Raw genomic sequence first — 144,179 nt, forward strand, 5'->3', positions numbered from 1 at the left:
CGCTCCAATACCCATAAAACAAAAATCACCAAGAGCACTCAAGAGCATGTTCGAAAGCGATTATGTAATGTACAAAAGGTTTTATTTATCTGTTTTGTCCAAAACGTTTGAACTTTTTACGAAAATTTTTTATTGAATGAGTGTAAAATAGTCCACTTAGATTAACAAATAATGTATTCGTTACATTGGTTTCAAAATGAATGTGGTAAAATTGGATATTACAGAGGAAATTCACCTTACATTTTGTGGTTCAAACAGTCTTGATTAAATGACACTGTTTTTCATTTATACATGCACCTGAAGAGCCTATCCTATCCTTTTTCCTGTGAAAAGATGTACAATGAATGTTTTAGATCCGTGTAATAATACTTAGTCCATTGTCTCTCCCATGTATAACTTAGATATGTACAAGTTATCCGCTACGCATTGATCCTGTGAACTGAAAATATTTTTATTGGCCACTAGCTGAGAAACCTGGCATTCCTTGATTATTTATTTATAGCTGTGGCTGAGACGTCGTAAGTGTGGAATTTGTATTTTACATAAAAAGTTTCTTTCTGTATAACGTTTGAAGCAATAAGACTGGGAACATGAATGAAGAACTTGTTTGTTTCACTAACACGTAAGAAACTCACGTAGAGCTGATCATGAGAAAACCAGCTGAATCTAATATCCACGCTCTCGACATGCAGTGTCTGGCCCTGTGCTTTCTTTATGGTCACAGCATTAGCACATCGTGAATGGTATTTTTTATGAATAAGTGGGATTTGGAGTACTCAAATTTTCATCTTCTGTGAGAAGTAACTTCAAACCTCTGTCATAGTAGTATTCTGAGGGGCGAGAGAAGAAATGATGCTCTCGATAAAAGTTACGGAGTGCCTCACTTTTGGAACTAGTTTCCAAAGAGTAAGTTAAAGTCCGATGTTCTTGAACTGCAACGGGTGTCACCTCAGGATGCTCATTGGATTCTTGATACCTGATGGCCCTCGGTCTTTAAGTAATTCTGGTGCCTTTGGAGAGGCAAGACAGCTTTCTAGGTATTTTTATTGCTAAATTAAACGAAATCAAATTGTAGTGACTAGAGACCCAAATCACAAAGCGAACTTAACAAATTAGTTTTTCCTGACATAGAATAAAATAAAACCTATCGAAAGTAGCAATCTTTCTTATAAACTGAACATGATCAGTGAATCTGTACACCCTAACCAAGCAAATTCAATGTTTGCAAATATTCGTAAAGATAAGATTGTCTCCCTTAACTCTGTGACGGACATGAGCTTCCGATAATATTTCTATCACTGAGGGAAAAATAACTTCCCTAGGAAAGAAGTCAAATATAAATAAAACTTACCCAAAGGGCAAAGCAATATCGTTAAGGTAATATATTAATACACTAAGAGAAATCTTGCTAAGGATATTCGCTGTCAACTTGTATTCGTAAAGATATGATTCCCGTTCTTAATTCTGTGACTGACATATCACTATATTATGGGCTAAACAATAACAGCACCATCTGTTGAGTCTTCGGTGTGGTACGAAATTTTGGTGACTACGCACTGATGAATGAACATCCGAACTATTAAGCCGAGCAGACGAGTCAAGATTAAATTTAAATTATGGATGCTTTTTTTCGTATTACGGTTTTAATGACTTAAAGCCTATACATTGCCACAAGCTACGCTCAAGTTACCTGTGAAAATCCCATGATAATATGTCTATATTATATGTGTGTGTGTTTAAATTCTTTGTAAAGAATGGAAAATAAATATCCAAATATTCCTCATAGAGATAGATACGTTTTACTAAACATAAACCTTATATAATGTATAGTGCGTAAGGGACCGTTACGTAGGTATAAAACTATTCAATATTCTAAGGCAGACTTCTTACGACACACAACCAGTGACATTTCTGCACTTCTATGACATGTTTCCCCATAAGAATAAATTGAGTGAGAGAGAGCTGCAGTCTAGGACAGTGTTTTTGTAAACTCATATTTTCTGTTTAAGATGAAGCGTTCATTGCACTTTTTCTCCCAGTGTCGACTTTTCAATTCCGTTATTCCCAGTTAGATTTTTGGAGTATTGAAAATTACCTGTGTGTTCTTTTTCTTATTCCACAATTAAAAGCTGTTTCTATATTAATAAATGGCATGAAAACATCCTCCATCTTGTAAATAGTCTTCACGGGTTAGCTGACGGATAACGTGCAAATTCCACAATATATCCTCGGGGCAACTATCCGATATCTTGAGGAGGTTGAACTTGCTGGTGGCTAGGTACGACTGACGATATCCGGAAGCGCGCGAAGAATGTGCAGGCGAGGAAATCACGCATGCGGAATGATTTGCTGATAGATGGTGCCACACTTAAACACCCTATGCCGAATATCGCACAGCGGCCTGCTGCGCATGCACTGTACGCTATGTTTACTAACAGTGAGGCCAGACGTTACTCACTAAAAAACCCTTACCAGACCAGTGTTATGACGGGTGAGTAATGGAACAATCTAGCTTCTCTCGTCGTGACTTAGTAGAAGCCAATGCAGGATTCCAGACTGTGCTCACTTGAAATCCCGCATCTTTGTTGATGAGGTTATCAACTGTATTGCTTCCTTCATGAAGCAATCCCAGAAAAATTGAGCCGGGAATAAAACTTCCGTCTTTTCATAAATCATGCGATGTCCTGTATTCAGACAGTGTTCTGCAACTGTCGACTTTTCCGGTTGGCGTAGGCTTGTATGACGCTGATGTTCATCGCAGCCTTCTTGTGGGTGTCTTTGTATCTTCATTCTGCTCCATGGATTGAACTCGTTTGAGCCTGAATGCATTACGTATCTGTCTCTCAGAAGTACCGTTTTGTCGGAACACTGTCTTCATATGTTGTATCTCTTCTGACAGGTGTTCAGGATCAGATACCACAAGCGCTCTACGAACTAACGTACGTAATGTGCTACCGCACCGTGCAGGACGATGACAGCTTGTAGCCTGCAAATATAGATCTGTATGTGTTGGCTTGCGGTAGCTACTGTGTCCTAAGGTTCCATCTACTTTCCTTCGTACCAAAACATCAAGAAAATGTAAAGTACCATATTTTACCAGTTCCATTATGAAGTCCATATTCCGATGGCGGGAATTTAAATGCTGAAGAAACGTAGGCAGGGTATCAAGTCCATGTGGCCACACCACAAATGTAACATCATCATAACGTAAAAAACAAGAGGACTTGAGAGTGGCTTACTGCAATGCTTTTTATTTCACGTCCTCCATAAAATAATTGGCCGCCACAGGACAAATAGAGCTTCCCATGGTGACACACACCAATTGTCCAGAATATTGCTCACGAAATAATAAGTATGTTGAAGGAAGTTCGTGTTCAAATAATGCCACTATTTCCTCCTCAAACCTTTTTCTAATGAGCTCTAAATAGTTCTCCAAGGGCGGTTTTGTATATAAAGACACATCATCAAAATTTACAAAGGAATCCGACGATTGCAATCTAAGAGTTTTTAGCCAACCCATGAAATCCGCGAAGTTTCGGATATGATTGTCGCACTTGCCTACGAGAGGTCCCAATAGTGATGTCAGATATTTAACAACAAAATAAGTATCTTACTTACAATGGGACGGAGACGCACGCCTTTCTTATGGATCTTGGGTAGGCCATAGAGTCTGGGTGAAACTGCAAGCTGTTGACGCAAACCCTTAGTGACTTGCGCTGGAATCGAGCTCTTTCTGATGAGTCCCAAAGTCTTCCTTTCGATCCTACCAGTCAGATTACTATTTAATTTACTGTATGCAGGGTAATCGAACAATTTGTATGTCTTGCTATTATATTCTGTGCGTGAGAGAAACACAGTAGCACTGGTTTTGTCAGCAGGTAAGATGACGATGTCTTGGTCTCCTTTCAGTTCTAGTAGATCATTTCTTTCAGCCCAGATGATGTTAACGTTGGACCTCTTAGGCGGAACTCGAGTCAATATGCGTCATGTGTCCCGCCTAATCTCTTCAGCGGCGTACCTATGAAGTTCGTCTCGGATTTGCAGCTTATGACGTGCACCATTGGAAGTTTTGCTTAATCTATGCACATGCAAAGCAGTTTCGCCGCCTCTGTATTTAAACAACAAAGAGAAACACGTCTCCAGTCTGTGGGCGAAGTTACGGCACATGTGATCACGAGCGTAAGGCGAGTCAGACAAACAGCTCACTGCCTTGAAGAGGTGCGGTAGTAGAAGATAATGGCAAGAAAATTACCAGCTACTTAACAAGAGTGTCCATATGATAGTTTGTAAAGAGGAGGGAGGGAGCCCAAAGACGTGGGATACGGAGGATTTTTAATAATTTCGAAGATGAATTGCGACATTAAGTATCCATAAAAAAAATTCCAGTTCTGACCCTGTTATAAACCTGCGTAATACCGACTTTTAAATCATTTTCTTGAAAGAAAAACACGTGATTACACTATAAATTTTCCTTTCCCTTACAAGTTTGGAGGGCCACTGTTCCTCCCTTACCGCCACGAATAGGCGCCCTTGGTAGGCGAGAGATTTGCCGATTTGAATAGCAGTAGAAGGCGCCATAACTTGGTAAACAAACTAGTCATTTGCTGTCGGTTCACTCGCAAAGCTCTACAATAGTTGTTTAGTAATTTCGTGCAAATTTTTCCATGCGTATTTCCCGACTTTATTCGCAAAAAGCCTGGCTTTAGGGAAAGAAATGTAGATAGTGAATTTCGCCAGTTCCAGGGCAAATGGACGGAGGCTTATTTCTTCATCATGTGTAAAGATAAATCTCTTTGCTTGTTGTGATGTGAATTACTAGTTTTTGTTAAGGAATTATAATATGAAAAGACACTTTTCTTTGAAGCACATTGCTGAACAACGGCTTACAGTAAAATTGCAGAAAGACAAAATTAAACTATTAATTCTCAATTCGGACAAGTAACAGCTTACAGTCGTCAAACGGAAGACTCAATGCGACAATTCAGTTAAAACTAGATCTAAAGTGAATGGAAAAAGTGCCATATTGTTGAAACCTTTCAGTGATGGCGAATTCGTAAAGGCGTGACTCTTATAAACTGCAGATGTACTATGTCCCATAGTAAAAAGGTGTTCAAACAAGTAAATTTACCTAGGTGAACAGAATTTTGCCGAATTGGTAAGATGCTTGATGGCATTAAAAACAATTTGTAATAGTGCTGTCACAATCGAAGCATTATTTTTTTACGATCGGTTTGGACAAAGGCAGTGATTTCTGACACACAGGTCAGTTATCAATTTTTGTTGGTGCTGTAGATGCGAATGACTTAAGAATTATAAGCATTACGGCTACACCATGTGATCAAAAGTATCCGGACACCTGGCTGAAAATGACTTACAAGTTCGTGGAGCCCTCCATCGGTAATGCTGGAATCCAATATGATGTTGACCCACCCTTAGCCTCGATGACAGCTTCCACTCTCGCAGTCATACGTTCAATCAGGTGCTACAGGGTTTCTCGGGGAATGGTAGCCCATTCTACACAGAGTGATGCACCGAGCTGAGGTATGATGTCGGTCGGTGTGGACTGGCACGATGTCGGCGTTCCAAAACATCCCAAAGTTATTCTATAGGATCCAGGTCAGGACTCTGTGCATTCCAGTCCGTTACTGGGATGTCGTTGGCTTGAAACCACTGCGCCACAGGCCGTGCATTATGAACTGGTGCTCGATCGTGTTGAAAGATGCAATTGCCATGCCCGTATTGCTCTTCAACAGTGGGAAGCAAGAAGGTGCTTAAAACATCAATGCAGGCCTGTGCTGTGATAGTGCCACTCAAGACAACAAGGGGTGCAAGCCCCCTCCATGAGAAACATAACCACGCCATAACACCACTGCCTCCGAATTTTACTGTTGGCACTCCACCATGAGATCAAAGTTCTCTCGCCTTCCACCTCACGGTCATAGTACTTGCGATGGATCCTGATGCAGTTTGGAATTCCTGTGTGATGATCTGGATAGATGTATGCCTATTAATCATTACGACCCTCTTCAACTGTCGGTGGTGTCTGTCAGTCAACAGACGAGATCAGCCTGTACGCTTTTGTGCTGTACGTGTCCCTCCGCGTTAACACTTCATATCACATCGGAAACAGTGGACCTAGGGATGTTTAAGAGTGTCTAAATGTCGCGTACAGACGTATGTCACTAGTGACACTCACTCACCTGACCACTTTCGAAGCCCGTGAGCTCCGTTGAGCACCCCCTTCTTCTCTCTCACAATGTCTAATGACTAGTGAGGTTGCTGATATGGAGTACCTGACTGTAAGTGGCAACACAATGCACTTAATATGTAAAACGTATGATTTTTGGGGTGTCCGTATACTTTTGATCACATAGTGTATCTAACGGAACGTTGTTTCCTTACTAATGACGTTGCAGGATTTTGGAACAGAAGTATTTAATATATACATTGTAAAACGTATTACGTAAAGAAATAATACTTACCACATACAAACAAATGTAAACATTTCTATAGAAGGTAAACGTATAATGAAGGTATTCTGAATAACGCTTGTGTGAGGCTTAATTTATTGGTATAGCATGTCGGAAAAGGAGTGCCGTTCGTATGGGTGTGTTCCACTGTACACTTTAACGTCACGGGCGCAATAGTTTTGACTTGATGCGTTAAGTGCGTAGCTGTCACGTAACGTGATCCGTGTGCTTCTTTATGTGGATACGCCCACGGGTCGGCAAATGTTGGCCATGCCTGATCCATGTGGTACATTCCAGCTTCCTGCTCGATGCTGTGACAGCCAGGGCAACGTCCTCTCTGACGTCACTGTCTAGACGGCGGAAAGCCAGTACCGTCAACAGCGTCATTGTCCAAGTGGTACTCGTTTCGTGTCCGAGTAGTGCTGTACTATGAATGATATTACTGCTTTTCTACTCAGTATAAGGCTACTGGTGACATAAATAACACCCGGCATAAATGTACAGCTATTCATTCTAACTACGTCGCATATAAAGTCAGAAATGTAATGTATCGTCATATCCCGAAAAACTTTGGGATATATCGATGCACATGATTGTATAAAATAAATGTTCGTAATGTGAAGATACTTTGAAAACGTTGTATTCATGAAGATTACACCTGGGATTAGAAATAGTGCAGCCATTCTCTCTACTTGCAGCAAGTACAGACCAGTAATAGTAGGTAAGCTTACGAAAAGTGAAACTCAATTGAACGATCGTCCATTTAATGATACCTCAATTCTTGTTTTAACTTCTTTATCACACTCATGACATATCGCGAAGCGAATACTTCGTTTCTTAATAATTTGAACAATGGTGATATAACTGAACACCCTTACTATCCTGTCTCCATCCTTTCTACCAGTCAATCAGATCCTAGACTGCAGAAATCGTCTCCTTACTCATGGGCCATTCGAGATCTATTATGTGAAAGCCCTCAACATTGAAAAATATCCTTCGTGCAGATGTTTTTCCTCGAGTTCCTGTACACTGCTGTCTTTGGTCGATATTTATGGCTTTCTCCATCCAGCATCATTCACGTCCATGGAGCCTTCATCAAATTGTTGGCTGCATTCCACTCAGGCTGCACGCGACATAGCATGTGGTGCAGATACCACCAGAAAATCACGGTGAATCTGTTTTCAGTATAGACGATTTGTACGATTTGTACAGAAGAGTCGTGTACTTCAACTTGAGTGTACGGTACGTTTTCAGTTGCTGTGCGCTTTGACTCGCATACTGTGATGCACCTCTTATATGCAACGCAGCCAATTGTGTCTGTAGGCACCCTTTCTTATTGTGCAATTTTCTTACTTTCTGAAGCGCTACGAACTAGACTAACACGTGTAACTTACTCGATAACCAACGTTCTAAAGGAAGAACAGATACCTCATCGAAGGTTTTAAAAAGATCTCCTCTGGTTCTGATTAAGATTATTACTTCTTCTGAAATGTCCGCACACTACCCAAGTTGCTTCGTCCTTGTTTGGAGTGTTGATCGACAGTGCAAAGCATACTTCTGTCTTCTTAAACAATTGCATGTTTTGAATGAAACTGTTTTCAGTGTAAGTACCTTCGCAGAAAATTCAACGTTGGTTACAAAAATTTTCTTTCCAGTCAGATACGCGTCAAACTAAAAACCAATTCAGTCAGTAATAATGGAAAAATTGAAGCGAAGACAACGTGGTTCTAAACATTAACTTCAATAGCTCAGCAACGTAGATGGCGCACAGTACCTGCCAAAAAAGTAAATTGACAGCCTCTTCTAAATCACGGATCGATTGGCAGTGCTGTGATTTCTAAAGGTAGTACTGTAATCACATCTCCATCATCTGAATGGCTATAATTGATAGAGTTCGCGCATATTTTCGCAGCTTTCCATTGGGAAATGATTTCGAAGAGCCAAAGGGCATTGGGTATACTCATGTAATCTCAATTCTACAGAATTAGCAAATATGTCATTTTTGTACGTAAGGACAAGGACTTTCATCCTTCTTAAATGTTTAAACACTATAGCATATTGGGACGCATTTATCGCAAGAAGAAATTAACTCTGGACTGCGTTTCTTTAGGCTTTACAGATTAAACATCTCTCGTTAATACCAACGTCTTCTTGTGTAACACATCTTAGGTGAAACATTGGTATGATAAACATGGTATTCCTTTTGAAATGTTAATTATTTTAAACGGTAAACAGATACAATTGCGAGTGATGGTAGAGCTGACTGTACAACGTCCTGCTAATTTAAGCAGCCACATTCTGCTCTAAACCTGCTTATTACGTAGCACCTGCAGCCTGAAAACTTAGAAAATAATTATTATTTCAGAATTTAATGATCCAGAAGATACAAGTGCTTATAATCCATAAAAGAAATATAGCGAACAACATCTACCACTCTTGTCGTCCCAGGGACGTCAGGGAAGTATACTATACTACCTCCAAATTTATACCCACCTTTGGAACAGCTCATTTAAGTTAATATGGAGAAATTTAATTTATTTAGAAAAAAGGATGTGACGTGGCTCTAAATCCATTTTGGATAGTGTTCAGAAACAATCGCAATTTATTAATCTCAATTTAATACAGTTACATTTGAACCTTTATTTAATTATCTGTGTTTCAAATCTGCACTCACATTCCAAAATGATTAATTCAAAAAAATATTAGGATGAACAGAAGACGTTTTTCTTTATGGTCCTTCGCCAAATAATCACAAAAAGTAGTTTAGTCATGCGGTAATTCTTTTATCAAAGACATTACATAGTTTATTGATTTCCCTTATAGTTTTAAACCGACTCTTAATACATACAGAGATGCATCCTAAACAAGCAAAGTAACTACAGCCATACAGTACAGATGTGCGTCAGCACTTGTTTTACGATGCATAACAACTAGGGCTGGAATCATAAACCTGCAATTCATTTAAGGGATAGTCCTCTATACCAAAGTCCCATAAAATTTATACCGATACCTACAAATGACTCTAAATACACAAATAACAGAAGAGCACGCATGTAGATGACTGTGTATACACAAACGACTACAAATACATGTACAGTAGAGAAATAAAAACCACCTACAACTCAGGACGAGGCGAATACAGCAATGGTAAGCCTAAAAATAAGAATATGCCACCGCTTTACTAAATATGTAATTCTGCAGATTTTATTCTAAACAAATAATCAGTTCAGGCGATTCCCTAACATCCCTATAGTTGCAGACGACATGGCGTAGTGATTTAGACATATGGCTGCTTTCGGATGCAGCCACAGGACATGCACAATATAAAGTAACGGAAAAGAACAAAATGCCACGTAACATATTCATTAATCTAAATCAAATGTGTATGTATGTACTTCAGGAAAAATAAAAGAACACAGCCCCCTGAGGATGCCACAACTGTAATGAAACTTGGTTTCGCATACCAAATATATATCACTATCTTTTTTAGTGCATCGACGTTTCGTCATGTTTCATTCCTTTCGACGTATCATCCCATCTCGTGTCATATCTCCATTTCTGTTGCGCTCATAACAATTTTATTTTTCATACATGTTGCTCTGTTTACTTTATCTTCCTTAATTATTCCTGGATATTGTGGCATACTTACCTTCTTCTTCATATCACTTCAACAGAATATGATATTTTTCTATTTCACGACTTTTTGTGGCCAGACAATTTGTCAAATACGTTTTACAATTAGAAAATCATTTAATTTTCTCCCCTTAACCTAATACAAGTTCTCAGAATACTCTAAGAATGCATGTCGGTGCTCTGAGTCCTCAGACAATAGCGCAGACTTTCACCATAGCTTATAGACACAATCAGAATTAACTTCTCATATCATAGTATGCAGTATATTGCTGTGTACATTGATCACACTCAATACTGATTGTTCCATTGCTCAACCAAAATAGTATTAACAAACATTAAAATACGTTCTAAGGCTAAGCAAATATTATGTAAATACACTTGTTTTCATTTTCTCCTACCTCTTTGTGTTTAACATGTCTACATTTCATATTCTATAGATAATTAATTGTCAAAAAATTATAAATCTGTTATTTTAAGGAGAACTTTTATTTTCAAAATAATAGTTCTAGTATAAACGAAATGAAATATTACTAAATATTTATTGACTCATTGCATTGTTTCCAGTTCTGAATGCTTCTGAGTCGAAATTTTTTAAGTACATTAGATGTACGTTTTTAATAGGAACATTAGAAAGTGTTCAAAGGTCAGAGAATAACACAGTTACATAAAAAATATCATTTTCTGCATCATTATTGAATAGAAAAACACATTTTGTGAATTATGCAGTTCATATGACTAATAAAAACTTAATTCAATATCATTTCCTTTCTTTACATTATTTAGAATATCTGATAAGAAACACTCATAACACAATTTGTGAAATAAGATAAACAAGAACAAATCTGAAATTAACAAATGCAAAGAATGAAGTAGATACAAGGGGCCATTTTTGTAGAAAAGAAACTAACTTCACTTCACTGATAAAAATGTAAACATCTATAAAATTCTCTTTGTTTTCGAGATAAACTACGATTCATGAAATTCTCACACTTTTGATGACAAGCACCATGACATGATAAAAGTGAACCTATTCTGTTATGGTAATTAGTTTTCTGCTGATGATGTAAATGATGTCAATATCTGAGCTACAGTATTGTTATTTAAATGTTATATGTCATAGAGAGGGATTCATATAAGAAAACTGTCATGAAAAATTTCGTGAAGTTAACAGAAAAGGAAGTTTTTCCTGAAGTTATTCCTTCCTTCCATACCATACTTACAACTAAATCTTTCCTCAATATTCGAATTCGAATAGCAATGGTTATTCAAAATATATAGAATCTGTCATATGATGTTATTTCCCCTTCTGCATCATAGCAATATAGAATTGTCATGAATAAATCACGGGCTTAGGTTGAAATACCATGGTACACATTTTATCATTCAGAGTAACGAACACTGTGTAGAGTAAAACTTCCATCCCGTATTCAAATTAATCTTCTTAAACCATTCACTTAAACTGCTTGGTGTGTCGTTCAAATGAAATATTTCATTGCTGTCCAAGTTGGCATCAATGGTTGTGCCGGTTTCACAGTTAGGCTTGCGTTGGACGCCTGTTCATGTGACCCAACAATGTGTAATACGAATAAGATGCATTCACCAACTGTAATTAAAATAAGAATATCAGGGAAAATTACATACAAAATATTTACATATTTTTTCTTAGTAGGTATTTCTTTATGTGAATGTATGCTTTCCCGGCGTATACAGCTGGCGAAGAGTTATCGGGCTTCCAGCCGGGTGGCGGTGTCTTCAAACTGCGACGTTTCGACGAGTGACATACTCGTCATCTTCTGGCGAAGACACCGCCACCCGGCTGGAACCCCGAGAACTCTTCGCCAGGTATTTCTTTCATTTAAAGTTACTACTCAGTCTGGTGATCTCTACAGAACCCTATATGTATTCCATTGCTCATACAATATCATGTAACACCATAAAAGTCTCATATGGCGCATATAGTTTCGATATTTTACGGAACAAAAATACTTTGAGACATCAGTTTGAAATTAAAGCGTTCATGATGAGCACCTTAAACAAGCGAAATGCCATAATTTTACAGCATCTAAAGAATCACACAGATATAGTAACTTCTGTCATGTAAGGGTGCGTGACTATTACTTTCTAAAAGTACTCCGGAAGTATGAGAGCAGCTGAAAATTTTGTGGGAGAGATGCTGCATGGGACAACAGGGCCATAATATGACTTTAGTTTTTTGTTGCAAGGTGGGGTCGCGTCAGAGATATGAAGGTCAACTTCATTTTTTTTAATGAGATGCTATGGTATGTTAATTATTATCCTATAGCAGCTATCAAGACGAATCCAGTGATGTCCAACAGTAATGTCTTTGAAGGTCAACGAAGGTCAAAATGTTGGCATTAACGTCCATTTACAGAACGTGTTAGAAGTGATTACCATTGATATCAAGCAGTGCTGCAATCTTCTTATCACTGAATTGAGTGGTGTACCTTATCATTTCGGCACTTATCAAAGCACATGCTCTGACTTTCCTCTCTCGTATATCGTACAAATAGTAAATACTCGTTTTCAGCGAATACGGCGTATCCATCTAACGTGCCATTGACATGTAAACACCATTCGACAGTTTCTCAATACAACACAAATAGGAACGGTAAGACTAGTATCGTCAAATCAAGCGAATGTGAATTATGTATTCCTTTGAAGAACAAGTCGATATGTTTCTCATTTACGAAGAATGCCAACGAAATTATTTGGGGGCTAGAGACTTATAGGCTGAAAGATATCCTCAACGTACTCACCCTACACGCCGCACATTATAATGTGTGTGTGATAAATTGAGAACAACTGTATCTTTAACGCATCGGAAACATATCCGGCAAAGGAAAGTTATTAAGGTGGATTGGAAATTGGTACTCTTGCCACTGTGGTTCGAGATCCTTGTGTTAGTTCGCGTCAGATCGCAAGGGAATCTGGCATGAGCCAGAGCAGTGATGTTCGCGGCCTGCATCGCAATAAATATCACCCTTACCATATCAGTCTCCACGAAGAATTAACTGGTACGGATTGTAGGTGTCGCATTGAATTCTGTCGATAGGCTCAACTTCAGATTCAGAGGGATGACACATTTATTAATTTGATTTTATTTGCTGATGAGGCTAAATTCACGATCCATGGAAATGTTAATTTGCTTAACATGCATTATTGGGCAACTGAAAATCCATGTTGGTTGCGGCAAGTTGCACACCAAAAACAATGGTCGGTGAATGTCTGCTTTGGGATTCTGGAAGACAGAATTATAGGCTCCTATTTCATCGAAGGAAATCTTAATGGTGGGAAGTGAACCACATTCCTGCAAGAAACATTTGGTCTGTTATTGGAGCAAAATACCTTTAGGAACAGGGAATAGAATGTGGCATCAACACGATGGGTTTCTGGCACATTTTTCATTGATGGCTAGAAATGAGTAGCTGAGACAATTCCCAAATCGTTGGATTCGACGCCGAAGAGATGTGTCGTGGCCAGCTCGTTCGTCTGACTTGACGCCTCTGGATTTTTTCTTGTGGGGATTCGTAATAGACATGTTTATAAAAATGTTCCAACCACACCTGAAGATATGCGAGACAGAATTGTCAAAGCATGTGCTTCGATAAATGCAGATGTGATAAGGAATCCCACTCCATCCATGATAAGGAGATTGCAGCACTGCATTTATACCAATGGTCACCACTTCGAACACCTTCTGTAAATGGACGTCCATGCCGCCTTTTTGACCTCCGTTAACCACCAACGATCTTGCTGTTACACATCATTAGTTTGGTCTCGACGGCCACTATCAGAAAGTAAGTACCAAGCTATAGCATCCCATCCAAAATAAATAAAGGTAACCTTCATATCTCTGAAGCGACCCCACCTAGCAACAAAAAACCTACGTCATATTATGGCCCACGTTATCCCATGCAACTTTTCTCCTACAAACGTTTTAGCTTCTGAGTGATTCTTGGTGGCAGTAGTTAGTGACTCATGCTGCATAAAACAGGAATAAATATTTAGTAGGCAGAGCTGTGTTGTTATATTCTTTTCATTACTAAACAATATGTAGGTTAGCACTATGCTGCATCATTGCATGAAGATCGATATGAAACTGTAAACAGTGGTCGTAAAATATGCAACCAGTAACATAAAATGGTTTCTCGCGCTACTCCTCAGCCGCAAAAAAAGTTGTAAGTGAACCAGGAAAGGTTACATATATGTATTCCAGTTACATAGTTTACTCATGTACCCAATGATGGCTACATTGAATTCTGAACTAAGTGCAACTCTATTTAGATTCACCGGAATAAATTAAGAGTATAAGAAACTGGTAAATGTTGTGCTCTCATATTTACCTGATTATAGGGAGAACAGTGTTCCAACGTTACAAAGTGAAAGAGATAAATGTCTAAAACATAAATAATAAAACGCTCAAGCAAATCTGCAAAACAAAGAAATAGAATCAAGGAAAAATATTCAGAGGCAACCCTAATGTTGTAGCTTAGCATGTGTGAACAAGCATAAAATTGCGATACTGTGGGAGTATACTACTAAAAAACATAGTTAGAAAAAAAATATGGACTAAACCAACAGGCAGCAACGATGTAATAAAACAGCATTGTCTCGCCCAGGCTCTTGTTTCCATTTCGAGATTCCTTCGTTCACTAGGGAATTACTACTTCCTTACACGGTCAGAAGATAACCAAACTTATAAATCTCATCAGCCCGAAAACATCAAGCGCCGTAATAAAACGAAACTGATCACATCATCGCACTGTACATTCGAACAATTCTCAGACGAGAAACGAGACGCGACGCTGGAAGGTATGACTTTAAGAACGGGACAACAGAATACCATTGAGTTGGCAATACAATACGGTAGGATTTCTAGTACACTCTGGTGTGTCTGCTGTGAACCCGCCATTGTAACTAAGGAGGCAGACCCTGCTAGTGACTAAAGACGGAACTCTGACGACCAATGAGGTGCGAGATGGGTAAAATTTGAGTTCGCCTGGCTTATGCCGTCGGAGAAGCATACGTTTCTCAGCTGCACGTCATTGCTCCAGCTAACGCTGTACTCAGCTTCTTCGTGAAAGTGGTAACTAACTTCCTCTAGGCGTTTTAGTCAACGGTTTTCAGTATTACTGAGATATTGCTTGCAAGCGTTACAGGGGGGTAATTCTGTATCAACAATTTTGGTTTTTCATTAGGCCATCCGTGAATTTAGTTGTGTCTCAAGTAACTTTTCTAGCTATTTAATTCGGTGATTTATGAATACAAGTACACAGGATTCCTTTCTGACATTTCTGAGAATATGTGGAGGTGTGGTTCTACGTAGTCTGGCGAATGACATATGCATCTTTTATTGTGAACTCTCCTGCTTATTTCTTGAATTAAAATGTATATTAGTATCAAGTCTACGCTTCGTTAACTTTCTTTTCGCAAAAGTTTCTGAAACTTAGGACATTCATGCTCAGCTCATACGTGCTTATTGTGCTTTCCGCAGGAATAACGCACACATAAAAAAAAGTTTTGCATCACCACAGTTTCGAGTGTTCCGGAGCCAGTGCAGAAAACTGGTATAGAGATCAACGTAAACATCATTTCCGCCCTTTTTATTATTCATGAAAACCACACATTGCGTGTTGTACCATCGTACAGCGAGACCTTCAGAGGTGGTGGTCCAGGCTGAAATACACACTGGTACCTCTAATATCCAGCAGCACGTCCTCTTGCATTGATGCATGCTTGTATTCGTCTGGCATACTATCTACAAGTTCATCAACGCTCTGTTGGTCCAGATTGTCCCACCCATCAACGGCGATTCGGCGTAGATTCGTCAGAGAGGGTGGTGTGTCACGTCGTCCATAAACAGCTCTTTTCAATCTATCACAGGCATGTTCGATAGGGTTTATGTCTAGAGCATAGGCTGGCCACTCTAGTCGAGCGATGTCATTATGTGGTGTCACCGCCAGACACCACACTTGCTAGGTGGTAGCTTAAATCGGCCGCGGTCCATGTAGTACATGTCGGACCCGCGTCTCGCCACTGTGATCGCAGACCTAGCGCCACCACCAAGGCAGGTCTCGTGATACGAGAGTGGACTCGACCCCAGTTGTACGAGAACCAAGCTACCGCCCAGTTGTACGCGAACCTAGCTATCGCCCAGTTGTACGAAGCCTTTCTCTCTCATTAGCCGAGAGACAGAATAGCCATCAGAAGTTAATGGCTACGAACTAGCAAGGAGCCATTTGTATCAGTGCCTATAGCGTACGAGTATTCAAGAGAGATGTATTCCAAGGAATCAATAAAAGTTAAGTAAAAAGCATCTACATACTTTTCTTCTTATTCATTCATAAGTTCTCATGTTCCAGACTTCACGCCCGTCTGCGTTATGCCGAGCGTGCACTATCGGCCACAGCGTTAGTTTAGCATTACTTTTCAGCAATCCACATCACGGTGTCGGTCCAGCTACCGACACTACAATTATTGGCGACGAGGGAAAAGGGACCTTTTTCTGCTTGCTTACATTTATTTCTGATTGCTTACATTTAATTGTGTCATGGCTTCGCCACATTCTCCAGATGTACTGTCCGAATTTTATCGCTTGCAGACTCAGCAGACGCAGGCGTTACTGGATGCCCTTGGACAGCTCGTCCAGGGTCAACGTACCATTCAAACCGATGCGGCCGCCGCCGCTTCTTCGCTACCGCTGCCACTGAACGCTGTTGCACCTCCCTTTCGACCATACGTGGCAGCCGATGAGACCTGGCACGAGTGGTCTCGCCAGTTCAACTTCCACCTTGCTGCCTACAGAATTCAAGGTAATGAGCGGCAGCCGTTTTTGCTTTCTTGTGTCGGTGTGTCCACATACCGTGTGATAGTGAAATTGTTTCCACGACGCGACGTAGCAACTTTGTCCTACGAGGAAATTTTGTCTGCATTAGATGCCTATTTCAAAGAAACAGTTAATGTGGTTGCACAACGGTATACGTTTTTTCGTACAAAACGTACGGCCGGTCAAACTAATAGGGAGTGGGTAGCAACATTGCAAGGACTTACTAGGGACTGTGCCTTTGAATGTGACTGTGGTCTTTCTTATTCAGATACAATGGTGCGTGATGCAATTGCACAGAACGTTTCTGATGTTCGCATACGGGAGCAAATTTTGAAACTAGTTAATCCCTCCCTTCAACAAGTGATAGACATATTGGATAGACAAGACACACTTGACTGTGCTCAGGAATCTTTTGAAACTTCGCCAGCTGTGTGTAACATTAACCGGCCCGCCGGGCGCGCTCGCGCAACGCGGCCCGGTCAACTGCCCTCGCGGCCGTCCGCACAGCGACCGCCGCGTGCTAAGCCAGGTGTGCCGCGCCAGCCCACAAATGCAGTGAAATCATGCCCGCGGTGTGCTACTAGACATTCGCGTGAACATTGCCCGTCACGCCAAGCTATTTGCTTTTTCTGCAATAAGAAAGGACATGTTCAAAGTGTTTGCCAGAAAAAGCTCAGATCAGACAATCACAATCATTCCAGGCCCTTTGCTTCGCGCCGGAATCGAACCAAGGACACTCAGGCTCGTGGACCTTCGCCTATGGACATTCATGTCGTTAATTCCACTTCGTCCAGTGACACTTTCTCTAACAGTGACTGTGATCGTCCCACAAAAACTGTGCGTCGACGTCGCCGGAAATCACGTCAATTAGCCAGTGATTCTGTACCAGTGTCTGTTCCAATTGCACAAAACAGTCGCTCTTGTCGTCAGCAGGACAATAAACTTTTTGTGGACTTAGACTTTGACGGCCAAGTGATACCATTCCAGCTCGAAACCGGAGCTGCAGTTTCATTGCTCAATCACGACACGTACAAACAACTGGGCAAACCTCCGTTGCGTGCCGCAAATGTTAAGCTAACTACATATTCCGGACAGAAAATTCCTGTGTTAGGACAGTGCAGCCTTCTTGCCACATACAAGGGACAAACAAAACTTGTGTCATTTTACGTTCTTCGTTCTTCTTCTGCTGTGAATTTGTTTGGTCTAGATTTATTTAAGTTGTTTAACATGTCTATTGTAAATCAGGTCCTATCTGTGAATCAGACTGTGCCTCCAGACAGTGTTTCTCGGCTGTGTGACGAATTTGCAGACATTTTTGCACCGGGCTTAGGTTGCGCTAAAAACTATGAAGCACATTTAGAACTGAAGGTAAACGCGCAACCGAAATTTTTCAGGGCGCGCAATGTTCCCCACGCATTGCGTGCTGAGGTCGCAAGAACGTTACACGATCTCGAATCACAGGGTGTAATTGAACGTGTGCAAGCTTCTCTCTGGGCCTCACCCTTAGTCATTTTGCCAAAACCTTCCGGAAAATTGAGACTTTGCGTGGACTTCAAGGCCACAGTGAATCCACAGCTAGTGACTGCTACTTTTCCTTTGCCCCGCCCGGAAGATCTTTTTGCTAAACTGTGCCCGGGAAAATATTTTTCAAAGTTGGACCTAGCCGATGCGTACTTGCAAATACCGGTGGACGACGAATCCCAGCGCGTATTGGTGGTTAACACGCATCTTGGATTGTACCGCTTCAAAAGACTGCCATTCGGGTGTGCATCCGCCCCTGCCTTGTTTCAGCAATATTTACAAACTATTTGTGCGTCGGTCCCTACTGCAGCAAACTATCTGGACGATATAGTGATCTCCGGACAGACAGAAGAAGATCATCTTGCGAATTTACGAACATTATTTCAGGTCTTGCGGCAAAATGGTCTTCGCTTGAGGAAGTACAAATGTGTGTTTTTTGCTCGTGACTTACCATACCTGGGACATGTCATTCATGCCCAAGGCATACATCCAAGTCCAGAGCACCTCCGTGCCATACACGATTTGCCTTCCCCTAAAAATCGGAAACAGCTACAGAGTGTGTTGGGTAAAATTAACTATTATCATAAATATGTGCGCAATGCCTCTTCCATTTCAGCTCCGCTTCATCGCTTACGCCGTAAAGGTGTTCCGTTCGTCTGGACGCCGGAATGTGAACGCGCCTTTCGCCAGTTGAAATCGGCGTTGCTTTCTAATACTTGCCTTACGCCATTCGATCCCCAGAAACCCCTTTTGTTGATGGTCGATGCATCGGATTTCGGGATCGGTGCTGTACTTGCGCACAAAGTTGGCTCCCATGATCGCCCTATTGCCTTTGCGTCCAAATTGCTCTCGTCTGCGCAAAGAAATTATTCAGAGATAGAGAAAGAAGCTTTGGCTCTCGTGTTTGGTGTTACTAAGTTCCATGATTTCTTGTATGGTCGTCACTTTACCATCATTACAGACCACAAACCTTTGACGTCGCTTTTTCATCCGAACAAGCCTGTACCTCCACGTACAGCGCAGAAATTCATTCGCTGGTCTATTTTCCTCTCGCAGTACCGCTACGATATCTTGTATCGGTCCACTGCTAAGCACGGAAACGCCGATGCGTTGTCCCGTTTGCCTGTTGCTGAGGATAAAGCATTCGATTCTTCCGAACTTGCTTGCATGTTCATTGATTCGGAAACCGATGAAGTGGTCGAATCGTTTCCGATTGATTTTCGTCGTGTCGCTACAGCCACAGCTGCTGACCCTGTCCTTGCTACTGTTTTACGTTTTGTTGCTACGCAATGGCCTTTGTCAAAGTCTCGGATCGAGGATCCGTTGGTTCGCCGATTTTTTGCTCACAAGGAGAGACTTTTTGTTCGACGTGGTGTTTTGTTGTTGCGTTCTGATAATGATCAGTCCAGAGTCGTGGTCCCACGTTCGTTACAGTCCTCTGTTTTACGGCTTCTTCATCAAGGACATTGGGGTATAGTGCGAACGAAACAACTTGCTCGTCAGCACTGTACTTGGTTCGGAATCGATGCTGCGATTACGAATATGTGTTCTTCGTGCCCGGCGTGTGTCGAACAACAGTCCGCACCGCCGCGGAAAGTCTTTGCGTGGCCAAAAGCCACTTCCCCTTGGCATCGCTTGCACATTGATTTTGCTGGTCCATTCTGGAATGCTCGATGGTTGGTTCTGGTCGACGCCTTCAGTAATTTTCCTTTTGTTGTCCGGATGTCTTCCACGACGTCCTCCGCCACCATCCAAGCGTTGTCTGCTATCTTTTGCATTGAAGGTCTTCCGCAGACTATTGTTTCCGACAATGGCCCACAATTCATGTCCGCAGAATTTCAGTCATTCTGCCAGGCCAATGGTATTCAACATCTGACATCCGCGCCGTTTTCGCCTCAGTCCAACGGTGCCGCTGAACGATTGGTCCGGACTTTCAAGTCACAGATGTTGAAATTGAAAGAGTCGCATTCTCGGGAGGACGCGTTGTTGCTCTTTTTGTCTTCGTATCGCTCTCAGCCCCGAGATGGTCGCTCGCCGGCTGAGTTGCTCCACGGTCGTCCTCATCGCACCTTGATGTCTTTGCTGCATCCGCCGCATCAGGTTCCTGCGCAGCGGCAGACTCCTGTTTTTGCTCCAGGCGACGTTGTATTTTATCGCAACTATCGAGGTTCACGGCGTTGGCTCGCAGGGCGCATTCTTCGCTGCCTCGGCCGCGCGATGTATTTGGTTTTGGGGGCCTCTGGTGAGGTGCGTCGGCATCTCAATCAGCTGCGCCTCTGTCGTCGCTCGGGTTCTGCCGCTCCCCGTCTGCTTTCAGCGACGGTGCCGTCCGGTCAGCGCCCTGGGGACCCATCTACTGGCTCGCCTCATCCCCAGGTGTTACCGACGATGCCTTCCATTTTGCCCCATGGCGACGCGCCGCCGCCGCCGCAGCAGCAGCAGCAGCAGCCGCCGCCGCCGCCGACCGCATTCGACGCTTCGTTGCCGCCGCCAGGCGCCTCCCAGGGTCACGCGCCGCCGATCGCTTCCCGTGACCAGCTGTCCGCCGCCATGGAACTCCCGCCCGCTCCGGACCACGTGACGTCATCGCGCGTCGGCTACCCCGACGCAATGGAGGTCGACACTTCGGCCCCTCATGTTTCTTTACGGGCGCATACACCGCATGTTGACGTGCACCCTGGACTAGTTTTGCAGGCGTTTCCTAGCTCCCCTCGGACCGGATGGCCGGGTGCGGGTGGCACAGCCTCGCCTGTTGTTAGGCTCCCCACCTCATCGCATACGTCAACATGTGGTCCTCCCCACGGCGGGCGGAAGCCTTATCTCACGACCGTTCGCCGATTTGCGGGGGAGGAATGTGGTGTCACCGCCAGACACCACACTTGCTAGGTGGTAGCTTAAATCGGCCGCGGTCCATGTAGTACATGTCGGACCCGCGTGTCGCCACTGTGATCGCAGACCTAGCGCCACCACCAAGGCAGGTCTCGTGATACGAGAGTGGACTCGACCCCAGTTGTACGAGAACCAAGCTACCGCCCAGTTGTACGCGAACCTAGCTATCGCCCAGTTGTACGAAGCCTTTCTCTCTCATTAGCCGAGAGACAGAATAGCCATCAGAAGTTAATGGCTACGAACTAGCAAGGAGCCATTTGTATCAGTGCCTATAGCGTACGAGTATTCAAGAGAGATGTATTCCAAGGAATCAATAAAAGTTAAGTAAAAAGCATCTACATACTTTTCTTCTTATTCATTCATAAGTTCTCATGTTCCAGACTTCACGCCCGTCTGCGTTATGCCGAGCGTGCACTATCGGCCACAGCGTTAGTTTAGCATTACTTTTCAGCAATCCACATCACGGTGTCGGTCCAGCTACCGACACTACACATTATCCTGAAGGAAGTCATTCTCAAGATGTGCACGATGGAGGCGCGAATTATCGCCAATGAAGACGAAAGCGTCGCCAATATGCTGCCAATATGGTTAACTATCGATAGGAAGATGACATTCACGTATGGTACAGCCGTTATGGTGCCTTCCATGACACCAGCAGCGTAAGCCGGCCCCACATAATGGCACCCCAAAAGAACCTCCACCTATCAGAACTCATTGGACAGCGTGGCTAAGGTGCTCAGCCTCTAAACATGTCTCCGACGATTGTCTGGTTGAAGGCATATGCGACACTCATCGGTGAAGAGGACGTGATGCCAATCTTGAGCGGTCCATTCGGCATGTTGTTGGGCCCATCTGTACTGCATTGCATGGTATCGTGGTTGCAATGATGGACCTCGCCATGGACGTCAGGAGTAAGTTGCGCGTCTGCAGTCTATTGCGCACAGTTTGAGTCGTAACACGACCTTCTGTGGTTGCACGAAAAGCGTTATTCAAGATGGTGGCGTTGCTGTCAGGGTTCCTCCGAGCCATAATTCGTAGGTAGCGGTCATCCACCGCAGTAGTAGCACTCCGGTGGCCTAGGCGAGGCATTTCATCGACAGTTCCTGTCTGTCTGCATCTCCTTCATGTCCGAAGAACATCGGTTCTTTTTGCTCTATCCATCTTTTTTGTTTCTTTTTTAATTTTTTATTTTAATTTCAATTTTTTAGCTTTCGTTCGTTGCATCTGCTCGGGGCGGACGTCGTAAAACGTCCGTCTAAGTTCGTTGTTGATCGATTAACTCAGTTTTTTTTATTACAGAGGGCAGCTAACCCTCTGAGCGAACACGCTGAGCTACCGTGCCGGCAACGGTTTGGTTGACTCCGAGATGCCTGAACCCTTCCACTGTTGAGAGCCATTCCTCGCACAAAGTAACAATCCGGACGCGATTGAACCGCGGTATTGTCCGTCTAGGCATGGTTGAACTGCAGACAACACGAGCCATGTACCTCCTTCCTGGTGGAATGACTGGAATTGGTCAGCTGTCGGATCCCTTCCATCTAATAGGCGGTGCTCATGCATGGTTCTTTACATCTTTGGGCGGGTTTAGTGACATCCTTGAACAATCGAAGGGACTGTGTCTGTGATGCAACACCCACAGTAAACGTCTATCTTCTGGAGTATTTTCTGTGTAAGATACGACGCATCCAAGCTGTACTAGAATACTTGAAAATGTAATAATACTTTAAGACATGATAGAAGCCCCTTCATACAAAGTGTCTCGCTATGAATGTCTTCTAGCTATCTACATTTTTCCCAATAAAAGTAAGTTCACGTGGTCGTTTATTCTGGCCAAAATTTTATGAACAAATGTCAATCAATAGTTGACAGAGAAAGCCCATGGCGATTGTCTCTGATCGAGTACCATACTTAGAGAGTCAAATAACGACATTTTGGCAACTTCACATTTGGGAAAAATCAATTTAGACACATAATCTAAGTGGCCGGCCACTGTGGCCGAGCGGTTCTAGGCGCTTCAGCTCGGAACAGCGCTGCTGCTACGGTCGCAGATTCGAATCATGCCTCGGTCTGCTTAGAGCCATTTGAACTATTTGAACATAATCTAAGTGAATGTTAACGCAATGAGCCGTGCGCGATTCGTGTTCATGCCATTTATTACTTGACATCTTGTCTTTGCGGTACTGCCGTCCGTTCCGTACTAGATTTGCTGGCGTCACTAGGTTGCTGGCCTGCCTTCCCGTGAGTGGCAGCACCAGCGGTATCGATAAGAGCACTGTCGTACTATCTTTGGAGCGACTGTTTTATTTGCCGGTCGTAGTGTGCGGTGGATTCAGTCGGGATGGAGCTCGAGTGAGGTCTGCACAACCAGTACTCGCCCGACCGCTGGAGACACACATCTACTGTCCGACGGAAGGAGACTTGAGCGGGGACGACCGATGGTTGGTCGTTCGGCCGGTCGTCTCATCGGACGAGGGGTATTTGGTCTTCCGACCGCTCCTGGGCCCCTTCAGTTGGTCATCTTGCAGTACGTGGCTTGGCTCGGTTCCTTCCTTGCGCAGAGATGTCGGGTGGCCAATGAGCAAGTATTCCCTCTCCATGGTTGTGTCTGAGTCAGTGTCTCCGGGTCGTCATGTGTCCGAGTTGCGAACGGTCATCAAGAGAGTCGGGACGGAGCACCAGCGAGGTCCGCACAGCCATGACTCGCCCGACCGTGCCGACACACATGACTTGAGTGGGGACGACCTTCGTTGGTCGTTCGGTCGGTCGTCTCATCGGACGACGGAAGTATTTCGTGGAACCGTGTGTAGCTTGTTTGATTTTCACTGAGCAGTAATTTTAATGCTGTCTGCATGCTGGGTTGACTGAGTCAGTTGGGACGGAGCAGCAGGAAAGTCTCCATGGCGCGAGGGCAGGCCTGGACCGCTGACAGTGTGCACGCACTCTCGGATCGTGATGCGCTAGCTGCGAGAGTGACAAAGTTCGTTGCCCACCTAACCGGGACGCTGAAGTTGAGTGATTAGTTTAACTGTTATGAAACCTCATCTATTGTGAAATCTCTGCGTTCATTTGCGGTTTGTAGCTCCCTGGGCCGTTCGGGCTAGCAGTGCTATTCGTATTCTCGTCCTCGGCCAGTATTTTCCATCGTTGTGACGTTGGTCGGACTTAAGGGAATTGGTTAAATTGTTGGTCGGTCCTTGGGCCGTCCCTAGTTTGGGTTGCCATCCGAGTATCGAACAACTCTAGGCCGCCTGTCTCAACTCACCTTAGTTTGTGCTACCTTCCCAGGCCGACCCTTGGAACACTTTTGAGCACCACCTGTTCTGTTTGTTTTAAATTGTGATTTTCATTTTAGTTGAAGTATTGTGCGAGGCCTTCTGCAGTGTATTAATTTAGTTTTCTTAAATTTTACATAAAGGCCTTCAGTCGTCTTAATTTAAAATTTTGAGCACTGATTAACAAAAAAAAATTATTTTCATAAAAATTCTTCTATCTGAAATTGTTTGTAATCCCAGCCCTAAGTCGTAACTTGTTCCATGTGTTATGCGTGGCCTTCATCTAAGGATTTGTGTGAACCCCTTAGTAAGGCCTTCAGCTGTGTGTATTCTTTAAAGGAAAGTTTTTTATAATTCAAAATTATTTATCTGATCTCTTGCCCAGGTTTTCAGCCATTGTTTCAAATTTGTTTGGGGCCTTCAGCGGTGCAAGAAGGTAACATTTCATTAATCTGGCTCCAATCGTTCTGTTGTAAGTTCAAAAGGAAATTTCTTCGTTAGGAAAAAATATTTATTAATATGCTTTAATTACAGTTGTCCTTCAGACGTATAGTGTAGGCCTTCAGCCGCAAATTTTTTTCATTGCGTGTCTGTTTTTTTAAAAAAATTACCTTCTACTTTTAATTGCTTTTGATTTCTAAGCCAGACCTTCAGCCGTTCTTGTGTTTGCTGTGGTTTTGGGGCCTTCAGACTGGAAAGCATCTCAAATTTTCTTTAACTAGGCCTTGTGTCGCATTGTTTAGTTGTGGCCTTTTAAACCAATGTATAAATAAGTGGAATATTTTAGAAAATAAAGTTGTGTATTTGTGCAACCCACAGTAACTGTTTACGGCCCCATCCACAACCCTAACCTTATCCTGTGCGCTCTCTGATTACCTACCAACCAGGTTTCACATAAAATACCAACTTATACGCCATTTCTTCTATCCAGTTACTATCCTTTGACTAGTTGTAAGTTTTCTAATGGCTCTATTGTGAAACACTATAATCGGCACAAGTAAGTTTCATATGTCATACATGTATGAGGTGAGAGTCGATTATGATGTTCTGTGAAGATCAAGCTGCAGTGGAACCACCAAGTGCCAAACTGAACCATAAGGTCGGTAGACTCTAGCCTACTACAGTAGTATGGTTTTCGTAATAAATTTCAAAGCACACTCTCGTTGCCTGTAATCAGGAAGACAACGTAGTATAGACGTAAACAGCAGAAATTTGATCGAATGAAGGAAACTGCAATGCTGCTTGCCTCCTTTCTAATGTGCCACGTTTTTCATACTTCATATTACGGCTGAAAGGCCGTGCTTTTAGTACGAAGAGTCAAAGATGAGATACATTACGACTGTATCTGCGTTACTGCCTGGAAAATGTCTTTGTAGCATTCTATTTCTCTATTGGTCTTCGCGGTCCAGGGAAACATATCACCCATAGACGACAATTGTTTTCTCTGAGAGTGAGTAACTGTTTAATCAGTGAAATGCACCTTGCAACATAGTCGTCAGCGTCCTGTAAAAACTGGGTGAGCACGATCTATACGTGAATGCGCTAACTCACACCTAAACTCATAAGGTCTTGAATGAGATTTTCACTCTGCAGCTGAGTGAGCGCTCATAAGAAACTTCCTGGCTGATTGAAACTGTGTCCCGGATCGAGACTCAAACTCTGGACCTTTGCATTTCGCGGGTAAGAATTCTACCAACCAAGCTACCCAAGCGTGCAGTCCTCTCAGCTTCAATTTTGCCTATACTTCGTCTCCTACTTTCCAGCTTGACAGAAGCTCTTCTGCCAACCTTGCAGAACTAGCAATTCTGAAAGAAAGGATATTGCGTAAACATGGCTTAGCCACAGCCTGGGGGATGTTTCGAGAATGATATTTTCGCCCTGCAACGGAGTGTGCGCTGTTATGAGTGGAAGGTGAGTTCATGTAACAGTTGTACAACCATACTTCAGGTAGTTGGTAGGACAGCTTAATTTACGTACATTTCTAGTATGACAGTTCATTTTACCTACTCTACACGTGTCGTATGCTGATTCATGGTTGTTAAAAAATATAATTTTATCTGTATTTTAATGTCGTTTTGTGAAGCAGAAGATAGGTGATTTTTAAATGTAATGTTTGTTATTTGGTTTTTATGTGTTCCTCTGTAGTTTCCTAAGATCCAGTCAGACGTAAATATTTATTGGTTGCGTCAGAGAGTTAACCGCTTGGATTGCGATGCGTTTAAGGCGCCGCTTCCAGGACGGGGAGGTGTACCAGCTCGGATCTAATCCGCCCGGCAGTTTTACGACGTGGGCCGGTGTGGCGACCAGCATGGATGTGGTTTTTAGGTGTTTTTCCACTCCCCATTAGGTGTACACCAGGCTGAGTTCCAAGATCCACCTACGTCCACACCTACATGGTTACCCTGGAAGAGGGTTCGCCGAAACACCTTCACAATAATTCTACATTATTCCACTCTCGAACAGTGCGCGGAAAAAACGAATACCTATATCTTTCCATACGAACTCCGATTTTCCTTATTTTATTATGATTATCGTTTCTCTCTATGCATATCGGCGTCAAAAAATAGTTTAGTATTCGAAGGAGAGAGTTCATAATTGAGATTTCGTGAGAACATCCCGCCGAAAAGAGAAACGCCTTTATTTTAATTATGTCCGCCCTAAATCCTGTATCAAGTCCTGAACACTCTCTGCCCTATTTCTCGAAAGTATAAAATGTAATGCCATTCTTTAAACTTTGTCTATGTCCCTCGTTAATCCTATCTCTTAAGGATCCCACACTGTGCAGCAGCACTTCAAGAGAGGACAGACTAGCGTAGTTTAGGCTGTCTCTTTAGTAGATCTTTCCCTTCTTCTAAGTGTTCAACCAATAAAACTGAGTCTTTGGCTAGCCTTCCCCACAACATGTGTTCCTTCCAATATACATTGATCGCAATTGTAATTCCTACATAGTTAGTCGAATTTACTGCCGTTAGATTTGAGTGATTTATCGGGTAACCGAAGTTTAGTGGATTCCTTTTAGCACTCATGTGGATGACCTCACCCTTTTCATTATTTAGCGTGAATCGTCGATTTTCGCACCATACAGAGACCTCATATAAATCTTTTTGAAATTAGTTTTGATCTTTTATAACTTTACTAGACGATAAACGACATCTTCATCAGCAAACAACCTACGACGGTTAGTCAGATTGTCTCCTAAATCGTATATGTTGATGAGGAACAACAGAGGCCTCGTAACACAACCTTGGGGAACGCAAGTGATCCCTTATATTTTAATCAATGACTTTCCGTCAGTTACTACGAACTTTGACTTCTCTGACAGGAAATCACGAGCCCAGTCGCATAAATGAGACGATATTACATAAGCACTCAATTTGCTTGCAAGCCGATTGTGAGATACGGTGTCAAAAGCCGTTTTTGGAACTCTAGAAATACGAAATCAGTTTGTAAATCCCTTGTCGATCTCATCCAACACTTCCTGTTATTAAACAGCGAGTTGTGTTTCACAATCAAGTTGACTGTGTGTCAATAGAAAATTCTCTTCGAGGTAATTCAGAATGTTTGAACACAATGTATGTTCCAATATCCTGTTGCATATCCATGTTAATGATATGGGTCTTTAATATAATGGATTATTCCTACTTTATTTCTTGAAGACAGGTCTGACCTGTGCAACTTTGTAATTTTTTAGTGAGGATCTTTCATCGAGCGAGCGGTTAATATTGATTGTTAAGTGTGGAGCTATTACATCTGCACACTTTGAAAGGAAACTAATTGGTATACGGTCTGAACCTTAAGACTCTCTTTTATTAAGTGATTTAAGCTGCTTCACTACTGCGAGGATATCTGCTTCTAAGTTACTCATGTTAGCAGCTGTTCTTTATTCTGGTTCTGGAATATTTAGTTCGTCTTCTTTGGTGAAGGAATTTAAGAAGGCTGCGTTTAAAACTTCTGCTTCAACAGAACTATCGTCAATAGTATTTCTGTTGCAAAGCGCGCAAAAAGGGCATTGATTGTGTCTTACAGTTAGCACATTTTCCATACGATCAGAATCCCTTTGGATTTCCTGCCGGTTTCCGAGACAGACTTTGACTGTGGAAACTATTACAAGCATCTCACACTGAAGTCCGTGCTAAATTTCGAGTTTCTGTAAAAGATCGCCAATATTGAGGACTTTGCTCTCATTTTAATTTGGCATGCTTTTTTCGTTGTTTCTGCAACAGTATTGAACCTGTTTCATTTATCAAGGACGATCAGCTCCGTCTTTTGTTAATTTATTTGGTACAAATATCTCAAGTCCTGTCGATATAATATTCTTGAATAGAAGCCATATCTGGCCTACACTTGCATTGTAATTCTGGAAGGAGCGGACATTGTCTCTCAGGAGGGCGTCAAGAGAATTTTTATCTGCTTTTTTGTAAAGAAATGTTTTTACTTTATTTTTGAAGCATTTGTGACGTACCGTACCGTATTCAGTCTCGCCACGACAACCCTGTGTTCGCTAATCTTGGTTTTTGTTTTAATGCTTGTTATTAACTTGTTATTAGCTCAGGATTATTTGTTGCTAAGAGGTCAAGTTCGTTTTCGCAGCCGTTTAGTATTCGAGTGAATTCATGAGCTATATGCTCGAAATAATTTTCAGAGAATGAGTTTAACACATTTTAGAATGATATTTAATCCGGATTTGAACATGTATTTTCATCAACATATCCAGGGTAAATTGAAGTCACCACAAACTATAATTTTATGTGAAGATGGTACCTGTTCTTTCTGTCATGTCCAAATAACAATAACATTGGTCGGGGCACACATATTCAACTGTCCCTCTTGATATTTATCAAAGTCTATAAACAGCTAAAGGTCTTGATTTCATTGTTGTTTCATTCTTCGAGAGCTGCAAGGTCACCAAAGGTATCTGTTCTTGGGAACATGTCGGAAAGAACAGATACCATCTTCATATAGATAAGGCTTACCGGTCAATGATCTTGTTCAGTGCGGTTGCACTCACATTGCCCGAACCCTTACGAGAATCGGTAGATTAACTGACGCGAGTAGCGAGTGTAGTGGGCAGGGGCACTACAAATGTATTGTGTGGACAGTACGTTGGAAATGTGAGTCTCACGGGGAGTGTGCCAGAGATAAGTCCCTGCACGCGCACTATCCTCTGTGCCCTCGGTGACTCACTCGGATAGCCGGCACGGGAGCTCAACGTGTTCGGCCAGATTTTCCTCTGTACTAGAAAAACTGAGTGACCTTTAGCTGCTTACGTACTTTGATAAATATCAACAGAGATAGTCGCCAATGTCTGCCCCGACAAATGGTATTGTTATTTGGACATGACCGAAAGAACAGGTACCAACTTCAGATAAAATTATAGTTGGTGGTAACTTCAATTTACCATCCATATGTTGGTGAAAATACATGTTTAAAACCGGGTAAGACATCATCCTAAATTGTGTTAAACCCATTCTCTGAAAATTATTTCGAGCAGTTAGTTCATGAGCTCACTCGAATAATAAACGGCTGTGAAAACACACTTGACGTCTTATCCACAAATAATCCTGAGCTAATAACAAGCAAATAACAAGCATTAAAACAGAAACAGAGATTAGTGAACACAGGGTTGTCGTAGCGAGACTGAATACGGTACGTCACAAACCCTTCATAAATACAGTAAAAGCCGGCCGCGGTGGTCTAGCGGTTCAGGCGCTCAGTCCGGAACCGCGCGACTGCTACGGTCGCAGGTTCGAATCCCGCCTCGGGCATGGATGTGTGTGATGTCCTTAGGTTAGTTAGGATTAAGTAGTTCTAAGTTCTAGGGGACTGATGACCACAGATGTTAAATCCCATAGTGCTCAGGGCCATTTGAACCATTTGAAATACAGTAAAAACATTTCTTTACAAAAAAGCAGATAAAAATTCGCTTGAACAGATGTCATGTCACGTCTGCCCAGACTAAATGAAACGAACATTGCCGAACAAAATTGTATAAAATAAAAAAGATAGTGCATCTACCAAGTAAGCAGGAGATCCCGATTTCGAGTCCCGGTCGGGGCACATATTTTCAACTGTCCCTGTTGATATTTATCAACGCCTGTAAGCAGCTGAAGGTCGGGATTTCATCATAATTCTATAATTTAGTGAGTTGGGTACGTGTCTGAAATTAGACAACTTTCGAGAAATTGTATCATCTGAGTTGGGAGGTCGGTAAAAGGATCCATTTATTATTTTATTCCGGTTGTAAGAATGATCTCTATTCACACTATTTTCGCTACAAGATAAACTACTTCTAACAGCAACAAACACACCACCACCGACCATATTTACCCTATCCTTTCTGCATACCATTAGCTCCTTCACAAAAATTTCTGGTGAATTAACTCTGACTTTAGCCAGATTTCAATGCCAATAACGCTTTGATTATGAGTGCTTTCTATTAGCGCCTGGAGCTCTGGTACTTTCCTGAGACAAATACGACCGCATCTTTTTAGAGCGAACTCCTCATTGTGCTTCCTCGAGACACTCTAACCTAGAAAACCTCCCAGTCCACGCCACACAGCTTCTTCTAGCCGTGTAGTCCCCTCCTGCTTGTAATTGGGTCCTGTAGCCTACACGATCTCCTCATCCAGACCCTCCACTCGCCTCTGTACCAGAGGTCGGCAATCGGTCCTGTGACCTATGCTGCAAATTTTGAGCTCTGCTTTCATCTCGCAAGAAAGACTGGCAGCCTTTACCTCTTCTCATAGCCGCTTGAAACCAGAGAGTATCTCTTCCGATCCAAAGCGATACACATTGGTACCGATGTGATCCACCACCTGCAACTGGGTGCACACTGTGCTGTTCAGCCACAAACAGCAACTGGAACCTATTTGTAGACTAACAGAGTAGACTTAGTCCAGACCCTCAGAAAGTCTTTCGCAACCTGTCAAGTCCTGAGGCGAGGTTGAGGGGCCTGTAATTTGGCTGGCCACCAGTGCGGGCAGATCGGCAGACTCGTGGATCATGCTGGACGTTCGTTGGATGCCCACAACACTGAAGCTCATCCACTGGAACCTCAAGCTGTGTAACCGAAGACAACACGGCCTGCAATTCGGAGCAAAGTGTCACCTATACGGCTCACATTCACACACGGGAATCACAGTCCGGAGCCATGCTGAAGACCGTGGAAAACTACACTACACAGATAAATAAAGGATTATCGACACGTCCTGAAGAATTCTGCTGTAGGCACTAATAAAAACGCAAGGATTGTGTATAATAAATTAGATTAAGAAGCAGAGATTCAAAAACTCCACACAGGTGAGATTAAATACACTCCTGGAAATTGAAATAAGAACACCGTGAATTCATTGTTCCAGGAAGCAATGCAGGCTGCTATTCTCCCATGGAGACGATCGTAGAGATGCTGGATGTAGTCCTGTGGAACGGCTTGCCATGCCATTTCCACCTGGTGCCTCAGTTGGACCAGCGTTCGTGCTGGACGTGCAGACCGCGTGAGACGACGCTTCATCCAGTCCCAAACATGCTCAATGGGGGACAGATCCGGAGATCTTGCTGGCCAGGGTAGTTGACTTACACCTTCTAGAGCACGTTGGGTGGCACGGGATACATGCGGACGTGCATTGTCCTGTAGGAACAGCAAGTTCCCTTGCCGGTCTAGGAATGGTAGAACGATGGGTTCGATGACGGTTTGGATGTACCGTGCACTATTCAGTGTCCCCTCGACGATCACCAGTGGTGTACGGCCAGTGTAGGAGATCGCTCCCCACACCATGATGCCGGGTGTTGGCCCTGTGTGCCTCGGTCGTATGCAGTCCTGATTGTGGCGCTCACCTGCACGGCGCCAAACACGCATACGGCCATCATTGGCACCAAGGCAGAAGCGACTCTCATCGCTGAAGACGACACGTCTACATTCGTCCCTCCATTCACGCCTGTCGCGACACCACTGGAGGCGGGCTGCACGATGTTGGGGCGTGAGCGGAAGACGGCCTAACTGTGTGCGGGACCGCAGCCCAGCTTCATGGAGACGGTTGCGAATGGTCCTCGCCGATACCCCAGGAGCAACAGTGTCCCTAATTTGCTCGGAAGTGGCGGTGCGGTCCCCTACGGCACTGTGTAGGATCCTACGGTCTTGGCGTGCATCCGTGCGTCGCTGCGGTCCGGTCCCAGGTCGACGGGCACGTGCACCTTCCGCCGACCACTGGCGACAACATCGATGTACTGTGGAGACCTCACGCCCCACGTGTTGAGCAATTCGGCAGTACGTCCACCCGGCCTCCCGCATGCCCACTATACGCCCTCGCTCAAAGTCCGTCAACTGCACATACGGTTCACGTCCACGCTGTCGCGGCATGCTACCAGTGTTAAAGACTGCGATGGAGCTCCGTATGCCACGGCAAACTGGCTGACACTGACGTCGGCGGTGCACAAATGCTGCGCAGCTAGCGCCATTCGACGGCCAACACCGCGGTTCCTGGTGTGTCCGCTGTGCCGTGCGTGTGATCATTGCTTGTACAGCCCTCTCGCAGTGTCCGGAGCAAGTATGGTGGGTCTGACACACCGGTGTCAATGTGTTCTTTTTTCCATTTCCAGGAGTGTAATTCTATCCTGCTTAGGAACTTTTAATATGTCACAAAATCAGTTTACTTTCCGACACAAAAGAAAATGTGAAAACTTTGCTATTAAATATCAAATTAACATTCAGAAATTCGAAAACTAAACAACCAAAACTTACAGATGGAACTATGTATTCCACTCTTGGTTAGGAACTTGTAAAAGGTTACAGGAACGGTTACTTCCCTGTATTGGACAGTGGCTGCTTGTTGCCTGTCTGACAGATGCCAACGAGCGATCACTAGCTTTTAAAACAAACGAACAATCGACTATTCATCCGCGTTACGAGATTCTCCTGTAGACACTGGCGAAAACGACGCTCTTGGGGCCACAGACTCATTGCTCCAACGGACACTTACCGTGAGAAAGGCGGCCCGATTTATGGCGTACAGGTGTCCAGCAGTGAGAACCAGCGGCTTCTGGGCTCGACACATGACGATCCTCAGGACACGTTTGAATCGCGGACTTGCCTCCACCCAAGAGCAGCTGTACGCCGCGGACGATACCGCCTCCGCCTGTGCACAGGTAAACACACCTCCCTAGTGACAACTTACCACAGCACGAACACAGCGTGGAGAATCTCTATCTGAGCTCCTTTGCTGTTAATAAAATAGTGTTGTGGTTTTTAACCACTTTCCATTCTCGAAACCAATACGCAGCTTAAAATCTTACACGAGAAACAATGTTCCAGTCTTGTTTCTCCAATAACTCTCTTTTTTGGAGATGACTCTCTGATCAATGGCAAAATACTTCCCATTCAATATACATCCATGCAATTTCTTACACATTTTAGATGACATCATGAACTGCAGGATAATTTGATATGTTAGTACTAGAGTAGTGTATACCGGTTTACAATTATTTTAATTAAACATTATCGGGTTTATAGTAGCGTCAAGTAGTTAACTTCCCACGAGTTTTCGGCAGAGTTCTGCTCTACCGTTATCAAGTGGTTGATTGTCGTGTGAGTACCGCCGCTCTTCTTACATAGCTACGCCCCCACCAGTGACGACACTGGTATCCAGTCCCGCACCATATACGGCAATATTTTTGTGGCGCGACTACTGCGCCCGCTTCAGCTCCCTAATCATTGGATAAAAGTGTGTACCCGGTTGCAATCCACCGTCTTTATTGACGGTGTCTCCCGATATTTTGATCTATATTGCTTCATTTATTACCCTGTTCCAGAAGCTGTTGGTCCGTGTAATAATAGACCTATCGTTAAAGCAATTAGGAGTCCGTTTTCCAATGAGTGCTCTGCTGCAGCTGATTTTTCTGGGCGAAAACACCTTTCATGTTCCATGCAGCGCTGCTCAATAGTGCAGTCACTCTGACCGACAGACAACTGCCCATCCCTACACGTTTTTCTTTTCTGTTCGAAGTGATCTCAGGCCTATTGTGTCTTCATTAGTTGCCTCATCTTCACTGGGGTCCTGAAGACTGTAGTCCTATCAGTTTTATCTCTCTTCAGGAGCCGGCTAATCTTCCTTGTTATTGAACAACAGAACGGGAAAGACGCAACCTTCTTCGTGTTTTCTTCGAATGTCTTCTGTTTTCACAGCTTAGACGAAACTCGCTTTCCAAGCATTAATCCCAACTGGCGGAGCCTGCTGTTACAGTGAAACGGACGTGGCATGTTAATTTTAAGTGGTGGCCTGATGCCCTTCCTGTAGCCATCCTGTAACCCCAGTACAGAATCAATGTACCCCAGCTGTCTGCGTCTAGTGTAAGTCATGGAATAGCGCGAGCGTGTTTCAAATGTCTGCGAATCCTGTAACTTAGGTGGAATGTGGGGACCAGCTCAGTATTCATCTATCAGGATGTGGAAAACCGCCTAAAAACGATATCCAGGCTGGCCGGCACACCAGCCCTCGTTGCTAGTCCGCCGGGCGCATTCGATTGGGGGCTGGCGCGCCTACCCGAATCCAGGAAGCAGCTCGTTAGCGCTCTCGGCCAACGTGGTCGGTCCGGCTTAGACAAAACTGATTGCGAAATTTGTCTGTTGTAGTAACCGTTTTCCTGGTAAACTTTACGTAAGTGGCTCATTTCCTTCGGCAGTTTTCGGCGTCTGAGACGGTTTCAGCTCGCTATACCTAGGTCCCCAGAACAGATCGTTTGTGTGGTGTATGGTGGTTGCTGGCGGCGTGCAGATACCGATCCGTGTGGGTGGGCTTGCGGTAAACGCCGTAACCAAGACACCCATTTGCATTACGGCTGACAAAGACGCCCAGGAACGCTAAGGAATCGTCCTTCTCTGCCTCCATCGTGAACTTTAAGTGGTCGTGGATGTTGTTGACGTGTTTCCGGAACTCTTTCAGCATTTCACGTCCATGACGCTATTTGACGCAGATATCGTTGACGTAGCGATAAATACAACGTATTGCCGAGGTAGCGATAAGAACAACTTTACAGGAGCTGTGCCCAAGGCTGTGTAATCGAACTGCTTCACAAGTGAAACAGTTACTCCCCATCGCCACGCCGTCCGCCTGGTTGCAATATTCTCCACTATGTAAAAAAAACGCGATGGCTTCAGAGTATGTTTAAATAAATACACGATGGTGTCATAAAGAGTCGGGACAGCAGGTGAATAGTGTCTGTGATGGACACACAGGTGAAGAGGGAACCTTCATGAAAACTGATCATTATATCCCCTTCACCGAGGAGTAGACATCTAATACGATCAATGAAGTCCTCCGTATTTCTTATAAGGTGCGCACAATATCCAGTGTGAGTCAAGAGGAGACCGGCCAAGTGTTTGGAAGTCCATAGGTCGGCGATGCGATGGTGCTCACAGTACGCCTTAAAGATGTTTCCTTCTTGTGTGTCTTTGGCAGACAATAGAACGTGGGTGATCTGGGTGCCAGAGGGAGAAGGTTTTTAATAACACTCTCTTCAACGATAACGTTTGAGAAGCTCCGAGGTGTTTCTCACTACTCCGGTTGTTGGGTCCCGAGGCAGTTTTTATTACGTATCTTGTTCCAGCATCCGTCGTATTTACGCATCATAGTCAGCCGGTTCCATTAGGACGGCAGCAATTCCCTCTTCAGCTGGCAGGACGACGGTGTGAGCGTCGTTCGGAGAGCATGAAGGGCATCACATTCTAGTCATGTTTGGTGCTGGAGGCTTGGATTTTAACAGAATGCTTCTCTACCAATTTCATCTTTAAATTCACTGGTTAACTTGCGAACTGCTTGTTCAGTATCAATATCTCATCGAAAGGTGTTTTCGTGGTGTAAAAGCGAAATTTAATCCTTTCTTAAGTGCTGAGATGGCACCCGCGTCGACATTTCTTGCTGTCATGTTAATCACAGTACGTTATGCAATTTTTCATTCTGCTCCATGTTGTAGTAGTCAAAACCACTGAACTTCCATTTCTGATTCTCCGTGGCTCTCTGCCTTGATGATGTTAGCTGTGTCACTGTTGCTGTGTAGACAATATTGGTGGATATCGCCGCGACGGCATTCATATTACAAACCTTGTGAGAGTTCTTTCATTTCGGCGTGGCAGGTATGTTAGGCCACTTAAAGACACATGGTGCGGTATAAAAGAAATCATATTTACGCCAGTGACTGTAACACTTTCTTTATTTCACGATTGCAATTTCGGCCTTAGGCCATTCTCAATTGAAGATTCTATATCTACTAGGCCGTGTCAACCTAAAATGAGCTGACACATTTATATGTCGTTATCATTACTGTTAAATAAAATGGTGACACTGTTACATAATGCGAGCACACATATCCGTTTGTCAAAAAACAGATTTGTGGGCTTTAATTATGAAGTAAATGATATCCGGTAGCGCCTGGTATCCTCGTTATCTGCTCTTTCTGGACGAAGTTGTGGAGAGCAACGAGTGCAGCGTATGGCGTACCTCATTTTGACTTTAGCAAGGTCTTGGGAAGGGGCAGGTATCAGTGGAATGTTGACCCTGCTTTAAGAAGTAGAACTTTTAGTTTCCTCTCATTGGACAGGAACTACAATACATAAGCCTCCTATGCCCAGGCGAAACCAAATTCAGTCGGTGATATGATTGTCACCATTTGCGCTTCGATTCTGAGTACTTTCCAACCCTCCTATGTGTGAAGTCCGCCTCCACAAACCAACGGTCAAAGCGACAGACCCTCATGCGAGGGGCCCGGAATCTATTTCCGGTACCGATAGTGATATTTCTTTAGAGGGAGAACTGGAACGGTGCACTTAGCCTCGAGATGCCAGCTACGTGATTGAGATGTAGGGGCTGTTAGATCGGAACACCAACGGCCAGAGTACGGTGTGCTGACAGCATATAACTCAGCGGTCAGTCTACTATCACGTAGTACTCAGGGCCAGACTGCAGAGCTTCTTTTTCCTCTTTTGTCATGCACATTTTTAGCTCCAAGGAAGCTACAGAGAGCATTTATTAAAATTTGTGCCAAATGACATTGTTATGCCGGAGCCAAGGTAGCCCCTGTGGGCCGGCAACCTCTAATACACCACAGAGGACTGAGTTGTCTATATCTAAGGCGTACCAATGCACCATTGTAAACACTAGCTATTTACATACAAGAGAATGGAAACAGACATTCTGAACACTACGTAATGCAGGAGGGGGGGGGGGGGGGGGGTGGGGGCTCCAGCCACGGCCTGCAGAAAGTATCACTACGCCAAAACCTGATTGGCTGGAGACAGCTATTTAGGGGCTAGAACCAGCCCCCAAGCTCAGTTCACTCTGGATGCCGACTACGTCTTCGTCCCTGAATTAGACTTTTACTAGTGTGTGTGTGTGTGTGTTACCACAAATATTTGTGGAAAATTAGGAGACTTTTATGCTAACATCGTTATTGTTACTTTTCTTTTGTTGTTCAGTCATCAACCTTGTAAACTTACATAAATAAAAGTTGTGTTTGTGAACATTTGCGAATTTTCAGTCACAACAGAAATCATCCAATTGAAAAAATTTCTACGTATTTCTTAAGGGTTTATTCTTACATTAGATGGGTGCAACTGCTTGAGTACGAACAACAATCGCCTACTCCTACCGCACTTAGCCACTCACCATGTGGTTTTCCCTGCAAATGTCCACCAGTCATGACGTGTACAGCCCATGACATCAGAAAAAACGATGACGATTTGGTTACGTCATCGCTATGTAAAAGCTGTCCGTTGTGGAAATGGAATGGTTAACAGAAACAGCTGATCCGTGAAAGTACAGGGGGTGGATCTCTGGCCACACATGGTGAAATACCTGTTGTCACGTGTAGGAGAAGTAGGTATTTTTAGGATGAATCCAGACTACAGGTTCTCCATGCCAAAAGAGTGTCTCTAGCAGTTTAAAAAATTTCGATGCCATCACTGAAAAGATAGATTACAACACACCAATAGACACGTAATGCATTTCAAACAGAGAAAGAAACCATTGGCAAAAGTGACGTGGGACATTTCACATACATAGCACTACATCACCAAGACATGCAATCAGTAAAACATTACACTGAAGCTGAGCTCCAATCTTGTACTGCACGGCAGTCTGTGTCACTGAGAACTAGTGTAGTGGCACACAAATCCAGTTCATAGTATTAACTTAGTACCATACTGTGCTCACCTGTTCTGTTACGTTGTGAGCCGCCCAGCAGTAGAGTAAAACCTGGCCGCAAGGAATGGGCATGAAAGCGACACATCTGAATACGGCAGTGAAGTCCTTGCTCTGAAAAAAACGATAACAAACTGCCTAATTTAAATTTCCTATTACTCATACAACTGCGTGGAAACAACCGACTGGTACAGTACTGGATCCAATAACACGCGTAGTGACATATAGGGGTATATTACCAACGCAAAACGTAATTATTTAAGAAGAAGTAGTATTAAATTCAAATACATTTTGTTTTTTCTTTTACACGAGTGAATGTTTAGCATTCCTATTGTGTTTTATCTGAAAAACACTCGTATTGTCTTAAACCCCGACATTCCTGTAGTAGGCCGAAATACTGTGGGACATTGAAAATTCTGTTCAATTTTTCTTAATAGTATGAAGGTCGTTAAAACAAGGCCGCTATAAGTTTCAGTAGTGTACATTCTCACTATAACAAGGTAATTTAACGTTACTAAGCCGTGTTTCTCAAAACATTTCGTATTGTCTACAACTTAAATACATACGATCTAGGCCTAAACATTCCGGGTTATATTTATTTTATAAGGAAAAAAGGCCTTCTCACTGTATTTTATTTTTCCCAGACGACTTTCGCCTTTTTTCACTTTAAAGCATCATTAGTGGAATCTAGGACGATACAGCTTTGTTTCGATATGTGTTATTTGCAGATTATAAAACAGTTAATGTCTCGTTTTTTATACAAATAAGTGATTACTTACAGTTCTCCGCGTTTTTAGTTGGCATCTGCGTTTCCTCTCATCTTGTCACATACTGAAAGTCGCACTACAGCTCTATTTACGAAACATAAAGATGTTTTATGTTCCGAAACTTTTCTTCCCACATTTCATCTTGTTTGCCCTTATTGTTATGATGAATTATGTCACTAAGTATAGATATTTGAACGAACAAAATCTGTGATTTCAAGGCGTAACTACGTTCAGTTCTCATCCTCATACTGTTTGGTTTGTTTACGTGCCTAACGAAGTATATGCTGAAAACTAATGTCTGCTCATTTCTGTTATGTTTGTGTGTGTGTGTGTGTGTGTGTGTGTGTGTGTGTGTGTGTGTGTGTGTGTGGAATGTTTGGAGGTATTGGTGTTCAGCTGATTTAAGGTTTGGTTTAAATGTTTTTTTTGGAGAGGTTCATGAACAAGTGAGTGGGTAGCGGTTGGGAGGTGAAAGTCGTCTCGGAGAAATAAAATACAGTGTAGCAAGAGAAGACGTTTTTTACTTGCCACACAAATATTTCTGTGCTTACTGCAGAGAATGGTCACCCAAACGAACTCGTTTCGGGGTTATAAATCTTTACAAACTTAACCAAACTATCTCGGTAACATGAAATCTCTAAAACATAAGTAACTTCTATTCTTCTATCATATCTCTAAATCAGTACCAAAGTCATCGGCAACAGCGCAAAACACATAGTGTCGTATTTGTTTACGTACAGCCAACCTCGAACCTCGACGAAGTTGAGATACTCTTTACAGTTCAATTTAACTCTTTATTCGAAACTGACCGTGAATGGCCAAACAGGGAGCTGATATAGGTTAGTAAGAAGGGCGGGTTGCTGCCAATATTGTAGGAAATACTTTTACAAGGGGGGTGGGGCGATGGAGGGGGGGGGGGGGAGATGCAGTGGGCAGTGAGGAGAACGTCTGGAAAACTCTGTCTTGAAACTACAGAGCATTCAGTAGGGACACTGCGATTGAAGATTAGAAAAAAAAAATTCCCAGTTGGAGGACGCAAGTACGAAAGTGATTTGGGGAGAGAGAGGGATGGAGGTTGCTTTGGAATTGGTAGCTGGATGCAAGATAACGAGATAGAGAAAGCACGGTGCTACGTTTAGTATCAACACGAAAAGTACGTGTCTATCACAGCCAGAGTTAAGTGGAGAAGCGTCTCTGCTACGACTAGAAGCAGGGAATGTGCAGCACAGTTCAACCGAGTTCACGTTGCCTAGGAACGAGCAGTGTTACGCAGCAGCCGTGGGCGAGGTGTAGGCCATCAGCTACAGGAATTCTTAGGGTCAGCGTACAAGGCCACTAGCATTTCCATTCCAAACGCAGGGCTAAGGAAAATGATAGAGGATTTAGGGCTTTTGCGTCAGGATTTTTGAAGAAGGAGCAGGTAGTGATAGTGGATTGGGCAGTAAACAGTTATTATAGGCATGGGGCATCCGGAACAACTGCCAACATTAGTTACTTACAGGTGGTTGCGTGACTTAATACAGTCAAGGCCTCAAGTATAGACTGTATAACAAGACACGTTCCTTTCAGAGTATGCTGATACACTACGTCCATCCTAAGTAATCTTATACAACCACCCGCTCGTCGACATATACGTACCCAAGGACTGAGAAATGGCACAACTCTAACCAATACGCAAGAAATGAAACAGGATAATCTGAAAGACGATTTTCAGACATATACTGTGATCTAACATTATGAGTTACCTCAAAGAAAGCAACTTATTGACAAACAACCAACATAGATTCAGGAAACATCTGTCTTCCGAAACACAGCTAACTACATATTTACTTTGACGAAGAAATGTGTACTGTCGACAAGGGACATCAAAATGATTCCAAAATTCTAGATTTCCAGAAGACTTTGAAGGAGTTCCTCATGAGAGACTTCTAATTAAACGGTGTGCCTATAGATTATTGTGTCAGTTGCATAATTGGATTCGTGATTTTCACTCAAAATGAATTATCAACGAAAGGATAACGTTCTACGAGTCGGGGTGTGGGATGACAGAAGCTTAAACGTGGCAAGCAAACTATAAAATCTGAAAAGGTAAATTCAAAGGCTCAGTCAAGATATAGTAGGGGTCAGTGAAGTGAAATGGAAAGAAGCATAGGATTGCTGGTCTGATGGGTATAGGGTAATATCAACAGCAGCAGAAAATGGCATAACGGGAGTAGGATTCGTTGTGAATTGGAAGGTAAGGCAGAGAGTGTTTCTGTGAAGAGTTCAGTGATAGGGTTGTTCTTGTCAGAATCGACAGCCAACCAACACCGACAACGATAGTTCAGGTACACAAGCCGACGTCGAAAGCTAAGTACATAAAGTATATAAGGATATTGAAAGGGTAGCGTCTATGATTCATAATCAAAACGTCTTCGGTCCCGGGTTCGATCCCCGCCACTGCCTAAACTTTAGTAAATAATCAGCATTGGCGGCCGAAGACTTCCGGCATAAGAAGTCAGCCTCATTCTGCCAACGGTCTTGTCAAAGAGGGCGGAGGAGCGGATAGAGGTTCAGGGCACTCTCTTGTCCTAGGGGTGGGAAATTGCCCCTAAAGGCGGAAGAATCAGCACTGATCAATGACACGAGGATGCAGAAGGCAATGGAAACTACTGCATTAAAGACACGCAACGTGTATCCACAGGACATGTGGCCTGTAATTGAAGAAGTGTCATGATGATCTCTCCATTGGCAAAAGATTCCGGAACAGTCCCCCATTCGGATCTCCGGGAGGGGACTGCCAAGGGGGAGGTTACCATGAGAAAAAGATTGAATTATCTACGAAAGGATAACGTTCTACGAGTCGTGGCGTGGAATGTCAGAAGCTTGAACGCCGTAGGGAAACTAGAAAATCTGAAAAGGGAAATGCAAAGACTCAATCTAGATATAGTAGGGGTTAGTGAAGTGAAGTGGAAGGAAGACAAGGATTTCTGGTCAGATGAGTATCGGGTAATATCAACAGCAGCAGAAAATGGTATAACAGGTGTAGGATTCGTTATGAATAGGAGAGTAGGGCAGAGGGTGTGTTACTGTGAACAGTTCAGTGACCGGGTTGTTCTAATCAGAATCGACAGCAGACCAACACCGACAACGATAGTTCATGTATACATGCCGACGTCGCAAGCTGAAGATGAATAGATAGAGAAAGTGTATGAGGATATTGAAAGGGTAATGCAGTGTGAAAGGAGGACGAAAATCTAATAGTCATGGGCGACTGGAATGCAGTTGTAGGGGAAGGAGTACAAGAAAAGGTTACAGGAGAATATGGGCTTGGGACAAGGAATGAAAGAGGAGTAAGACTAATTGAGTTCTGTAACAAGTTTCAGCTAGTAATAGCGAATACCCTGTTCAAGAATCACAAGAGGAGGACGTACACTTGGAAAAGGCCGGGAGACACGGGAAGATTTCAATTAGATTACATCATGGTCAGAAAGAGATTCCGAAATCAGATACTGGATTGTAAGGCGTACTCAGGAGCAGATATAGACTCAGATCACAATATAGTAGTGATGAAGAGTAGGCTGAGGTTCAAGACATTAGTCAGGAAGAATCAATACGCAAAGAAGTGGGATACGGAAGTACTAAGGATTGACGAGATACGTTTGAAGTTCTCTAACGCTATAGATACAGCAATAAGGAATAGCGCAGTAGGCAGTACAGTTGAAGAGGAATGGACATCTCTAAAAAGGGCCATCACAGAAGTTGGAAAGGAAAACATAGGTACAAAGAAGGTAGCTGCGAAGAAACCATGGGCAACAGAAGAAATACTTCAGTTGATTGATGAAAGAGGAAGTACAAACATGTTCCGGGAAAATCAGGAATACAGAAATACAAGTCGCTGAGGAATGAAATAAATAGGAAGGGCAGGGAACCTAAGACGAAATGGCTGCAGGAAAAATGTGAAGACATCGAAAAAGATATGATTGTCGGAAGGACAGACTCAGCATACAGGAAGGTCAAAACAACCTTTGGTGGCATTAAAATCAACGGCGGTAACATTAAGAGTGCAACGGGAATTCCACTGTTAAATGCAGAGGAGAGAGCAGATAGGTGGAAAGAATACATTGAAAGCCTCTATGAGGGTGAAGATTTGTCTGATGTGATAGAAGCAGAAACAGGAGTCGATTTAGAAGAGATAGGGGATCCAGTATTAGAATCGGAATTTAAAAGAACTGTCGAGGACTTACGGTCAAATGAGACAGAATGGATAGATAACATTCCATCAGAATTTCTAAATTCATTGGGGGAAGTGGCAACAAAACGACTATTCGCGTTGGTGTGTAGAATATATGAGTCTGGCGATATACCATCTGACTTTCGGAAAAGCATCATCCACACAATTCCGAAGACGGCAAGAGCTGACAAGTGCGAGAATTACCGCACAATCAGCTTAACAGCTCATGCATCGAAGCTGCTTACAAGAATAATATACAGAAGAATGGAAAAGAAAATTGAGAATGCGCTAGGTGACGATCAGTTTGGCTTTAGGAAAAGTAAAGGGACGAGAGAGGCAATTCTGACGTTACGGCTAATTATGGAAGCAAGGCTAAAGAAAAATCAAGACACTTTCATAGGATTTGTCGACCTGGAAAAAGTGTTTGACAATATAAAATGGTGCAAGCTGTTCGAGATTCTGAAAAAAGTGGGGGTAACCTATAGGGAGAGACGGGTCATATACAATATGTACAACAACCAAGAGGGAATAATAAGAGTGGACGATCAAGAACGAAGTGCTCGTATTAAGAAGGGTGTAAGACAAGGCTGTAGCCTTTCGCCCCTACTCTTCAATCTGTACATCGAGGAAGCAATGGTGGAAGTAAAAGAAAGTTTCAGAAGTTGAATTACAATACAAGGTGAAAGGATATCAATGATACGATTCGCTAATGACATTGCTATCCTGAGTGAAAATGAAGAAGAATTAAATGATCTGCTAAATGGAATGAACAGTCTGATGAGTACACACTATGGTTTGAGAGTAAATCGGAGAAAGACGAAGGTATTGAGAAGTAGTAGAAATGAGAACAGCGAGAAACTTAACATCAGGATTGATGGTCACGAAGTCAATGAAGTTAAGGAATTCTGCTACCTAGGCAGTAAAATAACCAATGACGGACGGAGCAAGGAGGACATCAAAAGCAGACTCGCTATGGCAAAAAAGGCATTTCTGGCCAAGAGAAGTCTACTAATATCAAATAGCGGCCTCAATTTGAGGAATAAATTTCTGAGGATGTACGTCTGGAGTACAGCATTGTATGGTAGTGAAACATGGACTGTGGGAAAACCGGAACAGAAGAGAATCGAAGCATTTGAGATGTGGTGCTACAGACGAGTGTTGAAAATTAGGTGGACTTATAAGGTAAGGAATGTGGAGGTTCTACGCAGAATCGGAGAGGAAAGGAATATGTGGAAAACACTGATAAGGAGACGGGACAGGATGATAGGACATCTGCTACGACATGAGGGAATGACTTCCATGGTACTAGAGGGAGCGGTAGAGGGCAAAAACTGTAGAGGAAGACAGAGATTGGAATACGTCAAACAAATAATTGAGGACGTAGGTTGCAAGTGCTACTCTGAGATGAAGAGGTTACCACAGGAAAGGAATTCGTGGCGGGCCGCATCAAACCAGTCAGTAGACTGATGAGAAAAAAAAAAAAAAAAAAAATACTGTACGTAAAGGGCGATGAAAATCAAATAGTCATGGGGGACTGCAATGTAATTGTAGGGGAAGGAGTACAAGAAAAGGTTAGAGGAGGGTAAGGGCTTTGGACAAGGACTGAGAGAGGAGAAAGGCTAATTGAGTTCTGTAACAAATTTCAGCTAATAATAGCCTATATTCTGTTCAAGAATTGCAAGAGGAGGACGTATACTCCGAAAAGGTAGCGTGATACGAGAAGATTTCAGTTATATTACATCATGGTCAGACAGAAACTCCGAAAACGGATACTGTATTGTAAGGCGTAACCAGGAACAGATATAGACTCAGATCACAACATAGTAGTGATAGAGAGTAGGGTGAAGTTTAAACTATTAGTCAGGAAGAATCTAACCGTAAAGAAGTGCGATACGGCAGTACTATGGAATGGCGAGATACGCTTGAAGATATCTTAGGCTGTAGATGCAGCAATAAGAAATAGTAGGCAGTATAGTTGAAGAGGAATGAACTTCTCTAAAAAGGGTCATCGCAGACGTTCGAAAGAAAAACATAGGTACAAAGAAGGTAACTGCGAAGAAAGCATGGGTAAAAGAAGAAATACTTCAATTGATCGATGAAAGGAGGAAGTACAAAAATGTTCATGGAAACAGGAATACAGAAATAAAAGTCGTTGAGGAATGAAATAAACACGAAGTGCCGGGATGCTAAGACGAAACTGGTACACGAAAAATTTGAAAAAATCAAAAAAGAAATGACAGTCAGAAGGACAGGCTCAGTATACAGGAAAAACAAAACAACCTTCGGTGACATTAAAAGTAAGGGTGGTAACATTAAGAGTGCAATGAGAATTCCACTTCCAAATGTAGAGGAGAGAGTGGACGGGTGGAAATAATACACTGAAAGCCGCTATGAAGGGGAAGATTTGTCTGATGTGATAGAAGAGGAAACAGGAGTCGATTTAGAACACATGGTAATCCGGTATTAGTATCAAAATTTCAGAGAGCTTTGGAGGACTTAAATAAGGCAGAAGGGATAGCTACATTTCCATCATAATTTCTCAGATCATTGGTGGAAGTGTAAACAATACGGATATTCACGTTGGTGTGTAGAATGTATGAGTCTGGCGACATTCCATCTGACTTTCGGAAAAATATTGTCCACACAATTCCGAAAATTGCAAGAGCTGACAAGTACGAGAATTATCGCACAATCAGCTTAACGGTTCACTCATCCAAGTTGCTAACAAGAATAATATAAGAAAGAATGGTAAAAAATTTGAGGATGTACTAGATGACTATCAGTTTGGCTTTAGGAAAGTAAATGCACAAGAGAGGCAATTCTGACGTTGCAGTTGATAATGGAACCAAGACTAAAGGAAAATCAAGACACGTTTATAGGATTTGTGTACCTGGAAGAGCGTTCGACAACGTAAACTGGTACAAGATGTTCGAAATTATGAGAAAAATATGGGTAAGTTGTAGGGAGAGATAGGTAATATACAACATCCACAAGAGCCAAGAGGTAATAATAAGAGTGGACGACTAAGAATGAAGTGCTCAGGTTAAGAAGAGGCAAGACAGAGATGCAGTTTTTCGCCCTTACTGTTGAACCTGTACATCGAAGAAGGAATAACGGAAATGAAAGAAGATTCAAAAGTGGGATTAAAATTAAGGATGAAAGAATTTCAATGAAAAGATTCACTGATGACATTGCTGCCCTCAGTGAAAGTGGGAAAGAATTACCGGATCTTCTAAATCAAATGAAAAGTCTAATGAATACAGAATATAGACGAAAGTAATGAGAAATAGCAGATATGAGAACAGCGAGAAGCTCAATATCAGAATAGGTGATCATGAAGTAGACGAAGTTAAGGGATACTTCTACCTAGGCAGCTAAGTCACCGAAGACGGACGACGCACAGAGGACATCAAAAGCAGACTTGCACTGGAAAAAAGGGCATTCCTGGTCAAGAGAAGTATACTAGTATCAAACGTAGACCTTAATTTGAGGAACAAATGTCTGAGAATGTGAGTCTGGAGCACAGCATTGTATGGTAGTGAAACATCGACTGCATTTGAGATGCGGTACAAAGTGAAATGATCGTGTGGCATTGTTTGCCTGGAGGCCACGTTCGGGGAAATTCGGTCGCCGGGTGCAAGTCTTATTTCGGGTGACGCCACACTGGGCGACTTGTACATCGGTGATGATGGTAACACAACTCCCAGTCCACAGGTGTAGAAAATCTCCAACCCTGCCAGGAATAGAACCCGGACCCACTGCATGGTAGGCATGCACAAAAAATGGTTCAAATGGCTCTGAGCACTATGGGACTTAACTACAGTGGTCATCAGTCCCCTAGAACGTAGAACTACTTAAACCTAACTAACCTAAGGACATCACACACATCCATGCCCGAGGCAGGATTCGAACCTGCGACCGTAGCGGTCGCGCGGCTCCAGACTGTAGCGCCTAGGACCGCTCGGCCACTTCGGCCGGCAGGCATGCACATTACCACTCAGCTAAGCAAGCGGATTGAGATATGATGTTACAGAGGAATGTTGAATACTGGGTGGAATGGTACGCTAATAAATTAGGAGGCTCTGCGCAGAATCGGAGAGTAAAGTAATGTATGGAAAACTCTGACAAGGAGAAGAGACAGGACGATGGGACGTCTGTTAAGACATCAGGGAGTGACTTCCTTGGTACTAGAGGGAGCTGTAGAGGGCAAAAACTGTAGAGGAAGGAAGAGACTGGAATACATCCAGTAAATGATTGATGTCGTAGTTTGCAACTGCTACTCTGAGGTTGGCACAGGAGAGGAATTCGTAGCGGACCATATCAAAAAAGTCAGAAGAATGATGGGTAAAAAAAAAAAAACCGAAGATGATCAAACCCAATTGCAGATTGCTGTAGGCAGCATGTGAGCATGATGGTAATTGTGGCAATTGACGGTATCTAATGAACACTCTGAAATCATCCACGTCAATACAAAAAGGAATACGTTAAATTTTGGTTACACGAAAAATTCAAAAGGGTCTAAGGGTTTTTAATTCAGCTGAATGAATAGGGATTACAACTAAGAATAACCTAAATTAATGCTGTGGGGAAAGCAAACAAAAGACTGCGATTTATTGGCAGAAAATTTTGAAAATGCAGTAGGTCTACCAAAGAGACTGCTTACATAACGGTCGTCCGTCATATTCTGGACTATTTCTGTGCACCTGTGCGGTGTAGGATCCACATCAGAATTAGCGAAGGACGTCTAAAAAGTTCAAACAAGGGCTGCTCGTTTTGTACTAACACGAGAGAGAATATCACGGATATGATACACGAATTCCGGTGGCAGTCATTAAAAGAAAGGCGTTTTCCGCTGTGGCATAATCATCTCACGAAATTTCAGTCACCATGTTCGTCCTTATAGTGTGAAAGTTGGTCCACATCTACAGAGGGAGACAAGATCATCATAATAATGTAAGAGAAATCAGAGCTTGCACCGAAAAATTTAACTGTTTGACTGCCCTGCAGGCGGTTCGAGAGCGGAACAGTAGAGAAGTAGACAGAAGGTGGTTCGAAGAACCTTCTGCAGGGCAGTTAACAGTGAACTGCAGAGCAGTCATGTGGATGTTGGTATGAGGTAGATGGTGACCTGGACAACATAGCTTTCCGACTTTGCACATGTTGCTCTGGTGCCCGTCTGGACTGTCAATAGATGTGGTTTCACTAGGCTTCGCTTACACCTAACCAGAACTGGGAAGGGAATATTGGTAAATCTGAATCATGAAAGTATTGGGGGTGGATCTCGGGCCACACATGATCAAATATCTCTTGTCACAGTAGGATAAATCCAGACCAAACATTCCCTGTGCATAAAGAGTACTTCTAGCAGTTTAAAAAATTCTGAAACAGTCATTCACAAGACGGAATCTAACACACCAAATGAGAGACACAATATTTCATAACAACAAGAAGAAAGTAGCACGGACATCTCATATACTTAACAATACTTCACCAACACTGGCCGTCAATAAAAACTTCAACAGCTTGAAAACGAGCTCCAAACTTTGAACTGTTTGTGTCACTAAGCCTTGATGTAGAGACGCAGAAATCAAACACATAGTTATCTTTCAATGAAAGAGTAGCCTCATACTGTAGGACTAATTCAAAGACCAGAGGGAGAGGTATTTATTGAAGAAACAGTTCAAATCAAGAGACGATATTAGTGTATTAATTGAATACAAACACTTTGAAGTATCACCTGTTGAACAAACAGGGCTTGATAACACTAAGAAATCAATAATTTGTTGTGTGTATCGATCTTCCAGTGATTGTTTGGACACTTGTTTCAATAATTAACAGAATTTCTAGATAAAGTCTGAAGTAAGAAAGTCAAAATAATTTTCTGAGGAGACATAAACACAAATATCCTAAATGAAACTAATAGAACCATCCTAAATATTCTTCAGAGATTTGGCATGTTCGTGATGGTCAGTAGTGCAATAAGGTTTGCTACAGTAACTGTATTAGTAAATATCAACATAACCACAAACATGGACAGGGGAAAGTGTGATGTAGCTGTAGAAACTCTAGAACTGTCAGAACAGTTCTTTTGAATAATAACACTGAAATCTAGCAAGGACAACTTTCCTAAACTGCAAACTTACAAAAGACCTTTATCAGAAATCAAAATACAAGATTTTTCCAAAGGACTAGCAAAATAAAAGTGGGATGAGGTGTACAGAGAAACCAATGTAAATGTGAAATTGACTACATTTTCAACTTTATTTAAACTGAACTTCGAAAAAGCATTTCCCCTAGTATCCACATAAACATCAATGTCTCACAAAACATGTGGATAACAACAGGTTTTAATAAGTCCACCCTGATCTTTAGGTGGCTCAGTTTCATGTAAATGTCATAATGAGCTGAAATTCTTAAAATTCTGTCATAGGGACCAAACTTTTTGTAGGAAGGGTGCTGATTTCTACAATAGAATCATTTAATTACAAAATAATTTGCAAAGCAGAACATAGAAGCCCAGCAGTCCAGGACATCATAAGAAAGGAAATTGGGACCCACAAACAAAGACATAATAATGTATGTATGACGGAGGGGGAAGAAGTAATAAACGACCCACACCATCTAGCAAAATATGTAATGAGCATTTTTCAATTGCTGTAGAGATATTAGAGCAAAAATTCCCAAAGTCAAACATAACACCCCCACATAATTAAGCACTAAGTTTAATGATGTTATTACCTACCTAAGAGTAGGAATTCAGTGAAACTGTACAAAAACTAAAAAATAGAACTTCTGTAGCACAAAATAAAGTATCCTTGTGTGTAAAGTAAGAATGCATAGAGAGTATACAAGCTCCCTTAGCAAACATAACTAATGAATCCTTCACACCAGGGAAATTTCCAGAGCATTTAAAATGGGCAAGAGCTGTATCTCTGCTAAAGAGAGGTAATTTAGAAAATAGTTTGGTGAGCGTAAGCGACACTGTTAAATTAGATGTAGATAGCACCTATAAAGAGTATGTAGCAAATGCAAAATGTCTGTGAATGAGTATTGATTCTTACTTGGTGTGAACACATAAAAATTCTTGTAAACAGAATGTCATCAGACCTTATGCCCTGTTACATTAAACTGTTTCATTGTTAAGCTAGTATTGTACACTAGGTACAACCAAATCAGGTAGCACTGTTTTAAACAGGGTGGTTTTGCTTTCAGGACAGTGGAGGCTCCAATATTCAGCCAGCCACGCTGATCTAGGTCTTCCGTGGTTTCCCTAAATTACTTCAAGCAAATAATGGGGTGGTTCCTAATGTAAGGCCATGGCCGACTATCTGCCACACCCTTATCCACTAGGCGTTTATGTCTCTAGATATCTGTATGTGTGAATTACTTTAGTTTCTGTTACCTAACATTTTTGTTGTTCTTAAATTGTAATACCAAGAAACTACCATTGTAAAAGAGATGTAAAGACGAATAAAACTACTACAACTACCACTATTACTATTACTATTAAAACAGCAACTCCATGATGACGGCATGGAACATATCTCAAACTGGTGTAAGATGTAGTATATGCTTGGCTGCGCAAATGATTAGCATTCAGCGCAGTCGCACAAAGCCGGTAAGAGTAAAGTCATCTGCATTCTGTATACTAAGAAAGACGATGCAGAGGATTTCTCAATCATAAACCATTAGACAGTATTGGCTGGTGTAAGAAGGAATACGTCTCCCAGCCTGATGATGGCAGGATCGTGACCTATCGAGACAATGGATTATCGTACCACGATATTGTTGCTGGCATTGCTCAGGATACCACGAATGCTACGCGAATCTAGAATTGATGGGTTCAGTAGGGCCATACTCAATGTCATGCAGGAGTTCAACGGCTCCATGCGACTAGCGCTCCATAGGATAGTGTACTGTTCGCTCACCTCTGTGGAATCGCTCAGCCACATGTAATTATCTTGAGTTAACGAATGTGATTACATGTAGAAAGCATCCATACCGGTGGGCTGATCCCGTGGTATAGGTGTAGCGCCTCTGAGTATGTTTCGAACCCAGCTACTGCTTAAATATAAAATACAAATAATTAACAATGGTGGAGGAAGACTTTGGATGAGAGGTGTTACTTTTGTTTATATGCCCTACATTATTAAGCCCTCATGTTTGACCATTATGTTTCCGACAATATACTTTTTCTTCTCCTATAATTTTGCTCTTTAATAATTTTAGCTGAGCTGTTCCACCCTCATGATTAGCCACACCTTGCTGAAGCTCTGAGGCCAATCAATGTGTGGTTAGGGATGGCTCTGGGGGCAGCCAACTTTGCTCACGTTTTTCTGGTGCCCGTCGGGACTATCAACAGATGGGGTTTCACTAGGCAAGGCCTACACCTAAACAGGACTGGGAAGGGAAGATTGGTACAGCTGGTTCATGAAAGTATAGGGGGTGGATTTCCGGCCACAAAAGGTCAAATACCTGTTTTCATGGGTAGGAAAAGTAAGTCTTTTTTAGGATAAATCCAGACAAAAGGTTCCCCTGCCTCAAAAATATCTCCATCACTTTAAATAATACTGAACCTATCACTCACAAGACAGATTTTAACACCCCAAGTGTCACACATACAACATGTCAGAAACAAAAACGAAAAATTGGAAAGACAAACATGAAGCATTTCACTGACTTAACAATACTCCATCAAAACACGTAATAAATAAAAAATAAACTACGACCATTAGAAGTTGAGATCCAATATTTGAACTGCACAGTAGTTTGTGTTACTGAGCACTGGTGTAGAGAGACAGAAATCGAACATTTAGTGTTGTCATCGTATGAAATGGCAAACTCTTACTGCAAAACTGCTTCAAGCAGTGGAGGATAATGCATTTATCTCAGAAAAGGAACACAGTTCAAATCAAGATACGACCTCAATACAGCAAGTGAAGACAAACACTTCGAAATATCAGCTTTTGAATTAACAGGGCTTGATATCACCAAGAAATTAATCATTTTATGTGTGTGTAGATCTTCCAATGGTAGTGTGGGCACTTTTTTCAATAAATTAACTGAAGTTCTAGGTAAAGTCTCAAGTACAAAGATCGACATAATTCTGTGTGGGAACATTAACTTCAACACTAATATCATAAATGAATCCAGCAGCACCCTCATAAATATCCTTGAATTTGTCATGTCCCTGATGGTCAATAGTGCAACAAGGGTTACTACAATGCCTGCATCAGTAATTGACCATGTGGCCACAAATATCACGTGGCTGTAAAAGATCTCGGACTATCAGACCATCTCTGTCAAACAACAACAGTAAAATCTGGCAGCGAATCATTTCCCAAACTACAACCCTAGAAACGACATCTATCAGAAATCAAAATAAAAGATTTTTCAAAGGAACTAGCAAAGCAAAGCTCGGATGAAGTGTATAAGGAAACCAATACGAATATGAAGATCTATAGGAAGATGTTGATTGCTGCAATAAAGTTATTTAATGACAAAAGAATATGTAGCGCAGAGAACAAAAGCAAAGCAGTCTGCGATGTTATAAAAGAGGAAACGAGGAGAGGCAAACAAACCGAGAATAACATACTGCTAAGGGAGGGGGATAAGGTAATAAATGATTCACAACAATTTGCAGACTACACTCCTGGAAATGGAAAAAAGAACACATTGACACCGGTGTGTCAGACCACCATACTTGCTCCGGACACTGCGAGAGGGCTGTACAAGCAATGATCACACGCACGGCACAGCGGACACACCAGGAACCGCGGTGTTGGCCGTCGAATGGCGCTAGCTGCGCAGCATTTGTGCACCGCCGCCGTCAGTGTCAGCCAGTTTGCCGTGGCATACGGAGCTCCATCGCAGTCTTTAACACTGGTAGCATGCCTCGACAGCGTGGACGTGATCCGTATGTGCAGTTGACGGACTTTGAGCGAGGGCGTATAGTGGGCATGCGGGAGGCCGGGTGGACGTACCGCCGAATTGCTCAACACGTGGGGCATGAGGTCTCCACAGTACATCGATGTTGTCGCCAGTGGTCGGCGGAAGGTGCACGTGCCCGTCGACCTGGGACCGGACCGCAGCGACGCACGGATGCACGCCAAGACCGTAGGATCCTACGCAGTGCCGTAGGGGACCGCACCGCCACTTCCCAGCAAATTAGGGGCACTGTTGCTCCTGGGGTATCGGCGAGGACCATTCGCAACCGTCTCCATGAAGCTGGGCTACGGTCCCGCACACCGTTAGGCCGTCTTCCGCTCACGCCCCAACATCGTGCAGCCCGCCTCCAGTGGTGTCGCGACAGACGTGAATGGAGGGACGAATGGAGACGTGTCGTCTTCAGCGATGAGAGTCGCTTCTGCCGTGGTGCCAATGATGGTCGTATGCGTGTTTGGCGCCGTGCAGGTGAGCGCCACAATCAGGACTGCATACGACCGAGGCACACAGGGCCAACACCCGGCATCATGGTGTGGGGAGCGATCTCCTACACTGGCCGTACACCACTGGTGATCGTCGAGGGGACACTGAATAGTGCACGGTACATCCAAACCGTCATCGAACCCATCGTTCTACCATTCCTAGACCGGCAAGGGAACTTGCTGTTCCAAAAGGACAATGCACGTCCGCATGTATCCCGTGCCACCCAACGTGCTCTAGAAGGTGTAAGTCAACTACCCTGGCCAGCAAGATCTCCGGATCTGTCCCCCATTGAGCATGTTTGGGACAGGATGAAGCGTCGTCTCACGCGGTCTGCACGTCCAGCACGAACGCTGGTCCAACTGAGGCGCCAGGTGGAAATGGCATGGCAAGCCGTTCCACAGGACTACATCCAGCATCTCTACGATCGTCTCCATGGGAGAATAGCAGCCTGCATTGCTGCGAAAGGTGGATATACACTGTGCTAGTGCCGACATTGTGCATGCTCTGTTGCCTGTGTCTATGTGCCTGTGGTTCTGTCAGTGTGAGAATGTGATGTATCTGACCCCAGGAATGTGTCAATAAAGTTTTTCCTTCCTGGGACAATGAATTCACGGTGTTCTCATTTCAATTTCCAGGAGTGTATATAAATGTGCATTTTTCAAGCACTGTAGAGAAGTTACAGCAAAAATTTCCCTAAACAAATAATGTAACACCAGCAAATAATGTTGCACTATCCACAATGATGTCACTTCCAAGCACAGAGAACGAAGTCAATAAAACTGTTCCTAACCTAAAAAATAAAAAGTCAGTAGGCTTAGATGAAGTACCAATGTGTGTACTGAAACAATGCATAGAGCTTATACAAGGCCCCTTAAGAAGTATAGTAAATGAATCCTTCACATCGAGAACATTACCAGAGCAGTTAAAACAGGCAAGAGTTGTACCTTGGCTTAAGAAAGGTAATGCAGAAGACATAGAAAATTACCAGCCTATTTTCCTGCTGTCACCATTCTCAAAAATAATAGAAGTAATTATGAACGACAGATTAATGAATAACCCGAATAAATACAATCTTGTTAAGCGAATCACAGTTTGGTTTCCGAAGTGGCAAAAATATGCAGTCAACCATAGTAGAATTCACAAAGGTTGTAGTTGATGCTCTTGCCAAAGATGAGTGTGTCACAGGCATCTTTTTGGATCTTTCTAAGGCCATTGATATAGTTGACCGCAAGATTCTACTAAACAAATAAGAAGTATTAGGAATAAGAGACGTAGCTAATGAATGGTTTTGATCATACCTAGTTGATAGGGTACAAAGTGTAGAGATAACACATACTTCAAATAGATCAAGACATTTAGTAAAACTCTTATCATAACCAAAATACATTAATATAGGAATTACACAGCGTAGCATATTACGAGCAATACTATTTCTGATATACATCAATGACTTTCCCAGTAGTGTTACTCACGTTGAAAAAATTCTCTTCGCTGAAGACAACATCGTTATAGCCACTGAGAAAACGAGAGAACTCCTTGCGGAGAAATCAAATGATGCTCTCAAGGAAGTTCACGATTGGTCAGTAAGCAATAAAGTAACATTGAACATAAGGAAAACTAATGCCATGAATTTCAGTTTGAAGAAAGAAAATTACAATGTTAAATTAAATGTAGATAGCACCTCATCCAAGGAAAGGTCCCACAATTAGTATTGCTTATTGAAGGTTATAGTGCAAAGATAGTATTATAGATATTTATTGTATTATATATATCTATGACGATACGTCCTACAATGAACGTTAAGAAAGGTTGCAAGATATATTTGCTCAGCAAGGGTGACAGGATACTAATTTCAGAATATCTCAGCAGTCAGCATCAAATATTAGGTGATGGTGTGGAAAAAATTCAAATGCATCGTTTTATATGCCCTACACAATTATGTTCCGAGTAAGGTTTTAAGAGATGGGAACATCCACCATGGTTTAATAGCCTTGTTAGAAAGACTATACGTAAACAAAGAGCACTATCATCTCAGATTCTAGGCAAGTAAAAACCTAGCTGACAAACAAAAGCTGAACGAAGCGAAAATGAGCGTAAGGAGAGCAATGAGTGAAATATTCATTGATTTCGAAAGTAAGACGCTGTCAACCGACCTGAGTAAATCCCTAAGAGATTTGGCCGTATGTAAAATCAATAACTGGGTCAAAATCACCTATTTATTCTCTCAGCGACCACACTGGCACCGAAACGGAAGATAACAGACAGAAGGCCGAAATACTTAATTCGGTCTCCCGAAGTCGTTTCACCGCGGAAGATCGTAACACTGTCGCTTCTTTCAATCGTCGTGCGAACGTCGAAATGGCAGATACAGAGATAACCAATCACGGAATTGAAAAGCAGCTATAAGATTCAATAAGGATTATGCGAAAGAACTTGAGCAACGAAAGTTACCTAACGACTGGAAAAAAAGCGCAGGTCATTCCCGTTTTTAAGAAAAAGGGCGTAAGACAGACCCATACAATTAACACCCATATCGTTGACGTCAATCTGTTGCAGAATTATGGAAGATGTTTTATGCTCAAGAATTCTTGGAAAAAGAACAGCTCCTCTATAAAAATCGACATGGATTCCGCAAACAGAGGTCCTGCGAAACTCAGCTCGCTCTGTTCCTCCATGAGATCCACAGCGCAGTGGACAACGGCGCTCAGGTTGGTGCCGTGTTCCTTGATTTCAGTAAGGCATTTGACACCGTCCCGCATTGCCGTTTAGTGAAAAAAATACGAACTTACGGAGTATCAGAGCAGACCTGCGATTGGATTCAAGACTTTCTTGCAGATAGAACTCAACACGTCGCTCTTAACGTAACTAAATCTACAGAAGTAAATGTAATAATGGCAATACCACAGGGAAGTGTGATAGGACCGTTGCTGTTCACAATATGTATAAATGGTCTAGTAGAAAGCGTCGGATACTCTTTAAGGCTATTCGCAGGTGATACAGTTGTTTATAACAAAATAGCAACGCCAGATGATAATAAGAATTTGCGGAACTACCTGCAGAGAGTTGACCAATAGTGCATACCCTGGCAGTTGCCCCTAAACTTAAATAAATGTAACATATTGCGCATACATAGGAAAATAAATCCATTGCTGTACAGCTATACTATTGATGACAACCAGCTGGAGACAGCGTCTACCGTAAAACATTTAGGCGTAACTATCCAGAGCGACCTTAAGTGGAATGACCATATAAAGCAGATAGTGGGAAAAGCAGACACAAGACTCAGATTCATCGGAAAAATCTTAAGGAAATAAGGAAATGTAACTCATTCACGAACGAAGTGCCTTATAATGTGCTTGTTCACCCGACTCTTGAGTATTGTTCATCTGTCTGGGATCCCTATTACGTAGGACTGATAGAGAAGATAGAGATGATCCAACGAAGATCCGCGCGCTTCGTCACGGGATCGTTTAGCTGGCGAGAGAGCGTTACGGAAAAGCTAAACAAACTCCACTGGCCGATGTTACAAGACAGACGTTCTGCAGCATGGAGAGATTTACTACTGAAATTTCGGGATAGCACTTTTCAGGAGTCAGAGAACATATTACTTCCCCCCCATAAATTTCTGGTATTGACCACGAGGAGAAAATTCGAGAAATTAGAGCCAATTCAGATGCTTACCTTCAATCATTCTTCCCACACACAATTCACGAGTGGAACAGGGTAGGAGGGATCAGATGGTGGTACCAAAATTACCCTCCGCCACGGACCATTAGGTGGCTTGCCGAGTACGATGTAGATGCAGATACATGAAACTATTCAGTTAAAGAGGAAAGAGTCACGCTATTCCGGCGGTGCTTATATTTTGTGGGATCTTAGCTGCAGAATAGATCTCATGAACCAATTACCTTAACTTGCAAACTACGCGATTCTACTGGTAAGATCGGGGACTAACATAATGGTTTCTGATCCCACCGTATGACATGAGTGACGAGAGAGCGCTAATCACTAGAGAATCACAGATTCGATTAGAAATGAGTAATAAAACACAATGCGAAAATGAACACTGCACGTATCAAAATAAAGAAATACATAGTTGTGAAGCTGTTAATACGGCTTTAGAAATCTACGTTCGAAATTGTTCGCAGTGTTTTAGGTAAATGGGATTTCACACGAGGCACGACGAAGCAAAACCTGAGTAAGCACCTTACAACGGGTCATCATGTACTAGCAGCATCAGCTTCGTAAGGACTGCTAACCTCTTTCATAAGATTTTATTACCAAAACAATCTACGAGCAAAAACGAAGCATACCAAAGATCACTTACAGCTGAAAGAAATGTTCATTGCTCACTAACTGATGCTACATTTTTCGTTTTCTAAATCTGTCTCTAAAAATAAATACAATGACATGAAAAACAAATGTGTAAAAACATTACTTGTAAGTTTACAGTGAATACAGAAACTTAACTTCTTTAAAATTGAATTTATTATCAAAGATTTACGTCACATTAGATTTTGAAAAATATTTTCGATTTTGCATTTCTTTATTATATTGCTCTGTAGCACAGTTTTATATATAAGAACAGGGTTTAGTGAAATGAAATAATCCTAGAATGAACAAACTACGCGAAATGGAACTCCAAACAAATACACGGCGATCAGTGCTTAGCGCAACCGCCCTGTGGCTATTTTTTTCTTCTCCTGCCGGCAGCCAGCTCGCCGCTACGAGGCTTTTGTTTCTGCGGAAGTCTTGCTCAGATAGCGTGTGTTTGTTAGGTAACGGTACACAGCGTGTTGAGTGGAAATGTTCCAAGCAAAGTGGGAAAATACAAAATATCATATTCGCCAAACAGTATTCACCTATGATTCTTGCCAGTGTACACAATCAGGGTGAGCAGTAAGGAAATTATTTCAAGAGGAATTCCTGGTGTTCGGTTTCCTAATTGGTGTACAATTCATCGATTAGTCAAAAAATTTGGTGCGGAAAGTGTTCTTGCTGGAAACATAGACAACCAAATACAGTAATCACAAAAGAAATTTTGGATAGCATAGGACATGCTCTGGAAAATCTCCTTGGAATTTAGTTCTACGCCTTTCTCAACAAATGGGTATTTCCTATGGCTCTGTTCAAACAGCTATGGAGCTGCGACCCTATAAAATAACTGCAGTACAATAGTTAAACCAGGTGACCCAGCAGAGAATTCGCAGTTATGTCAATGGAATTTTAAAAGGTTATGCGGCAGACAAATTGACCCTCACTTCACCTTTTCGGACGAAATGGTTGCACCTAGATGAACAAGGAAAAGTGACTATTATTGAACTATATGAAATAAATTCCTCGTAACTTTTGAATGGTTTGCGTTAGAACGTTAAATCTGCACGGTTGGATGTGGGGCATGATGGGAATTAGCATGTGCTTGCTCCCGTGCCTTGTTGTCGGCCACTTCCACGTGAAAATGTCACAAGCGTATAGCGCTTGTGGAGCCCTACTGTGTGAAAAATAACAGAGGAACTGTGGCTGAGAGGAAGTTTGCGATCGTGTTGAAGCTGAAGAGAACCGGTCCAAGTGTGCTAACAATCAAAAATTTTATTCGTAAGTTTGAGAGAACGGTTAGCGTTTTTTGACGAAAATGGTGGCAGTCTCGGTGTCCAAAAAGGGCGAACACGCCTGAAAACTTCGAGAAAACAAGCGCTGTGTTTCCGACAATCCCCAGGAAATCGATCATATTAGATGCACAACAGATGAAAAACAACCAGAAGACACTGCTACAAATTGTTGTTGAAGATTTGCATCTCTTCCCATACAAAATTCAAACCTGTCAGTCACTAAGCCCCAGGGGCATGGAACAGTAGTGGCGTTTCGCCAACACAATTGTCTCCAAAATTGACAAACACGACTTTGATGTGAATATGGTTTGTTTGAGCGAAAACGTCCATTTTCCTTTGTATGGGTTTGTGAAAAAGCAAATTTGACGCGTTTGGGGGCTGAGAATTAGCATTTCACTCTCAACAGGTGACTTCGTTGTGTGCAATGTGTAGTCACGGAATAATTGGTGAGATAATCCTTGATGGGAAGTGACTAACGAACAGTGCATGAAGGTTTTTGAGTATGATTTCATCCCCATTGTCCAAAGTCACCCCCATTTCCAGTAAATGTAGGTTAGTGCTAGATGGAGCTCGTCGCAATTGAAGCAGGAGAGTGTTGATGTCCTGGAGGTGCACTTTGGTGACTGTATTCTACCTCTGGGATACCCATAGGCCACTGGCTTGGGCCTCGATTGGCCGCCATATTCTTCGGATCTGAACACATGCTACACCCTTTTGTGGGGCTATATTAAAGACAAGGTGTACAGCAGTAACCCCAAATCCATTGCTGACCTGAAAACAACCGTTCAGCAGGTGATCGACAACATTGATATACCCACACGTCAGCGGGTCAACCAGAATTTCGCGGTTCGTCTGCGCCACAGCATCGCCAATGATGCCAGGCATATCGGACATACCATAACCTAAATCTGAATATCTGTAGTGATGTTTACATGTTGAATAAAGTGAGTGCACACCGTAGTTTGTAACTAATTTACGTTCTCTTTCGTACTCACTGGTATCCAAAATTAAAGCAACGAACAGCTGTTTCCGTATCTTGCGTCTAATTCACTGTATTATCATACTATGTGACAACAGATGTACATATAATCGTCTTCCGCACGGAAAGTAGTATTCCGGTCAACGGACAACCTCGTCAACGATCAGGTTAGGGCACCTACCAAACAGGGTAGTGTTTGCCGGGTAGTCCCACATCGACAGTTTACAGTCACCGACGGTACAGTATGGCACAAAAAAAAAATGCTGCCACTCTCCCTGTGGTGGAGGGCCATAAGAAGAATGGACACAGGACAGTCACAAAATGATGAGGTATGATGGCTCAATGTGAATCGTTGTGTTGCTTCTCGGATGTGGCCACAATTTGGAGAGACCAAAACAATACCCCAAAGACCAGGGCAGGACCGAGCTTGTGTGATACCAGAAAGAGAGGACCGTTTTTTGGATGTAAGGGCACGATGGTATGGCCTTAGTACTGCACGACAACTGGCACCTGACCTCACAGCTTCCACTGGACGTGTTTTATCAAGACGAACATTGCCTAGAAGGCTTCGGCAGAGCGTGGCCTTTATTTTAGAAAACCTGCTGTATACGTAACTCAGATGTGTCTTCACAGAAGGGAACAACATGCCATCTGGCCGAGCGAACATTGAGCCATTGTTCTTTATACAGATGAGTCTCGATTTGCTCCGTAGAGTGAGTCTCAACGCATTCGCATCTGGAGGGAACGTGGAACACGATTTCGGGACCCAGACGTTATGGAAAGAGACCGATATCGCTGTGGATCACTTAGTGTTGTGAGCACGGATTATGTTCACCACATGAACATCTCTTCATGGAATGGGAAATGATGTCAGGCATGTGCAGCCTTTGCGAGGTTTTGCTGACCCAGACTTCGTACTGATGGACGATGATGATCGACATCATATAACAAGATCGGTTTATGATTCCTTGGAAATGGAAGATGTTGCACGCATGGCGTGGCCTGCTCGCTCTCCCGATAAAAATGTCGGAAACTTAACAATTGCTAACACGATCGGAAGGAAGGGTATCGATAGTAGATATGAGGTAGGAAACCTTGTCACGATGAAACAACACAAGCAGCAAATGAGATACAAGGAATATCACTGCATGGAGCAAAAAAGAAGGCGTGATATTTGGATATTTGAATGTCAAATCGCAGAGAGCATCAGGAAAAAAATCACAACTCGTGAAAAAATTGTGATATTTATATGAAACAAAGCTTTTTTTATGCGGGGAATAGACAGCTTTCCAAATAAGCAAATATCTAAAAATGGATTTTTGTGCGTGTTTGCTTACCGTCACCCCTAACAACCATTCTTAACTTTTCTTTTCAAGTGTTTGTGTCATATATGTTGGAAATAACATACGCAACAAACAGTAGTATATTTACTGCGGACGTTCCATCACCCTGACCGCGGGTACAGAAGCCGACCTCGCCGGCTGGCTGCACGCTGCGAAAGCAGTGGTACTAATGATTAAACACCATGTAGAAATCTTCTTTTCTCCATTGTCAGTTTTAATGGTTTGTTCATCTCCACCCGCCTCTTACTAAGAAGCCCCATTGTTGATCACTAAAATTGTCCGTGTTCTATGCTGAAAAAAATCATTTGGGATTGTCCCGTTTGGTGCAAAAATCTTACATATGTGGCCTGAAACAGCGCCATGCAAGCGACGATGACGCTGAAGAAGAACTGCGTCATTGCGATGGGGCTCATTGTGTTCTGCAGTCGTACAACGAACCTGGAATAAGAACAATGACGAAATTTTTATATATGCTGCTGACACAAAATATATAAAATGTACGCAGGAATACCACCCATCAAGAATGGGGCAAATACAAAATTGAGCCTCTCAGTTATGAAACCCGAATATTTAGCAAGTGAATTCAAGAAACTTATATTTTGTGTCTGTATGTTATTACAGCATATTGTTAAGTTACAATTAAATTAAGGTAATAGAGGACTTACAACTTAATCCAAACACACTATAAAAATGTACGTACATAAGAATGTATTTATGTTTCATATCGCCTCCTAAACCGTGGTACCGTTTGCAACCACTCTTGGTACACATATTACTTACTATCTGAAAAGAACTGCTGTCGAGGTAAGAAACACCTGCCTATCATAGGGGTGGGGATGCAGGTGGGAAAAAAGTGAAGCCTACAACGGGCGAGTACCCAGTAAATTGGATGAATATCCAATTTAAGAATGAGGGTACATAGTGACTTGCAAGTAACTTTACACGTAATTGCAAATCTTTGACGCTCGTGACGTTGCTATTTAGCTCCCTCCGCCATAAATCATCATCATCAGAACCTTACGAAACTTCTTTTCGCTGATAAACTCCATAAAATAATGAAATGGTAGAAGTTTATCCCTTTCTACACTTTTGCTGTCTACGCAGTAAATCTCCCGCATCAGATATGATGTCGTTTTCATTAGTTCTTACTTACTGTATTCGCGACATGTTTTTCAGGCAGTATTCATACGTACCATTAAATGTACGTGCAAATTTACATCAGTTTACGAGACACAGTTCTGGAGATACGATATCATATACACTTGATGCCTGAAAACGAAACTACAGGAAGAAATTCGCTAGTGATACAGGTGAAATGAGTGTACAAATATCTGTGACATTCGTTAAATACGTTGTTGTTATGGTCTCCAATCCCTAGACGGGTTTACCGAGCGAGGTGGCGCAGTGGTTAGCACACTGGACTCGCATTCGGGAGGACGACGGTTCTGATTTAGGTTTTCTGTGATTTCCCTAAATCGCTTCAGGCAAATGCCGGGATGGTTCCTTTGAAAGGGCACGGCCGACTTCCTTCCCCGTTCTTCCCTAAAAAACCGATGAAACCGATGACCTCGCAGTTTGGTCTCTTTCCCCAGAACAACCCCCGCCCCCCCCCCCCCCCCCCAGATGGGTTTCATGCATCCGTCCATACCACTGTACACTGATGAGGTAAAACAATATTTCCACTGTCCACCGCGAGGGTGAATAGCTCCTGGTAGTGTTTCGTGCTCGTGATGCAGTAAGGAAAGAATGTAAGCGGAAAAGACACCAGTGGGAAGTCATTACAGAGAAGATGCGGGCCGCAATTGCGGTAATCCAATGATCTATACGGTTTTGACAGAAGGTACATTGTTTTGGCACTGTGGATGGAAACAAGAACCTTTGAAATGGCGAAGCTTGTCGCCTGTTGGCGTATTACTATCGTGAGCACCTATGCAAAGTGATTGAAGGCTTGTGAAATAACGTGTAAGCCACATGGTACTGGGCGACCACGTCTCATCATAAAATGTAGAGGTCAGAGGATCCCCCACTGTGTAATCGAGGATAGGTAGCGATCTGTGGCAGGTCTGATGACAGACTACAACGCTGGTACAGACACAATTGTGTCCGAGGACACCCTTCAAAGGCCACTGTTAAGAACGGAGCTCCACGTCACACGACCGCTGCCTGTTTCTGTGTTGACCCAACGACATCGTCAGTTAACATTGCAGTGGGTATAGCAACACTGAGTTTTCACTGCGGATCGATAGAAACGTGTCGCCTGTCAAATGTATCGCATTTCGAGCTACACCAGGTCGATGGTTCGATCCTTACACGCCGTCATCCAGACGAATGGCTGCATGGAACACCTACCGCGCCAAAGATGCAGGCCAGCAAGGGCAGAATGATGCTATAGGGTACATTGAGTTGGGCTTCCATGGGATCTATGATAGAAATTAAAGGCATCCTGACATCAGTGAACTCCGTGAATGTTATTGCGGACCACCTGCATCGCTTCATGCTTGAGGACTCCCCGTACGGCTATGACATCTTCCAGCTGGATAACTGTTCGTGTTGTAAGGTCAGAATCGTTCTACACTGGTTTGAGGGACGTTATGGTTAACTCTTATTGATGTCTCGGCCAACAAATTTGCCTGACCTGTACCAAGTGTGACACATACCAGGCCCTCATGCCCTTAAACCACCGTCCCGTTGTTTGCGCGAATTGCTTGACCTGTGCGTAAACATATGACGCCCCATACTTACGCAGTTCTGTTAAGGACTTTTAGAATCCATGTTAGGTATAATCTCTGTTGTACTCCCTCTGAGAAGTGAAACAACACGCGATCACACAGGCGGTCATAATTTTATACAAACAGAAGCAGAACAGGCAATGAAACTGCGAAACATGCATGCCCATACCTTAACCAATAACAGAAATACCAGCTGTCTTATGGAAAAACCTGCATGGTCTCGATGTAGGCAAACCAAAAGTTGCAGCTGATCCTATTCTGTCAGCCGAAGAACTGAACCAGTAATTCACATTACCGACCACCAAAGTTGAACCACAAATGAAGTAGAGAGTCATTGATTACTTCATCGGAGTAAACAACTGTAGCCATGAAACATTCTATGTTAGACATGTTAGTGAATTGTGAATCGTGTTTAATTCATCTCATGACGTACATTTGCTATCCATTTGGTTTGCATACAGGAGACATGTCAAAAATTTATAGATCAATTACATTAATAAATAATAGCACTATAATAAATAACTACACTGTAAGGATAACACATTGTCCCCATCTCAAATTTCCAGTTTGTCCTGCACGAATTCATCCACTGAGTAATAACACTTCAATGTCTGTACCTCATATAGCTTTCTTTTAAGGCACTATTATCATTTTGTTTAATCTGCACTTTTCCATACATGGGTACACTCCAGAGCAAAATCTTCATAAAAACTTTCTAACATTTAAATCTATATTCGATGTTAATAAATTTCTCGTCTGCCGAAAAGCTTTTCTCGCAACTGACAGTCTACATTTCACTAAATATGTGTTAAATATGTGTGACATTCACACATATCAACAAAGATGTTGGCAAATCCCTGGATAGATTTCACCCAAACTTGGTACACATATTATTCACTACCTGGAAATAAATACTGTCGGCTTTAGAACCAGCCATTTTCTTTTGGTGTGATATGATAAGATGAAGGGGGGGGGGGGGGAGGAAGAGACGTACAGACAGAAAACTGAAGGAGGACATAGACACGAATATAATGGTGGAGGAGATGGACAGAGAGAGGGGAAAGGAGGACATAGAGATATGAAGGAAGAGGATACTGGCCGAGGAGGAGGGGGGAAACGAACAGAGAAAGGGAGGAAACTGACAGGGAGATGAGGAAGGTGATGACCAGAGGAAGAAAAGACGAGCAGATGGGCAGAGAGAGGGAGGTGGAAGAGAAGGATTGAGAGAGGGTGGAGCACCAGATGTACTGAGAGAGGGTGGAAGGAAAGACGTACAGAGGGATGAGGAGATGGAAATGGACAGAGAAAGGTAAGAGGAACTGGATAGAGAGAGCATCAGAGGAGATGGACAAAGGGGGGAGGAAGAGATGGATGGTGGTATTGGAGGAGGAGACAGACAGAGAGGAGGATGAAATAAATGGAGTGAGGAGGAGATAAGGGGGGTGATGGGTGATGAGGAGGTGGACAGAAACGTGGCAACTGGGGGGGGGGGGGGGGCAGCAGGTGTTGAAGTAGCAGATGGGCAGAGAGGGGCAGGAGGACATAGAAATATGGGGATAGAGGAGGTGGACAGGGAGGAGGGCAATGACAGAGAGACGCAGAGTAACGAGATGGACTAATAAAACATAATTGAAAGAAATAAATACCTGGGCAATGCGGGGTACAACGTGGAGTACTAGGACTGTATACACAGTAAGACAGTGTTTTATGTCATTGTCGATGATACTACATGCCCTTCTGTTTACATACTGTATCATACTCATAGAAGCACCGACGAATACGTAGCACACGTCAAAACTACATAACCCACGTATCAGTGGTTTTCCACATTTTCCATATCCAGAATTCTGTTTTATCATCTGGCAGAAGATTAGCCTATTTCTACGAAACACGCAGCAGTGATTGTGACTTTTCTGTATCACCTCATCCTAATGAATCCCAGTCCAACTTACCGTATCTCTCTTTGTCCTTAACTTTGGGTCCTCATGCAGGAATTGGTAGGCGTCAGGGAGAAGGAAGAAAGATTAGTTTGATGTCCCATCGACAACAAAACACGTAATAAATAAAAAATAAACCACGACCATTAGAAGTTGAGATCCAATATTTGAACTGCACAGTAGTTTGTGTTACTGAGCACTGGTGTAGAGAGACAGAAATCGAACATTTAGTGTTGTCATCGTATGAAATGGCAAACTCTTACTGCAAAACTGCTTCAAGCAGTGGAGGATAATGCATTTATCTCAGAAAAGGAACACAGTTCAAATCAAGATACGACCTCAATACAGCAAGTGAAGACAAACACTTCGAAATATCAGCTTTTGAATTAACAGGGCTTGATATCACCAAGAAATTAATCATTTTATGTGTGTGTAGATCTTCCAATGGTAGTGTGGGCACTTTTTTCAATAAATTAACTGAAGTTCTAGGTAAAGTCTCAAGTACAAAGATCGACATAATTCTGTGTGGGAACATTAACTTCAACACTAATATCATAAATGAATCCAGCAGCACCCTCATAAATATCCTTGAATTTGTCATGTCCCTGATGGTCAATAGTGCAACAAGGGTTACTACAATGCCTGCATCAGTAATTGACCATGTGGCCACAAATATCACGTGGCTGTAAAAGATCTCGGACTATCAGACCATCTCTGTCAAACAACAACAGTAAAATCTGGCAGCGAATCATTTCCCAAACTACAACCCTAGAAACGACATCTATCAGAAATCAAAATAAAAGATTTTTCAAAGGAACTAGCAAAGCAAAGCTCGGATGAAGTGTATAAGGAAACCAATACGAATATGAAGATCTATAGGAAGATGTTGATTGCTGCAATAAAGTTATTTAATGACAAAAGAATATGTAGCGCAGAGAACAAAAGCAAAGCAGTCTGCGATGTTATAAAAGAGGAAACGAGGAGAGGCAAACAAACCGAGAATAACATACTGCTAAGGGAGGGGGATAAGGTAATAAATGATTCACAACAATTTGCAGACTACACTCCTGGAAATGGAAAAAAGAACACATTGACACCGGTGTGTCAGACCACCATACTTGCTCCGGACACTGCGAGAGGGCTGTACAAGCAATGATCACACGCACGGCACAGCGGACACACCAGGAACCGCGGTGTTGGCCGTCGAATGGCGCTAGCTGCGCAGCATTTGTGCACCGCCGCCGTCAGTGTCAGCCAGTTTGCCGTGGCATACGGAGCTCCATCGCAGTCTTTAACACTGGTAGCATGCCTCGACAGCGTGGACGTGATCCGTATGTGCAGTTGACGGACTTTGAGCGAGGGCGTATAGTGGGCATGCGGGAGGCCGGGTGGACGTACCGCCGAATTGCTCAACACGTGGGGCGTGAGGTCTCCACAGTACATCGATGTTGTCGCCAGTGGTCGGCGGAAGGTGCACGTGCCCGTCGACCTGGGACCGGACCGCAGCGACGCACGGATGCACGCCAAGACCGTAGGATCCTACGCAGTGCCGTAGGGGACCGCACCGCCACTTCCCAGCAAATTAGGGGCACTGTTGCTCCTGGGGTATCGGCGAGGACCATTCGCAACCGTCTCCATGAAGCTGGGCTACGGTCCCGCACACCGTTAGGCCGTCTTCCGCTCACGCCCCAACATCGTGCAGCCCGCCTCCAGTGGTGTCGCGACAGACGTGAATGGAGGGACGAATGGAGACGTGTCGTCTTCAGCGATGAGAGTCGCTTCTGCCGTGGTGCCAATGATGGTCGTATGCGTGTTTGGCGCCGTGCAGGTGAGCGCCACAATCAGGACTGCATACGACCGAGGCACACAGGGCCAACACCCGGCATCATGGTGTGGGGAGCGATCTCCTACACTGGCCGTACACCACTGGTGATCGTCGAGGGGACACTGAATAGTGCACGGTACATCCAAACCGTCATCGAACCCATCGTTCTACCATTCCTAGACCGGCAAGGGAACTTGCTGTTCCAAAAGGACAATGCACGTCCGCATGTATCCCGTGCCACCCAACGTGCTCTAGAAGGTGTAAGTCAACTACCCTGGCCAGCAAGATCTCCGGATCTGTCCCCCATTGAGCATGTTTGGGACAGGATGAAGCGTCGTCTCACGCGGTCTGCACGTCCAGCACGAACGCTGGTCCAACTGAGGCGCCAGGTGGAAATGGCATGGCAAGCCGTTCCACAGGACTACATCCAGCATCTCTACGATCGTCTCCATGGGAGAATAGCAGCCTGCATTGCTGCGAAAGGTGGATATACACTGTGCTAGTGCCGACATTGTGCATGCTCTGTTGCCTGTGTCTATGTGCCTGTGGTTCTGTCAGTGTGAGCATGTGATGTATCTGACCCCAGGAATGTGTCAATAAAGTTTTTCCTTCCTGGGACAATGAATTCACGGTGTTCTCATTTCAATTTCCAGGAGTGTATATAAATGTGCATTTTTCAAGCACTGTAGAGAAGTTACAGCAAAAATTTCCCTAAACAAATAATGTAACACCAGCAAATAATGTTGCACTATCCACAATGATGTCACTTCCAAGCACAGAGAACGAAGTCAATAAAACTGTTCCTAACCTAAAAAATAAAAAGTCAGTAGGCTTAGATGAAGTACCAATGTGTGTACTGAAACAATGCATAGAGCTTATACAAGGCCCCTTAAGAAGTATAGTAAATGAATCCTTCACATCGAGAACATTACCAGAGCAGTTAAAACAGGCAAGAGTTGTACCTTGGCTTAAGAAAGGTAATGCAGAAGACATAGAAAATTACCAGCCTATTTTCCTGCTGTCACCATTCTCAAAAATAACAGAAGTAATTATGAACGACAGATTAATGAATAACCCGAATAAATACAATCTTGTTAAGCGAATCACAGTTTGGTTTCCGAAGTGGCAAAAATATGCAGTCAACCATAGTAGAATTCACAAAGGTTGTAGTTGATGCTCTTGCCAAAGATGAGTGTGTCACAGGCATCTTTTTGGATCTTTCTAAGGCCATTGATATAGTTGACCGCAAGATTCTACTAAACAAATAAGAAGTATTAGGAATAAGAGACGTAGCTAATGAATGGTTTTGATCATACCTAGTTGATAGGGTACAAAGTGTAGAGATAACACATACTTCAAATAGATCAAGACATTTAGTAAAACTCTTATCATAACCAAAATACATTAATATAGGAATTACACAGCGTAGCATATTACGAGCAATACTATTTCTGATATACATCAATGACTTTCCCAGTAGTGTTACTCACGTTGAAAAAATTCTCTTCGCTGAAGACAACATCGTTATAGCCACTGAGAAAACGAGAGAACTCCTTGCGGAGAAATCAAATGATGCTCTCAAGGAAGTTCACGATTGGTCAGTAAGCAATAAAGTAACATTGAACATAAGGAAAACTAATGCCATGAATTTCAGTTCGAAGAAAGAAAATTACAATGTTAAATTAAATGTAGATAGCACCTCATCCAAGGAAAGGTCCCACAATTAGTATTGCTTATTGAAGGTTATAGTGCAAAGATAGTATTATAGATATTTATTGTATTATATATATCTATGACGATACGTCCTACAATGAACGTTAAGAAAGGTTGCAAGATATATTTGCTCAGCAAGGGTGACAGGATACTAATTTCAGAATATCTCAGCAGTCAGCATCAAATATTAGGTGATGGTGTGGAAAAAATTCAAATGCATCGTTTTATATGCCCTACACAATTATGTTCCGAGTAAGGTTTTAAGAGATGGGAACATCCACCATGGTTTAATAGCCTTGTTAGAAAGACTATACGTAAACAAAGAGCACTATCATCTCAGATTCTAGGCAAGTAAAAACCTAGCTGACAAACAAAAGCTGAACGAAGCGAAAATGAGCGTAAGGAGAGCAATGAGTGAAATATTCATTGATTTCGAAAGTAAGACGCTGTCAACCGACCTGAGTAAATCCCTAAGAGATTTGGCCGTATGTAAAATCAATAACTGGGTCAAAATCACCTATTTATTCTCTCAGCGACCACACTGGCACCGAAACGGAAGATAACAGACAGAAGGCCGAAATACTTAATTCGGTCTCCCGAAGTCGTTTCACCGCGGAAGATCGTAACACTGTCGCTTCTTTCAATCGTCGTGCGAACGTCGAAATGGCAGATACAGAGATAACCAATCACGGAATTGAAAAGCAGCTATAAGATTCAATAAGGATTATGCGAAAGAACTTGAGCAACGAAAGTTACCTAACGACTGGAAAAAAAGCGCAGGTCATTCCCGTTTTTAAGAAAAAGGGCGTAAGACAGACCCATACAATTAACACCCATATCGTTGACGTCAATCTGTTGCAGAATTATGGAAGATGTTTTATGCTCAAGAATTCTTGGAAAAAGAACAGCTCCTCTATAAAAATCGACATGGATTCCGCAAACAGAGGTCCTGCGAAACTCAGCTCGCTCTGTTCCTCCATGAGATCCACAGCGCAGTGGACAACGGCGCTCAGGTTGGTGCCGTGTTCCTTGATTTCAGTAAGGCATTTGACACCGTCCCGCATTGCCGTTTAGTGAAAAAAATACGAACTTACGGAGTATCAGAGCAGACCTGCGATTGGATTCAAGACTTTCTTGCAGATAGAACTCAACACGTCGCTCTTAACGTAACTAAATCTACAGAAGTAAATGTAATAATGGCAATACCACAGGGAAGTGTGATAGGACCGTTGCTGTTCACAATATGTATAAATGGTCTAGTAGAAAGCGTCGGATACTCTTTAAGGCTATTCGCAGGTGATACAGTTGTTTATAACAAAATAGCAACGCCAGATGATAATAAGAATTTGCGGAACTACCTGCAGAGAGTTGACCAATAGTGCATACCCTGGCAGTTGCCCCTAAACTTAAATAAATGTAACATATTGCGCATACATAGGAAAATAAATCCATTGCTGTACAGCTATACTATTGATGACAACCAGCTGGAGACAGCGTCTACCGTAAAACATTTAGGCGTAACTATCCAGAGCGACCTTAAGTGGAATGACCATATAAAGCAGATAGTGGGAAAAGCAGACACAAGACTCAGATTCATCGGAAAAATCTTAAGGAAATAAGGAAATGTAACTCATTCACGAACGAAGTGCCTTATAATGTGCTTGTTCACCCGACTCTTGAGTATTGTTCATCTGTCTGGGATCCCTATTACGTAGGACTGATAGAGAAGATAGAGATGATCCAACGAAGATCCGCGCGCTTCGTCACGGGATCGTTTAGCTGGCGAGAGAGCGTTACGGAAAAGCTAAACAAACTCCACTGGCCGATGTTACAAGACAGACGTTCTGCAGCATGGAGAGATTTACTACTGAAATTTCGGGATAGCACTTTTCAGGAGTCAGAGAACATATTACTTCCCCCCCATAAATTTCTGGTATTGACCACGAGGAGAAAATTCGAGAAATTAGAGCCAATTCAGATGCTTACCTTCAATCATTCTTCCCACACACAATTCACGAGTGGAACAGGGTAGGAGGGATCAGATGGTGGTACCAAAATTACCCTCCGCCACGGACCATTAGGTGGCTTGCCGAGTACGATGTAGATGCAGATACATGAAACTATTCAGTTAAAGAGGAAAGAGTCACGCTATTCCGGCGGTGCTTATATTTTGTGGGATCTTAGCTGCAGAATAGATCTCATGAACCAATTACCTTAACTTGCAAACTACGCGATTCTACTGGTAAGATCGGGGACTAACATAATGGTTTCTGATCCCACCGTATGACATGAGTGACGAGAGAGCGCTAATCACTAGAGAATCACAGATTCGATTAGAAATGAGTAATAAAACACAATGCGAAAATGAACACTGCACGTATCAAAATAAAGAAATACATAGTTGTGAAGCTGTTAATACGGCTTTAGAAATCTACGTTCGAAATTGTTCGCAGTGTTTTAGGTAAATGGGATTTCACACGAGGCACGACGAAGCAAAACCTGAGTAAGCACCTTACAACGGGTCATCATGTACTAGCAGCATCAGCTTCGTAAGGACTGCTAACCTCTTTCATAAGATTTTATTACCAAAACAATCTACGAGCAAAAACGAAGCATACCAAAGATCACTTACAGCTGAAAGAAATGTTCATTGCTCACTAACTGATGCTACATTTTTCGTTTTCTAAATCTGTCTCTAAAAATAAATACAATGACATGAAAAACAAATGTGTAAAAACATTACTTGTAAGTTTACAGTGAATACAGAAACTTAACTTCTTTAAAATTGAATTTATTATCAAAGATTTACGTCACATTAGATTTTGAAAAATATTTTCGATTTTGCATTTCTTTATTATATTGCTCTGTAGCACAGTTTTATATATAAGAACAGGGTTTAGTGAAATGAAATAATCCTAGAATGAACAAACTACGCGAAATGGAACTCCAAACAAATACACGGCGATCAGTGCTTAGCGCAACCGCCCTGTGGCTATTTTTTTCTTCTCCTGCCGGCAGCCAGCTCGCCGCTACGAGGCTTTTGTTTCTGCGGAAGTCTTGCTCAGATAGCGTGTGTTTGTTAGGTAACGGTACACAGCGTGTTGAGTGGAAATGTTCCAAGCAAAGTGGGAAAATACAAAATATCATATTCGCCAAACAGTATTCACCTATGATTCTTGCCAGTGTACACAATCAGGGTGAGCAGTAAGGAAATTATTTCAAGAGGAATTCCTGGTGTTCGGTTTCCTAATTGGTGTACAATTCATCGATTAGTCAAAAAATTTGGTGCGGAAAGTGTTCTTGCTGGAAACATAGACAACCAAATACAGTAATCACAAAAGAAATTTTGGATAGCATAGGACATGCTCTGGAAAATCTCCTTGGAATTTAGTTCTACGCCTTTCTCAACAAATGGGTATTTCCTATGGCTCTGTTCAAACAGCTATGGAGCTGCGACCCTATAAAATAACTGCAGTACAATAGTTAAACCAGGTGACCCAGCAGAGAATTCGCAGTTATGTCAATGGAATTTTAAAAGGTTATGCGGCAGACAAATTGACCCTCACTTCACCTTTTCGGACGAAATGGTTGCACCTAGATGAACAAGGAAAAGTGACTATTATTGAACTATATGAAATAAATTCCTCGTAACTTTTGAATGGTTTGCGTTAGAACGTTAAATCTGCACGGTTGGATGTGGGGCATGATGGGAATTAGCATGTGCTTGCTCCCGTGCCTTGTTGTCGGCCACTTCCACGTGAAAATGTCACAAGCGTATAGCGCTTGTGGAGCCCTACTGTGTGAAAAATAACAGAGGAACTGTGGCTGAGAGGAAGTTTGCGATCGTGTTGAAGCTGAAGAGAACCGGTCCAAGTGTGCTAACAATCAAAAATTTTATTCGTAAGTTTGAGAGAACGGTTAGCGTTTTTTGACGAAAATGGTGGCAGTCTCGGTGTCCAAAAAGGGCGAACACGCCTGAAAACTTCGAGAAAACAAGCGCTGTGTTTCCGACAATCCCCAGGAAATCGATCATATTAGATGCACAACAGATGAAAAACAACCAGAAGACACTGCTACAAATTGTTGTTGAAGATTTGCATCTCTTCCCATACAAAATTCAAACCTGTCAGTCACTAAGCCCCAGGGGCATGGAACAGTAGTGGCGTTTCGCCAACACAATTGTCTCCAAAATTGACAAACACGACTTTGATGTGAATATGGTTTGTTTGAGCGAAAACGTCCATTTTCCTTTGTATGGGTTTGTGAAAAAGCAAATTTGACGCGTTTGGGGGCTGAGAATTAGCATTTCACTCTCAACAGGTGACTTCGTTGTGTGCAATGTGTAGTCACGGAATAATTGGTGAGATAATCCTTGATGGGAAGTGACTAACGAACAGTGCATGAAGGTTTTTGAGTATGATTTCATCCCCATTGTCCAAAGTCACCCCCATTTCCAGTAAATGTAGGTTAGTGCTAGATGGAGCTCGTCGCAATTGAAGCAGGAGAGTGTTGATGTCCTGGAGGTGCACTTTGGTGACTGTATTCTACCTCTGGGATACCCATAGGCCACTGGCTTGGGCCTCGATTGGCCGCCATATTCTTCGGATCTGAACACATGCTACACCCTTTTGTGGGGCTATATTAAAGACAAGGTGTACAGCAGTAACCCCAAATCCATTGCTGACCTGAAAACAACCGTTCAGCAGGTGATCGACAACATTGATATACCCACACGTCAGCGGGTCAACCAGAATTTCGCGGTTCGTCTGCGCCACAGCATCGCCAATGATGCCAGGCATATCGGACATACCATAACCTAAATCTGAATATCTGTAGTGATGTTTACATGTTGAATAAAGTGAGTGCACACCGTAGTTTGTAACTAATTTACGTTCTCTTTCGTACTCACTGGTATCCAAAATTAAAGCAACGAACAGCTGTTTCCGTATCTTGCGTCTAATTCACTGTATTATCATACTATGTGACAACAGATGTACATATAATCGTCTTCCGCACGGAAAGTAGTATTCCGGTCAACGGACAACCTCGTCAACGATCAGGTTAGGGCACCTACCAAACAGGGTAGTGTTTGCCGGGTAGTCCCACATCGACAGTTTACAGTCACCGACGGTACAGTATGGCACAAAAAAAAAATGCTGCCACTCTCCCTGTGGTGGAGGGCCATAAGAAGAATGGACACAGGACAGTCACAAAATGATGAGGTATGATGGCTCAATGTGAATCGTTGTGTTGCTTCTCGGATGTGGCCACAATTTGGAGAGACCAAAACAATACCCCAAAGACCAGGGCAGGACCGAGCTTGTGTGATACCAGAAAGAGAGGACCGTTTTTTGGATGTAAGGGCACGATGGTATGGCCTTAGTACTGCACGACAACTGGCACCTGACCTCACAGCTTCCACTGGACGTGTTTTATCAAGACGAACATTGCCTAGAAGGCTTCGGCAGAGCGTGGCCTTTATTTTAGAAAACCTGCTGTATACGTAACTCAGATGTGTCTTCACAGAAGGGAACAACATGCCATCTGGCCGAGCGAACATTGAGCCATTGTTCTTTATACAGATGAGTCTCGATTTGCTCCGTAGAGTGAGTCTCAACGCATTCGCATCTGGAGGGAACGTGGAACACGATTTCGGGACCCAGACGTTATGGAAAGAGACCGATATCGCTGTGGATCACTTAGTGTTGTGAGCACGGATTATGTTCACCACATGAACATCTCTTCATGGAATGGGAAATGATGTCAGGCATGTGCAGCCTTTGCGAGGTTTTGCTGACCCAGACTTCGTACTGATGGACGATGATGATCGACATCATATAACAAGATCGGTTTATGATTCCTTGGAAATGGAAGATGTTGCACGCATGGCGTGGCCTGCTCGCTCTCCCGATAAAAATGTCGGAAACTTAACAATTGCTAACACGATCGGAAGGAAGGGTATCGATAGTAGATATGAGGTAGGAAACCTTGTCACGATGAAACAACACAAGCAGCAAATGAGATACAAGGAATATCACTGCATGGAGCAAAAAAGAAGGCGTGATATTTGGATATTTGAATGTCAAATCGCAGAGAGCATCAGGAAAAAAATCACAACTCGTGAAAAAATTGTGATATTTATATGAAACAAAGCTTTTTTTATGCGGGGAATAGACAGCTTTCCAAATAAGCAAATATCTAAAAATGGATTTTTGTGCGTGTTTGCTTACCGTCACCCCTAACAACCATTCTTAACTTTTCTTTTCAAGTGTTTGTGTCATATATGTTGGAAATAACATACGCAACAAACAGTAGTATATTTACTGCGGACGTTCCATCACCCTGACCGCGGGTACAGAAGCCGACCTCGCCGGCTGGCTGCACGCTGCGAAAGCAGTGGTACTAATGATTAAACACCATGTAGAAATCTTCTTTTCTCCATTGTCAGTTTTAATGGTTTGTTCATCTCCACCCGCCTCTTACTAAGAAGCCCCATTGTTGATCACTAAAATTGTCCGTGTTCTATGCTGAAAAAAATCATTTGGGATTGTCCCGTTTGGTGCAAAAATCTTACATATGTGGCCTGAAACAGCGCCATGCAAGCGACGATGACGCTGAAGAAGAACTGCGTCATTGCGATGGGGCTCATTGTGTTCTGCAGTCGTACAACGAACCTGGAATAAGAACAATGACGAAATTTTTATATATGCTGCTGACACAAAATATATAAAATGTACGCAGGAATACCACCCATCAAGTATGGGGCAAATACAAAATTGAGCCTCTCAGTTATGAAACCCGAATATTTAGCAAGTGAATTCAAGAAACTTATATTTTGTGTCTGTATGTTATTACAGCATATTGTTAAGTTACAATTAAATTAAGGTAATAGAGGACTTACAACTTAATCCAAACACACTATAAAAATGTACGTACATAAGAATGTATTTATGTTTCATATCGCCTCCTAAACCGTGGTACCGTTTGCAACCACTCTTGGTACACATATTACTTACTATCTGAAAAGAACTGCTGTCGAGGTAAGAAACACCTGCCTATCATAGGGGTGGGGATGCAGGTGGGAAAAAAGTGAAGCCTACAACGGGCGAGTACCCAGTAAATTGGATGAATATCCAATTTAAGAATGAGGGTACATAGTGACTTGCAAGTAACTTTACACGTAATTGCAAATCTTTGACGCTCGTGACGTTGCTATTTAGCTCCCTCCGCCATAAATCATCATCATCAGAACCTTACGAAACTTCTTTTCGCTGATAAACTCCATAAAATAATGAAATGGTAGAAGTTTATCCCTTTCTACACTTTTGCTGTCTACGCAGTAAATCTCCCGCATCAGATATGATGTCGTTTTCATTAGTTCTTACTTACTGTATTCGCGACATGTTTTTCAGGCAGTATTCATACGTACCATTAAATGTACGTGCAAATTTACATCAGTTTACGAGACACAGTTCTGGAGATACGATATCATATACACTTGATGCCTGAAAACGAAACTACAGGAAGAAATTCGCTAGTGATACAGGTGAAATGAGTGTACAAATATCTGTGACATTCGTTAAATACGTTGTTGTTATGGTCTCCAATCCCTAGACGGGTTTACCGAGCGAGGTGGCGCAGTGGTTAGCACACTGGACTCGCATTCGGGAGGACGACGGTTCTGATTTAGGTTTTCTGTGATTTCCCTAAATCGCTTCAGGCAAATGCCGGGATGGTTCCTTTGAAAGGGCACGGCCGACTTCCTTCCCCGTTCTTCCCTAAAAAACCGATGAAACCGATGACCTCGCAGTTTGGTCTCTTTCCCCAGAACAACCCCCGCCCCCCCCCCCCCCCCCAGATGGGTTTCATGCATCCGTCCATACCACTGTACACTGATGAGGTAAAACAATATTTCCACTGTCCACCGCGAGGGTGAATAGCTCCTGGTAGTGTTTCGTGCTCGTGATGCAGTAAGGAAAGAATGTAAGCGGAAAAGACACCAGTGGGAAGTCATTACAGAGAAGATGCGGGCCGCAATTGCGGTAATCCAATGATCTATACGGTTTTGACAGAAGGTACATTGTTTTGGCACTGTGGATGGAAACAAGAACCTTTGAAATGGCGAAGCTTGTCGCCTGTTGGCGTATTACTATCGTGAGCACCTATGCAAAGTGATTGAAGGCTTGTGAAATAACGTGTAAGCCACATGGTACTGGGCGACCACGTCTCATCATAAAATGTAGAGGTCAGAGGATCCCCCACTGTGTAATCGAGGATAGGTAGCGATCTGTGGCAGGTCTGATGACAGACTACAACGCTGGTACAGACACAATTGTGTCCGAGGACACCCTTCAAAGGCCACTGTTAAGAACGGAGCTCCACGTCACACGACCGCTGCCTGTTTCTGTGTTGACCCAACGACATCGTCAGTTAACATTGCAGTGGGTATAGCAACACTGAGTTTTCACTGCGGATCGATAGAAACGTGTCGCCTGTCAAATGTATCGCATTTCGAGCTACACCAGGTCGATGGTTCGATCCTTACACGCCGTCATCCAGACGAATGGCTGCATGGAACACCTACCGCGCCAAAGATGCAGGCCAGCAAGGGCAGAATGATGCTATAGGGTACATTGAGTTGGGCTTCCATGGGATCTATGATAGAAATTAAAGGCATCCTGACATCAGTGAACTCCGTGAATGTTATTGCGGACCACCTGCATCGCTTCATGCTTGAGGACTCCCCGTACGGCTATGACATCTTCCAGCTGGATAACTGTTCGTGTTGTAAGGTCAGAATCGTTCTACACTGGTTTGAGGGACGTTATGGTTAACTCTTATTGATGTCTCGGCCAACAAATTTGCCTGACCTGTACCAAGTGTGACACATACCAGGCCCTCATGCCCTTAAACCACCGTCCCGTTGTTTGCGCGAATTGCTTGACCTGTGCGTAAACATATGACGCCCCATACTTACGCAGTTCTGTTAAGGACTTTTAGAATCCATGTTAGGTATAATCTCTGTTGTACTCCCTCTGAGAAGTGAAACAACACGCGATCACACAGGCGGTCATAATTTTATACAAACAGAAGCAGAACAGGCAATGAAACTGCGAAACATGCATGCCCATACCTTAACCAATAACAGAAATACCAGCTGTCTTATGGAAAAACCTGCATGGTCTCGATGTAGGCAAACCAAAAGTTGCAGCTGATCCTATTCTGTCAGCCGAAGAACTGAACCAGTAATTCACATTACCGACCACCAAAGTTGAACCACAAATGAAGTAGAGAGTCATTGATTACTTCATCGGAGTAAACAACTGTAGCCATGAAACATTCTATGTTAGACATGTTAGTGAATTTTGAATCGTGTTTAATTCATCTCATGACGTACATTTGCAATCCATTTGGTTTGCATACAGGAGACATGTCAAAAATTTATAGATCAATTACATTAATAAATAATAGCACTATAATAAATAACTACACTGTAAGGATAACACATTGTCCCCATCTCAAATTTCCAGTTTGTCCTGCACGAATTCATCCACTGAGTAATAACACTTCAATGTCTGTACCTCATATAGCTTTCTTTTAAGGCACTATTATCATTTTGTTTAATCTGCACTTTTCCATACATGGGTACACTCCAGAGCAAAATCTTCATAAAAACTTTCTAACATTTAAATCTATATTCGATGTTAATAAATTTCTCGTCTGCCGAAAAGCTTTTCTCGCAACTGACAGTCTACATTTCACTAAATATGTGTTAAATATGTGTGACATTCACACATATCAACAAAGATGTTGGCAAATCCCTGGATAGATTTCACCCAAACTTGGTACACATATTATTCACTACCTGGAAATAAATACTGTCGGCTTTAGAACCAGCCATTTTCTTTTGGTGTGATATGATAAGATGAAGGGGGGGGGGGGAGGAAGAGACGTACAGACAGAAAACTGAAGGAGGACATAGACACGAATATAATGGTGGAGGAGATGGACAGAGAGAGGGGAAAGGAGGACATAGAGATATGAAGGAAGAGGATACTGGCCGAGGAGGAGGGGGGAAACGAACAGAGAAAGGGAGGAAACTGACAGGGAGATGAGGAAGGTGATGACCAGAGGAAGAAAAGACGAGCAGATGGGCAGAGAGAGGGAGGTGGAAGAGAAGGATTGAGAGAGGGTGGAGCACCAGATGTACTGAGAGAGGGTGGAAGGAAAGACGTACAGAGGGATGAGGAGATGGAAATGGACAGAGAAAGGTAAGAGGAACTGGATAGAGAGAGCATCAGAGGAGATGGACAAAGGGGGGAGGAAGAGATGGATGGTGGTATTGGAGGAGGAGACAGACAGAGAGGAGGATGAAATAAATGGAGTGAGGAGGAGATAAGGGGGGTGATGGGTGATGAGGAGGTGGACAGAAACGTGGCAACTGGGGGGGGGGGGGGGGGGCAGCAGGTGTTGAAGTAGCAGATGGGCAGAGAGGGGCAGGAGGACATAGAAATATGGGGATAGAGGAGGTGGACAGGGAGGAGGGCAATGACAGAGAGACGCAGAGTAACGAGATGGACTAATAAAACATAATTGAAAGAAATAAATACCTGGGCAATGCGGGGTACAACGTGGAGTACTAGGAATGTATACACAGTAAGACAGTGTTTTATGTCATTGTCGATGATACTACATGCCCTTCTGTTTACATACTGTATCATACTCATAGAAGCACCGACGAATACGTAGCACACGTCAAAACTACATAACCCACGTATCAGTGGTTTTCCACATTTTCCATATCCAGAATTCTGTTTTATCATCTGGCAGAAGATTAGCCTATTTCTACGAAACACGCAGCAGTGATTGTGACTTTTCTGTATCACCTCATCCTAATGAATCCCAGTCCAACTTACCGTATCTCTCTTTGTCCTTAACTTTGGGTCCTCATGCAGGAATTGGTAGGCGTCAGGGAGAAGGAAGAAAGATTAGTTTGATGTCCCATCGACAACAAGGTAATTAGTGACCTAGCACAAGTTTCGATTACGAAGGGATGGTGAGGAAAACGCCATGCTGTTATCAAAGGAACATGGCTCGAGCGATTTATGAAAATCAAGAAAAAGTTAAATCTGGATGGCGAGACGGGATTCGAACCATTAACTTCTCGACTCAGAAGCCAGTGGTCTGACTACTGCTTCACTGCACTTCCTTGCATGTGTCGGTCGTTGTGAAGCAAATAGTGTTTGTAGTTTGAGTGTTGCCACCGTTAAAGTCAAAATACACCATTCTGCAGGAACAGTCTTAGGTCGTTTTCGTTTAGTGGTTCAAATTGCTCTGAGCACTATGGGACTTAACTTGTGAGGTCATCAGTTCCCTAGAACTTAGAACTACGTAAACCTAACTAACCTAAAGACATCACACACAACTATACCCGAGACAGGATTCGAACCTGCGACCGTCGCGGTCACTCGGTTCCAGACTGTAGCGCCTAGAACCGCTCGGCCACTCTGGTTCGCTTTCGTTTAGTGTTGTCTGCCTTTTCTTTATGTTGTGTTTGAGTATTATGAGGTTTCAGCCCACACGAAAGTATGTGATTAATAAATCTGCAGGGCAGGTTTTAAAAAGATAACTGTAACTTTATTGCAGGTATAACTAAATTTTTATACTACTGCGATGACGTTGTTTGCTCGATCAACTACCATTAAACAGTAAAGACAAATATCTTAATTAAGACAATTCACATTTGTCTTTCCTCCTCAGTTGCACATTTTTAATTAGATTAATTTTTTCAAGCGCTCTGTATCATCTTCAGATCTAAGTAGTTGCATCGGCAACGCTACTTGACTCAGAAACTCATATCAGAGTACTGTGCTTCTGCTTCCGCTTCTGAGCAGGAACAGTGGGTTGCTGACGTAACTGCTTATATCTGACGAAGAATAAAAAAATTGTGCAACTTAGCCAGAACAATAAATGAGAATTACATTATTGGAAATTTGTGGTAAGGTCTTTTGGGATCAAACTGCTGAGGTCATCGGTCCCAAAGACTACACATTACTTATTCTAACTTTCACTAACTTACAATATGGACAACTCACACACCCATGCCCGAGGGAGGATTCGAGCCTCCGACGGGGGGAGTCGCATGGACCGTGACAAGGCGCCTGAGACCGCGCGGTTACTCCTCGCCGCGAGAATTATCTTAATTATGTAAACAGTTGCTGAATATCTCAAGACGATTATGACGATTATAGAGAAATATTTTAATGTTTCTGGCTTTGTCTAATGCGAGGTGCAACACAGCTGTCGCATTTGTGTATATGTATTCTATTTAAAATTTTACGACATAGTTTTAAAACCAATATCAGTTCTGTCTGGTACAAAGACATAGTAATGATGAAGTTGAGTTCCAACAACTGAATTGAACAAGTAGTTTATTCAGTTAAAATGACTTCAAAATCTCTGATCTGTGATGTCTGGATATCTATATTTTCCCCCATCCGCACCTCCATCCCATAGGGAAGTACTGTATAAACACTGCCAAATGTAAACCCCCTAAGGAGGTAACTGTGAGCTAAACGTGAAAAAACCCGTTTGGGTCATGCACCGCATGTATCACAGTACCGAAAAATATTCATAGTGTTCAATACTAGCTCACATGCCCCCAACATGTTTATGAGTTATGCGGTACACCAACACTCGTATATTTTGAAATTACCACGAAACGCCTTTCCACCGAAAAACTTACAGGTATTGAAAGTAATGTTGCCAGATATCCACTGAGAGTGACATAGGTCCTAATTGAAACATATCCGGAACGACACTGTTCCTATCACGTTTTGTGTTTACTATTTCTGTCCTGTAGTGGATTTTTCAGAGCTGTAGCAATTAACCATAAGATCTGAACCTATACAGTTATACTGAAACCAAAAGCACAAAAAGGTGTGTGCTTTAGTTCTGTTTAATCTTCAAATACTAGTGTGTCATTAATTGTCGAAGTTTGAAGCGTTTCTGCCCCCATCACAGATTCCTTGAAATTGACTTTTGGAATATATCTATAACTGTTGCTGGCAATTTTCTTCCTGTGTCGTTGATAGAATCAGAATTTACACAACATCCCTGACTAATGAACATTTTCCTACTCTTAATTACTAAAATTCACTTATAGCCTAAAGAAGAAATCAGAGATATACTCACTCAGTAGTGCGCGAAATTCTAATATTTACCACATGCCTTTTTAATTTTATGTGTAGTGATCTTCTTTAATTAAACAGGAATAACTAATTTTTCCAGTTAAAATGCTAAATACATGCGAATTATTAGACTGTTGAGGAATGTGAATAAACACGCTGAATTCCCTCTTTTAGATCTACAGTTTGATACTCTGGAAGTACGGTAGCATTATGTATTCAGAAGATATTAATTTAAAAATTTACGATAATCTGCTGAATTCTACTTTAGGTCTGTCCGTACTCATTAAGATATCACTTCGATAACCACTGTGTATGTCTAATAGATGTGGCACAATCATCGTAGATCACACAAAAACATTCTTCCACTTGCAGCAACCTTGGCAGAACAACAAGAAAGAATTCCACTATCCCACGCACCAGTCAATAAAATGAATTTCCGACCTGGTCGTAGAATTCCTGGGGGACCACACGTTCCATGTAGAGAAGCTGTTCAAAACCTCTTCGAACAAAAAAATTTTTTCATACGTACACTGAACGTAAACACTTCCCTGAAATCAGGAATGAAACAGCTCACAAGTACCCTGGACAGAAGCATTGCACGAAACCCGGTATACAGACGAAAATCAATTTGATCATGAGCATTGCAGGCTCTATGAAGCAAACCTGCAGTGCATATCAACAAAGGAGCGAAACAATTTGGCAGAGGTTTCGCAGTCCAGTCATTGACTTTACGTTACCTTCACGTTACCTTCTGAAATACTCTCAGCACTGCCAATAAAATCAGGAAACAAGGCACATACACTGATTAAAGTACGCACACCAACAAATGACTACAGCGAAAGAGACCCGCAGATGTTAGATTTCTGGGACAAGAGTAACCCAAAATGTTTGGGCTGATCCCGAATATCTAGCACTCAAGAAGAAAATCATTGAAGCAATCCGTTGGGCGGATACCACAAATTGGTCTAAACTCAGAGAGAAAGTGAAGCCAACAATAAAATTACCGGTAGGTCAACTTGGGAGAAAACGTAGTTGGTGGAACATCGTGTGCGATCAAACTGTCGAATATAGGATGAAAGTATGGAGTGATTTCAATAATAGTACTAAAACAACAGAAAAGTGGGAGGTATTCGTAGAGATACTCGGAACTGCCACTTATTCGAAGATAAAAACGCAAATACGATAGTAAGTGGGTGGACCGCACGGCTAGCCCGCGCCGTGCTAAATTAGCAATAGATAAACTACATGATATCTCCTCAAAAGGCAGACTCCAAATTTCCTATGAAAATCAACTGGAAAACCTCCACTGAAAAAAAAAGAGTGTGGGAAACCCTAACATTTATCTCACTTCAGTACTTAGGAGAACCATCCAACCCATGGGACTGCAAAATATCTCTAACACAGAAAGAAAATTGAAACTGCAAAAAGGCGTAGAAACAGGCATAGAATCACTGGAACCAAAGAGAAATATCTCGTAATGCAGAACTATGGCACAACGACATGGTGATTTTGCCACAAGTATGCAGCGGGATGACAGTAATTCGTGACTTAGAGAAACAAAACCAAAAGCTTCCTAGAAAATCGCGTGTAGCTGTTCTCCAACATTGAACGTGTGTCAGACGGCCTACAATGGAACTCTTCGAACACACAGACGTTACAAATAAATTTAGGAAAATACACATACCATTCTATGGACACCTATGTAGGACAGATAAAAAAGCCTCACAAAGTATACATTTAACATTGTTAATTCAAGCAAAGCAATACCAACTGGATAAAATAAACACAAGAATACCTGCAACAAATGGAAATATCAGAAGAATAAATTGGCAGAAAACCGTTCAGAAGTAAAATCAAACACAAGGAACTTGACTAAGTCTCAACGGTAGAAGCTACCAAGAAAAAAATGGACAGATGAAAGGAAGACGAACAGAATGAATTAATAAAGAGCTTTCTGGAAGAAAGATAGGAAGTGAAGCAGTGATTGGTTCGAGTTCACACACTCTCCTAAATGTGGGCAGCCTACAAATCGGAAAAGAAGCAGTTCTCCAGGGCCCAACATGTAGACTGAGCGTTGTATTGTTGTGTATCGGCATGTTGGCCTACTTTGGATGATGACCTGATTGTCAGAGGCAAACGAATTTCAAGGCCTTGATGTGTAGCCTGCACTACATAACAGCTGAGCTTTGTGAGCGGTATCAGACTGCTATTGAACTGTATTACCGGGGCTGCACTTGTTGATGAGCATGGTTGGGGACAGATTGAGACGATAGTGGAGGGGAGGAAGAATTGGACAGACAGAGGGATCCTAGGAGATGCATTAGGCAGGAGGAAGTTGTAGAGGGTAGTGGCGAATTTGTAGAGTGAAAGAGGGACACAGACGGAAATAAGGGGGGGGGGGGAGAATGTGGTCAGAGGGCCAGGTGGAGGAAGATATAGTCAAAGAGAGGAGAAGGAGGAAATTGATCAAGAGAGGGGAGGAGGAGATGAAGAGACAGAGAAAGTGGGGAGTAGGAGATACGTAGAGGTAGAAGGATGAAGTGGACAGACAGAGAAAGGAAGAGGTTGACAGAGAGGGGAGGAGGAGGAGGAGGAGGAAGAGTGTTCAATATACGCATTGAATACATATGTCGGAACAGTCATGGAAAAAAGGCAAGTCATCTTCTTAAACTAACAGTTCTACTCTTCTACATCTCTACAGCTTGATACACACATCTCAAATTGTTCTATAAGGAAACTTTTACAGAAGAAAATAGATTTTTGTACAAATACATGTCTAAGTCAATCTTTTTACCGTTTGTTCACGTCATTCTTGAGTAACTGGAGGAATGCACAGATATAATAGAAATAAAATGTCCTTAATACTGTCTACATAATGAGATGTATAATATTTGAGTTTGTGGACAGATTGTCTCAAGATCCATGAATAAGATATCTGTTTTAGACCTATTTCAGTTTAAAATACTTACTTTAATAGTTTGAAAATATAAAGCTACGTATTCTGTTGCAGTAAAATACCAGTGATTTGCTCATCATCATGACTTTATGCGTAACAGTTCCGAATTGAAGTGGTGGCGCTCTTCCTGGCTGTAACCATTTGGATTCTGAGTGGTTGAACAAAAATTGCTCAGCTCTGTTTGGTCGACATGTTGGGCCATACACTTCCTGATCCTGAGGCCTTATTGCCAGTGACTTTTGCTGATATCCAAATCTCAGCAAATAGTTGCGTACCGTCTTGGCTCTACTGCAGAGCATTGGCTATAGACATGAAGTTCAAGTTTCACTCTGCGCGTATTTCGACAAAGGTATTCTATGTGCCAACTCCAAGTCCCATCACCTTTCTTTTATTACCATTATCACCCATAAGAACACAAAACACAACACGCCATTGGTGAAGCACTTATCGCAGACATGGGTGCAATATTGTTACACGTTATCCACAACTCCTAGTGAGGCAATTGCAAACCGCCTCCTCTAGGATCACTTAAGGGAACAATTTATGACGTAATAAGGACGATGATTGAGTAGATGCCTCTCGTAAACACTTACATCTGGAGGTCATCTGAAACATCCCAGAGATTATCGCTGAACTTCGTTTTCTTTCATGTAAGAGAGCTATTGAATTGCTTTGATTAGAAGGTAACATGAAATGATTAAGAACGTCGTGCCAGATTAAAACCTTGTGCCAAAGTAATGTACGATCCGGGAACCTTGCCTTCGGCTAATGACTATTTCTTTATTATATCCTGTCATCTAGGAGTGCCAGTTTCACAAGGAGCGCTGGAGAGCGATTACAAATATACTAGAGACAACAGTGCCAACAGCCACCAAAAACTGTCGCAATGATAACATTTGCCACATTTTTTGATAAAAATATACTTTTACTTTATTTAGATTACATTATTCTTTGGGCCGTACAGCCATTCTCAGCTGTTTATAAGGTACAACGCATTTTAAAAAGGAGCTGTTTTATGAATTCTTGGGCTCTAACTCAGGCATGAACATTTTGACTGGTTGTACTTCTCCAAGATGCTTATAGAGTGCATCCGATCGTCATCTACTACCACACACGATGCCTAATCCGGGAAATTGCCAGAAATCTTCAGACGAACCATCGCAGACTCACATCGGCTACCTATGTCGGACAGTTAATAGTGGGCTCTATTCTTTTCGCACATGAGTCATGATCGTAACTTCAAAACCAACCACACTGTCAACTGGTGGCGCCCTTGGGTGGAAATGCGAAACTCAGGTCTGTGCTGGGTTGCCACTTGCGTTCATCTTCGGAGTTCTCTGCCGTTTTTGCTGAAAGCAAACCTTGAAAATAATGGCTGTCCATGCGTTCCCAAACTGGTAGACGCTGTCCTATTTGATAAGGTTTTTCTACCATGCTCGTCTCCATGGACTCTTGAAAAAGGGAATGTCCAAAATGAATCAATAGTAGTAAAAATTGTTGCTTTATCGAATTCCGTTTCATGCAAAGTGGATATAGAATGTGCAGTAATTCCACGGTGGGTGAAGTCCGGTCTACATAACCCCTACCACAAAGTTGTTTTCGTATACTCCAGCTTTCCGCAATAATAATTCATCCTTTATCGAACCAAAAACGTCTGCAGACTTATACGGTGGAGGACCCGTATTATCTAGAAGATGAACCATGGACCTTGCCGTTGGTGGAGAGGTTTGCGTGCCTCAGCGATACAGATAGCCATACCATAGGTGCAACCACAATGGAGGGGTATCTGTTGAGAGGCCAGACAAACGTGTGGTTCCTGAAGAGGGGCAGCAGCCTTTTCAGTAGTTGCAAGGGCAACAGTCTGGAAGATTGACTGATCTGGCCTTGTAACAATAACCAAAACGGCCTTGCTGTGCTGGTACTGCGAACGGCTGAAAGCAAGGGGAAACTACAGCCGTAATTTTTCCCGTGGGCATGCAGCTTAACTGTATGATTAAATGATGATGGCGTCCTCTTGGGTAAAATATTCCGGAGGTAAAATAGTCCCCCATTCGGATCTCCGGGCGGGGACTACTCAAGAGGATGTCGTTATCAGGAGAAAGAAAACTGGCGTTCTACGGATCGGAGCGTGGAATGTCAGATCCCTTAATCGGGCAGGTAGGTCAGAAAATTTAAAAAGGGAAATGGATAGATTAAAGTTAGATATAATGGGAATTAGTGAAGTTCGGTGGCAGGAGGAACAAGACTTCTGGTCAGGTGACTACAGGGTTATAAACACAAAATCAAATAGGGGTAAAGCAGGAGTAGGTTTAATAATGAATAGGAAAATAGGAATGCGGGTAAGCTACTACAAACAGCATAGTGAACGCATTATTGTGGCCAAGATAGATACGAAGCCCACACCTACTACAGTAGTACAAGTTTATATGCCAACTAGCTCTGCAGATGACGCAGAAATTGAAGAAATGTATGATGAAATAAAAGAAATTATTCAGATAGTGAAGGGAGACGAAAATTTAATAGTCATGGGTGACTGGCATTCGAGAATAGGAAAAGGGAGAGAAGGAAACGTAGTAGGTGAATATGGATTAGGGCTAAGAAATGAAAGAGGAAGCCGCCTGGTAGAATTTTGCACAGAGCCCAACATAATCATAGCTAACACTTGGTTTAAGAATCATGAAAGAAGGTTGTATGCATGGAAGAACCCTGGAGATACTAAAAGGTATCAGATTATATAATGGTAAGACAGAGATTTAGGAACCAGGTTTTAAATTGTAAGACATTTCCAGGGGCAGATGTGGACTCTGACCACAATCTATTGGTTATGACCTGTAGATTAAAACTGAAGAAACTGCAAAAAGGTGGGAATTTAAGGAGATGGGACCTGGATAAACTGACTAAACCATAGGTTGTACAGAGTTTCAGGGAGAGCATAAGGGAACAATTGACAGGAATGGGGGAAAGAAATACAGTAGAAGAAGAATGGGTACCTTGGAGGGATGAAGTAGTGAAGGCAGCAGAGGATCAAGTAGGTAAAAAGACGAGGGCTAGTAGAAATCCTTGGGTAACAGAAGAAATATTGAATTTAATTGATGAAAGGAGAAAATATAAAAATGCAGTAAATGAAGCAGGGAAAAAGGAATACAAACGTCTCAAAAATGAGATCGACAGGAAGTGCAAAATGGCTAAGCAGGGATGGCTAGAGGACAAATGTAAGGATGTAGAGGCTTATCTCACTAGGGGTAAGATAGATACTGCCTACAGGAAAATTAAAGAGACCTTTGGAGATAAGAGAACGACTTGTATGAATATCAGGAGCTCAGATGGAAACCCAGTTCTAGGCAAAGAAAGGAAAGCACAAAGGTGGAAGGAGTATATAGAGGGTCTATACAAGGGCGATGTACTTGAGGACAATATTATGGAAATGGAAGAGGACGTAGATGAAGATGAAATGGGAGATACGATACTGCGTGAAGAGTTTGACAGAGCACTGAATGACCTGAGTCGAAACAAGGCCCCCGGAGTAGACAACATTCCATTGGAACTACTGACGGCCCTGGGAGAGCCAGTCCTGACAAAACTCTACCATCTGGTGGGCAAGATGTATGACACAGGAGAAATACCCTCAGACTTCAGGAAGAATATAATAATTCCAATCCCGAAGAAAGCAGGTGTTGACAGATGTGAAAATTACCGAACTACCAGTTTAATAAGTCACAGCTGCAAAATACTAACACGAATTCTTTACAGACGAATGGAAAAGCTAGTAGAAGCCAACCTCGGGGAATATCAGTTTGGATTCCGTAGAAACACTGGAACACGTGAGGCAATACTGACCCTACGACTTATCTTAGAAGAAAGATTAAGGAAAGGCAAACCTACGTTTCTAGCATTTGTAGACTTAGAGAAAGCTTTTGACATTGTTGACTGGCATACTCTCTTTCAAATTCTAAAGGTGGCAGGGGTAAAATACAGGGAGCGAAAGGCTATTTACAATTTGTACAGAAACCAGATGGCAGTTATAGGAGTCGAGGGACATGAAAGGGAAGCAGTGGTTGGGAAGGGAGTAAGACTGGGTTGTAGCCTCTCCCCGATGTTGTTCAATCTGTATATTGAGCAAGCAGTAAAGGAAACAAAAGAAAAATACGGAGTAGGTATTAAAATCCATGGAGAAGAAATAAAAACTTTGAGGTTCGGCGATGACATTGTAATTCTCTCAGAGACAGCAAAGGACTTGGAAGAGCAGTTGAATGGAATGGACAGTGTCTTGAAAGGAGGATATAAGATGAACATCAACAAAAGCAAAACAAGGATAATGGAATGTAGTCTAATTAAGTCGGGTGATGCTGAGGGAATTAGATTAGGAAATGAGGCACTTAAAGTAGTAAAGGAGTTTTGCTATTTGGGGAGCAAAATAACTGATGATGGTCGAAGTAGAGAGGATATAAAATGTAGACTGGCAATGGCAAGGAAAGCGTTTCTGAAGAAGAGAAGTTTGTTAACATCGAGTATAGATTTAAGTGTCAGGAAGTCATTTCTGAAAGTATTTGTATGGAGTGTAGCCATGTATGGAAGTGAAACATGGACGATAAATAGTTTGGACAAGAAGAGAATAGAAGCTTTTGAAATGTGGTGTTACAGAAGAATGCTGAAGATTAGATGGGTAGATCACATCACTAATGAGGAAGTATTGAATAGGATTGGGGAGAAGAGAAGTTTGTGGCACATCTTGTCCAGAAGAAGGGATCGGTTGGTAGGACATGTTCTGAGGCATCAAGGGATCACCAATTTAGTATTGGAGGGCAGCGTGGAGGATAAAAATTGTAGAGGGAGACCAAGAGATGAATACACTAAGCAGATTCAGAAGGATGTAGGTTGCAGTAGGTACTGGGAGATGAAGAAGCTTGCACAGGATAGAGTAGCATGGAGAGCTGCATGAAACCAGTCTCAGGACTGAAGACCACAACAACAACAACATCTAGAACGTGAGAAAAGTTTTTAATGTTGCTGGGGTGCTATTTTCATTACACGATTCTTCTATTTCTTTCTTTGACTGCTAGTACACTGCTGATCTTCAGGGCGAAATATCCATTCTCCCTGAAGGCTGCTGTTAGACTGGTGAGCTACTTTGGCAAAATCTTCAAATCGTAAAAGACGTGATCCCTGTAAGTAAGTATCTACAGCACACTCGTGGTTTGTGACGGTTCATAATAGTTCAGAAACTGTGAATAGATTATAGTAACCAGAATAACGTAAATAAATCCCAAAGCATATCACAGTATATCTTGTACAGATTGTGTACAGTGTGAATAATTTAAGAGTGCGTATAAGCTGCGTGCCAGAAATGGTATTTAACGGCAGCCGCCGCTGGAAAACAATGTTATAGTAGTTCTATGGCTGGCAACGAAGGCTTTAATCCTTGAATCTTAATGAGATAAAAGGTTTTTTTCGAGCAGTTTTGGCTTTAAAGTGGTTTGGATAGGCGTCTGCTATTGTTACGAGAAGCTATTAGAGCAGTTCTGTAATTGTGAACCTGTTTTCCGAACTGTGGGTGAGAGTAAGTACTAAGGTTATAGTCATTAGTAGGGAAAAGTATTTCTGATCTGTGTGAATTAAGGTCATGTACATTAAATGGTAATTTCGACATATAATTCTTCAATATTCGCAATTCCGGTTCTGCCGTACAACCGGCGGTTTGTGGATCGAAGGAATCAGTGGGAAGTCGACTCTTGCAATCAATCTGCATTTCGAAACTAACCGTGTTTGGAAAAACTTTCACGATAATGTTAACGTTCAATACGGCAGCTACGACCCATTAGGTCGTGTGAGTGTCATTCATGCACAACGTTTGGACTTTCTTTCGCCCACAAAATTGTTAAGAGTTTCCAAGAGTTAAAAGTATCTAGCCAAAGAAGTGATCTTTAGTAGGAGATATTGTTACAGCTTAAGAGGAATCTAACTTCCGCCGATCGTATTCGTAGAGAGTACGTAAGTAATAGTTATGAAAGTTAGCACAGTCAGACAGCCCGCATCTCGTGGTCGTGCGGTAGCGTTCTCGCTTCCCACGCCCGGGTTCCTGGGTTCGATTCCCGGCGGGGTCAGGGATTTTCTCTGCCTCGTGATGGCTGGGTGTTGTGTGCTGTCCTTAGGTTAGTTAGGTTTAAGTAGTTCTAAGTTCTAGGGGACTGATGACCATAGATGTTAAGTCCCATAGTGCTCAGAGCCAACCACAGTCAGACACACTCACTGGAACCGCGCGACCACTACGGTCGCAGGTTCGAATCCTGCCTCGGGCATGGATGTGTGTGATGTCCTTAGGTTAGTTAGGTTTAAGTAGTTCTAAGTTCTAGGGTGCTGATGACCTCAGAAGTTAAGTCCCATAGTGCTCAGAGCCATTTGAGCCACACTCAACTGTTTAAATGTTTTACTGTTTAACTACATTCCATTACTTCATCCAACACGGCTTAGTTCTCTCTGATTTATCTATCCAGCGATTTTAAATCCGAGAACCGCTGTATAATCTTGTTAAATCGCTTTACAGCTGAGTACTACTGAAAAATAAAAAAAAATATATGGTTACCTTAATTCATCTAATGGCTGCTACTGTGCCTGAATATTATCAGTCAGGAAGCTGCTGTGATGTTTGGAGAGTAGGAGATACTGGAAGACTTCAAAAAGTGAGATATGCATCATTACCGCAATCCGAGTAACTTTTATTGAATGCGGCACTACACCTCAAAGAGAAACAGATACACGACATTCCTTTCGCGAACTATTATTTGGAAAATTCACAGAAGCGGCACTTGCAGCTCACTGCTGAATGATTCTAATGTGGTCAACACACATTTCGCGTAGGGAGCGAGAAATAAGAGATATTATGGAGGCATATAGACATTTTCGAATCGAACAGGAAAGGAAATGCCTAGTAGTTGTACAAGTTACCCTCCGCCATGCACCACACGTTGGCTCTCTGAGTATTTAGTTAGTTCTAGTCTCTCTGTAAACAACGGTCGGAAATTCCCAGCAATTATTCAATGGCACGGCGATAGAAATCCTCCCCTTGGTTGTGGTAATATTCGAGGACCAGTATGTCTCCTTGGACAATCTGTGACTGCGGTGAATCAGTTCCTCGACTGCCGGGACATTGTCGTCTGCGGTCGATTTAAATGGCCTTTCTTTCCCGTGAGCATCGCACACACGTGTGGAGCTGTTCAGACTGTTGGTACAACTTCATTACAGCTGCACGAGCGATACTGCTTTTGGTCCAGCTTTTGCCATAATTTCAGAGTGAATTTGTGTAAAAACTAGGCCGTTTGATCCCCCGTACCTTCTTCCACGGACCGTATGGTGGCTTGTGAAGTACAATTGTAGGTTTATTTCAGCTTTGATGTACATGTCCAGGTACCACACAATTTCAGCCACACACTGTGACACACCTCTTATCCGTACCAAAGTAGAAATGTGTCTGCAGACACCCAGAAAACGCACACCTCTCTGACAACGTGTCACTCTTGTTTTATAACGATCTTAGTGTTAGATGACGCATGTAACATACTTTTTGATGTCCCCTCGTATCAAGTGTCGTAACTAAAGCTCCGATTCAGGAGCGCGAATAGTGACCGGACAGGTGATATAAGAGGGTGGTTTAATAAATAAGTCAAAATCTGGGACAAGATATCAGTGCCACGTATACCAGCCTGTAATTTCTTTTTCTTTTCAACATATTCCCTTTATAAACTTAAACGCAAATCCTATCGCTCGACAAGGCGTTAAAAGCCTGCAGCATAGAATTCTTGTGACAGTGTTCGTACCTAACGAATGATTCTCGTTATACCCAAAACAAGCTTGTTTGGTTTCATAAATTGATGCATCCCACAAGACCAATGTTTCCTGGCGGTAGCGAAATATCGTGCCATCTCTGGATAATCAGAGTGGACGGGGAGCTCATTGTCTGAGACCTTTTCTGTCCTTTACTCAATTCTTGTATCCAACTAAACACTCCAAGAAATACAGTTTTAACCGTATGCGGGACGAATTTCACTACGGGAGTGCTTTGCAGACAGCTCCTCAGCTCACGGAAATCATGTTTCTCTAGTCGAGTGCTGCCATTTTGGACTGAATTCATATCATAAACTATTGGCCGCGGAGTACTGTCTATCGGCTAGCTTCTACGCTGCATGTAGTGCAACCTTCTAGATAGATATGGGATCGAAATTTTAAATGATATATGGTATTACGGCGTTTGCGACTTATTTGTCGACATTTATTGACTCACACTCTTAATATGAGTAGTGTCTTTTAAAGGCAACGTTTCGCATTCCAACGCAATGCGCAGTCTTAAACCATCGAGAACTTTCAAAGCCTTAGACCATCCACTAAAGAGTAAAAAATGTAAATGTCAGGTGATTAGGGCCTAGCGTCGGGTAGACCGTTCACCGAGTGCACGTCTTTCAATTTAACGCCACTTCGGCGACTTGCTCGTCGATGGGGATGAAAATAATGATGATTAGTACAATACCCAGTCCCTGAGCGGAGAAAATCTCCGACCCAGCCGGGAATCGAACCCGAGTCCTTAGAATTGACATTCTATCGCGCTGACCACCTTTTTTTCCGTCCGGAGTGGCCAAGAGGTTCTAGGCGCTTCAGTCTGGAACCGCACGACCGATACGGTCACAGGTTCGAATCCTGCCTCGGGCATGGGTGTGTGTGTGATGTTCTTAGTGTAGTTAGGTTTAAGTAGTTCTAAGTTCTAGGGGACTGATGACCTCAGATGTTAAGTCCCATAGTGCTCAGAGCCATTTGATTTTTGACTCTTTTTTATTCGATGTAGTTCGTTGCGTTAGGTCTGGGCGGACGTCACAAGACACCAGTTCCAGTTGATCGTTCATTCTTCGACTATTTTTTTTTTTTTATTATTACAGAAAGCAGACAGCCCTCTGACCGAACACGCTGAGCTACCGTGCCGGCACCACTCGGCTGCCGGGTCGAACCGGTAAAGAGTGAAAGGAACATACAATTGATAAAAATTTCTACTACAGTAGTTGGTCCTGTTTATAGTTATTCGACTTTCTTGTGCGTATTGGAACGCTTAATTCATTAGAAACTGGATCCCCTCATAGTCAGGAAGAAAGTAAAGCGAAAGACAACTCATTTTTCATAGTGGATATAGTTAACCACAGCCTTTACCGTTGCATTTGGATTACTTTTAAGTGAGTGGACGCGAAAATGTATCTGCGTTTGTCTTTCTTATAATAGGCGGACAGAGAAACACTAGCAAAAATCAATAGCATGAGGAGGGCGCCGGGACGTGTCACTGTGTGACAAATAACGAAATCTACTTGCGGTACAGCCGATAGAACACTTCACTAACAAAAAATAAAAATAAATGTAAAGTCAGCTACAGTTTTTGAGAATAGATACTATGGAAGGGAAACTTGAAAGAAAGAGAACCTGTTAAAAAATAACCTCCTTCTCGTGAACAATACAGGCAACGTACCTAAGAATTTTCTGATGAGTTTCGATGCACTGGCACAAATTGCTGTATGGTTTCTGGCACGCTCTGAGTACCGTTTCCCCTAAACGGTCATCTCTCTCTCCCTCCTGCTCATAAATCTCGTCTGCTTTCAGTTTTCCAATACGACACGACACGATCTTCAGCTGGGCAGCCACAAGTATCATTATCGCAGCGAACAGGCAGTCCATACTGAAGCTGATCTGGCTCAGGTACACGCCTGCCACGCACTGGACTGCGTACGACAGCCCGTAGTAATGGGTATTGTTGTCCCAGTCGTGTTGCGCGAACGGCAGACGGCGTTCGCCTGGATGTGCTATGGCCGGAATGGGAAACCAAACGAATCCTTGCGAGAACATCATCAGCAACATGCCCACGGTGAGGCGCCCCGCTTGCTTCCGAGAGCCGCGTAGAATGCTGGCCAGCTCAGGATCCTCGGAGCACACCTCCCTCTGCACCGACAGCAGGTCTTCCAGACGCCGCGCCAGAGCGCTGTAGAGGCCCCTGTCGCGCGTGTAGAAGGCCAGCTTGACCAGGCCGCTGGCGATGGTGAAAGTGTTGGCGAAGACCAGTGTCATTTCCTCCAGGTCTCCCCAGATGAAGCAGGCGGCCACCACCCCCTCCACGGTGTTCCACACGCCCAGGGCGAACCCGAATGCGGTGTACGCGTCGTACAGCGGGCAGGTGCCCAGTGGCCACACCCCGAACAGCCACAGGTGGCGCACGTTGAGCTTGATGACTGAACGGCCGCTCTCCCTCCAGGACAGGCGGCGTTCCTCTCTGTCTTCTTCGCGCATCTCGCTCCGAACGCGGAAGGCGCCGCCCACTCCAGTAGCGAATCAGCTCCGTCTGTGTGGCAACAGTCCACCGCCGTCACTCCTGTTCCTCTTACAAGGAGGGTGGAAGAAGGTGTTGGTGAAATCCATCTGGGGCCTACCCCAAGGTTATTATTGTTTCAAGTTACTTGTGTTGAAAACGACCCGTCGATACCACTGTCGGCGCAAATTACAGAGGTCGATGTGAGTTCTGAGATATTGAGTAACACTACAAGATTCTGTAGCTGATTTATTCAGGGTCTCCTTTTTGTCCCACCGGAGCCATGCAATATAAACAAACGCAATACGTCGATGAAAACAAATAATGAAAGTCTCGATCATCCAGTTCCTGCATTAAACACACTTCTCACCTGAGATATATAAAAGTAATGTCTCACTCACTCACGTAACTTTAGTTTTATAATTTGGTAGAAAGCAATGTTAATGACACATTAAAAATAAAGAAGTTTTAAGTTAATTAACTATGAAAATTTGGCGTTTTCGTCAAGAACATTTAAACTGAAATCCGACCTTTTTGATTAGGCTATAGATACTGTTCGGAATTGAATACCTCCTTCAAAGAAGGTTGTGTTTCACAATTTCATAATTTTTCAGTAAGTAGAAACAATTGTTGTTTTCCTTTGGTGCCATTACTTGTACGTTTTATTGTGCGTGATCAAAATATACAGTATGTATTACAGAACAGCATCTTACGTTTAGCATAATTGATAATATCTAGAAAGTTACCTTAAATTTAGCGTAGTTCTCCGTGTAGGAACGTTACATATCCTGTAAACGTACATTGTGGAATAAGATTGTATATAAAAAAAACAATTAATTTTCTTTTACAGAGGCTAAATTATTGGAAAGTATCAACAAATATGTTATCTGAGGTACTGAAGAAATAGAACGTATTTATTTATGTAACCTCCAATCCAAAAAGAATTTAGTTCTGGGTGAAACAAGAAACAATAGCAAAGAAAACAATTAAACAGAGGAAAAATAAATTAAACTCTTCACTCAGTAGATAAGTTCACATAAAATTTCCTGTGTTGTATATCAAGGTATTTGAAATTCTCCAACATGACCCTAATCTTTTCTGTCGAAATAGGAAGAAGCTCTTTATATAATAAAGGAAACCTCGTAACAAGTATAAGGATATCAACTTGATTTTTCTCTCTTGTTTTAACCACGGTTACATCAAATTATGACTAAGACGCAGATACACTGCATTTGGATCATCTACATTGATATTCAGCCATGGAACTACTCATTTTCAAATTAGGATCTCACATCGCAATCCGTTCAAGAACATTGACAGCAACAGTGTCATTCTGGCCCTTTTCCTTTGTAATGAAAGGTGACCTTAAACAAGCTTCAGACATTACGTACATTCATTGGTCTTCATGCCATCCATTACGCGTCTTTTTCTCACAATCAATGCCAAAGTATGGTCCCAAGGCAGAAAGATATGCTCCAAAACAAACACTTACGCTATGCTGTTGTAAAATATTCTATCAAAACAAGACAGTTGTCGAAAGTATCATTGCACAGTTACTGCTTTGCCCAAATAAACAGTCAGACTAAGCATATCATTCTAGTGTACAATATATACGTTACAATGATACACACAACGTTCTTATATGTACCATTTTTCCAGGCACGTCTTAACCAGCTGTAGAAATATAAATTTTTCCACTATTCTTCCAGCTTTTTTGACATTCCGCTACCTACATAATGGATTTATTTTCCTTTCTACGTTTTTATTTCACGATACATGATCCTATGGAGTAAAACTCACATCAGCCACGTCTGCCATTTTTATTGATATGCAATGTTCTTTTAGGGTGGTCAACTTTACAGCTACAAAGAGCTCACATTTTTAATAGAGAAAAGGTATCCGTTACTGTGGTATCGTGTCTCATGTGATGTACCACTTCATTTCACTGAAAACTCAGCCTTGCTAAAAATGTGATATACTACCTTCTTTGAGGGAAGTCTTTAGTTATCGTAACATATCATTGCTCTTAGTATCTACCTTTCTAAACACGTCGCTGGAAATATAAGTGATCGCTTTCGAAAATTATTTAATAGTTCACAACTTGAGCTTCAATGTCGCTGGACGTTGTGGCCGAGCGATTCTAGGCTCTTCAGTCCGGAACCGCGTGACTGCTACAGTCGCAGGTTCCAATCCCGCCTCGGGCATTGATGCGTGTGATGTCCTTAGGTTAGTTAGGTTTAAGTAGTTCTAAGTTCTAGGTGACTGGTGACCTCAGATGTTAAGCCCCATAGTGCTCAGAGGCATTTGAACTACAATTTCAACCTTACTATGTGTTGTTTTCCCCCATAGGTAGTGTACTGATCGATGTACTTTACCCTTACCTCTTTATCCGAAATGAAAAGTAGCTCGTAAGTCAGGGTTTGGTGACCCTACAGTTTAACGTCTGACAGCTATTTCTTCATGCACTGCTCCCAGAAAACTTTCTTGTGACCAGGCAAGATTTTCATTAATAATCTCAGTTCGATGATTGGATCTATAATAGTGGTAACTATTTATTTGCAAACAGGCAAAATAGATATATGTTTCAAAGATTAACTGTCCTTCACGTTAGGTATGTGTTTCAAAGATAAACTGTCGTTCAGAGTAGTCATAAACATTGTATATTGTTGTCATCGATGTGGAAATCGTATAACACGCTTAGCAGTGCCAGTTGTGGTGATAGTTCGAGCAGAAGGACCTATTGCCCGACGAATCTGTGTAATTCTGGAGCGATTGTCATGAACTGCTTTCTTCAATTTATGCATCAAGTGGACGTCACAAGGGCTTCAGTCCGGGTAGTGTTGTGGTTGGTACAGCACTTGCCAGTCTCATCGTTGCAACAAATAAGTCACACCTTGTGCCATATGTGCCCCAGCATTGTCCTTCAAAATGCAGGAAATGTCGCCACCTACTTCTCCTTGCTGGTCACAGGCTGTGTTGCAAAAATTAACAGCTGGTGACATTCCTGGAGTCAGAAAATTTGCTCCGTTCACCGCCACCGCGTATCATGTTGATATAAATTTTCTGAAGACACACACATCCAGGCCGAATGCGGTAACCATTGTAAATAAATATTTTACTGTGGTCAAGACTCTTTTTTGATACACTTTTAAAGTATTAAATCTGGATAATTATTTTTTCTACGAGAAATGTGGTCAAAGATTGCTATTTTTTATAAGTTATAAATACACTGAAGAGCCAAAGAAACACCTGTCTCATATCGTGTAGACCCCGCGAGCACGCATACGTACCGCAGTACGACCTCGCATGAGCTCGACTAACGTCTGAAGTAGAGCAGGAGCGAACTGATACCATGAATCCTGCAGAGCTGTCCATTAAACAGTAAGAATACGAATGGGTGGAGATCTCTACTGAACAGCGCGTTGCAAGGCATTAAAGTAAACTCAATAACAGTCATGTCCGAGGAGTTGGGTGGCCCGCGGAAGTATTCAGACTCAGAAGAATGTTCCTAGGGCCACACTGTAGCAATTCTAGGCGTGTGGGACGTCGCATTGTTCTACTGGAATTGTCCAAGCCCGTAGGAAAGTCATTAGACATGAATGGATGCAGGTGGTCAAAGAGTATGCTTACGTACGTGTCATCTACCAGAGTCGTATCTAGACGTTTCGGGATTCCCATATCACTCCAACTGCTCACGTCCCATACCATTACAGAGCCTCCACCAGCTTGAACAGTGCTCAGCTGACGTGCAGTCTCCACGGATTCGTGAGGTTATCTCCATACTCGTAAACGTTGATTCCCTCCGTACAATGTGAAAGGAGACTCGTCTGTCCAGGCAACATATTTCCTGCCATCAACAGTCCAAATTTGGTGTTGACCGGCCCAGGTGAGGCGTAAAGCTTTGTGTCGTGCAGTCAGCAGCGGTACACGAGTGGGCCTTCGACTCCAAAAGACCATATCCATGATGCTTCATTGAATGGTTCGCACGGTGACCCTTGTTGATGGCTCAGCACTGAAATCTGCAGCAATTTACGGAAGGGTTGCACTTCTGCCAAGCTGAATGATTCACTTCAGTTGTCGTTGGTCCCGGTCTTGCAGTATCTTTTCTCCGACCGCATCAATGTCAGAAATTTGATGTTTTACCAGATTCCTGATATTCACGGTACACTCGTAAAATGGTCGTTCTTGAAAATCCTGACTTCATCGCTACCTCGGAGATACTGTGTCCTATGGCTCTGCGGCTGAGTATAACACCACGTTCAAACTAACTGAAATCTTGATAACCTACCATTCTAGCAGCGGTAACCGTTCTAACAACTGCGCCAGACACTTACCTTACATAGGCGTTGCCGGCTGCAGCGCCGTATTCTGCCTGTTTACATATCTCTGTATTTGAATACCAATGCTTATACCAGTTTCTTTGGCGCTATAGTGTAAATAGTTGCCACTATGCAAGTTACAAGCATCGGAAAATCAATGTCAGTTGCTGAATTATCCCGTTATGTAAGATTCACTGGTTACACGTGCTACAAAAAATATCATAATAATACAAATGGATTATTGTCACCCGAGACTTACGAAATTGTTTGCTATTGCTTTTAACCTGGTGGCGCAGCACGGTGTATTCCTACATGGTTTCAAATAAGCTCAGAGGAATAAAATATACGTAGCTATTACTCGAACACACAATTTTTCAACATTTTTTACAAAGTTCACACTCTAAGAGGGATGAAATTTTGTGGAAATATGGTTGGTTACATGTTATTTACTAAGCAAAAATGTCTTAATGTACAGTCTTACTCCTTCATTTCTGCCAGAGAGCAACTCATGGGTTAGGATGGTATGTCATACCTGTAGGACGCATACAGTCTAGGCTAGGCAATTCCAAAACCGGAGGAAATGTGAGGGACGTACGCGAGTTATTGTTCTTCCCTCTTATTGCCAAGCGAGTCACATGAAACGAGTTTAGGCTTAAGTCTTTTTCTTTTTTAATTTAATTAATTTGTTGATTATTTAATTTTGTCTCGCGGCCTAAAGTGAACCTATTGACTCTTGACAAAACGCATTTAAGTAATACTGCAGTCCAGTTAAGTGACGCCGATCTGCCAAGTACACGGTATCTCTGCCGAGTACCCGTTTCCTAGGTGGCATGTAGCACACTGACTTCCTATTCAAGACCGCGTCCGTCACAAAGATTTTGAACCTGCACAACCACTGTACGGCCGATATTCCGCGACTGCGCGCTAGTGTTAAAGAGAAATAAGGTTTCTCACTCGCTTTTCTGCGCAGTGAGAGACATCATGGTAACAAGTTTATAGTTAAATAACGAGATACGATATCTCATAGTCGTTCTGTAAGTTTGTCAGTTCTGTAAGAAAGTAGCAACTCAAATTCATAATAAGACAGGAGACTGCTGAATCATGTCTAATAAGACATGTTGGTAAGCTTTGACACAAATTATTGACAAAGATATAGAAAAACTGAAAGAGGCCGACGTTGATTTCAGAGACATGAGACGAGATGCGCTGATGACCCTAAGACCTAGCTTAGAATATACGTTGACGGGAGGCCAACCTACGTTTAGAGCACTTTCAGGCTTAATGAATGCTTTTAAACATGTGGACTAGACTACTCTCTTCCAAGTGTTTAGGATAGCAAGGATAAGAGATCAGGAATGAACCGTTATTTACAACTTGTGCGGCGACAGCAGTTATAAGAGTCCAACGACATGAGAGGGAAGAAGTGGTTTCGAAAGGAGCGAGATAGGGTTGTAGATTATCTCCGATGTTATACAACAGTACACTGGGCAAGCTGCGGAAGAAGCCAAGGAGAAATTAGAGAAGGGAATTAAACTTCAGGGACAAGATACGAAAACTTTGCAGTTCCATGATGATATATTTTAATGTGGTAGAGACTGCAAATATTCTGGAAGAGTAGTTGAACAGAATGCATAGTGTCTGTAAAAGAGATTATAAGAGGAACGCCAGTAACACTAAAACGAGAGTAACGGAGTGTAATCGAATTAAATCAAGCGATGATGAAGGAATTAGATTAGGATATCACATGCCGAAAGTAGTAGATTACTTTAGCTTTTTGAAAAGAAAAATGATTATGGGCGAAGCAGGGAATATATAAATTTCACACTATCAATTGCATGAAAATCGTCTCCGAAAAAGGGGAATTTGTTCATGTAATACAAATTTAAGTATTATGAAATCGTTTCAAAAATTATTTGTTGATGTGTAGCTTCTTTTCTATGGCTAACGTCCTCAAAGACGACAGCCGGATCTTGGACATTGAATTCCTTAAATAATTCTTCACTCGATGTGCATTTTCAACTTTTCGCAGCGTAATGAATAATTCTTCACTCGTTTAAGAGCACTCTTGCTTCGTTCACTACTTGCTGAAGTTGCGGGTAGGGTCAAAACCAAACGCAGGAACTTCGAAGATTCTTCATAAACGGAGTCTAAATCATTGTTGACAATGTACTTTAAGAGGATTCTTTGAAATAAGTGTTTTTTTCATCAGCGTTTATGCTACACTGTTCACTTTCAAGTTGCTCTTGTTTGAAAAAAGAATACTGTTCTAATAATTGAAGCAGTTTTCAACTTTGGGAATTCTTTTTGATAGTTCGGAAAACACTTTTCGTTCAAAAGTTCAACAAACTGAATTTGGGGAAACATTCTTTCCATCTGAACAATTTGTAATGTTGGCGACATAACGAAAATATGCACTAAAATCACACAAGAATGGCTATGAAAACAAACCGCGCGACTGTTCACTTCCGTGTTAAAAGCCAGCATAGAAGCGGCAGAGAGCAGTCTCGATACCTGCTACCAAGTGCGGCGCACCGGCCTTTGTGGAAGGGGAAGTGGATGGGAGGCGAGAAAGTCACCAACGCTGAGGCGCACACAGCCAGGTAAGGGAAGGGAGGCAGAGACAGAGCAGTCGAGTCTCAAGCAGGCAGATACACCAATACTCAGGATGCGGCGGCGCGGACTACAAAACTGATGTCTTCGCACATTTAGTGCTCTTGGTAGAAAGTTGTTCACATTTTTGCTGTGAATTTATATTGCATCTTTTAAGCACAAATACAGGGGAGACTATAAGTCTCAAAGTCTCCCCTCACGCTTCGCCACTGCGCCTTAGTGCTGGGAGAACCATTCCAGCCTTTACACCAGTTCAGAAAATGACTTCTGTCTGTGGAGAACGCTCTGATAGCACATCAGACCAGCGTGTGTGGGGGCAGTTGCCTAATGACCATTGGCTGCGGTGGATGACCGACCAACCTTGGGGGAAATATGTAGTGCTGTGACTATATACAGTGCATGTGCTTATCTTTTATGGAACCTGTCTGTCTTTGTGATATATGTAGGAATTTCTGGTGGTCGGTAGCTATATGTAGGATGCAGAAGTGATGATTTTGTATGGTGCAGGATACTAATTGTGTTTTACTATATTGGTATGGTATGGTGGTTGAGTCATTTGTGGTGATACAGCCCGGTTGGAGATCGGTTTCATGCCGAAAATTTCAAGCTTCCCTCGACAATAGCAGAGAAGACTAATTTAGGAAGTGTCTTTGGCGGTAGTTTCCATATTTCATAATCTGTAGATCACGTTATCAGGGCTTAACTGTCAGTGTAATATGGCTGCTGAATTGGAGAACTGCATCAAACCAGTCTCAAGACTGAAGACCACAACAACAACATGTTTTTTCGATCTGTGCAAAATAGTTTTCCCACTGAAATTCGAGTAATTTGTTTGTCAGCAGCAGCAATTTGGTGAGTTAATTCACTAAGAACTAGACAGAGTGCTCCATTCACAGGAAGTTCCATGATGTCAGAAAATCACAAGGCATCCTTTGTGCGGGGCTTAGGAGCATCTAGAGACTGGTTCCAACAAGACATGGTAAGGTATCTACAGGAAGTTCCACAACGTCTGAGAGTCACATTTATGTCTTCTTTGTTCGAAACTTCAGAGACGAGTGCAGGCACACCAACCTCCTCTGGTTAATACAGGCAGGATGCTGTCCCCACCCACTATTGGGGCTGCAGAGCATCTCCTGACCAGCCATTGTAGGACATCCAAAATTCACCGAAAATCCCAGCAATTTTTCTCGTCTATAGGACTGGACTTTGAATTTTGTTTGTGTGTCTTTTTTTTCACGGTCTGTTGTAGGATTCAAAATATTTCAAGAACTTTTGGATATGTAATTATTCTGATTTTCTCATGTGTACTTAAGACACCAGTGTGCTTCGAGAAGTGAGGAAAATAAAAGTAGCAAATATTAACTAAGCCCGCTCACTGTTTTAGAAAAGCGATGTAGGACTCTCTCTCTGGTAGCGCCTTCAACCATGCAGCTAAAACCCAAAAACTGATGAGTGTCTTGTTAAAGCTACAGGGATATTTACATTGGTTTCCAAATATTTCACGAGGAAAATCGGATATTGCAGCTGGTATCATTTTCGGGTCCTATGTATATTTCCCACAAAAGTGTGTGAAATGTCTCATGTGGGTTTCACAAGTGTACCACGATCTTCTGAGAGTCTGTGTGCAAGTATGGCGGTTTCCGTTGCAAAATTTAAGGAAACTACCGCACAGCGATCTTTTTGAAAGTGTATTGAGAGACGTATTCAGTTCGATTTAGTAACTTCTCAAGCAACTCGTTCTCAGAGACAAGAGAAGAATGTAGTATTTCCCACAAAAGTCTGCAAAGTGTCACAGTTATTGGTTTCATAATTGTGTTGCGATCTTTTTTTTGAATCCATGTTCGAGTGTGGCGGTGGTATTCCTTGGAATAAAAAGTGTAATTACATCGCAAATTGTTTAAATATTCTTCTGTAATTTGCAGAGCTCTCTGTTTTCCCTGTGTGCAAAGGTGCATTTACTTCCTCTGACATCTTCAAGATATGTATGTGACAATATTCCGCACATTGCTTAAACATCAGCTGTAACAACTCCTGAGGCAGTTCTTGTTGAATGTCAAGGGGTATCAGTGTGCCAGAGGTGAGGGGAGGAAGGCTGTTGGTATTTCCAGTGCCACAGTAAGTGCTTAGTGCGGCTGTTCTGAGGCTACGGCGTGCCAGCACTGTGAGTCCGGCATGTGGGCTCTGCCAGTGGGTGTGTAGAGCCTGGGCAGGGAGCACGTGCAGCAGAGTTGGTCCACATCGTGCCCTTGTACTTCAGAAGACTGACTGTACTTTTCTCACCTGGTCTACAGTTAGAGCACAACCATTTAGCAGCATGAGTTGTGAAGTGTAATTTAGCCCCATCCTGCCCCATCTACCTTATTTGATGTTGCGTATTCACTTCTTCATACATTCACCAAATATCATTACTTTCCAAGTTCATGAAGGCTGCTATGGACAGTCCTCAGCTGCATGATTACAACTGCTAAACTCTCCAGCACAGGCATCACATCCATTGAACACATAGTACACAGTAAACAATTATGTCCATCCTCTTGGTAAGCTCAGTGAATTTCCCACCATATTTCCCTGGGCTGCCATAATTGATTACACCATGGGTGGGAAGGGGGCAGGGCCCACAGAACCCTCTGGTGGTGGTGCTGTGAACTACTTCAGTAGGACTCCAGACCACAAGGTGAACACACTGGATAGAGATGCTATCTATGATAACTCGAATTGTATAAATAAACAATGTATCACAATGGATAGAGAATAAAGACTTACATCCATCCCATCCCACAGCCCAGCAAAGAATGAATCCTTTCCTTGATGGGAAGGGAAAGGGAGGGGTTGGGAGGAGAGTGGAGGGGGAAAGGATGGTGGGGTTAGATTAGTGGAGGTAGCCCGATTGACCTATTTTCCCACAGAAATTTGAAGTTCCCACATGTTGTCTGTGTGGTGTAGCCACATCTATCGCTGACATCTTAGACCCAACATCTTCAATAAATGTGGAAGCAATGCAGAGTGGGGCTGCACCAGCTTTGCCCTACTACTACAGTTCTTTAAAATGACAAATTCGGAGGGCTGTGTGCTGTCATTGATAGTTATTCTTGCAATACATTTTTGGTTGGACACATTTCTTGAAAATGGCTCTGAGCACTATGGGACTTAACATGGGAGGTCATCAGTCCCCTAGAACTTAAAACTACTTAAACCTAACTAACTTAAGGACATCACACACATCCAAGCCGAAGGCAGGATTCGTACTAATGACTGTAGTGGATGCGCGGTTCCAGACTGAAGCACCTAGAACCGCTCGGCCGCATCGGCTGGCGGACACATTTCTTTTTGTGAATTTCAACACAATTGCTTTCATATCACAGAGCATAATCTGGTTTAGGAGGCGACTATATGCAGCAGAAATTACAGGAAAGAAAGTTGCCAAGTCGACTAGCTTATTGACAGTTTGACCATCAATTACGACGTCAGTGACATTTTATGGCATCTTGGTGACTGTTGTCAATGGAGGCCGACTGACTGAGTTTTGCTGAATTTGGTGCCAATGTAATAGCTGATCCCCTTGTATGTCTTGGTGTGCAGCGATCTCGTCCAGAGAACGAAAGTGTGCTTCTTTCCATATGTCGACTATTATCGTCTGCAGTTGACTGGCGGGAACCTGTTGTAAGACACTCGTTTCTTTCACTGTGGCAGCACACATTGTATCCAGGGCGTCCACAGTGGAACCAGACAGGCTGTGGTTCTTTATCTACCAATCATATGTCCTTCTGTGAGGCACTACACCTGATGGAAGAGTCAGTTGTACCTTTTACAGTAGTCGTTTGATGGCAGCAGCGTAAATCCAAGTTTTGTTCTCAGCATATTTCATGGCGGCATGACTGAATAAAATCTTCTCGAATGGCAAGCTACCATTCTTTAGCTGAGCGGAAGGCTGGTGACCGGCTTGGTCACTCAGTGTACAGGAAACCGACGCACACTGATCGATATTTGAACGCCAGCCATTTTCACCACCCTGTACACAAGAAAGCGGTCCTCAGAGAGTTAGTACACATAACAAAAGATTATTTCTGACGACGAACACCTACAGTCTAAATTACAGCACTTGAAGCTCATGTTCATGGAGAATGGCTATGGGAAAGAGACACTGAAAACACTTTCAAGTGCCACTCAAGGAGGACGACTTGTGAATCAGCAGAAGAAGCTAATCCGGCAGTTGCCCTGGCTTACTGTGGGGAAAGGAGCAGTAAGTTAAGATGTGTACTGCAGAGATATGGATTGAGACTAGTGTTCCAGCCCACCACACAGATACGAGATATGTTGCATCTTCTTAAGGACGTCACAGATCTTTGAGTGTCCAGTGTGTATGGAGTCCCATGAGAGCACAGCAGCTCCTATAGAGGCCAGAAAATTCGCACAGTAGAACAGTTTTGCACAGAGCACAAGAGACATATCAAGCAAAGAAAGCTTGACAATTCGGCCATAGCTGAGCTATGCCTCGAAAGTGGACACAAAGTACAGTTTGAGAACACGAGTCCTGGCTCATGCATCAACATACTGGGAGCCTATTATAAAAGAGGAGGCTGAGATTAGAACGAACAGCAACAACTTCAACAGAGAACACGGTTACACACTCAGTATGGCAAGGGGGTGGGCTTTGGATATCGAAAGGAAGCAAAGAGGGATGCTTAAAGCTTGTAGGGAGGCGGAAGCAGCAGTTTCAAAAGTAGTCCCGCCCCTTCGCACCACCTCACCTCACTCAGTCCCGTGGCAGGCCAGAGCTGCCATGAGCAGCCCAACTCACCTTCACTACATGTGTCTTTTCCGCCCTCTCTGGTTGGTGCCAGCTGGCGTAATAATAGGTATATAAGCAGGGAATAGTGCCAGCCTGGCATCGTCCCACAACTTCCAAGCCAGAAGCTTTTCATGGCCTAGTCTTCCCTCAAGGGCAAAATCAACGCTTTTGAAGCTCCCCCCTATCGCTGTCTCCTGTCGTCCATAGCCCTCTGCTGCTGTCCGTCACCATCTGCTGCCATTAGTCACCTGCTGCTGTGCTGCTGTCCATCTGGTGCCATCCATTGCTGTCTGCACTGCTCATCGCTGTCTGCTGCTGTCAGTCACAAGCTGCTGCGCTGCTGTCCGTCTGCTGCCGTCCATCGCCGTCTGTAGCCATCTGTCGCCGTCTGCTGCCGTCAATGGCCAGCTGCTGCATTGCTGTCCATCTGACGCCAACTGTCACTGGCCGTCTGCTGCTGTCCGTCGCCATCCATTGCCATCCGTCTGCTGCCGTCTGTCGCCATCCGTAGCCATTTGCTGCCATCAGTCACCACATGCTGCCTCCCATCTGTTGTCATCTGTCTGCTACCATCCATCCATCTGCCCATCACTACACACCACCGGTGCCTGTCACCACCACCTGACTTCGTCGCCGCTGCCGCCCCATCTTCATTCTTTCCCTCTAACTCGGTGACACATGTAGCAGTAGTCTGCACAGTCCATCATGGACATTCCCACAACCACAATCATTTACACCTCCCCTACCCCTGCCCCAATACCTCCATGAGTGCCTCCTCTGTACTTCACCCCTCTGCTCCACTTCCTCTACCCACAGTCTCCTCCCCTTCCATCTCTTCCCCTGCCCTGTATCCCCACCTGTATACTGCCCCTGCCCCTGTTCCTGCTCCTACTTGTCCTCCTCCTGCCCATGCCCTGCCCCCACTCCTACCTCTACTGCCTGTATGAATGACTTTTTCCCACTATCCACTCGTCCTGCTATGACCGCCCCTGCCTTCCCATCCATATCACCACCCACTGTTCCAAAGTCGCCACCACAGAGCACCCACGCTCCCTTCAAAGTGCCTCTGCCTCGTACGAGGGGCCTACCTCCCACCGTTTCCCATTCTAGCCAGCCCTCCATTCCTTTCCTCAGGCCAACCGCCCCCTCCCCCAAAAAAAAGAACCAGCCACCAAGAAACTTCCGCCCACCCCTCTTCCTTATGATCCCCCCTATGGACACCACCTCTCCTCCCACATCTCCAGCATCTACCCAGCACACATTCATCCTTTCCAACATCAATCCCAAATTCCTTGATGCTGGTACCCTCATGCAACATATCTACAAATATATCCCCAGTGCCCCCATTGCTCAGCTTATCACCCACAGAGATTCTGTCCATATGTAATCCCCCTCTCCCCCTTATCACACAGTTGTCCCTCGAAAGTTCCCATATCACCTTTGGCCCTCATTTGTCTCTCACATCTTTCCTTACCTACTCTCTCTTCATCAGCCCCAACCCACCTCGTCGACGATAGACGCTCACCGACGTGATCATAAAACTTAGTCCCATGGTCACGGAGGTGGAAGTTTTGGTGGAATCTAATGCCCAACCCTCCGTGGAAATCCTCTCAGCCTCATGCATCTATAAGAAGGATGTCAAATCAAACACCTTTCAGCCGTTTAGTTTCCAAATTTATTTTATTTGGCTATCAGTTTCGGCGATTTACTACGCCTTCTTCAGGCCCCTTACCGACGCGCAGGAGGATTCAACCTCGGTTCTAGTCAAAACAGGGACCAGCAATAATGGTATTAGTAGATTTCTACCTGCTACAGCGATCACTTCAGCCATGATCTCATTGATATGATGGTTGAAGTGATCGCTATACCAAGCAGAAATCTAGAACTCTTCAGTAATAGCCTTTATAAAAACAGTATCAAACTGAGTGGGCGCAGTGACTGCAGTTTCTTATGAAAGCGAAAGAGAACTTCATAACTAATTCTAGCTTTGAGTTATAAATTTATTCTTAGCTGATAAAAAGCTGTTTGAGAAAAAGATGAGAAATTTTTTGTAATTAGTGTATTTTGTAACTTCATAACTACACAACCAATACATGTACCTACAACCTATTAAAATCTCATTAACACCAGACAAATACTTTTCAAGATATGTAGTTTTAAAGCAAACAGTTTCTAGCGAAAACGCCCAAACTGGAACGTACAGTTAACATAAAATGGGCGTAGCCTACAGATGTTGTTCGCTGTCAGCCGCCCGCCTGCCAGGCTCACAATTGGTTTGACCCGTTTTGCCAGCCAGGATGGCAGGACGCTCGGCCCTAGTAGCTGCGAAACGGTTAAGGCTCGGTACCCCACAGTGGGGTGTACCAAATCCGGCAGATTGGATACAACCAATATGTTGAGAAATATGATGGGCTCACTGTCCTAATAATTCCCCCTTTCACCGTCTTATCTATGACGATTCTGAGCTGCTTATTGCGAGCCTATGTGGCAGATGTCCTACAGTGATGTCATCTCTAAGCGCTGTTTTGTGTTCTTCACTATTCACTTCCACCGGACGATCGAACAACACATCGTTAAACTGACCACGTAACATATTTTACGGACTATTAGACGCACTTTCTTCATTGAAAAGTGGCCTCCAAACTTCAGGTGCGTCTTATATTCAAAATAAAAATAAAAATATCCAATGTTTCATTTAAAATTACCGCCAGTCTTAAAAAAGGCCAAATATTCCTTGGCGCGAGAAACCTATTTCTATATGGCAACATTGGATTCAACTGGCAGCACCGCCATCACAAACCCAGAACACTGGATAGCCTGTGATGCGTCATTGCAGTCGACTGTTCCAGTGAACCGAATTGAGAGTGATTTTTGCTATCGGTAACAATACATTATTTTTGGTAGTAGCTAGTTTTATAATGGAAAAAAGGCATTCATATGATGTGGGTTACAAATTGAAAGTAATAGCATACGCAGAAGCACGTGGAAACAGAGCAGATGAGCGGCATGTCGACCCTCCACCAACAGGAAAAGCGATTCACGGCTGTCGGGCTGGTAAAGAAGAACTGAAAAAAAATGAGGAAGACTAAATGTGGAAATGGAGGACTAAATGCAAAAATAGCCAAAGTGGAGGATGACGCACTCATATGGATTCAAGAACACCGTTACAAGGATATTGGAATCAGTACAAAAATGGTTCAAAAAATACCCTCGTAAGGTAACGCTAAAATGGAATTTAACAGACTTTAAACATAACATGAAGTTGGTTGTTGCTACAGGTTCATTAAGCGTCATGGATTTAGCACGCAAATCAAAACCAAAACATCTCAGAAAATGCAATAGTAGTATGAAGAGAAAATATTTTCTTTCCATCGCTTTATTATTCAACGTCGAAAGAAAACCAGTGTAAAACTAAGCCAAATAGCGAATACGCACGAATCTCCTCGGACATTTGAGGTGCCAAGTAACAGAACTGTTGCCATGAAAGGTGGTAAAACAGTAACTATAAGGAAAAGTGGACATTAAAAATGCACTACTCTGTTGTCCATTGATGTTGTACTAAACTTAATCCAACAATCATTTTCAAGCCCAAAACAGTGCCAAAACCATCTTAAATACCCCCAGGCGTTGTCGTTCACGTACATAACAGGAGTTGGACGGACGGGGTTGGTATAAGTTCTCTTCTTGTATAGCGGAGACGCTGAGTCGCAGATAGGAACAACAACAAAAACTGTCACATAACAAGTTTTTGGCATTGGTCAAAAATTGACGACAGACACCCATACCCTTACGCATACGTAACTCACACAGATGCGCGCTCGCTCGTGTGTGTGTGTGTGTGTGTGTGTGTGTGTGTGTGTGTGTGTGTGTCTGCCTGTCGTCTATATTTGACAAAAACCTTCTCAGCTAAAAGCTTTGTTTTGCGACAGTCTTTTTGTCGTGCCTGTCTGAGACTCGGCGTCTCGGCTATATGGTGAATATCAACTATCTTGAAACTTCCTGGCATATTAAAACTGTGTGCCGAACCGAGACTCGAACTCGGGAGGACGGGGCGTGAGTCGTGCTTGGGTAGCTCAGTTGGTAGAGCACTTGCCCGCGAAAGGCAAATGTCCCGAGTTCGAGTCTCGGTCCGGTACACAGTTTTAATCTGCCAGGAAGTTTCATATCAGCGCACACTCCGCTGCAGAGTGAAAATCTCATTCCATCAACTATCTTCATCATAATATCGTTACATTCCTTCATGGATTTTTCGATTGTCTGAGTCCTCTTCATGCGATAGGTCAGTGTAGTAGTCATTTGAAATGTACTGTAGAAGAGAAGTTGAGACAAAGAAATACAGAGCTTTCTGCTATTCCAGGAAGACTTACTTCACAAGTGCAGCCTCGTGACGTCTCGATAAATGAACCATTTAAAATGTGTATGAGAGAGGAATGAAACAAATGGATGACGCATCAAACCCAAAAAGAATTCACGTTGAAGGGAGCTTTAAAACGATCTCCAATCAAACAAGTGTGTCGGTGGATAATACACTCGTGGTCTAGAGCAAAAGAAGACATTACTGTTGAATCTTCGAAGATGATGGAGAAGAGGAAAATTCAAGGATTCTTAAGGTCAAATCGGTTATATAAACTAAGTATTTTTTGTTTTCTGTCTTTGCAATCTAATAAGAGAAATATTACTTTAAAAATTGCTTAAAAATTAAGGGGTGTCTTATAGTCCGTAGCGTCTTAAAGTCCATAAAATACGGAATGTGGTGAAGTCCACTACGCTGCTCAGGAGATAAATGACTAAAATCATAAGTGTCTTCCTTAACCAAATCCGTTGTGACCACTCTCGTTGGCTTCTCGTTGCCTCTTTCCGACTGGAGATTACAAAAGTCATAGGCGTGGCGACATCAGATCCAAGCGAAAACTTTCCTCTCCTCTAAGTAGACCCACACGTATAACATCTGCCAACAGAATAGCGGGAACCAACAAATTCTGAGCCACTTTGACGTGAATCATCTAAGTAAAATTTTGAATCCTCACCTTAACGGTAACATTCTTCAACAACTGCATTTCCCCAGAATTTGCTACTCCACATTATTCTATGTTGACTGTGATCTTAGGAAGCTTGCATGTTTCGTGGGGTGACAGATACCAGCCTTTATTAAGCAGACTCAGAGAACCCCTGTAATTCTAAAGAGCACCATTAAAACTCTTCAGTTAGGCTTCACTACGATGCTTTTACAAAACGTGACACGAGGCAAGGCGTCCTTCGCTTCTTGCCGTGTATCAGACCAGTTCCTTGGCTGTGGACAGCTCCTCGCTAGGTGACCCTTTACCCGGCACCTTTAGTTCGTAACACCAGCTCAGTAAGTATGATCTATTAACGGGCAGTCGACCGTCACACGGCTGCTGCCTTCTTACCCCAATCTTTACATGAATATCGCCAGTAAGGTGCATGGCCCCAACCTCCGAAACTAATCTTCCCAACTTTTGGAAACTCTTCAGCTGCTCATCAAAATCAACTCTAGAGTACCAATGGGACACATTCGTTCCAAAGTATTGTAAATAGTCTCATTTTCTAAAAATCTGAACACATAAACTGATCAGCCAGAACATTATACCGCCGACTTACAATCGATATAAACCTGTTCAGGCGATGGCAGCGGCACTTGGTGAGTAATGACTGTTAGATACACGCAGAGTGCAAGTAGTATCGGTCGGCATGCTGTCCGTGTGTAGAATCGGAATGGATCGCGATCTATCTGAGATTGATCGATGGCTAATTGTGATGGCGCAGAGGTTCGGCACGAGCATTTCTGAAACTGCAAGACTTATCGAGTGTTCAAAGAGTGCTTAGGTGAGTCTCCTCAAGACATTGTGAAACGAAGGTGAAACCACATTCAGACGTCGTGGAGTTAAACTGCCATCCCTCATTACAGACGTCAGACGTCTTAGGCAGGGCAAACTGCAAAACAGAACAAGCGGCGAACTGTGGCGGAACTGTCATCAGACTTCAACGATGGGCAGACTACAAGTGTATCTTAACATACAGTGCATCCAACACCCCAACGATGGGTCTCCACAGCCGACGACCCATGCATGTGTCAATGTCAACACCACGCCATCGACTACAACTGAAATGGGCACCTGAGCGTCGGTACTGGACGTTGGCAGTGGCAGGGTTTTGAATGGTCTGATGAATCCCGATAACTTCATCAATCCGGTGTTTTCCAGGGCAACAGCTCCATCACACCTATACTGCGGGACCGAGACAAGCTGGCGATGTCTTCATTACGCTCTGGGGTATATTCATGAGAGCATCAATGGGTCCCACGAAGCTCATGAAGGCACCATGACGGCTAAGCAGTGGCGTATACTGGTTGCCGACCACATAGACCTGACGACAGTGGCATTTTTCAGCAAGATAATGCGCCATGTCAGGTGGCCTGGAGTGATGAAGTGGTTTGACGAAAACCGTGGCGAGCTCCAGTAGATGTGCTAGCCCCGCAACTCACCAGATATGAATCCGTTCGAACACATCTGATTTGTGATTGAGTGTGTCATCAGAGCTCATTGATCCCCTTCCCTAAATTTGTGGGAATGACGGAACTTGTGCGTGCAGATTTTCTGCCAGCTCCCTCCACTGACCTACCAAGTCGTCATTGCTTCCATAACAAGACGCGTTGCCGCTGTTATCCGCACCAAAGGTGGACATACCGCCTATTAGGTAGGTGATCATAATGTCCTGGCTCATCAGTATACTTCTGACCTCCTTCACTCTCTTTATGTACTTTCTCAATAACTCACCATGCTGCCGCAAAACAAAGTAATTCTTCTATCAAGTTATGCTACCTAAATTCCGGAAAGGTAAAATTTTTCCACATCGCCTGCTTCAAAGACTATTGTAATGCATCATGACCACCGCACACAAAATTTGGTAACACTGTTCGTCATTCAAGGCAAACATTTCACCTAGATGCTACAAATGAAAGACTCAGTCTCCTCACTGCACACTAATGGCAATACTACCAATTCCCACAACACTCCCTCTAAATTTTCAAACAATTTAGTAAAAAACCTTCATATTCCATAAATAAATTCTTCCTTGTGCAAGCCGGCGAGTCCGGGCACGTCCTCCGGAAACATTCTGAAACACCAAATGGCGTTTCTAAAAAGAATCAACATGAACGCAGGAAAACCTCTTCTTAACATGAAACAAAATGTTCTGAATTTTGGAACTCAACACGCCCGTCCTTCTTAATTTCCCGTTAGTCACACCACTTACCACACTCGTAATCATACTCTGCTAGCAAAATGTGATAGTTGTGGGTCAGTGGTTATTAGTTAGTTGGTAAGACGGATCTTAAAAGTACTTTCTTTGAGACTGTCGGTTATTAATATTAATCATGTACATTTCATTTAAGCAATTTTCCTATTAAAAACTATCACATACGGTTACAAATTCAGTATGGCAGTTACATAAAACCAACTTCATATCCTAGCGACCAGAGGTGTTCAAAATGGTTCAAATGGCCCTGAGCACTATGGGACTTACCTTCTGGAACTTAGAACTACTTAAACCTAACTATCCTAAGGACATCACACACATCCATGCCCGAGGCAGGATACGAACCTGCAACCGTAGCGGTCGCGCGGTTCCAGACTATAGCGCCTAGAACCGCTCGGCCACCTCGGCCGGCCAACCATAAAACACATAACAGTCAAGACAAGGTCAATAAAAACAGTAACCAATCACTATGAACTTTCTTGAAAAAAATGGCTCTGAGCACTTTGCGACTTAACTTCTGAGGTCATCAGTCGCCTAGAACTTAGAACTAATTAAACCTAACTAACCTAAGGACATCACACACATCCATGCCCGAGGCAGGATTCGAACCTGCGACCGTAGCGGTCGCTCGGCTCCAGACTGTAGCGCCTAGAACCGCACGGCCACTCCGGCCGGCCTTTCTTGAAAGAAACCACAATAACAGATATTCACTTCGCCATGCAAGGGAATGCAGAATCTCTCACTCTCAATCTGTAATGAAAGGAAGCGACTGTACCAAACACTGTCACCTTTAAACATGGCAAAAGTGACGTTTACTAAACTTCTGTAATAAGTAGCACCTAACCCATGCAACAGGTTTCTAGCGAGTCGATACCCAATACGCTTGAAAGCAAAACAGATCAGACTGTGCCTTAAAATCATATGCTGTCTGGAAATGCCCTTGATGGGTCCCTCTTGCCAGGTCGAGACACACAGTAAAAGTGGGTCAGGACGGCGCAGTTTTTCCACGAGACATTCGCTTTTTGGCCACTCAATGGGAACTGAGACCGACCCATAAAGAGGCAATGTCTAAGTGTGCCACTGTCACTAATTACGACCAAGAATGTTTGCTAAAAACATTTCCCCTTTACTTAAAAAAAATGGTTCAAATGGCTCTGAGCACTATGGGACTTAACTACTGAGGTCATCAGTCCCCTAGAACTTAGAACTACTTAAACCTAACCAACCTAAGGACATCACACACATCCATGCCCGAGGCAGGATTCGAACCTGCGACCGTAGCGGTCACGCGGTTCAAACTGACGCGCTTAGAACCGCACGGCCACACAGGCCGGGCCCCATTAGTTACTACATATATAATTTTACATTATACGAGTATGAATACTATGTTCCTCCAAATGTTTATTAGAGTATCGTGTAAAAATGTGCAGTGAACCAGTCAAGAAATTTTTGAGGAATTTAATAACAACTTTAATTCCCCTATGTGGTAGTCTGTAAGTTTTTGTGTTGAAAAACATGTAGCCTATATCTGCCTGAATAAATATTAGAGTGTCGTTAAAAATTTCAAGTAAATCGGTCAAAACCCTCTTCGAAATAATTGCTAATAACATTTTCCCTACATGTAATACATATATATTTGTATACATTACATATCGTAATTATGTAGCCCATATCCGTCTGAGCGTTCATTAGAGTATCATACAAACATTTACCATAATTCAATCCAAAATTTTTGGCATTTTTGTAAACAACTTTTCCCGTTTACACCTTATACACTTGTGGCCATTAAAATTGCTACACCAAGAACAAATGCAGATGATAAACGGTTATTCATTGGACAGATATATTATACTATAACTGACATGTGACTACATTTTCACGCAATTTGGGTGTATTGATGCTGAGAAATCAGTACCCAGAACAACCACCTCTGGCCGTAATAAAGGCCTGGGCATTGAGTCAAACAGAGCTTCGATGGCGTGTACAGGTACAGCCGATGCAGCTTCAAGACGATACCATAGTTCATTAAGAGTAGTGACTGGCGTATTGTGACGAGCCAGTTGCTCGGCCACCATTCACCAGACGTTTTCAATTGGTGAGAGATCTGGAGAATGTGTTGGCCAGGGCAGCAGTAGAACATATTCTGTATCCAGAAATACTTTTGTTATTATTTAGTAGTATACTACTGGACATTAAAACTGCTACACCACGAAGATGACGTGCTACAGACGCGAAACTTAACCGACAGGAAGAAGGTGCTGTGATACGCAAATGATGAGCTTTTCAGAGCATTCACACAAGACTGGCACCGGTGGCGACACCTACAACGTGCTGATATGAGGAAAGTTTCCAACCGATTTCTCATACACAAACAGCAGTTAACCGGCGTTTCCTGGTGAAACGTTGTTGTGATGCCTCGTGTATGGAGGAGAAATGCGTACCATCACGCTTTCGACTTTGTTAAAGGTGGGATTGTAGCCTATCGCGATTGCGGTTTATCGTATCGCGACATTGCTGCTCACGTTGGTCGAGATCCAATGACTGGTAGCAGAATATGGAATCGGTGGGTTCAGGAGGGTAATACGGAACGCCGTACTGGATCCCAACGGTCTCGTATTACTAGCAGTCGAGATGACAGGCATCTTATCCGCATGGCTGTAACGGATCGAGCAGCCACGTCTCGATCCATGAGTCAACAGATGGGGACATTTGTAAGACAACCAAAATCTGGACGAATAGTTCGACGACGTTTGTAGCAGCATGGACTATCAGCTAGGGAGACCATGGCTGCGATTACTCTTGACGCTGCATCACAGACAGGAGAGACTGCGATGTTGTACTCAACGACGAACCTGGGTGCACGAATTGCAAAACTTCATTTTTTCGCATGAATCCAGATTCTGTTTACAGCATCGTGATGGTCGCATCAGTGTTTGGCGACATCGCGGTGAACGCACATTGGAAGCGTGTATTCCTCATCGCCATATTGGCGTATCACCCAGCGTGATGGTATGGGGTGCCATTGGTTACACGGCTCAGTCACCTCTTGTCCGCATTGACGGCACTTTGAACAGTGGGCGTTACATTTCATATGTGTTACGACCGTGGCTCTACCCTTCATTCGATCGCTGCGAAACCCTATATTTCAGCAGGATAATGCACGACCGCATGTTGCAGGTCCTGTACGGGCCTTTCTGGATACAGAAAATGTTCGACTGCTGCCCTGGCCAGCACATTCTCCAGATCTCTCACCAATTGAAAACGTTTGGTGAATAGTGGCCGAGCAACTGAATCGTCACAATACGCCAGCCACTACTCTTGATGAACTGTGGTATAGTGTTGAAGTTGCATGGACAGCTGTACCTGTACACGCTATGCGAGCTCTGTTTGACTCAATGCCCAGGCGTATCAAGGCCGTTATTACGGCAGGATATGGTTGTTCTTGGTACTGATTTCCCAGCATGTATGTACCCAAATTGTATGAAAATATAATCACATGTCAGTTATAGTATAATATATTTGCTCAATGAATACCCGTTTATCATATGCATTTCTTCTTGGTGTAGCAATTTTAATGTCCAGTAGTGTATATAAACTCAAAATCGTTACTGATAATGATTTCGATGGCAATGCTTTTATTTTCCAGATATAGAACTTTAACCTCTGCCTTATTTTACCATTATCTTTGGCCGTCATACATCTCTATTGACTCACCAACATAATCCTCCATGTTTTGTACGAGGACTGGATAATTAATTGTGGCAACTATTTATTTGCACTTCATACGAAATAAATACATGTTTCTAAGTTGTGCTGTCCTTCAAAGTAGTCACCATCATTATGTACAACTCTTTCCAAACAGTGTGAAAGTCATAGTTTACCCTCAGCACCGCCAGTTGCGTTGACAGTTCGAATGGAATGGTCTATCGATCGGCGATTCTCTGTTACAGTTCCTAATCCAGTGGTATGAAGCGTCTTCGTTTCAGTAATCACGTTGAAGCCGAAATGGTGTATGTCCACGGGGTGTGAAGGGTAGTGTAGCACTTCCAGCCCATCGATCGAACGAATCAGTCACAGGTTTCACCATATGTGCCCAACAACAGTGTGCAAAATGATGTGCGTGTTCTGCAGATATTTTTGACGTTTGTTTCTCTAAGAAGGTGGCATGCTGTCTTCCAAAAATTAACAGCTTAGAGAAGGAAGTTGCGACACTCTCTCCAAAGGGGTTTTTACTACTTCCACAACTCACACAACGGATTCACACAATGCTGGTGACTACTTTAAACCACAGGAAATCTGTGAAACATGTTTCTGTTTTGTGTAAGTTGTAAATAAATAGTTGCTACTATTAATGTTCCTACCTTCGTAGCACATAAATACTTAGTTTTATGAATTTCTCCTCTGGTATCACGAAAATATGCAATCTAAGTGTTATGTCGCAAAGAAGATCTCGTCGAAATATCTTCTTCCTAAAATTATGTTTGGTGAGTTGTTTCTCGATGATCGTGCCGTGTGAATTTACCTCTCGTGTTTAGATTATACTTTTGGTATTATTTAGTAGTGTATTACAGGGAATATAGTTTATAAATATTTTAGAGATCATTGGGATTGTAATTCTGGTTGGTAAATATTGCAGCCTTCCTACCAAGTGGTTTTCGTACATAATCTCGAGTGGTTGCGAATCATTTGCAACAAAGGCAGTAATTGGAAAGTCACAACTGTTGCCTTACCTGTAAGCTCATGGTATAAACGGGTTTGTGTTTTATAGACGTATGCTATATGTGGAAATAGTGCAAGATAGACCGTTTAGGTACTTTATTGGATAAATACTTTTGAACGCAACCGGGAAAAAATTTCGAAATATTCAGATATTTACAAGCACAGTGAAGATGGCTGCCCTGAAGCTACATTGTGGACAAAATGTTTTCAAATGTTAAAGTTTAAATTTAAACAGGAAAAACTACTGATAATATTAGAAAGTTTTTGAATCGTCGACGACATATAACGAGCTCTAGGATGATGCCAGATATGTATTTTACATCTTCGTTACTCCTTACCGGCATCGGAGACCTGACGCTGAATTTGACTGTAGACAAAGTGTCAGACGTCCGTGCCTCATCCATGAAGACCACTTGCACTTTGCCCCCTAGCAGAGAAAGCTAAATGAAAATTAACGGTGCAGGTTACAATACCGTATTATTTTGATGAAGTCTCAAATATGTTACGACCTGTACATGCGCCATTATTCAAATGGCTCTGAGCACTATGGGACTCAACTGCTGAGGTCATTAGTCCCCTAGAACTTAGAACTAGTTAAACCTAACTAACCTAAGGACATCACACACATCCATGCCCGAGGCAGGATTCGAACCTGCGACCGTAGCGGTCGCTCGGCTCCAGACTGTAGCGCCTAGAACCGCACGGCCACTCCGGCCGGCCTTTCTTGAAAGAAACCACAATAACAGATATTCACTTCGCCATGCAAGGGAATGCAGAATCTCTCACTCTCAATCTGTAATGAAAGGAAGCGACTGTACCAAACACTGTCACCTTTAAACATGGCAAAAGTGACGTTTACTAAACTTCTGTAATAAGTAGCACCTAACCCATGCAACAGGTTTCTAGCGAGTCGATACCCAATACGCTTGAAAGCAAAACAGATCAGACTGTGCCTTAAAATCATATGCTGTCTGGAAATGCCCTTGATGGGTCCCTCTTGCCAGGTCGAGACACACAGTAAAAGTGGGTCAGGACGGCGCAGTTTTTCCACGAGACATTCGCTTTTTGGCCACTCAATGGGAACTGAGACCGACCCATAAAGAGGCAATGTCTAAGTGTGCCACTGTCACTAATTACGACCAAGAATGTTTGCTAAAAACATTTCCCCTTTACTTAAAAAAAATGGTTCAAATGGCTCTGAGCACTATGGGACTTAACTACTGAGGTCATCAGTCCCCTAGAACTTAGAACTACTTAAACCTAACCAACCTAAGGACATCACACACATCCATGCCCGAGGCAGGATTCGAACCTGCGACCGTAGCGGTCACGCGGTTCAAACTGACGCGCTTAGAACCGCACGGCCACACAGGCCGGGCCCCATTAGTTACTACATATATAATTTTACATTATACGAGTATGAATACTATGTTCCTCCAAATGTTTATTAGAGTATCGTGTAAAAATGTGCAGTGAACCAGTCAAGAAATTTTTGAGGAATTTAATAACAACTTTAATTCCCCTATGTGGTAGTCTGTAAGTTTTTGTGTTGAAAAACATGTAGCCTATATCTGCCTGAATAAATATTAGAGTGTCGTTAAAAATTTCAAGTAAATCGGTCAAAACCCTCTTCGAAATAATTGCTAATAACATTTTCCCTACATGTAATACATATATATTTGTATACATTACATATCGTAATTATGTAGCCCATATCCGTCTGAGCGTTCATTAGAGTATCATACAAACATTTACCATAATTCAATCCAAAATTTTTGGCATTTTTGTAAACAACTTTTCCCGTTTACACCTTATACACTTGTGGCCATTAAAATTGCTACACCAAGAACAAATGCAGATGATAAACGGTTATTCATTGGACAGATATATTATACTATAACTGACATGTGACTACATTTTCACGCAATTTGGGTGTATTGATGCTGAGAAATCAGTACCCAGAACAACCACCTCTGGCCGTAATAAAGGCCTGGGCATTGAGTCAAACAGAGCTTCGATGGCGTGTACAGGTACAGCCGATGCAGCTTCAAGACGATACCATAGTTCATTAAGAGTAGTGACTGGCGTATTGTGACGAGCCAGTTGCTCGGCCACCATTCACCAGACGTTTTCAATTGGTGAGAGATCTGGAGAATGTGTTGGCCAGGGCAGCAGTAGAACATATTCTGTATCCAGAAATACTTTTGTTATTATTTAGTAGTATACTACTGGACATTAAAACTGCTACACCACGAAGATGACGTGCTACAGACGCGAAACTTAACCGACAGGAAGAAGGTGCTGTGATACGCAAATGATGAGCTTTTCAGAGCATTCACACAAGACTGGCACCGGTGGCGACACCTACAACGTGCTGATATGAGGAAAGTTTCCAACCGATTTCTCATACACAAACAGCAGTTAACCGGCGTTTCCTGGTGAAACGTTGTTGTGATGCCTCGTGTATGGAGGAGAAATGCGTACCATCACGCTTTCGACTTTGTTAAAGGTGGGATTGTAGCCTATCGCGATTGCGGTTTATCGTATCGCGACATTGCTGCTCACGTTGGTCGAGATCCAATGACTGGTAGCAGAATATGGAATCGGTGGGTTCAGGAGGGTAATACGGAACGCCGTACTGGATCCCAACGGTCTCGTATTACTAGCAGTCGAGATGACAGGCATCTTATCCGCATGGCTGTAACGGATCGAGCAGCCACGTCTCGATCCATGAGTCAACAGATGGGGACATTTGTAAGACAACCAAAATCTGGACGAATAGTTCGACGACGTTTGTAGCAGCATGGACTATCAGCTAGGGAGACCATGGCTGCGATTACTCTTGACGCTGCATCACAGACAGGAGAGACTGCGATGTTATACTCAACGACGAACCTGGGTGCACGAATGGCAAAACTTCATTTTTTCGCATGAATCCAGATTCTGTTTACAGCATCGTGATGGTCGCATCAGTGTTTGGCGACATCGCGGTGAACGCACATTGGAAGCGTGTATTCCTCATCGCCATACTGGCGTATCACCCAGCGTGATGGTATGGGGTGCCATTGGTTACACGGCTCAGTCACCTCTTGTCCGCATTGACGGCACTTTGAACAGTGGGCGTTACATTTCATATGTGTTACGACCGTGGCTCTACCCTTCATTCGATCGCTGCGAAACCCTATATTTCAGCAGGATAATGCACGACCGCATGTTGCAGGTCCTGTACGGGCCTTTCTGGATACAGAAAATGTTCGACTGCTGCCCTGGCCAGCACATTCTCCAGATCTCTCACCAATTGAAAACGTTTGGTGAATAGTGGCCGAGCAACTGAATCGTCACAATACGCCAGCCACTACTCTTGATGAACTGTGGTATAGTGTTGAAGTTGCATGGACAGCTGTACCTGTACACGCTATGCGAGCTCTGTTTGACTCAATGCCCAGGCGTATCAAGGCCGTTATTACGGCAGGATATGGTTGTTCTTGGTACTGATTTCCCAGCATGTATGTACCCAAATTGTATGAAAATATAATCACATGTCAGTTATAGTATAATATATTTGCTCAATGAATACCCGTTTATCATATGCATTTCTTCTTGGTGTAGCAATTTTAATGTCCAGTAGTGTATATAAACTCAAAATCGTTACTGATAATGATTTCGATGGCAATGCTTTTATTTTCCAGATATAGAACTTTAACCTCTGCCTTATTTTACCATTATCTTTGGCCGTCATACATCTCTATTGACTCACCAACATAATCCTCCATGTTTTGTACGAGGACTGGATAATTAATTGTGGCAACTATTTATTTGCACTTCATACGAAATAAATACATGTTTCTAAGTTGTGCTGTCCTTCAAAGTAGTCACCATCATTATGTACAACTCTTTCCAAACAGTGTGAAAGTCATAGTTTACCCTCAGCACCGCCAGTTGCGTTGACAGTTCGAATGGAATGGTCTATCGATCGGCGATTCTCTGTTACAGTTCCTAATCCAGTGGTATGAAGCGTCTTCGTTTCAGTAATCACGTTGAAGCCGAAATGGTGTATGTCCACGGGGTGTGAAGGGTAGTGTAGCACTTCCAGCCCATCGATCGAACGAATCAGTCACAGGTTTCACCATATGTGCCCAACAACAGTGTGCAAAATGATGTGCGTGTTCTGCAGATATTTTTGACGTTTGTTTCTCTAAGAAGGTGGCATGCTGTCTTCCAAAAATTAACAGCTTAGAGAAGGAAGTTGCGACACTCTCTCCAAAGGGGTTTTTACTACTTCCACAACTCACACAACGGATTCACACAATGCTGGTGACTACTTTAAACCACAGGAAATCTGTGAAACATGTTTCTGTTTTGTGTAAGTTGTAAATAAATAGTTGCTACTATTAATGTTCCTACCTTCGTAGCACATAAATACTTAGTTTTATGAATTTCTCCTCTGGTATCACGAAAATATGCAATCTAAGTGTTATGTCGCAAAGAAGATCTCGTCGAAATATCTTCTTCCTAAAATTATGTTTGGTGAGTTGTTTCTCGATGATCGTGCCGTGTGAATTTACCTCTCGTGTTTAGATTATACTTTTGGTATTATTTAGTAGTGTATTACAGGGAATATAGTTTATAAATATTTTAGAGATCATTGGGATTGTAATTCTGGTTGGTAAATATTGCAGCCTTCCTACCAAGTGGTTTTCGTACATAATCTCGAGTGGTTGCGAATCATTTGCAACAAAGGCAGTAATTGGAAAGTCACAACTGTTGCCTTACCTGTAAGCTCATGGTACAAACGGGTTTGTGTTTTATAGACGTATGCTATATGTGGAAATAGTGCAAGATAGACCGTTTAGGTACTTTATTGGATAAATACTTTTGAACGCAACCGGGAAAAAATTTCGAAATATTCAGATATTTACAAGCACAGTGAAGATGGCTGCCCTGAAGCTACATTGTGGACAAAATGTTTTCAAATGTTAAAGTTTAAATTTAAACAGGAAAAACTACTGATAATATTAGAAAGTTTTTGAATCGTCGACGACATATAACGAGCTCTAGGATGATGCCAGATATGTATTTTACATCTTCGTTACTCCTTACCGGCATCGGAGACCTGACGCTGAATTTGACTGTAGACAAAGTGTCAGACGTCCGTGCCTCATCCATGAAGACCACTTGCACTTTGCCCCCTAGCAGAGAAAGCTAAATGAAAATTAACGGTGCAGGTTACAATACCGTATTATTTTGATGAAGTCTCAAATATGTTACGACCTGTACATGCGCCATTATTCAAATGGCTCTGAGCACTATGGGACTCAACTGCTGAGGTCATTAGTCCCCTAGAACTTAGAACTAGTTAAACCTAACTAACCTAAGGACATCACAAACATCCATGCCCGAGGCAGGATTCGAACTTGCGACCGTAGCGGTCTTGCGGTTCCAGACTGCAGCGCCTTTAACCGCACGGCCACTTCGGCCGGCATGCGTCATTATTATTCGGTTAGAGACAGAATTGCAGTTCGCAGAAGGGTTCCTTGACTGACACGTTGAGTAATATCACAGAGCTGTCTAAATAAATGTTTCACGGTTTATACGCCATCACGGCGAAATTCAGCAGAGCTTCAGGGTGACGCAAATAATATAGATCAAGACTTAATATCATTGTTTAAATTATGGGTATCATTCGAATGAGCTATGACTCGGATCTTCATCAAGAATACATCTTGAAATTCGTGTTCCAAGTTCACGTGGTATTTTAATTTTTGTAACCTTTCGTAACTCGTATCTACTGCACGTGACAGGGCTTTGCTGACAGAACAATTCCGAGCTCCATAATACTAGGCTCATTCTGCAGTGGAGAGCAGAGTTTACCTACGGATTCAGTACCGTCAACAGCATCCTTGGCTGACTCCTGTATAAACTCCGCAAAACATTTTTCGTCAATTGGCATGATTCTGTAAAGGCGCAATGAAACGTTTAAAGCCATCTCAGGTTATGTTATATTTGCTAAAATTTCAGACTTCTTAGCTGGTTATAAATGTTCTTTGGGGATGTAAAGTGTTTCATTTTAAGTAGGAGACACCACTATGTTGACAAAATTGCTGGATTTGGTGGCAGATAATTTATGGACTGTTGCCAAAGCCTATCGTGTAAGGCTACTCTGCTGTTCCAAAAACTGCCTGAAGCATTGCGTCAACAGTGGAACCTCGACGTGACATCTAATATTTTAGAAATTATTGAGATGAGATAGTACAATGAGAGTCCCCAAAATCATCGGACCTGTCCTGTCCGGACTCCTTTCTATACGTATAACTATTTCATCTGAAACTTCTTCTTCCCTGTCTTATAAAACAAGAACATCTTTACGTAAGGCACAAGTAGTGCTCATTACCACCTCGAAAGCTCCATTGATGCTTTCGTCAATGATTTCTTTCGTCTCTTCTCAGACATATCTTATCTCAGATTCTAATTTCTCGTCCAGCGTTATGAGATCTTTGCACCCTTTTTGTTGTCATTAATCTACTTCTCTACCTTCGAGGATCGCTCATCTGGCTCCTTAAGACTTCCGTCTATTTTGTCAAACTCCGCATCCGTCTCTTCTGCTAGGTGTTTAAGGTTTTCTTCCATCGTTCTGATTCTGAAGAGCTTTGTGCCAATCTTCCGCCAATTTTTCACCGCCAGCAAGTCGTTTTTCCATCTTTCTGTCACTGTCATCAAGGCGTGAACCTACCTTTTCAAAGGCATCATTTTATTGTTTGTTGCTGCTGCGTTTTGACGTCCTGCGTCATTCCTAGTAGTGATTCCTGCAAATAAAACGCTTTGATAAGCGAAGAACTCAGTACGTACAGTCGTGCTCAAAAGTATCCGAACGTCCTGAATTGCATTTCACCTGATTCGAATGCAACCCATATTACGCAGCTGTCTAGCAGCACCTCTAATCGCTCCTTGGTACAGTCGTTGACTATTGAAAATGGTTCCAACAAGACACCACTAGAAAAAACTGCTTTGTATCGCAATAACTCAAACTGTAATGTAATACCAAGGTACCACAGATATCAGGGAACACCTTATCACAGATAAGACTCTCCTTAAGGCTTGTAAGCTCACATTTATAACAAAAAACGACGTACCTGAAATGTTACCACTCTCATTATTACGTCAGATAGGCAATTCACAAAATACGTTCGTCGTATTCATACTTCCCTCTTCAAAGTAACATACCGTACTTATTATTTAACACAAAACGACATTAAAAATTTAAGTTATTCACGAGCAGCTAGATGAGAATATGTATGAACTTCAAATGACACGACGAACCGTCTCGTTCTGCATATGGATTCAAACCCAGGTCATACAGACTAAGTAAAGACTTCGTGACAGACGGAAACTAACAGTCATTCCTGACTAGGCATACAGAGAGTGATATAACGCGATTTTAGACAATATCAGTTAGCAAATATCAACTTTAAATTACATAACGTAAACGTTTTTAATGGACGCGAATTCCTACCCAGCATCTATTGTCCTTGTTAACGAACCAGGAGAGATGTTAAATATTGCTTCTTCACAAGTAACTAACCTGAAATGCTGTGAGGTAAAGCTTTGTGTTGAACAGGGATTCGAACCCAGAACATAATTGCATTGTTATCGAAGCACAATCAATTGTGACATATCGGATTTTCTCGGCAGTAGCTAGATGTTTTAACTGAAATGACAAGACTAAACATTAATTTTTTCCTTTCCAGGACTCCAACCAGGCACCTATCGCTGTTATATTCTAGAGAAAACGAACTTTAAATATGGGTTTGTTACACCAGCAGCGACATGTGACCATGTTTGAACTAGAAACTGGGAATCGAACCCCACACATATCGTTGTTGACTGCACACAAAGAGATGTCAGCTACCGAACTTTCCTCCACCAGAAGCTCTGAATAACATCCTTGAACTTACAGTGATCTCGCAAACAGTTCTGTGTCTCACTGGGAATCAAAAACGTCAGATATAGTTAGCGTTGACAACGAATAAAAATACATTAAAAATAAAAATTATTATCCACCAGCAGATCGATGTTCTCATGCTAGAGCTGGATAATAACATAATGAAACCTTTAGTGCCGGGCCACCCATTCACGCGCATTATGTGGAGATGTTGAGGAATCTGCAGTTTTGAACAAACAACAAATTCTAGTCGAGCTGTATTGTCACTAAGGTATCAAATTCCGCGTTAAGGGCGGTCTGAGTTGCATTCCCAGTTCATAACCAATTTTAGCGACATACAGAAGCTCAAATTAAAGATGGAATAAGTGTCCTGTGACCTCACATAGCGCTTGTTTCGTCACTAGAAATAAATAACTAGTATAAGAAAGGTTTGAGCTGATAGAGTTTCTACGTGTCGCGACTCCTGACTTTATTGTGGTTCAACCTAACGTCTACTTGATAGATAAGGAATATCATGTTTAACGTGAATGTCAGACCACAATGCCATTATACCTTCTTCACTTGACGTAGCCAGAAGAAAACAGAATCTGTCTCTTCTTATAAAAAATCATCAGCAGAAGTTGAAATCGAACCCAGACCATGAGTATAGGAGCAATCACCAATCCAACAGACCACTAAATCCTCCTCTCTAGGATTCCTTTTTCTATCGTAGCAACGCTGCGCCACACTGGATAAGAATTCTGACGCACAGGCTCCCTGTTAGCTGCATGTTCAGCACATTCTTGTACTTGGTTGACCAAATCGCCATGAACTAGCTGCCTCGGCTGCCCAGTGCATACATTCTACTCTATTTTGTAATCACCGAAACAAAATAATGTAACTGCTACCTACACAGAACTGCCAACAGTTTAGGATGCAGAAATTTAAATAGGAAGTGTTCCTTTCGACTTGATCTACTCTATTGCGCTATCTGTTTGTTGAAAACGTCATGAAGTGCAAAAGAAAAGCTGCTGTCCATCTCTCAGAAGTCTAGATCCGGCCATATGCATTATCTCACAGCACTGTGGAATGCGGAAGTTATGGAAGAATTGTTGACTGCTGGAGGTATTGTAGCCATGTGTGAGCTAGTAGCGTAACGGTAAGCGTCGCGCACTGTTGATAACAACAAAGCCCACGGGAATTTCTACGTAGTCCGCAGAGTACTGTTAGGTATAAGTGTTGCATTTGTCCGCCCCCTGTAGCTGAGTGGTCAGCGCCATATAATGTCAATCCTAAGGGCCTGGGTTCGATTCCCGGCTGTGTCAAAGATTTTCCCTGCTCAAGGATTGGGTGTTGTGTTGTCCTTATCATCATCATTTCATCCCCATTGACGCCGAAGTGGCGTCAAATCGAAAGACTTGCACTGTGTCTTAGCAGATTTATACGTCCTATATAAAAAATTATAGGGCAAGTTTCGACATGTCGAATTGGACCTTCCGTTTTGAGTGAGCTTCATGTTGCCTACCCGACGCCAAGGCCCTAGTCACACGACAATTTGTTTTATTGCGATTAGTCTACACAGCACCCAGTAAGTCTGTAGGACACTCAGATGAACGCGACTGTCATGTGTATAGGATGATACCTTCACCAGTGTGTGCTACCAGCCGTGACCGAAGCATCAGTTCTATCGCCACAAGATGCAGCGTGCGTCAGGAGGAGCAGTACATATTTTACGTGGTAGTAAAAACTATTTCGAATGAAACATTCGAGAAATCTAGCTCGTTACGGAGATAAATTTTCCATTCGCTTGATGACACTCCACTTGCTATGAATTTATTTATCGACTCATTCTTGTTTTGAATCTTAGGTTTTGAAGTTGTGTTTCAGTTTATATAATTGAATATTTCAGCTGCGACTGTGATATGCTGACAGTTCCACTGTATCGTTTAAGCAAGCCACAGGTATTTAGGAATGCTGAGTATCCCGATACGATATATATGTAAGGGTTTTGTGACGGAAGCGCTGCTGCTACTTGAAGACGATACAGTAGACAATTTACTACTTACAGAGTACGATTCTAGGGTGTTTACTCATCGTTCGGTATACATAGTTATCTTTCTTGACAACCAAGATCTCCAGACGTTAGCCAGTTGGGTCTGCGCCTGTATGGAAGGTCGAAAGGCCGTATGTATAGGAGAGAAGCAGACACAAGGGACAAATTTATCTAATGATGTATGACTAGTGTTGCCTCATAAGAGCTTCAAGACGATCTCAGAAGAGCTACACGTGGTGTTTTGACAAAATACGAAAATGTATTGAAGTAGGAGGTGAAAAATTAAAATCAACTTTCCTTGCCTGACTCCATCTGCGAGTGTTTATTTCAGTTATGTTGGAGCTGCTGTTTCTCTCGAACCAATAAAAACTGTAGACATGTTATGAGGGCTGTATTACTCAAATTAGTCTGTAGTGTTACCACAAACGTTTACTATTCTTCAAATGGTTCAAAATGGTTCAATTGGTTCTGAGCACTATGCGACTTAACTTCTGAGGTCATCAGTCGCCTAGAACTTAGAACTATTAAACCTAACTAACCTAAGGACATCACACACATCCATACCCGAGGCAGGATTCGAACCTGCGACCGTAGCGGTCACGCGGTTCCAGACTGAAGCATCTAAACCGCACGGCCGCACTGGCCGGCTTCAAATGGTTCTAATGGCTCTGAGCACTGTTGGACTTAGCACCTAAGCCCATTAGTCCCCTAGAACGTAGAACTACTCAAACCCAACTGACCTAAGAGCATCGCACACATCCATGCCCTAGGCAGGACTCGAACCTGCGACCGTAGCCGTGGCGCGGTTGCGGACTGAAGCACCTGGAACCGCTCGGCCACCACGGCTGGCCTACTATTCTTCCCGACACTTCGTACACAGTCTTATCTTCGAGGTCAAAATGCAATAACCATTAACACAGGGCAAGCGGCAGTACATGGTATACAGGGTGTCACAAAAAGGTACGGCCAAATATTCAGGAAACATTCCACACACACAAATAAAGAAAAGATGTTATGTGGAGATGTGTCCGGAAACGCTTAATTTCCATGTTAGAGCTCATTTTAGTTTCGTCATTGTGTACTGTACTTCCTCGATTCACCACCAGTTGGCCCAATTGAAGGAAGGTATTGTTGACTTCGGTGCTTGTGTTGACATGCGACTCATTGCTCTACAGTACTAGCATCAAGCACATCAGTACGTAGCATCAACAGGTTAGTGTTCATCACGAACGTGGTTTTGTAGTCAGTGCAGTGTTTACAAATGCGGAGTTGGCAGATGCCCATTTGGTGTATGGATTAGCACGGGGCAATAGCCGTGGCGCGGTACGCTTGTATCGAGACAGATTTCCAGAACGAAGGTGCCCCGACAGACGTTCGAAGCAATTGATCGGCGTCTTAGGGAGCACGGAACATTCCAGTCTATGAATCGCGACTGGGGAAGACCTAGAATGACGAGGACACCTGCAATGGACGAGGCAATTCTTCGTGCAGTTGACGATAACCCTAATGTCAGCGTCAGAGAAGTTGCTGCTGTACAAGGTAACGTTGACCACGTCACTGTATGGAGAGAGCTACGGGAGAACCAGTTGTTTCCGTACAATGTACAGCGTGTGCAGGCACTATCAGCGGCTGATTGGCCTCCACGGGTACACTTCTGCGAATGGTTCATCCAACAATGCGTCAATCCTCATTTCAGTGCAAATGTTCTCTTTAAGGATGAGACTTCATTCCAACGTGATCAAATTGTAAATTTTCACAATCAACATGTGTGGGCTGACGAGAATCCGCACGCAATTGTGCAATCACGTCATCAACACAGATTTTCTGTGAACGTTTGGGCAGGCATTGTTGGTGATGTCTTGATTGGGCCCCATGTTCTTCCACCTACGCTCAATGGAGCACGTTATCATGATTTCATACGGGATACTCTACCTTTGCTGCTAGAACATGTGCCTTTACAAGTACGACAGAACATGTGGTTCATGCACGATGGAGCTCCTGCACATTTCAGTCGAATTGTTCTTACGCTTCTCAACAATGGATTCGGTGACCGACGGATTGGTAGAGGCGGACCAATTCCATGGGCTCCACGCTCTCCTGACCTCAACCCTCTTGACTTTTATTTATGGGGGCATTTGAAAGCTCTTGTCTACGCAAGCCCGGTACCAAATGTAGAGACTCTTCGTGCTCGTATTGTGGACGGCTGTGATACAATACGTCATTCTCCAGGGCTGCATCAGCGCATGAGGGATTCCATGCGACGGAGGGTGGATGCATGTATCCTCGCTAACGGAGGACGTTTTGAACATTTCCTGTAACTAAGTGTTTGGAGTCACGCTGGTACGTTCTGTTGCTGTGGGTTTCCATTCCATGATTAATGGGATTTGAAGAGAAGTAATAAAATGACCTCTAACATGGGAAGTAAGCGTTTCCGGACACATTTCCACATAACATATTTTCTTTCTTTGTGTGTGAGGAATATTTCCTGAACGTTTGGCCGTACCTTTTTGTAACACCCTGTATAAAACGTGTCGGGGGGACGCGGAAAATAACGCATTCGATGCCGTAGTGCCGAAAATGAGCAATTTATCTGACGACCAAAAGGTCATCATCATTGACTGTAGGACCAAGGGTGGGAGAATTCCCGAACCGCTTAAGTTCGTAAACTATTCTCGTGCTGCCACGATTAAAGGATAGACCTGCCGTAAAAAGGAGCAGCACGAGCCAGAATTGACAGTGGTAAACGACGGTTCATGAGATTTGTACTGTCTAGTAGACTGCTAAGCAATTGACAGTCCACATGAACCAAGGAGGTACCAACACTCTCCGCTCCTCAGTGACCTTTCAGCGAACTTTGCTACGTATGGGCCTAGACAACGGGCGCCTGGTTCATGCACCGGCGCTGTAGGCTGGAACTTACGTCCCATACCGCCAATTGGAAGTCCTCTGAATTGAGACACGTAATCTTTTCAGATGAATTATATTTTGTGTACGACGTGAAGCGTCTGAAAGCAAGTTCCCTGCAACAAACGTCGGAAGGGCCCAGGCAGAGGACGGTACGTTATGGTCACAGGAATGTTTTCGCGCCACTACCTGGATGATCTCGTCATTCTGGTTGGCACACTGGATCCGCACAGGAGTGCATCTATCCTTGTGACCACGTCGAGCCTTACAATCAGTTTGTTTTTCCTCACGACGATTGCATCTACCAGCAGGATAATGGAACCCATCACACAGCTCGTAGCGAAAGTGCGTGGCTGAAGAGCACCAGAATGAGTTTATCGTACTCCCTGCTCTCCAGACTCCACAGATTAAAACCTAATCAAGAATCTGCAAGACCACCTCGGTCAGGCTGTTCGCACCTTCGACCCTCATCCGAGGAACTTAGCGCAGCTAGCCACAGCACGAGTCGGCTTCGCGCCACATGCTAGTAGATAACTTCCAGAACCTCACTGATTCTCTTCCCATACGACTCTCAGCGGTCTCCGCTGCAAAAGGTGGTTATTGACGGTTCTGACTGGTAGCCGCTTTAATGAGACTGGACAGTGTATAAACTACGTATGTTTACGATATATCTTTTAATATACACAGTTTCCGTAGGGGATGTGGTTTGTGATCTGATTCTCTTTGACAGGAGACGGTTCCTCGTGTTAGTAACTATTGCTTCGGAAATAAATGTGTATTTCTAAATCACAGGAAGATGTGGAATATGGCCTGTCGACGAAGATTCGTTAGAGATGAAGTACAATAGAATGCACAGAGAAAGACGCCGACTGTGTCATTTTCAAATAAACCATGACACTGGGTTCTCTATCAGTGTAAGAAAGTGGAGAGACAGATTAAAACGTACCTTTGCTCTCCTTGATAGTGCCCACAACTAGAAGGAGTTATGATGTCTTCAAAAAAATTTCGAATCCCGTAACAAAATACGCTGTAGTAAATTGTTTTGAATTTTTATATCTCCTCAAAGATCCGATATCTCCCTCTGACATGACATGAAGTACAATGGAAAGCACAGAGAAAGCGTCATTTTCAAATAAATCATGACACTACGTGTTCTATCGGTGTAACGAAGCCAGAGAGACGCATTGAAACATACCTTTGCTCTCTTTAATCGTATCCACAACCAGAAGGAGTTATGAATTTTTGTATCTCCTCAAAAAATAGATATCTCACTCTGATAACGGATGAGTATGCAGGCGAACATATACAACAATAAATTTGTGGAAAACAACACTTGTCGGCGGTATCTTCAAAAAGTAACCGGAATTTTCTATTTTCGTGTGTTGTATTAGTCTGCTTAGCGAGATTTTGTGGTAAGCATGTCCCAAAACTACCTTTAGTGTTCGCCTTATCGCACATCTGGTTTTTTGTCAGCTATCTACGAAGTTATATTGCGCTGTACCGGCGATTATTTGTTCGTTTATTAGAGAATTTGTATTATTTTTGTAATAAGAGCGGAATACAGTATGCACTGTTCTAGAAATATCAAACATTCGTTTGCTGAGTCTGCTAAGAGTTAAATAAGAGTTTCGAAGGAGGACGTGGAGACGCTGAAGATTATGAGCACCCAAGACGTCCGATGAATCATCAATTGAAGAAATCGTGAAAAAAGTGAGAGAAATTATTACGGATGACCGTGAAGTAGCTGATGATGTTGTCATACAAACCGAATCATGTACACTAATTTTTTCCGATGTCTGGGCTATGAATCGTGCGACATAAAAATACGTTCCGAAAATGTTGAGTTTCCAAAAAAAAAAAGCGACATATGCAAGGAGTCGCTACATGACGTCAGTAGCGGTGCAGAACTGCTGAAACGAGCAAATCAGCTGAAGAATCTGGGGTCTACGGATACGACGTCGGAACTAAGGCTCAGTTGCCGCTTTGGAAGCATTGTGGATGGAAAGACCAAAAAAAGCGCTGGGGTAACATGATATCTAAATGGAAATATTAGGAAGAGGATAACATTAATGAAGACGAATAAATAAAATTCTTCCCAAAACTAAAATTTTCCCTACTTTTTGAAAACGCATAGTATTTTAGTTTACTAACAGTCATTTCTTTGGACCTCAAGAGAACATAGACGCTTCGGCAATGAGTAAAATAGATCTCTTTTTAGCAAACATTTTGTCGGAGAAGTGAATATTTAAGTTAGAGAGAATAATAGAAACTGCGTGGTACTTGAAAGTAATGGTTTTTGGTCACTCGCATCTTTCTTTATTCCTCACATTGTCACATTCAACCTTACAGTGGTAAGTATTGTTACTTTTGTCATTAATAGACTAGCCTTAGGAAACATCTCGCCATGGAAACAGCGGTCGTCGTACACTGAAGATAATCTGTTCTACTTTAAAGCAGAACCCAGTTAAACTCGAAGAATGTCACTAGAATATTTTCCCTTGCTCAGTGATGCAGTATTTCACCGAGAATTCCAATAACTTCTTTTCATATTATCTACTATCGACACAAACCGTATAAAGTAAGTACAACGAAAACGCAGTGCAAAGCTTCAAATTTTACTTTTTAATACCTTTTTTAAAATTTGTTTGGATTCCATTTTGTTAGTATGTATAATATATACGATGTCCGCCCCCGGTAGCTAAGCATAAAATTGTTTATTATTATGGTTTGATTTTCCCCATGACATACCTTCAATAAACACCGTGCAGTAACACAGCACACATAGGCTGCTGTGAGTGTATTTATCGACGGCCATTTTCTTATTTGTATTTGTAGTAGTTGTCTTGCAGCAGTTATAAAATGAAGTTGTAAGTGAAAAAGGCCTAACATTTGCTACTTATTGTTCGCTTTGGATCAATATAGTGGCATACACAGCGGTGTAGACAGCAGATGCAGTAAGAAACGTTTGTATCGTTTGTGAGCATGTGCTATTGGACAATTAAGTGAGGAAAGGCATTTCTTTGTTTCAACTAAGTTCGTTCTCGACTGAATTATTTTCCAAATTAAGAAACTCCCGATAACTCACATATTTAATAAATTGGTACTACTTAAACTACGTGTAGAGGTTGCATACAATAGGCAAGGTTCAGAAGTCTGGTGTAGGAGTAATGCTTGCTCAAATGCAAAGCAACACAAATCAGTGGGGTGACTACAGTTGCATTTCTACTTGAACATCATCAATGCACATATCGATCATTCTTGTGTGGTGTTGTTCCTTGTGATGAGATCTGCTAACATCATAAAAAAATTAATTATTGAGCCCAAACAAAAGACATACATTCAAGTAAAGGGAAGTGTTGCATCAGGTGGTTGGAAATGGCTGTTGTACAATAGAAATTGCTCCTCCAGAATGTTTCCATCACAGCTAGCGTTTGTTGACAACAACTGAAACACCTTCGGTTACAGTTGTGAAGCGTGAACTGATCTTTTGACATACCCATGTGGATATCAGAACGATATGAACCAGTTCGACTGGCAGATTGTAAGATTGGACCCTATGAGGTTATATGCTTTTGAAAAATGTGCCATAAAGGACAATTAATAAGGCAAGTATGGCCCCAGAAAGCATGGAACATAGATGTTGCACCTTATAAAAAATAACAAACACGATATCAACACAGGATCTGTTCGATCCTAAAAAAATTTGCAGAGAACACAAAAATTGACAATTATTATCATTATTTGTCCAAATTTAACACTTAAATAGCTTGATAAAGAGCGGATAGTTGACGGAAATTGGACAAAACTGAGATCTTACTAATGAGTTGTGAAGAGACAAATCTGTAGTAAACATAACATGACAGCTTGATTCTCAAGGAAATTGAAAACTGCAACATGCAGGTAACATCACTGATCGAGTCATGAATGAGTCTTCAACAACTCACGAAAAGTAGAAGAATTACCTAAACCTACTTGATACTACCAACGCGTCTAGAAACGTTCGGTAAGTCTCGTATCCTGTTCGCCTAAGAAGCAATTTCTCACCATATTCCGCATTCAGTATCGTGAAAGCTCGAAGCATCGTGGTCTGCTGCAGTATGCAACACATTGAGTGATGACTGCAGGAAAATCGTTCTTCAGAATCCCTGGACCAAGAGTTCGCCCCAGAAGCTACAGACCAAGCGACCTCTTCAGAATCCACGGACCAAGTGTTCTCTTCCTAATCTGGAGCCGAATTTATTTCTCCTGTCAAGTTCATAATTCGCATGCACCAATGAGAAAGGCTTTGGAAAATGCTGGCTGATAAGACTGTTGTTAACGAAATAACTAACTCCACACTAGAAAAAGTCTTACAACATTAACCAATCATCTAACTTCCATATACGTAGATCTTAAACAAATATGTATTACACCCCCACTTTTTATTTAGGTTTTTTACTACAGCCAACCCACATTGTTATTTCTTGGAAGCTGGTGTCCTGACTTCCATTTCTTCGTTATTTTTTTAAGATTAACTAATGAGGCGATCTCTTACAACTTTTTAGACCAAATGGTTTTGATCCTTCTTCAAGTGGTCCCAAAAATTCCGCCCAATGCTTCGTCAAGACAGGAAAGATTTTTTGAACACAACGTAGCTGGGTCGCAGAAATCGGTTTCGGTTGCTATTTCCACAGCATTCTAGGAATGCAACATGTCAGTGAAATAAATGTGTTTTGACCAAACGGCGCAGCTAGTAAAAACTTTCTGCACTGCCGCAGATGCTCGTTACGGCACGTTCTGTGACTTCTTTGAATGTGGGCCTGGATCTCATATTGCACAGGGTGCATTATGCGAAAAATTACTGGAATTAAACTCACAGCCACCCTGGCCATATATTGCTTTCACTCAAACAGAAACTCCCAAGGGGACCCGAACGGATGCTGAGTCAGTGATCAAAGGTTCTCTTCCTAGCCTGGCTCGTCATGGACGCAGTTATATCACAGAAAATATCACACAGAAAACTGTCACCTGAAAAGTGAAGGAATTAATAACTATGTAGAGGGCTTAATCCTAGCAGCCTCTAAAGTTATTTTCATCAGTGTTAATTATTTATTAATTGAAAGGAATATACTCACAAATTAATCAACTTAAACAGATTATGATAAACATATGATGTGTCAGTGCAGCACTGGACTGATACATATGACATGGTAAGGGAGACGACCAACAGAAATACATCAAATGCTGTTATTACACGATAACGCACTTCACTGATTTAACATAGAACAGAGGCCAGGAATTGTTCAGAAAGTCTCCTTCATGCACTTATTCTCCTTGTCTTGAATCCTCAAATGTCTGTCTACAATACTCTTTATCGAAAAACTGTCAAGAAAATTTCTTTGTAGTTGAAAATACGCTTCAGACCTGGTTTGACAACATCTTGGGTCCAGAACCAACAGGTTTCAGCAGGCTCGGTCTTGATAAACAAATAGACCATTGACAGAGTGCTTTGGAAAGTATGAGAGAATCTATTGATGCCTATTAATTTCTCTCTTCTTTTGCTCTTACGATCAGTAATGTAACGGTAAAACGCTATTAAAATATGCACCATACTAATACCGATGTATTACAGTTTAACACAATATCTGTAAAATTAAAGTCTATTTTAATAGAAAATGCAGTATGTGTGACATATGCATACCTAAATCGAAAGTAAGGTATTACACACTTTGGATTTCAAAACAGTCTGTGATTATGTGTTGCCCTGTGTCATACTGAAGCAGTATCGAAATGCGGCACTTCATAAACAAAATTGGTGCTAAAACAAATATGTTAGCAGTAGCAGAAAAAGACTGTATCAAGTGTACAGTATGACAAGGTCTCTGGCCTTACCCTGCAAGCTGTGAAAAGACTTATGAAGTATAACTTTCTTCAGATGTTCTTACCCACTTTCGATCTGGCTTCTTGTAGCTCTGTCACAGTAAAAGTAAAAATCTCTTCCCTAACTGGGTACCATTGCAACATTGTGACGCCATTAACTCATAGCCGGCGAAACGATGGGTATTTGTCTCTTCCTTATTGCCTTAGTGCTGCTTATGACGGGTTACTCCAATGTAAAAAACGAGATTAATTGCAATTTACACTTGGAACGATCTTTTGGACTGAAAACCATCAAGTGCAAAGCTGATGTTACATCTTAACTGAAACCCATTCATATTATTCAATGGTAATGGCAAGAATGAATCAAGCGAATGTAGCAGGATAATTCTGTCTCATCCAGGTTGTTGTGTGTGAATTACTAAGGGACCACACTGCTGAGGTCATCGGTCCCTTGACTCACACACTACCTACACTAACTTAAACTACGTTAGGCTAAGAACAACACACACACACACACACCCATACCCGAAGGAGTACTCGAACCTCCGACACGAGGGACAGCGCAAATCGTGACACGTCGCCTCGAACCAGGAGGCCACTTCGCGCATCTGCCATCCAGGAAGTGCACTATGTGATCAAAAGTATCCGGACACCCCCCAAACTTACGTTTTTCATATTAGGTGTATTTTGCTGCCACCTACTGCCAGTTACTCTATATCAGCGGCTACAGTAGTCATTAAATATCGTGAGAGAGCAGAAAGGGGCGCTCCGCGGAATTCACGGACTTCGAACGTGGTCAGGTGATTGGGTGTCACTTATGTCATACGTCTGTACACGAGATTTGTACTCTCCTAAATATCCCTAGGTCCACTGTTTCGGATGTGATAATGAAGTGGAAACGTGAAGAGCCTAGTGCAGCACAAAAGCGCACAGGCCGACCTTGTCTGTTAACCGACGTAGACTGGCGACAGTTGCAGAGGGTCGTAGCGTGTAATAGGCAGACATCTATCTATACCATCACACAGGAATTTCAAACTACATCAGGATCCGCTGCAAGTACTACGACAGTTAGGCGGGCGGTGAGAAAACTTGGATTTCATGGTCGAGCGGCTGCTCATAAGCCACACATCACGCCCATAAATGCCAAACTAGGCCTCGCTTGCTGTAAGGAGCGTTAACATTGGACGATTGAACAGTGGAAAAACGTTGTGTGGAGTGACGAATCACGGTACACAGTGTGTCGATCCGATGGCAGAGTGTGGGTATGGCGAATTCCCGGTGAACATCATTTGCAAGCGTGTGTAATGCCAACAGTAAAATTCAAAGGTGGTGGTGTTATGGTGTGGTCGTGTTTTTAATGGAGGGGGCTTGCAACCCTTGTTGTTTTACGTGGCACTATCACAGCACAGGCCTACATTTATGTTTTAAGCATTTTCTTGCTTCCCATTGTTGAAGAGCCATTCGGGGATGGCGATTGCATCTTTCAGCACAATCGAGCACCTGTTCATAATGCACGACCTGTGGCGGAGTGGTTACATGACAATAACATCCCTGTAATGGACTGGCCTGCGCTGAGTCATGAGCTGAATCCTGTAGAACACCTTTGGGATGTTTTGGAGAGCCGGCTTCGTGCCAGGCTTTACTGACCGACATCGATACCCCTCCTCAGTGCAGCACTCCGTGAAGAATGGGGTGCCGTTCCCCAAGAAACCTTCCAGCACCTGATAGAACATATGCTTGCGAGAGTGGAAGCTATCATCAAGGCTAAGGGTGGGCCATACCATACTGAATTCTAGCATTATCGATGGAGAGCGCCACGGACTTGTAAGTCATTCTCACTCAGGTGTCAAGATATTTTTGATCACATAGTGTAGCTTGATGATCACACAGTTACCAAACATATTACACCTTGCTGCCTAATTTCAGTTACACTTCCAGCAGAAAGAATTTTTCCAAAGCCAGTGTGTATCTTGAGTGCTCACATTCTTGGCAAGCTCGTGCGTCAAAAATATGACGATGGTAACTGCTGCTGTTTTGACTTGAAGCTTAAACACGTTAAGTATAAGGCAATGGTTTTTATTCTCATTTCTGTAACTATGTTTAGAGACTAGTTGCCAACTGCAAAAAAGACCACCATATATCAAAAACCGTCACAGTAACTTTCGTGTTTCTACGTTAAACATGCTGAGTACTGAAGATCATTCACTGTACACAATTCGCTGGCCAGCCAGTGTGGCCGAGCGGTTCTAGGCGCTTCAGTATGGAGCTACGTTCGCAGGTTCGAATCCTCGATGTGTGTGATGTCCTTAGGTTAGTTAGGTTTAAGTAGTTCTAAGTCCTATGGGACTGATGACCTCAGATGTTAAGTTCCATAGTGCTCAGAGGCATTTGATTTGAACAATTTGCATTTTTGGAGCATCTCAAGTGGTTGCACTGTAAACATGGTAGGTACTGTAAATATGATGAATGCTGAAGATCATTCACTGTACACAATTCATATTTCTGGGGCATCTACAGTGGTTGTACTGTAAACATGGAGTGTACTGTAAATATGCTGAATACTGAATATCATTCATTGTACACAATTCACATTTTTGGGGCATCTCCAGTGGTTATACTGTAAACATGATAAGTAGGCCAGACAGTTGTTGATAATTATACACTTAGAAAATTTAATTCTTAAGATTGCTGCCATTTGTAACACCTCCGATTTATTATCCCGACCTGATCTGATCGAATAGCAGCCCAATATTTATTTATAACATGACCATGAACCTAATGGGGCTGGTAATCGGAATTGACTGCTACGGAAGTTGTTACTTTCCAGTTCGTCCTGTAATACTGAATGTCTGGTAATAAGGAACACCAACACAGTTTTACTAATTACGAACTTATATTCTTCTCAAAACACAAACAGGTGACAGTCACTGCCTTCGTCATACATATCTAATTACGGATAATCTCAGCACAGGCTTTCTTCATCACTGCATCCAACACTGCAATCCAAGGTTAGGCCGGCGCGGTAGACGCGAAACCAAATATCGGCACTAGTAACGTCACTGGTCACTTTCGTAATGATACTTCTTCACTTTCCCGGTATTAATCTATTACATAGGGGTCTAACCACGGCGGTGGCGACACCCTTCTCCGTTAAAGCCCTGTATTTCAACAATGGCCTTCACACACACATATACCCGCCAACCACTCTGGCGCAACTCAACACTCGATCTCGCAACATGTCACAATCGAATTTTCGTCCTATCGACCTGTGCCGAGTGCAAAGTTATAGTAAGGGCCTACGGACCCCATACATCCCCGCGCTAGAAAACTTCCTTAGAGCCTCTGGCGTAAAAGAATCGTCAAAGAAAGGAGATATTATTATATTATTACATCTGAACAAAACACACAGTGTAAATAATTATGAAATTACAATTTACCAAATAATCCCTCGACTCCAGTAGTGGGCTGCCTCCATAATAATATTCTACAAAAGGTCATTACATCTCACAAACATGGCTTTGTCCAAATCACAATTTTCCATCAAGCAGCAATAATCCTCTACAGTCCATATTGAATGTAACACACAACATACAATCAAAATTATTATGTGAACACATGACATATGAGTTATTATATTACAATTTAGTTGTTACAGGTTTTACAGTCATTCTCAAGTAACTGTCGATATGAAATATGAAGCTCTATTTATAATACATCAGAAAATACAATGCAAATAAACATTCCCTTTTTTCAAATGTCCGATTAACAACTAAATGTACTAAACATGTCTTACCCAATTACATCATGGAGCTTGAACACCCCATTTCATGATACCTGGCTGTTGAGAGAATACCTTACAACGCCTGTATAATACTGTGGCTAATTTCCTCTTAATCTCCTCATCTAGGTGTGTCATTTACTCCAACTTTATACTGCTTTTACCCTCTTCATATTGACCCTTTCGTGTTAATCCCTCAAAGTACACCAGTACTTCTTCTTCTAGTTCCTCTTCCCCGTATACTACTGGGGGTGTTCTCTTCATAACACAAACTTATCCTTTTAAATTCTTCCTCTTCTTTTACTGCACTACCCTCAGCAAACTTTAACCTATTCTCCTCTCCCTTTCTTCCTTTGACCTTGATAATACCTTCATCAAAACTCACTGTCGCTTCAACTTCATTCAACCAATCTATTCCTAAAATAATTGATGTGTTCAGCTCAGCCACCACCAAAAATGTTGCTTTGTATTCTTCTCCCTCTATCTCAAAGGTAATCAACACTTGTTCTTTAATAGGTTTACTCCTTGCACCCAATGCATTCACAATTCTCACTCCACTCACCGGGAAACTAGGCAAGCTAATGTTTGCTTTCAGTACCTGTTCATATAGCCTCTTGGATATTGCACATGCTTCACTTCCTGTGTCAACTAATGCCTCAATATTCTGTCAGCATAGCTTAATCCCTATCATGGGTAGTATGGGTTGGTAGTATGGGTTCTTTGGGAATCCTACTTCTTTCCTCCAGTAGATCTCCTCTTAGATCTCCACCATTGTCGTGTCTTAGTATGTTTATTCTGGTCCTTGTAGCTCTCACTCCTGACCGGACCTCATCTGGAGTGTCATTCAGTTTTCCGGTCTCTCCGCCTATTCTATATGCACTGTGTCATTCATTCGCCTATCCCTTCCTCTCTCATGATCTCTCGGTTCTTCACTCCTTCTCCAATCATTCCTCCATTGCCATTCACCACCATGGTTCCTATACCTACGGCCACCACCGATTCCTCTATAATTAGACAAATTATTAAAATGATTCCTTTGTTCACTACTTCCCTCTCGGTTTTGATCATTAGCTTGGTTGTGTTCCTGTGATCGAATGGATTCCAACTGTTCCAGTATCTCC

At 42.6% G+C, this 144,179-nt stretch overlaps 1 protein-coding gene across 1 annotated transcript; it reads right to left on the reverse strand.

Moving 5' to 3' along the window:
- Positions 1 to 11,637: 11,637 nt before the first annotated feature.
- On the reverse strand, positions 11,638 to 96,815 carry LOC124712201 (odorant receptor 43a-like). The gene is made up of 5 exons (XM_047242498.1): positions 96,004 to 96,815; positions 76,936 to 77,035; positions 38,831 to 38,932; positions 33,608 to 33,763; positions 11,638 to 11,706 (listed from the first exon to the last, which is right to left on the reverse strand). The coding sequence occupies exons 1-5, from the start codon at positions 96,813 to 96,815 to the stop codon at positions 11,638 to 11,640; spliced, it is 1,239 nt and encodes a 412-aa protein (XP_047098454.1).
- Between the last annotated feature and the right edge of the window lie 47,364 nt (positions 96,816 to 144,179).

The sequence above is a fragment of the Schistocerca piceifrons genome, chromosome 8, assembly GCF_021461385.2.
Source record: "Schistocerca piceifrons isolate TAMUIC-IGC-003096 chromosome 8, iqSchPice1.1, whole genome shotgun sequence".
In the NCBI taxonomy this organism is placed as follows: domain Eukaryota; kingdom Metazoa; phylum Arthropoda; class Insecta; order Orthoptera; family Acrididae; genus Schistocerca; species Schistocerca piceifrons.

Coding starts and splice junctions, on each gene's coding strand:
- LOC124712201 (XM_047242498.1), bottom strand. CDS start 96,815: ATGCGCGAAGAAGACAGAGAGGAACGCCGCCTGTCCTGGAGGGAGAGC. Junction 77,036..96,003: donor ACTCATCAGAAAATTCTTAG/GTACGTTGCCTG, acceptor TTCTTATTCCAG/GTTCGTTGTACGACTGCAGA. Junction 11,707..33,607: donor ATCGGGCCGCCTTTCTCACG/GTAAGTGTCCGT, acceptor TTTTAATTACAG/TTGGTGAATGCATCTTATTC.